The sequence below is a fragment of the Zingiber officinale genome, chromosome 1A (genome assembly GCF_018446385.1).
Source record: "Zingiber officinale cultivar Zhangliang chromosome 1A, Zo_v1.1, whole genome shotgun sequence".
Classification (NCBI taxonomy): domain Eukaryota; kingdom Viridiplantae; phylum Streptophyta; class Magnoliopsida; order Zingiberales; family Zingiberaceae; genus Zingiber; species Zingiber officinale.
Window position 1 is genome coordinate 115,106,408 of NC_055987.1, and position 144,179 is coordinate 115,250,586.

General features: G+C 38.3%; 3 protein-coding genes across 4 annotated transcripts; 2 read left to right on the top strand and 1 right to left on the bottom strand.

Moving 5' to 3' along the window:
• The first annotated feature begins 2,104 nt into the window (after positions 1–2,104).
• Positions 2,105–4,046, top strand: LOC122009370 (probable WRKY transcription factor 72). Of its 2 annotated transcripts, none has more exons than XM_042565507.1 (4): positions 2,105–2,245; positions 2,510–2,880; positions 2,994–3,107; positions 3,205–4,046. In XM_042565507.1, exons 2-4 carry the CDS (start codon positions 2,515–2,517, stop codon positions 3,895–3,897), a joined length of 1,173 nt encoding a protein of 390 aa, XP_042421441.1. In that variant the 5' UTR covers positions 2,105–2,245; positions 2,510–2,514; the 3' UTR covers positions 3,898–4,046. The 2 variants fall into 2 exon arrangements, with proteins under 2 accessions (XP_042421441.1, XP_042421433.1); XM_042565499.1 differs by having other exon boundaries at positions 2,146–2,240.
• Positions 4,047–35,423: 31,377 nt separating this feature from the next.
• On the bottom strand, positions 35,424–84,152 carry LOC122028922 (beta-galactosidase 8-like). Its single transcript, XM_042587898.1, has 19 exons — positions 83,959–84,152; positions 83,704–83,811; positions 83,096–83,291; positions 80,270–80,358; positions 79,841–79,921; positions 79,592–79,686; positions 58,510–58,580; positions 57,009–57,099; positions 56,821–56,938; positions 56,647–56,742; positions 56,523–56,571; positions 55,522–55,712; positions 55,338–55,409; positions 55,045–55,194; positions 48,243–48,293; positions 41,100–41,229; positions 37,806–37,951; positions 37,636–37,701; positions 35,424–35,669 (listed from the first exon to the last, which is right to left on the bottom strand). The coding sequence occupies exons 1-19, from the start codon at positions 84,097–84,099 to the stop codon at positions 35,565–35,567; spliced, it is 2,046 nt and encodes a 681-aa protein (XP_042443832.1). The 5' UTR covers positions 84,100–84,152; the 3' UTR covers positions 35,424–35,564.
• Positions 84,153–91,504: 7,352 nt separating this feature from the next.
• Positions 91,505–92,354, top strand: LOC122009386 (UPF0047 protein YjbQ-like). The gene is made up of 4 exons (XM_042565517.1): positions 91,505–91,665; positions 91,897–91,957; positions 92,057–92,151; positions 92,254–92,354. Exons 1-4 carry the CDS (start codon positions 91,591–91,593, stop codon positions 92,293–92,295), a joined length of 273 nt encoding a protein of 90 aa, XP_042421451.1. The 5' UTR covers positions 91,505–91,590; the 3' UTR covers positions 92,296–92,354.
• Positions 92,355–144,179: the final 51,825 nt, after the last annotated feature.

The following is a 144,179-nucleotide window of genomic DNA, read 5'->3' on the forward strand; positions in this document are numbered from 1 at the left end:
TAATATATATTTTTAAATGCTATTGAATTTAATTGGAATGAATGAATTTTTGGTATTATACAAGACATACTATCTGACCATTGAACCGGTTCAACCATTGAATAAGGAATTATTGACTTTTTTTTATAATGAAGAAATCAACTCCATAACATGCGTGCATTGACGACTTACGATGATAAACATAAGGAATATTTTTTCTTTTAAGAAATGGTGAAACTGATTTTTTTTTTCTATTAATTATTTTTCAACTTGCTCCGTATAAATTTATTTGATGACTAGAGATAAACACAAAATTGACTAAGATTAAGTCAAAAAAAAATTCTTTTAGACTTTCTAGGAGTTCAATTTGTTTTATAGAAGACTAAACAAAGCTTGTGTTTAAATGAATTATTTATTTACTTTTTGAGTGTATTATAGATTATTTAGAATCGATCCATTTACTATCCATTTGGATTAAAAATTGCCGAAATAATTAAATATTAAAAATACGTGAAAAACAAAGAGTTTAAATTGCATTGTATATATAAATGCTTTAAAGTTGTCTCTTTTTTTTTTATTTTTACTTTTGATCAAATGAAATTCTTAACTTGTTCATTAGTAATTATGTATAATATCTTCTTTAGATATGCGAAGATATTTTAGTTTCACGACAAAATTGGCTTGATTGAAACTTTATAATAATTTTTTTATATATTGATGTCGACAGTGATATCGTATTGTACTTTATATGATAAAAAAATATCATAAATTAATATTTCTATTCACAAAGCTATTCGAGATTTACTTGATTTAATTAGCTTATAATTATTCCATCATAATTCAATGTATTAGTCAAGAGTAGGTTAGATAATTATCATTGCTTTACTCATAAGTCCCCTTTAGGGTGAGATTTAATTGGCTAAAAATAAAATTTAAAAGCTAAATTGGCGATTATTAACTAACTTGAAGATATTTTTGAACTTTGATAGCTACGTTACACTTGCAAAGTTAGAAAAAAAGAGCACCAATTTTAATAGACGTTGAAAAGCCCTCACTACATTATATTGTATGCAAAAAGTCCTTAAACCCCGTCTTCGATTAAGTCTTGCAAGCTAAATCACCTTGAAATTTTCAGCCATATATACACAATTTGTTCTTTCTTGCAAGTTGGACAGCCATAGAATTTTTCAAACCATATCCAAGTTCATGCCATCTATTTTTCTTCTTATTTTCAATTTAATTTCAATTTCGTTGACAAAAATATATAAAAACTTAGAAATCACCTATATGTGTACATAATGACACGATTATATTCTTTGACAAGAAATTAAATATTTTAGTCAACAATTTATAGCACACCTAAGAAGTTTATTAAACATCCTTATCAAGAAAATGAAGTCTAAGCTTGTAGCATCCTCTTCCTTTTCACTAATTTGTTAAAAGATCTTTAAACAAAATTTTGAAATATCAATTTTTATGGATTTAAGCAATATAATGACTTATAAAATTAAAGAAAGCTGAATTATCCAATTACGGGGTTAATTAGTCGGATATTGAGCAAGTAAATGAGGTTTAGAGGAGTTGAAATTAGGATCTACCAAATCAAATGACTTTAGCAAACTCATTAAATTGAGTAGGCTAAGGAGCAAGCTAAGTCAAGTTGAGTAGGACAAGTCGAATTGGTCGAGCCAATCCCCCTACCGGCCGATACTTAATCGATTCAGTTGGTTCATAGCATTAGTATGGATTGTTAAGTCTCTTTTAATCTTGTCATACAAGTGATGCGTCTATATATCTCTAAAGTATGAACGCAGGCCTACGCGAAGACTGACTTAGTATTAGAGTTGACAATTAAGCGTGAGATCTCAAATTAAGGTCAAAGTGAGAATGGTACCCAAAAAGACTGCGCGTGGATTGCGTGTAGAGAGCCATATATATATATATATATATATATATATATATATATATGCATGCATGACGTAGCCCTACTCTAGCTACGACCTGGACGCACGTTGAACTTGAATGCCTTGTTTAATTTTGCTTCATCTGGGGCCGTTGACATTTAACTTCGATCAAAAGAGATGAGGGCCATTCAATGTTAGTTTATAGTTTATTGATTTTACAAGTCAAAAACAGTAGGCTTAACCTCTTCCTATATATCTGTGGGGTACGGCCGTTGCCTCTAATGAAAGGGGGAAAATTAAGAAGAAAGGAGCTAGTACTACTTCGTTTGATTAATTTCCCAGTTTCAGATATTCTTGGTAAGGTATGATTCAAGCTAGCTAGACATGTATATAGATATATAGATATATATCTATATATCGATCTGATATCCTTTGTGATTTATCCTTTTTTCTTTTAAGCCAAAAGTGTTTCTGATTAGGCCATAGATCTGCTTCAAACTTTTATATATTCAAAAATTCTATCATAATCTATCTTCTTAAGAAGCAAAATTCTCTGTTTAATTTAAATTATAAGTTAATAATCGGTAAATCTGATGAAAGATTTTTTTTTTTTTATTTCTGCATAGCCAAAATGAAAGATCACTTAGGATTGATAGCCAAGCAAGAAGAGGATGGTGAAGAATCTGATCTTGCTCTCTGCCTTGGAACCCTCAACCCTAAAACTCAGACTGCAGGAAAAGAAGACAAAGCTATGAACCCCAATATTCTGTGCAGTACTAAACTTGATCACGATCTCAATGAAGTCCCCGATCTCTCGCTTGGTTTGGAGTTGAAACGAGCTCCGGACCGCGAATTCGGCAAAGCTCTGAGCGCGGATAACGCAGGAAGCAGCAGCTTGAGAGAGTCAAAGGATGATGAAGATCAGCAGGAAGCCTCGCACCAAACCAACGCGAAGAGAGCTAGGGTTTCGGTGCGAGCAAGATGTGATGCCCCAACAGTAAGTAAATTAAAAATAGATTTGAGTATATACTAATTATTTGTGGATAATAAACACTGTTGTTAAACATGCAAGGCTAATTTATGTATTTGAATTATTATCTACTAATTCAGATGAACGATGGATGCCACTGGAGGAAATATGGGCAGAAGATATCCAAAGGAAATCCATGCCCGCGAGCATATTATCGTTGCAGTATTGCACCAGGATGCCTTGTACGGAAGCAGGTACGTACGATCCAGCCAACCTCTCTCTTGTTGCACTACTCTTTCATTGCTATCTCGATCCAAATGATGATCATAATTCATATATATAATTAAACAGGTGCAAAGGTGTGCAGAGGACTTGTCCATTTTGATCACCACCTACGAAGGAACTCATAACCACCCACTTCCCCTCTCTGCCACGGCCGTCGCCTCCACCACCTCTGCCGCCGCGAGCATGCTCACGTCCGGCTCATCGACCTCCTCTGTTTATAATTCGATGCAGATGCAGATGCAGATGCAGAGCCAATTCATCCCTCCAAGCTTCTCCATGCAATTCCCTTCTTCTTCTTCCCACCCTACCATCACGTTGGACCTCACTGCTCCATCTTCAACTTCACAGTTCAGATTCCCTCATTCCTTCTCCACCGCCCCTTGGAATAGCAACGTCGGACCTCTGCAGATCGATTACGGCAAGCGCAGCGAGATCGCACCATCACTGAGCCTTCCATACTTGGCTAAATTGAAGACTGAATCAGCTCAGATTCTGCCGAGCCAGCATGCAGTACTGACGGACATGATCGCGGGGGCGATCACATCGCACCCGAGCTTCCAATCTGCTCTGGCGGCCGCCGTAACCTCGTGCATTGGGCGAGAGCATGGGGCTGCTCGTGGTTTGGTCAGGGAAGGATTGAGCTACGATGATGTTCATGTGCAGCGAGAAGAGAAGATGATGAAGCTGCCTCAGATGCAATCGGTACCAATGTACTCGACGATATTGAACTCTTTAAACCTGAACCATAATTCGCAATAACAGAGATCGATCCATGATGGTTGTGGTGATGGAGATTGATTCATCGTACATGTGTATATATAAGTCGAATGCCATGCATTTGGATGGATAATGTAGTGGATATATAAACGAGTTGAATATTGCGTTTGGAAGTACTGAACTTCTATTTTCATGAGACTGCAGATTAAAACATTTACATTCTTCTTTAAGCTGCGATTTCAAGAAAAGGCACCTTAGCTTGCTTTTGTCACTTTGTTGGTTGTGCAATCTTAAAACTTGGTAACATCGATTATTTGTTATTAAATTAGCTTAAAATGGATTCAACATATCGTAACATGCAATAATATTGGAAATCTATTTTGGAGATTGTCCTATATCGATATGGTATATTATAAGCGGGCCTAGAGGTGATGTATCGATCAAAGTCAAGATGAGGTGATAGTTAAAGTCAAAATGAGATAACAATTAGGATCAAAATGGATATATCTGAACGGGTTATCCTTGCCAAGACTGAACTCCTCACTCAACACTGTGACTCTCAGAGTAAAGTTAGCTTATTCAATTGCTGGTCGGATTCAAGGAACTCAATTCCCCATTCTTTGAGTACAAGTCTCTCTATATACAGTCAAACAGCCACAAGGACCAGCCGGACTAGAAGGATTTATCATTCCACTTGATGCTAAGATATACCAAACGAATGTCGATGGGGGCAAATGGGGCTTAGTGCTCCATCCTCTAAAAGTATTCTTTCATCACACAACAAAGGCAATATCTCCTAACATACAGTCATCCACTATGAGATTTGATTAGACTTCCAGATCCCGACATAGCAATTCAGGAGCAGGTCTTATTACATATGGCTGCTCAATCTAAAGTGTCAAATGGACCTAGGGTTGAGCTCCCCACTTCCCTGCGAAAGCACTCTCAGTATACAATAATAGATCGGACTCAGTTTCATTTAGACTTGGAGGGCATTTCTCACTATTACAATCAGCTCAGTATATAGTCCGGCCGACCTAATAGTCGGTTGGACTGAAGGGATTTAATTCTCCATTCTTATTAGTGTCCTATTACATGTAGCTGGTTGGATATGAGTTCGATCGAATTACCTCTAAAGGACAATATTGTTGGGAAACCATAACAATCCATCATAGAATAACAGCTATTCATCAGGGAATATTCTGATATCTGACACATACATGCAACAAAACCTTCTTATGAGAATGACTACTCAATTTCTATTATTATTACGGAGGTTACAAAAAACTTCATACACGTGTAATGGAAGATTCCTCAAAGGAAGATTGTACGTCTTCCATCACCCAAAATCTTTTAGCACCGAATATTCCTTGTTGCCTCATTATTGCGGAGATTATGAGAGGTGATATAAAGGCAGTTCTCTTCATTTGCGAGGTACGCAAGACACTCTAAGCCAAATTTAAATCATATACTCACATTTTACTATTCATTTTCTGCACTTTTCACCCGATCATCTACTAACTTGAGCGTTAGAGGTCCTACTCTAGGGACTCCTTCCCTGCTTTTTACCCTAACCTCATGTATGCTCTTTCTAGTGTGTGCAGAAAGGAGCCAAAAAGAGTGCCCAGCATCACCATTCTTCCCTAGCAGAGTCATCTCCCGATCAACGTCAAAGTTGTAGGATCGAAAAGAATGCTAGAGGGAGGTGAATAGTGACATTAAAAATCGAAAGTGAATTAAAACGAAGTACGCAGTGGAAGGAAAATAAACCAATGCTAAGAAACCGAGCTTTACTTGTTTCGGAGCCTTCGACGACTCCTACTCCAAGACCCGCACTCGTTGAGTACTTTCATTTGACAATCCAATAACAGTTCACAAAAAGTTTACAAGAGTTAAGTACAAAAACTAGAAATAACAGTTACCAACAACAACAAAATGGGAAAGTCTTGGTCGCCGGTTGTCGGAGGAGTTTCACAACATCACACGAGCGTTTTCGGAGCACCGAGCAAGAGAGAAATTAGTCGTCGTTGTTGTTCCAAAGCTCCGGGTTGAAGACCTTTAAATAGGTCCATTCTGAGCGCATAGAATCCCTCCAGGCGTCTGGACCACGTGGCTCGACCAATCTACGCGCTCCACGTCAGCCTGTGGATGATTTTTCAATTTCGGGCTTCCGGATTGCTGGGCGCCTGTGGCCTGCCTGGGCCAACCTGCTCCGGACGTCCACAGTCCGGGTGCCTAGATCCCTTCTGGGCGCCTGGAGTCCTTTTCTTTAGCAGCCTTCTCCCTGCAAGAAAGGATTAGTCTGGACAATAAAAATTATATATACCCTGCAAAACAAAGTTAGCACAACATAGCAGATAGGGTAGTAATTCGATCTTATCTTCTCGAGATCAGAATCTAGTCAAGATCTCAACTTAGACTTCCCAAATAGACCTAAGTTGGATCGACGCTTATAGTTCCCTCAACAAGGAACGCGTCCTCACTGGATCTCTCCTCGAGTTGCTTACCTTCACTTACCACTTACAGTCACTTGACTTGCCTCTGACCCACCAAGTCTTTCCACTAGTTGTCAGGTCTACTGACCCAACTGGACTTCAGTCTGATGTCAAGTCTCTCAGATCAGTCAACTCCTGCACACTTGATAGAAAAAGTTAGACAAACATCACATCTAACTTTAATCTATTTGTCATATATCAAAACTAGATTATTAGTGCAACCTGCACCAACAATCCCTCCCTTTTTGATGTAATGACAAGTCAGGTTAAAGTTAGAAAAAAATACAATAAGGTAATATAGCATTAAATGTTTAAAGTGAGTAGATAATTTTTCTAACCTAACCCACTATCCTCCCCCTTTGGCATACATTAAAAAATACATACATAAAGTATAAATAACTAAGGAGCAATTTGAGAAAAAGAATTTTGCATTCTTAGTTTTTCAAGCAAGCCTCAAACACATATGTCAAGTAATTTTGAAAGAAAATAAGGTTTTAAAAAACCAACTACTTAAAAAATTGTAAAGTGATGGTTTTAAATAAAAACTTAGCTTTATTTGAAGGAGGAGTAAATATATTAAAAAAATTTTGCAAGTAAGCTTTCAAAAGTAATAACTTTTCAAAAATATTTTAAAGTTCTTTTTGAAATTAATTTCTAAAGATTTAAATTTTTTAAAGTATGACTTTTAAAAGAACTTGGACAGAAACGTTAAGAAAAATTCTGTAATTAAGTAAGATTTTCAAAAGAAGGTTTAAAGAAAAATTCTCAATATTATTTTTAAGGGAAGTTTAATGCAAACTTCTAAGGTGTTATTTTTAAAAGTATTTTTGAAGTAAAACTTTACAAAAACTTCTTTAATTTTTTTTTAAAAAATCAAAATAACTTTGGTAAAATAATGTTAAACAAAATTTTCTAAGTAATAATTTCAAAGTGATTTCAAAAACTTTTCTAAAAGTAATTTCAAAGTAATTGATGTTAGGGTCGATTTGTAGCTAAAGGGGGTGAATAGCTCGTCGTGCTTCGTTTGCTTGCTTCAATGATGATGATATATAACGGATAGAACTCGAAGCAACACTTACAACGCTAACACAAGTATTTACTTGGTATTTACCTCAAGAAGAGTTGACTAATCCAAGGATCCACACATGACACGCTCTCCACTATGAAAAACACTCCTTCTCGGTAACTACCAGAGGTGGAGAAACCTCATACAACACTCACACAACAAGATACAATGCATGCAAGAAGAAAATACAAGAATGCAAAGTAAAAACCTCTTCTTGCTTGATCTTGTTGATGTAGATCACCTCTTGAACCTTGGAAGTGTAACAGTACTTGTCCCCAAGAGCTTCCAAGAATCGGCGGAGAGTATCAGAGAAGATCGCGTGCTTGAAGAAGGCTCGAGCGAAAGAACACTACGGGGAAGAAAGTTCGCCATGGCTTTATACCCGACGCTTCTAGGGCTCCCAATCGATTGAGCTTACTCTCAATTGGTTGCCACGTCACATCCACGCAATCGCAGTCATCCATCACTCTCTACCTGCACAACGGTCATATCCAAATTGATTGGGGAGACTTGAGTCGATCGGTCGATTGATTTAGAATACCTCTGTGCTCTTGCTGGAAAAGCTTGAATCGATCGACCGATTGATTCAGCTGTCTCGCATCCGCACGAGAAATCCAGCCCTAATTGATCGCCCGATCGATTGGCGGTGCACAATCGATCAGCTGATCGATTGGGGAGGTTTCTATGCTCGCGATCTAGGCTCCCAATCGATCGATCGATTGATTGGGTTACTGTTTATCGCAGCACTCTCCCAATCGATCGGCTGATCGATTGAACTTCGATTCAATCGATCGGCTGATCAATTGACCACCCTTGACTTGCTTAACTCAAGCTCAAGGGTCCTCAAAATTGACATCCGGACAATTGTGACCTGTTAGAACTTCTCATGCTTAGCATCCGGTCAATTGTGACCTGTTAGAACTTCTCATGCTTAGCATCCAGTTAACCTTGACCTGCTAGGAGTTTTTCACCAAGTGTTCAGTCAATTCTTTGACCCACTTGGACTTACCGTCTCATGCCAAGTGTCTGGTCCTCCATGACCCACTTAGATTTCCTTTACCAGATGTCTGGTCACCCTTGACCTATCTGGATTTCCTTATGCCAAGTATATGATCACTCGTTTAACCTACTTAGACTTCCCAACACTAGGTGTCCGGTCAACCTTGATCCACCTGTATTTCCACGTGCCTGGCATCACTTACTAGGACTTTCCATTTGCCTGACTTCACTCACTAGGACTTTCACCTAGCTTCACTTACTAGGATTTTCAACTACTTGGCTTCACTCATCAGGACTTTCATCTGCCTAGCTTCGCTCATAAGGACTTGTCTTTGCATAATCCCCAATTAGGATTTTCCCAGTCAAGTATCTGGTCAACCTTGACCTACTTAACTCTTCTTCACATCAAACTGGTCGAATCTTGACCAAAGGGGAATTGCACCAATAATCTCCCTAAACGAACGATTGCACCTGCAATCTCCACATATTGTCAAACATCGAAATCTGCCTGAGCCAACTCAAGCTTAGTCAACCCGGTCAACCTGACCCAGGAGATATTGTACCAACACTTACAATGAAAATTTTCTAATATAGATTTTTAAAATAAAAGATAATAAAGAAATTCTTCAAATTAATTTTTCTAACATTTTAAGAGTGATTTTTACACAGAAAAACTTTTCAAAACATTCTAAAAATATTTTAAAGAGATTTTTTTAAAACATTTAAAGTTTTTCAAAGGAAGTTCGTCAAGAATTTTTAAAAATTATGTTTAAATTGTCTAAACAATTTCTCCCCCTTAATTTGATAACATAATAAGGATTATCAAACATTATGTAATAAGCATTAATGAGTCAAATAATTAAAGGAAAAATAACTAAAGGGAAACTGAATACTAGTAACTGAACTAAGTATAAAGTAGCATCAAGTCAATATGTACAAGCAAGAAAAAAAAAATAACAATCAAGGACTATACTACTACAAAGACGAGGAAGATGAACCAGAACCCCAAGAGCGCAAGAAGTCCATCAACTCAGCATGACGTTTCTAGTTCTCCTCTCGAGAACTGAACATGTCTCGTCGAAGATCAGAGACCTCCTGTCAAAGACTCGTCATGTCCACCTCAAGTCCGATAACTCGGTCGTCTAAAGTACGAGGGACTGGAGGCGTAGGTGGTCCAAAACGATTAGCTATATATGCATCTATCCCTGTCTCCTCTCCTGGAGCTGGTCAGGCTGACCCTGAGCTGCGGGATCAGGCTGGGGATGGGTTGTTGGATCAAGCTGGTGCGGGTCCTCTCTCCTCCATGATAGGACACCCTCACCATCTATATGGACACCACCTAAGGAGAATTTCCTAGCACTGACCATGTCAAACTCAGTTAGGAATCTGACATCACCTGTGGTGACATCAATGCCCAATGAGACTATATAGACAGTCAAAATGTGATAATAGGGCATGTGGACCTGTCGACTGGTGGTGATACTAGCTGAATAGAGAATGGTATGAAATATGTGCAAACTAATATCTATATCTAACCTATGACATAATGCATAAAGGAGAAATGAATGAAAGGGACGCATCATCGCTACGTTGAAAGTGGTAAAGGCAAAATATATGTGACTAAGACCCTATATAGAACATAGTCCTGGACTCTAAGGGTGACTAAATGAAACAGAGTCACGATCAGTGCACGCTGACCTCCAAAAAAATATGAATAAATCATATTGAGTGTAATATGCGAATAGGGATCACCAAATGATAGATCCCTAGGAGGGTAGCACTAAAAAGGACACGTGGATGGTCATAGTCCTAAAAAGGTACAGATGATAGTGGGAGATAGTGTAATATCCGTACCGTGACCCTAGTGGTATAGGTAAGATCATCGACTCTAACTAAGTTGTTATATAGTTAAGCACACAGACCTATGTTAACTGAACTAGTGCAATAAACTAAGCTATGCAAACTGTAATAATCAATAACATCTACAGATGGAATGCATGATCGCATGAAAAATTGTCTATCTGAATATCTAGACAAATATCTAGACAACACAGACATATAGATAGTAGATGTAAACCTAATCCTAAGTTTCTCAGTAAGAAATCTAGGGTATGTACTAGCGGTCGAAGGGCTAGCACCAGCACGTAATTGTTTCCTAATTAACTCATAACATCCTAAAGATAAGATACTAAAGAAACTAAAACAAATAAAATAAAGTTTAAAAATAATTACTGAGGCATCGTGAATAATTATAACAAACCTGATGACCTCGGTTGATCTGTAAAGCGATATTATAACCGAAGAAGGAAAGTTTAGGAAGTTTAGAAAATGTATTTTTCCTTATCCGCTTTTGCTCGTAAAACCTGGTAAAGGGTTTTTTGCAAAAGCACATAAGGTGAGGGGCAAAGGGTGAGGGCGCCCCTACCACCCCTTATATAGGGAATTCCAGGCGCCTGGACCTTGATACCAGGGGAGTCTGCCCTTGGTTTTGGGCTCTGATTTTGGGCTAATTTTATTTTATTTTATTTTATAAGGTGATTAGAAATTTATTAATCTTAAAAAAATTAATTTAAAGTTAAGTTATGAATTTGATTAAGTTAACAAATTGATTCAAGTTAAATTATTTAATTAATTTTATTAGGTGAAATTGAAAATTTTAAGTAAAGACGATGATTAAGCTAAGTAATTAACTTAAGTTAGATAGCTTAATTAAGTTAGATATTAAGTCAAATTGGAGATTAAAACTAATTAAGTTTAAAATGGTTAATTTAGTTGTTTTAAAAATTCAATTAAGGTTAAGGATTTTAGTTAATGGTTTTAATAGATTTGTTACATAATTTAGGAGATAATTAGGTCAATTCTTTAATTTAAGTTAAGAATTAAGTAAGAACAAATTAGTGTAAGTTATAAATTAATTTCAAGTTGCGAAATTAAGTTAAAACTTAAGTTAATTAACATAGTTTAGAATTAATTTTAAAGATTAATTATCTTAAGAAATTAATTAAGGATTGATTTAAGAAAAAGTATGAATTTAAATAATTATTAACTAAATTGATTAACTTGAGGATTAATTAATTCAAGTTAAAGGTTATTTTGGGTTAATTTCATTAATTAATTAATTGAAGATTGATTTGAGTTAGTAATTGATTAAGTCAAAGATTAAGTTAACTTAGGTTAGAAAACCAATTAAGATGAGAATTTAAGAAGAGTAGTAGTAATAAAAGCTTAGTTAAATATACTCATCTATTATTGGTCCTTAACTGTCTAACCTTTGGTAACTAACTAACTATCAGAAGATAGCAGTGTTTACCTAGTTAGTCAAATCAAGCATTTATGTCCAATTAGATATTTGCTGAAGAAGGACTACTTGATTTGATCAATATATTGTTGTATTTTTCGCACAGACTTATGTTGATGCACTAATATAAGCATCTGAAGTCCAGGTAAAATGGCTACGCATCTCACACCATTCTATGTTTATGAATACACAATCAAGGTAACCTAGTGTGTTTGTGAGATGTTCAATTTCTAGATCTATAGGATCATGCTTTCTAAGGGTTTGATCTAAGCTAAGGCTAAAATGAATTTTGGAAGACTAACAAAATAGGAAATTTTTAGAAAACATAAATAATTTTCCTAGATTTTAAAAATTATTCGAATAAATATCCTCCCCCTTAATCTAAGATTTTTCAGATAGAAGCAACTTATTTGTAAACAATTTTAATGAATTAATTATTTGATTTTAGATTTAATTTAATTTACCTTTAAATTATCCTTATTCATCTCACCAATCTAAATTTTTAAACAAAAAGGGATCCTATTGTTTTGTAAGATGAGTTAAGTTGAATTTCAGGATTTTGTTTAAACTTGTGTTAGATTCAAGTTTAACTTTATGTTCAACAAATAGGTATTTTTCGAATAAACTTCTAGGCTATGGTGAGTCACCTAGACATCATTAGAGTAAACATGCCTTCGAGGTTTTCCAAATAGTCCTATCCACTGAACTTAATAACAAAACTTTGGTCTAACTAGCTAGGATTGGTAAGAGATAGCTTCAATTAGTTCCACTAAGTCAAATGCACTAGATCGAAGTCATATATTCCTAGACATATATAGACGAAACTTCCCTAACCTACTATCATTTAAAACTTCTCCAGTATTATTTTTCAAGTTAAAATTTTATCTCTTTTTAATCTAATGTTAATTTCCCTGTCGGTAAACTATTGTTTTAAATGTGTCAATTAGTTTGGAGCCTCCCCTGAATTATTGACCTTTTTGGTTTTGGTTTAGGTTTTATTTTTATGTTAATTTTTGTAATTATAATAAACATGATGATAATTTAAGTTAGCTTTGTGTTATTTGTTTTGAATTTGTTTTTTCTATTTGGGTTTGAATTGTTTGGCTTTATTTTACATGTTGGGTTTAGGTTTGATTTGTTTGATTTTGATCCATTCTTCAATTTGGATTTTAGTTTTGAAGGTTTATTTTGGTTTAGTTTTAAATTAAAAGGTTTAGTTGGATTTGGTTTTAAATAATGAATTTCAGTTTTAGGTACATAAAACTGATTGAGTTTTACTTGCGTGGTTAGACACTCTTTCGGAACACAAGCTTTAGTTTATTTCTTATTTTGGCTTATAAGTGATATAAATGTTTTATTTGTTGAGTTGAATTTGTATCCCAAACCAAATTTATTGTATACCGCTTTTTAGATTTTGAGAATTAAATCTAAGTTTTTTGATCTAGTGGTGAAAGTTTCTATCAATCCTTTAAGTTTATTAATTTCATTTTTTAAGTTTGTGTTTTCCTCCTCAAGTGTTACATCTTGATTTGGATCTTTATTTTTAGTTGCTTCTTTGAGGCATTGATTTTCCTCAAGAAGTGATTCATTTTATTTTAAATACTTAATTAATTTTTTGTTTAAACATGTAATTATTCTAAAAAATTTGAAGGTTAAGATGGAGGATACCTCGTTCGAACCTTCAGAAATGAGTACAGACTTGTGGCTTGATTCATCCTCGGACTCGTTTTCTGATTCATTCTTGTAGTGTCCTTTCTTGTTGCACCCGTAGCATGTGATTTTTGCCTTCAAGTCACTTTCTAGTTGGTTTGGAATTCCGGCGTTATCAAGAGGCACCTTGTATCCTTTGGTGATATTGAACCATTGGTTGAAGTTGGTCTTTAGGTACACCTCCATCCATTTCTTCTAGTATGGAAAGTCATCATCGTTAAAGAGGGGAGGACGTACGGTGGAGTATCCCTCGTTTTAGGCCATGAACCTTACACACAAAAGAGGAAAAGGTAAAAAGAATTCCAAGACTATGTCTTGGATTAATAGTGTGGGAGAAGAAAAAAAAATATTAAGACTCGATTGGTGGTTGCACCAATTCAGAGTCGTTTGCAACAAAAAAGATTTATCCAAAAAGGTAATTGTATTAGTTTGAACTATACCGAAAAAGATCAAAATCTGAAAGAGAGAAAAAAAATTACCCCTTACCTAATTGGTGGTTGCACCAATTCAGAACGGTACCCGCTCTAATACCACTTGTAAGATCGGAAAGAACGCTAGAGGGGGTTGAATAACGATCGTCGAAAATCGAAAGTGAATTAAAATGAAGTACACAACAAAAGAAAAATAAACCAATGCTAACAAACTGAGTTTTACTTGGTTCGGAGCCTTTGATGACTCCTACTCCAATGTCAGCACTCGTCAAGTGCTTTTGTTGGGCAATCCACTAACAGTTCGTAAAAAATTTACAGGAGTTAAGTACAAGAACTAGAAATAACAGTTACCAACAACAACAAAATGGGAAAGTCTTGGTCGCTGGTTGTTGGAGGAACTTTACAACGTTGCATGAGCATTTTCAGAGCACTGAGCAAGAGAGAAACTGGTCATCGTTGTTGTTCCAAAGCTCCGAGTCAAAGGCCTTTAAATAGGTCTATTCCGGGCACCTGGACCACATGGTTCGGCCAATCAATACACTCCACGTTAGCTTGTGGATGATTTTTCGGTTCCGAGCGCCTAGACTGAGTCCGAGCACCCAGATTTCCTGGGTGCCTGCGACCCACCTGGGCCAGCCTACTTCGGGCGCCCGGATCCCTTCGAGCGCCCTGGAGGCCTTTTCTTTAGCAGTCTTCTCTCTGCAAGAAAATGTTAATCCGGGCAATAAAAGTTATATCTACCTTGCAAAACAAAGTTAGCACAACATAGCAGATAGGGTAGTAATTTGATCCTATCTCCTTGAGACCAGAATCTAGTCAAGATCTCAACTTAGACTTCCCAAATGTACCTAAGTTGGATCGACACCTATAGTTTCCTCAACGGGGAATGCGTCTTCACTGGATCTCTCCTCCAGTTACTTCACGTCACTTACCACTTGCAATCACTTGACTTGCCTCTGACCCATCAGGTGTTTTCGCTAGTTGTCAGGTATGCTGACCCAACTGGACTTTGGCCTGTTGTCAGGTCCCACGGATCCTTCCGGACTTCCTGTCAGATATTAGACCCCACGAACTTATCTAGACTTCCCACCAGCTATCAGGCCCATAGACCTAGCTGGATTTCAGTCTGGTATCAGGTCCCTCAGACCAGTCAACTCCTGCACACTTGGTAGAAAAGGTTAGACAAACATCACATCTAAGTTTAACCTATTTATCATACATCAAAATTAAATTATTAGCATAATCTGCACCAATAAAAATCATCTGCCCAGCGCGTCATCTCCAATACTTTCAGATTAGATTAACTTATATATAAAATGTGCTTCAAGTTTAGTCGGTAAATGAATCATGAGCAAGACGGTTTATCTTCAAAATTAAACAGATAGAGTCAAATATATTAAAAAAACTAAATCAAATTAGAGGGTTAAACTCAAAATTAAATTACTTTGGTTATTAAATCAAATTTGATTGAATTATATAGTAGCTAATTAAATTACCACATTTAATTGAAATTGTTGGTTCAATCAACCTCTGATCAAGGTTGGTCAACTTGATCAAACTCGAGTTGACTTGAGTTGAATTTTGATGTTTGATCAATATATTACTCGAGTTGACTTGAGTTGAATTTTGATGTTTGATCAATATATTAATTGGTCGAGTGAGACATCAAGTACGTCAAAAGTTGACCAAATACTTAACAACCGATCAATATATATGTTAGTTGGTTGAGAGAAAAAATCAAGTAAATCAAGGTTGATTGGATGTTTGACAATGGAGAAGTCCAAGTGGGTCACAGTTGATTAGACACTTAGCAGTTAGAAGTCCAATAGTAAATTGGTAAGAGGAAAGTACAAGTGAGTCACAGTTGATCGAACAATTAGCAGTCAAAAATCTAACAAGAAGTTGGTAAGAGGAAAGTCTAAGTAGATTACAGTGGAATGGACACTTGACGATTAAAAATTCAATAGGGAGTTGACATGAGATGAGAATTCCAAGTGGATTACGATTGACTAGACACTTGGAGGTTGATAAAATTCAGTGGGTCGAGAAAAATAAGATGTTAAGTGAATGTGGAAATCCAAATAGTTCAAGAAAGACCATATGTTTGGCATAAAAAGAAGTGTTAACAGGTCGAGAGTGATCGAATGCTAGGCATGTGAAATCCCGACAGATCAAAAATTGATCAATGTTGGGGAAAGGAAATTCTGCTAGTTTCTTGTTGTTTTGTTGTAAAACAGAATTGTAAGAGGTTTCTCCACTTACAGAAGGTATCCAATAAAGAGAAGATATAGTAAAATATAGTTAGGACTAGATCATGGAGTGGGAATGAGGGTTCTAAACCAAGTAAAATCTTGATTTGTTGTGTGCATGTGTTTACTTTATTTTATGCTTTTATTTTCTGTTGTGCATTAACATTTTTGTAGACGAGCACAATTATTGAACTAAGGAGTTATTCACCCCTCCTCCCAATTATTGAACAAACTAAGGAGTATTATCCAGACCTATACAGACCGGACTAATCCTGCAGGTGAGCAGTCTTCCCTTAGTTCGTCCACCGAGTACATCTGAAAACACTCATGGTAATTCGCCCAATAACCGACCTCCACAATCAAAAATCTATTATAATGTCCCTATCCCAATTGGATTTCGAACTGTGGTACTATGCAAATTCACTAAACATCTTACCGCTGCACCATGTCTATCTATATATAGAGAGAGAGAGAGATAGAGTTGTATATGTTGCGTGACTCCGTGTCTGTGCATGTGCGTGATTTTCACTGTAGAAGTGCCCCGTCACTTGTTTTTATTTTTTCTACTATAGCACCATCCCGCCAGAAATCAAAAAAATCTTTCGTCTCCCATTTCCCTCTCAAAAAATCAAATATTTCAAACCATTCATCTCTCCTTTCCCTCTTGAAAATACAAACATTTCGAACCCTCCTCTTTCGAGCTCCCTCATACCGTCCTTCATCGTCTTCATCGATCAACTCCCTCAATATCACCTCGCTTGCCTACAGTTGTTCATCTGCATGTACGTGCCTATATTCTACCTCGTTTAAAGTTTAGGATTTAGTACGTTGTACCAACTATAATTTAATAGCTGCTATAATATTCTTATTCTGGAATATTGTAATAGCTACGATCTAATAGGGAGACAAAGGGTTTGAAATGCTTACATTTTTAAAAGAGAAAGAGGTGAAAGGATTTCAGATTTTTCTAATTTCCGACGGAACGATGTTACAGCAGGGAAAAAAAATAACGAGACACTGGTAGCTTACAAGCACAGACGCATATATATATATATATATATACGAGACACTGGTAGCTTACAAGCACAGACGCATATATATATATATATATATATATATATATATATATATATATATATATATATATATATATATATATACGAGACACTGGTAGCTTACAAGCACAGGCGCATCTATATATATATATATATATACCATCCCTTCAAATAATTCATTTCAAACTGAATACTCCCATAAAGTAAGAAAGAAATCCACCTTCTCTTCCTCCTAAAGATAGTAGTAGTTGACGGAGATGAGGAAAACTTATTGGTCTTAGCTCCTTCACTTCCTCCTCCTCCCCTCCTCGTCCCAAATGGTGGGGAGGCATGCCTCCGACAATGGCAACGGCCAATCTCACCCTCGTGGCGTTCCCGTCGCCGGCGACTGTCACCACCTTGGATTTCTCCACGAGATCGAAGGCTGCTCCCTCGACCCGGCCAGACAGCGACGTCTCAGCCTCCCTACAATAATTGCCTCCTCCGACGAACGTCGCTCTATCTCCGACGGGCGTTCCCAACCCAAACCCTCCTCACCTGCTTCCTCTTCGTCGTCCTCGAAGCGCAAGGAGAAGAAGAAAGCAGCGATAAAGAAGGCGCTTTTCCCATATCACGGGCCTCCCGCTGCCCTTTCCGGCATTCCGCTCATCGTGCACTGGCGTCGCGCCGCGGATCCTACCTCGAATTCGATTTCCACCAGCCCCGCCCGCGTCGTCTCCGGAGTTGTCCAGTTCGAGGAGACGCTGAGCTACCGATGCGCCGTGCAGGGCAACTGCACCGGCCCGGGAGGGACGGCTAAGTATGAGGCTCGGCATTTCTTGATCTATTCCTCCCTCGCAGGTGGCGCCCCTGGGTTGGACCTCGGTCGCCACCTGGTAGATGCCACCCGTGTGCTTCCGGCAACTCTGGAGGAGCTGGACGACTGATATGGGTTAGGTTTTATGGGTTTCCAGATAAGGAAAGAAAAGGAAGAAAGAATCAAAGGAGGTGGGCCAATATCGGTCGATACATGCCGGTCGTACGAAGGTAAGCCAATATTGGTCGGGACATACCTTCAGAGTAAAGATAGACCAATATCGGTCGATACATGCCTGCCGTATGAAGGTAAGCCAATATTGGTCGGGACATACCTTCAGAGCAAAGATAGACCAATATCGGTCGATACATGCCTGCCATATGAAGGTAAGCCAATATCGGTCGGGACATACCTTCGGAGCAAAGATAGACCAATATCGGTCGATACATGTCTGCCGTATGAAGGTAAGCCAATATCGGTCGGGACATTCCTTCAGAGCAAAGATAGACCAATATCGGTCGATACATGTCTGCCGTATGAAGGTAAGCCAATATCGGTCGGGACATACCTTCGGAGCAAAGACAGACCAATATCGGTCGATACATGCCTGCCGTATGAAGGTAAGCCAATATCGGTCGAGACATACCTTCAGAGCAAAGATAGACCAATATCGGTCGATACATGCCTGCCGTATGAAGGTAAGCCAATATCGGTCGGGATATACCTTCAGAGCAAAGATAGGCCAATATCGGTCAAGAGGGTTCTTTCGAGCAAAGAACCCACACAGTTCCTTCAATAAATACTTTAGAAACATGTTGAATAAAATATTATTTTTTGGACAAGACAAAAGTCGCAGGAAGAAGAATCATGCATGAATATATCGAATAGAATAATTCATGATAGAGAATATATATTTTGGCAGGAAATATACTTTCAGATTGTCTTGCAGGCACTAAACGACAAAGAAGGTACATCTGAGGTACAAAAAAGATTCCTTAAAAATCATTTTCCCCAAGTACGCAGCTGATGTCATAACGAACTCTAACAAACCGGGGTCCACTTCATGACTGCGGAGGTTATATGAAGTGGTATAAAAGGGGGAATCCTCTCCGTTGGCTAGAGAGTTCACATCATCGTGTACTTTCACAACCCTAATTTTCTGACTACTGTTCATCTTCTTTCTTCTTCTTTCTTCACATCAAGAGAGATCACTAACTTGAGCGTCGGAGGGCCTAGCCAGGGATTCCCACCCCGGTCTTAGGTCACTGACAATAGTGTTGGTTGGTCTCTTGTGTGCAGGGGCTTCGAAGCTTGGGAGTTTGGTTTCTCTCCCCTTTTGGATTACAATCTCTTCCGGCTTATCAGATTACTTCCGGTGATCCTGGTTTTCTTTCGATCCGCTTTGGGTTTCTCGGATCGAGGTTCTATCGGAATTGTTCTTCATCAGTACGGTGGGTTTCCTTCTTCCGGATCTCCTTCGCGGTCAGCTTCTCAGACAGGATCAAATTTGGCGCCGTCTGTGGGAACTTCACCTGAATCTGAGACTACGTGATGGAAGAAGCTAGGAAGTCGAACCTGCTTACTATCAGCCGTGAGGATTTGGATCTCCTCATTAATTCTCATGTTCAGAAAGCCCTACAACAATAGCAACAACAATTGCAAGCTCATACAGGGGCTACTCTGCCAACGGCTCACCATCCAGCGATATCAACCACTGAGCACCGGAAAGGGAAGGAGCTAGAAGAAGAAGAACATTTATATTTTCCTCCAGCTACTGTTTCTCCAACCAGAAGACCACGAGCCTTCCTTCGCACCCCTTTGGATCCAGGGGGTAAGAGGCCGGTATTCCAAGAGTCCTCTGGCGAAGCACCGGACAGAGAAAAGCGTAAGATCAAGATGATAACTAGTGATAGTTCACCGGAGAAGGTCATCTCCCCATTCTCACAAAGTGTATTAGATGACCCACTCCCTAAACGATATCAAAATCTTCAAATTGGAGAATATACCGAGACGACAGATCCAGAAGATCACTTGTTGAAATTTGAGAATGTAGCCTTGTTGCAACAATTCTCCGACGGAGTAAAGTGTCAGATGTTTCTCACTACTCTGGGGGGGCAGCACAACGCTGGTTCAAAAGGTTGCCGGAGAAGTCTATCAGAAAATTCAAGGATTTCAAGAAAGTCTTTCTACATCATTTCTCCAGCAACAAAAGGTATCATAAGACCCCATGGAGTCTATTTTCAATTAAGCAAACGTCTAAAGAATCCATCCGGGCATATATTAAAATGTTCAATCAGGTAGCTATAGATGTACCTAATGCTACTACTGAAATATTAGTAAGTGCTTTCTCTCAGGGTTAAAATGATAATGATTTCTTTAAAGATTTTGTAAGAAATCCTCCTGTTAATTTTGATTCCTTAATTGAATGGGCTACTGAGTTCATCAATGTAGAAGAAGCCCAAGCTGCTCGTAGGAAAGAAGGTGTTCCCTCTTCCCCTACACATACTAAGGAGAAGGCTCCGACCCCCGTGCCCCCACCAAGAGGGCCTAGAATAACTCATCCACCTCATCGACAACCGGATTATCGTCCGCAAGCTGTACAACATGTAGAGGTGCAGCCAGAGGCACTAAGAAGATGGTGCACTTATCATAAAGCTAGCAGTCATCATACTGACGACTGTTTTGTTTTGAGGAATAGACGAGTTAATAAAGAGCGATATCAGAGGCAGAACTATTACCGGCAACAGTACCCCAGGCAGCAGAGTCCGCCCAAACCGGAGTACCACCCAGGAGGAAACCGTCAAGAAGCAATACCAGTCCCGGCGGGTACCAGCCAAGTATCAGAGAAAGCACCCTCGGAAACTACAATGACCCGTCAGGAAGAAAATAGAAACAATGCGGCTCGGGGCAATATTAACATGATCACGGGCAGACCCACTTATGGGGATTCTAACAGAGCCAGAAAAGCACATGCCCGAAGGTTGGAGATTCATGCAGTAGGGTGCAGCATGGAAAGAGCGGTCGGTCCTGAAATAAGCTTCGGGCCCAAAGATCTGGAGGGGGTAGAGATACCTCATGATGACGCATTGATCATCAAAGCTGTGATAGCTAACTACGCCATCGCTCGTACCTTCATAGACACGGGCAACTCTGTCAACATTATATTCAAGAAGGCTTTTGATCAGTTGCAAATTGATCCAAGCGAGCTTCAACCGATTGCTACTCCTCTGTATGGATTCACAAGCAATGAGGTACAACCTTTAGGTCAAATGAAGTTGGCTATTTCTCTAGGGGAGGAACCTTTGATGAGAACTAGGAGATCTTATTTCATGGTGGTAGACGCTCCATCCTCTTATAATGTAATACTAGGTCGGCCTGCCTTGAATGAGTTTACGGCGGTCGTTTCTACTTTTTGTCAGAAGATTAAGTTTCCTGTGGAGGACCAAGTCGGAGAGGTGCGAGGCGATCAGAAGACAGCCCGTAAATGTTACGTAGAAATTATTCGAACTGAGGCTAACACCGCTCGGAAAATTCAAAAAATGGAAGTTAATGCCATTCGGGAAAAGCAGCCCGTCCTGGTTTATGAAGAAAAGGAAGAAGTTCATATCCAAACCGGACGGCCAGAAGCTACCACCTATGTTGCGGCCGATCTTGATCCTGATCTTAAAGCTACACTGGTGCAATGCCTGAAGAAGAACAATGATGTATTTACCTGGACTCCCAAAGAAGTTTCGGGCATTCCTCCTATTGTCATGGAGCATTCCTTGCATGTCTTCCCAGATGCCCGCCCGGTCATGCAAAGAAAAAGGAGTTTTAGTGTAGAACAAAATCAAATCATCAAAGAAGAAATTACCAAACTTATGGAGGCAGGATACATTAGAGAAGTACAGTTTCCAAGTTGGTTAGCTAATGTGGTGTTAGTTTCTAAACCAGGAAATAAATGGCGAGTCTGCATTGACTTCCGGGATCTCAACAAAGCTTGCCCGAAGGATTATTATCCGTTACCTAGAATTGATCAGCTTGTTGACTCCACCGCCAGATGCGAATATATCTCTATGTTGGACGCTTATCAAGGTTATCATCAAGTCCCTTTGGCCAAAGATGATCAAGAGAAGGTCAGTTTTATAACATCTGAAGGTACTTATTGCTATAATGTTATTCCCTTTGGACTAAAAAATGCAGGAGCAACTTATCAAAGGCTTATGAATAAGGTTTTCCAGAAACAGATTGGTAGAAATATGGAAGTATATGTTGATGACATCTTAATTAAATCTCTTCAAGCTATTGATCTATGCAAGGATATAGAGGAAACTTGCAAGACTCTAAGACAATATGGGCTCAAGTTGAATCCCAGCAAATGTTTATTCGGCGCGAAGGGAGGGAAGTTCCTGGGATACATGGTGTCCGAACGGGGGATAGAGGCCAACCCGAGCAAAGTCAAGGCACTACAGAACATGGAGCCACCTCGCAACATGAGGGAAGCTCAAAGATTGGCAGGCTGAATCACAGCCTTGTCTAGATTTATTTCTAGATCAGCCGATCGTAGTTTCCATTTCTTTAAAATACTCCGAAAGGCTAATAAGTTTCAGTGGAATGAAGAATGTGATAAGGCTTTCCAAGAATTGAAAGATTATTTGGCTACCCTCCCTGTATTGGCTAAACCTATAGTGGGAGAGACTCTGTGGGTATATTTGTCGGCTAATGAAAATGTCGTGGGCTCTGTATTAATCAAGCAAGAAGGAACAGAGCAACAACCTATATACTTTTCTAGTCATTTATTAAAAGGAGCTGAGTATAGATACACTACACTAGAAAAATTAGCTTATGCTCTAGTATTGACTACTCGGAGGTTACGCCCGTATTTCTTAGCACATGAAATTATTGTCTTAACCAATAGCACTCTGGGACGGGTGTTACTCAACCCAGAGGCATCGGGACGGTTGATCAAATGGACAACCGAGCTTGGGGAATATGACATTCAGTATCAACCCCGCTCGGCCATCAAGGCGCAAGCTCTGGCAGATTTCATCATAGAGGTTCAAGGCCCAGAAGAAGAAGATATCTAGAAGATTTATGTAGATGGCTCTTCAACTAGACAAGGCAGCGGAATTGGTATCCTCCTTATATCCCCAAAAGAAGACAGACTTCAACTTTCCATCAGGTTGAACTATAGAGCTACCAACAATGAGGCAGAATATGAAGCTTTAATAACTGGCTTACAAGCTGCTCAGCATGTAGGGGCAGCTCGAGTCCTTATATATTCTGATTCTCAGCTAGCAGCTCAACAATTATCAGGTAATTTTGAAATCAATAATGACAGGCTTAAGTTATATGCTGAAGCATTCGATAAGTTGAAGTCTCAATTCCAAGACGTAAACATACAAAAAATTCCTCGATCTGAGAATCAGGTGGCAGATGAATTAGCTAAATTAGCCTCTGCTGTAGTGCCATGGAGTTTTGACCGACCAGTGGAGCAGACTCTGTTAATTTCCTGTATTGAGAGACAAACCGATATAGAAATTCAGGGTGATTGGCGAACTCAAATCATATTATATTTACAGCAAGGTCTTCTTCCGAAAGATACAGAACAAGTGAGGGTATTCAAGAAACGAGCTGCTCAATATACTATGGTGGGGGAGCAATTATATAAAGGACTTTTTCCAGACCCTTGCTCAAGTGTGTGGGCACAGAAGATACACAATTTATTTTACAGGAGGTGCATCAAGGTTCTTGTGGTAGTCATATAGGAGGAAGATCTTTGGCTCGTAAAATCCTCTTAGCGGGATATTTCTGGCCTACTCTACATGAAGATGCCGCTAAACTGGTAAGAACTTGTATTTCTTGTCAAAAGCATCAGAATATATTACATCACCCTACCCAGTTATTGAGAACCTCTATAGTCTCGTGTCCCTTTGATCAGTGGGGTATGGACATAGTGGGTCCATTTCCTATGGCTGCTGCACAGAGGAAGTTCTTGTTGGTGGCTGTGGATTATTTCTCCAAATGGGTGGAGGCAGAACCACTTGCTAGGATTACAGAAGACGCGGTCATTAAATTCTTATGGAAAAATATAATCTGTAGGTTCGACATTCCTCATAAGTTGGTCTCTGATAATGGAAGGCAGTTTCAAGGCGATAGAATCCTAGACTGGTGTCAAAGTTATGGGATTACCCAGGCCTTCACCTCTGTAGCTTACCCGCAGAGCAATGGTCAAGCAGAAGTAACTAATAGGGAGATTATTAGAGGACTGAAAACTAAGCTAGATCATGTCGGAGGTAGCTGGGTAGACGAGTTACCCAGTGTTCTCTGGGCATATCGTACTACACCTCGTGAAGCTACAGGAATCACTCCTTTCCAGTTAGTTTATGGAGGAGAAGCAGTAATCCCCATTGAGGTAGGAGTAGAGTCTGACAGAAGACAATTATATGATGAGGATAATAGAGATCGACGACTTATGGAGCTGGACCTGATCGAGGAAATAAGAGATAAAGCTGCTACTCGTCTTATATCTTATCGACAGCGGATGAGACAGAATTATAACAAAAGAGTCATCCCCAGATTCTTCCAAGTAGGGGATTTGGTTTGGAAACGAGTTAAGCCTGTGGGAGATGTCAGTAAGTTGGCACCACAATGGGGAGGGCCTTATAAAGTGATAGAAAAGCTCGCGTCAGGCTCATACTATCTCCAAGATACCAAAGGAAAAATGTTGGAACGCCCTTGGAGCGCTAATCATTTGCAACCCTATCGAGCCTGATTTGATCCTACTACTTTGAATATGTTCACAGTGGCGAATTGAGATACTTGCAGTTTATGTACTTTGTTTCTTTGATGAAAGTCAAGCAAGATAAATATTGACACAGGAAATAAATGTGGTTCATACAAATTGATAAGCATCAGAAGAAGCCTCCTTTCTATTTTTCAAGCAGTAAAATAAGGAAAAATCTTAAAGGCCTATTCAGCTCCCCTCAAGGAATTACAAGCCAACATGAGGTTAGCCCAAATATTATACTTTCGTATAAACCAAAGTCGATCGGGAAATTCTATGAAGTAATTCGGTCGGGTCTTCATAGGAGGAACCAGAGACTCTAAACTATTTCAGAGCAAAGTCGATCGGGAACACTCTATGAAGTAACTCGGGCGGAACTTCATAGGAGAAACCGGAGACTATAAACCAGTATAAACCAAAGTCGATCGGGAAATTCTATGAAGTAACCCGGACGGGCCTTCATAGGAAGAACCGGAGACTTTAAACTATTCTAGAGAAAAAGTCGATCGGGAAATTCTATGAAGTAATTCGGTCGGGTCTTCATAGGAGGAACCGGAGACTCTAAACTATTTCAGAGCAAAGTCGATCGGGAAATTCTATGAAGTAATTCGGTCGGGTCTTCATAGGAGGAACCGGAGACTCTAAACTATTTCAGATCAAAGTCGATTGGGAAATTCTATGAAGTAACCCGGACGGGCCTTCATAGGAAGAACCGGAGACTCTAAACTATTCCAGAGAAAAAGTCGATCGGGAAATTCTATGAAGTAATTCGGTCGGGTCTTCATAGGAGGAATCGGAGACTCTAAACTATTTCAGAGCAAAGTCGATCGGAAAATTCTATGAAGTAACCCGGACGAGCCTTCATAAGAAGAACCGGAGACTCTAAACTATTCCAGAGAAAAAGTCGATCGGGAAATTCTATGAAGTAATTCGGTCGGGTCTTCATAGGAGGAACCGGAGACTCTAAACTATTTCAGAGCAAAGTCGATCGGGAACACTCTATGAAGTAACCCGGACGGGACTTCATAGGAGAAACCGGAGACTATAAACCAGTATAAACCAAAGTCGATCGGGAACACTCTATGAAGTAACCCGGACGGAACTTCATAGGAGAAACCGGAGACTATAAACCAGTATAAACCAAAGTCGATCGGGAAATTCTATGAAGTAATTCGGTCGGGTCTTCATAGGAGAAACCGGAGACTATAAACCAGTATAAACCAAAGTCGATCGGGAAATTCTATGAAGTAATTCGGTCGGGTCTTCATAGGAGGAACCAGAGACTCTAAACTATTTCAGAGCAAAGTTGATCGGGAACACTCTATGAAGTAACCCGGACGGAACTTCATAGGAGAAATTGGAGACTATAAACCAGTATAAACCAAAGTCGATCGGGAAATTCTATGAAGTAACCCGGACGGGCCTTCATAGGAAGAACCGAAGACTCTAAACTATTCCAGAGGAAAAGTCGATCGGGAAATTCTATGAAGTAATTCAGTCGGGTCTTCATAGGAGGAACCGGAGACTCTAAACTATTTCAGAGCAAAGTCGATCGGGAAATTCTATGAAGTAATTTGGTCGGGTCTTCATGGGAGGAACCGGAGACTATAAACCAAAGTCGATCGGGACATTCTATGAAGTAATTCGGTTGGGTCTTCATAGGAGGAATCGGAGACTATAAACCAGAGTCGATCGGGAAATTCTATGAAATACATCAGGCAGGTTTTCACAGAAGAAATCAGAGATTTCAAACTAGCGCAAGGCATAATTAATCAGGGAATCTCCTGGCTTCGAAGCCTAATTAAGCAGGAATTGAGAAGGGATTCTATACGGGAGCCCAAATATATAAAAGTCTTTATTCAAAATCCGGCTGGGATATTATACTCAGCCTGAAGATCAATAATTTTATACAATTCCGTATCCAGTCTCAACTAAGATCATTCATCCTCGGGGAGATACAAAGCATACCGGATGTTACCTAAGGAAATGGGGGTATCAGGTTTGACGGGGCTTAAGCCAAATAGATACAAAAGTTCAACTTTCAACCATTTTGAAATAGAGAGCCGATGACCTAGTAGCTTCTCACAATAAACGGGAAAAGAGGGAAGCAGATGAAGCTCTCTAACATCGGGCAGAGGAGGTAAGAAGGATTTCCAAGCATGATACCAAGGGATGGGTCCGGGAAACTTTAAGAAGAAAAAACGGGATTTCCAGGCCTTGAGAGACGATGACATATCACCAAAAAGAACCATTTTAGTTCGCGACTGGAACAAGAAAACACCAGGCTCAGAGAGTTTGGGGTAGGAAAACATGAAGAAATTCTGAGGAGTAGGAGGAATGTCTCGTAAACGGAAAAGCATGTAAGTGCCACATAGATAACGAAAAGCATTAGGTGCAAATTGTTGCAGGGGAATGTCGAAATATTGACTTATTTCAATCAAGAAAGAGGGGATAGGGAACCTTAAACCCCCTATCAACTGATCCCTGAAAAAAGTCACGCAGTTATCAGGAGGATGATGAGGTCGATCATTCAGTGTTGGGATTATGATTCTATATTCCTTAGGAATTTCATATTGACGACGGATGAATAATCTAGCATTCTTATCAAAGATAGAAGACATATGGACATACCAAGGAGCAATTGCTTCCTCAGCCATGGACAAACGTATAAGCTAGGGAAACAATAGATTACTTACTGGGGGCAATAAAGAGGAACGTCAAGAAGTAGCAGATACGAAGTTTTTTCGGTTGCAGACGACAACAAGAGAATGGTGCCAGAGGAGAAATGAGGTTGAGAAGAAGACGAAGGGTTTAGGGTTTGAGAAATATACCACTATAGACAAAATAAAATGCTTTCTAGTCCAACGGATGCTAAGGATCAGGGGAAAAAAGTGAGTGGTTCGCGCGACGTGGCGGCCGGAAAAGGTAAGTGTCAGGTCATTTACATCGGATGTGACAGACCATATCGCAAGGGGGTTGGTAGTGCCTCGAACATTCTCTCACCCGATGGAAAGCCAATCACTAATTAGAAAGTTTCGAAAGAATACGTGAACGACTGGGCATAATAAACTGGAAAAGACAGAACTTTTTGACCATACCCGAGCTAAAGACAAAAATATTTTAAGAGTAAAAGTTTAGAGGAGTGACAAATTTTACTCTGTCCTTATAGAATATGACTTAGTATTTATTGAAAATATTTTTTATATTAACGAGGGCAATTGTGGTTATATTAGATAAGTATGATATTGACGTCAGTCAATAAGATAACACCAGTTGATATAACATTGGTTATAATATCAAACTATAAGATAACCTCAGATAGAATAAATGATACATAGGATATATGAAGAAATGATGAACACAACATCACATTGTAAATAATATAGGGATTCAGTAAAAGCCTTTGATTAGATACAAAAATTTATCTTTACACTTAGAATCTGATCAAATACGTAGCGTCACATTTCCTCAGGAACAACAAACCTCAAATAGAAAACAAATATTACAAGCATAAACTCTTATAGCACTCAGAAAATTTCAATCACCACTGGATTCAGACTTACCATGGAGCGGAGATGGAAATAGCCCACTTCATCCGAGCTTGCCAAGGCACATAAGAAGCAATATTTTGCCCTGGACGAAGAAAGCAACAAAAAACAAAAAAGCTCAAGGGCAACGAGACAGAGGAACATTGATTCATTCCATGATGGAAAATTAAATGTAAAAACCACTTCCCCTCTCAAGCCGTGTGAGCTCAGCGAGTGGAGCAATCAAGTTTAGCCCAAGGGTAACATGTGCTGTGCCCTTCACACAACACCCATGGGTCATTTGGCTGCCCCCCTATAAGTAGTAAAAATTTCTCTGAAGATTCTCGGGTCCTTCAGAGCACCTGCATCTTTGGATAAAAGATCTGGACTGTGAAGCTTCATCTCTTAAGACGATCCCTTGAACCCCCAGAGTAGCCGGAGCAAAAATCCTAATAAACTCATATATAGATCTCACCTGGTCCAACAAAAGTTGCCTCCAAAAAGGAGGATCCACGACCATGGCCTTAGCAACAAAAAGTGGCAAGGAAGAAAAAGAACTGAGAGGGGTTGTGGGTGAAGAGAAGGTTGCAGCCCTATTTAAAGGAGAAAAAGGCTCACAGGGTTGCTATACTTAATTTATTAAGACAGTGGTACACAAAATCTGTGAGGTCATTTCAAAATCTGGAGCAGAGTCACGGGTAGGAAAAGACAAGACCACACTTATGTCTAGTCAGTCGTCTACACCTCCTTCGACTAGACTTAAGGGGAAGGCTAGTGATATGGGTTAGGTTTTATGGGTTTCCAGATAAGGAAAGAAAAGGAAGAAAGAATCAAAGGAGGTGGGCCAATATCGGTCGATACATGCCGGCCGTACGAAGGTAAGCTAATATTGGTCGGGACATACCTTCAGAGCAAAGATAGGCCAATATCGGTCGATACATGCCTGCCGTATGAAGGTAAGCCAATATTGGTCGGGACATACCTTCAGAGCAAAGATAGACCAATATCGGTCGATACATGCCTGTCGTATGAAAGTAAGCCAATATCGGTCGGGACATACCTTCGGAGCAAAGACAGACCAATATCGGTCGATACATGCCTGCCGTATGAAGGTAAGCCAATATCGGTCGGGACATAACTTCAGAGCAAAGATAGACCAATATCGGTCGATACATGCCTGCCGTATGAAGGTAAGCCAATATCGGTCGGGACATACCTTCAGAGCAAAGATAGACCAATATCGGTCAAGAGGGTTCTTTCGAGCAAAGAACCCACACAGTTCCTTCAATAAATACCTTAGAAACATGTTGAATAAAATATTATTTTTTGGACAAGACAAAAGTCACAGGAAGAAGAATCATGCATGAATATATCGAATAGAATAATTCATGATAGAGAATATATATTTTGGCGGGAAATATGCTTTCAGATTGTCTTGCAGGCGCTAAACGACAAAGAAGGTACATCTGGGGTACAAAAAAGATTCCTTAAAAATCATTTTCCCCAAGTACGCAGCTGATGTCATAACGAACTCTAACAAATTGGGGTCCACTTCATGACTGCGGAGGTTATATGAAGTGGTATAAAAGGGGGAATCCTCTCCGTTGGCTAGAGAGTTCACATCATCGTGTACTTTCACAACCCTAATTTTCTGACTACTGTTCATCTTCTTTCTTCTTCTTTCTTCACATCAAGAGAGATCACTAACTTGAGCGTCGGAGGGCCTAGCCAGGGATTCCCACCCCGGTCTTAGGTCACTGACAATAGTGTTGGTTGGTCTCTTGTGTGCAGGGGCTTCGAAGCTTGGGAGTTTAGTTTCTCTCCCCTTTTGGATTACGATCTCTTCCGGCTTATCAGATTACTTCCGGTGATCCTGGTTTTCTTTCGATCCGCTTTGGGTTTCTCGGATCGAGGTTCTATCGGAATTGTTCTTCATCAGTACGGTGGGTTTCCTTCTTCCGGATCTCCTTCGCGGTCAGCTTCTCAGACAGGATCAACGACGATGAAGCATTCGGAAGCTGGAGCACGAGCTATTGCCTATCTGGGAATATAGAGTCTATATAAATACATATCATCCCTATCCGGCGTCAAAGAAGTAACGAACGGGAATGCAATGATCGAACATGTTAAAACTATGCTTTAGAAGTAGTTCATAACTGTTATTGCAGTTAGTGGAAGTTATAGCAGTTTATAGCAGTTAGTGGAAGTTATTTCCTTAGGAAGTTATTTCCTTAGTTCTTTTTATTTGTACCTAAAGCAGAAGAAGATGTACTGTTCTGCTCAGTTTTTATTTTTTTTTACAACAAATGGTATCAGAGCAATCTTCTTAAGGGACCTGTGTAACTTTAACACACCATGGAAGCAGAAGCAAGTTTCTCTACTATTTCTCCACCAGTGTTCGATGGAGATAATTACCAGATATGGGCAGTACGCATGGAGACATACTTGGATGCTTTGGATCTTTGGGAAGCACTCGACGTTGATTACGAAATTCCTGTACTTCCATTACGAAATTCCTTTACTTCCTACAAATCCTACCATGGCTCAGATCAAAGTACATAAGGAGAAGAAGATGAAGAAGTCAAAGGCTAAAGCTTGTTTGTTTGCTGCAGTTTCAGCCACTATATTTTCTCGAATCATGTCTCTTCAGACGGCAAAGGAGATCTGGGATTATCTCAAGTCAGAATATGAAGGAGATGAAAGAATTCATGGAATGCAGGTGTTGAATCTATTTCGTGATTTTGAGATGCAGAAAATGAAGAAAACAGAGACCATCAAGGAGTATGCTGACAGACTTCTTGGGATAGCAAATCGAGTTCGATTACTAGGTTCTTCATTGATAGACTCAAGAATTGTTGAGAAAATTCTTGTAACTCTGCCCGAAAGGTTTGAGGCTACCATCACTACTTTCGAAAATACGAAGGATCTGACCAGAATTACACTGGCAGAACTCTTGAATGCCTTACAAGCACAAGAACCGAGGCGTGCAATGAGGCGAGAGGGAGAAATTGAAGGAGCCTTACCAGCTAGGCATAATGATGTTGGCAATTTCAGAAAACAGAAAAACAAGAATCCTCAAGCAATAGGAGAAGGTTCATTAATGGGCAATAAGAACAAGGCAGGAGACAAGAAAGCTGGTGCAAAAGTGAATTATCCTCCATGTCATCATTGTGGCAAAAAAGGTCATCCACCTTTCAAATGTTGGAGAAGACCCGATGCAAAATGTAGAAATGTAATCAAATGGGACATGAAGCTGTCATTTGCAAAAATAAGAATCCACAGCAAGAAGAAGAGGCTAAAGTTGCTGATCAAGACGAGGATCAACTTTTTGTAGCAACTTGTTTTGCAAGCAATGTAGAAACTGAGAGTTGGCTAATTGACAGTGGTTGCACCAATCATATGACCAATGACAAGGAACTGTTCAAAGACTTGCACCCAACTAAAATCACCAAAGTAAGAATAGGAATCAGTCAAAGGAAAGGGAACGGTTGCCATAACCAGTTGTTCATGTACAAAACTCATCTCTGAGGTTCTTTTTGTTCCTAAAATTCATCAAAATTTGTTGAGTGTTGGTTAGTTGATTGAAAAGGGATTTAAAGTTGTTTTCGAAGACAAATTTTGCCTCATTAAAGATGCAGCCAATCAATATATCTTTAAGATAAAGATGAAAGGCAAAAGATTTGCTCTAAAACCATTAGAGGAGGAGCAAACTTCTTTCTCAATTCGTGAAAATGTCACTGAGATTTGGCACAAGAGACTCGGGCATTATCATCACCAAGGAATGCTGCAAATGAAATCCAAGATGATTCTAGAAGAGCTTCCAGAATTTGCTGATCAGATTTCATATTGTAGGGCATGTCAATTCGGCAAGCTCAATAGAAAACCATTCTCCAAGTCAACTGGCAGAACTTCAAGGAAGTTGCAATTGATTCACACGGATGTTTCAGGGCCTCAAAGAACACCTTCTTTAAAGGGTAGTCTCTATTACATTGCCTTTATTGATGACTTCACTAGAATGTGCCGGATTTTCTTCTTGAAATTCAAATCAGAAGTAACTCAAGTTTTTTTGAAATTCAAGGCAAGAGTTGAAAATGAATGTGGCTGCAAAATTCAGACTATAAGATCTGATAATGGGAAAGAATATACTTCTACAGAATTTAACAAGTTTTGTGAAGATGTAGGCATAGAACATCAACTTACAGCTCCCTACACTCCTCAGCAAAATGGAGTTAGTGAAAGGAGAAATAGATATATCATGGAAATGTCAAGGTGTATGCTGCATGAGAAGAATTTGCCAAAAAGTTTTTGGGCAGAAGCAGCAAACACGGTTGTGTTTCTTCAAAATAGACTACCCACAAAAGTAGTGAAAGATAAAACACCATTTGAAGCTTGGTATGGTTATAAACCAACTTTGAAATTTCTTAGAATCTTTGGTTGTTTATGCTTTACTTATATTCCACAAAACAAGCGTGATAAGCTGGATAGAAAAGCTGCACCTGGTATTTTTATAGGATATAGTAATGTCAGCAAAGCCTATAAAGTTTTCCAGCCACAGACTGGAAATATTATAGTAAGCAGGGATGTTTACTTCATGGAGAATGAAGCATGGAACTGGGAGGATACAAAGAAGAAAAATCAGACTGTGACAGACTTGAAATTCAAGTTTTCTAGTTTAAACACTGAAGATGAAGAAGGTTTGCAAGATGAAGCAGTAGATGATGTTCCTGTAAGAGGAACTAGGCTGCTCTCTGACATCTATGAAAGATGTAACATTGCCGTGTGTGAACCTGCAAACTATGAGGAAGCTAAAAATGATCAAAAGTGGATAGTTGCAATGAAGGAGGAGCTGTTCATGATTGAGAAGAACAAGACATGGATCCTAGTGGAAAGGCCTCAAGATAGAAAAGTAATTGAAGTCAAGTGGGTGTACAGAACCAAGCTCAATGATGATGGTTCTGTCAACAGACACAAAGCAAGACTTGTGGTGAAAGGCTATGCTCAAACATTTGGTGTGGATTACTCTGATACATTCGCACCAGTTGCTCGATTGGACACCATTAGATTGTTGCTTGTTGTTGCTGCTCACAAGAATTGGAGAGTATATCAGCTTGATGTAAAATCAGCCTTTTAAAATGGTGTTCTGCAAGAAGAAATCTATGTTGAGCAGCCTGAAGGTTTTAAAAGGAAAGGGAAGGAAGACAATGTGTTTCTTCTCAAGAAAGCTCTTTATGGTTTGAAGCAAACTCCAAGAGTTTGGTATAGCAGGATTGATGATCATCTACTAAGTTTAGGCTTTGAGAAAAGCTTATCTGAGGCCACTCTTTATGTCAAACATGAAAGTAGTAATCTTCTCATAGTTTCTCTCTATGTTGATGATCTTCTACTGACAGGAAATGATGCAAAGCTGGTTGAGGAGTTCAAACTTGAAATGATGAAAGTTTTTGAGATGACAGATCTTGGATTGATGACTTCCTTTCTTGGATTGGAAATTAAACAAGCTGAGCATGAAGTTTTTATCTGTCAGAAGAAGTATGCAAAGGAGATATTAAAGAAGTTTAAGCTTGAAGAATGCAAGGAAGTAAGCACTCCTATGAATCAAAAGGAGAAGCTGTGTAAAGAAGATGGTGCTGAAAAGGTTGATGAAGGGTATTTCAGAAGCTTAATTGGTTGCTTAATGTATCTCACAGCAACAAGGCCTGATATTTTAAATGTTGTAAGCATTTTGTCTCGGTTCATGCATTGTGCAAGTGAATTGCATCTCAAGGCTGCCAAAAGAGTAATTCGTTATGTCAAAGGGACAAGTGACTTTGGAGTCAAATTCAGAAGAAGCAAAGAATTCAAGCTTATTGGCTTTTCAGACAGTGATTGGGGAGGTTCCATTGATGATATGAGAAGCACTTCAGGCTACTGTTTTACTCTCGGATCTGGTGGTTTCTCTTGGAGTTCGAAGAAGCAAAAAACAGTGGCTCAATCTACTGCAGAAGCAGAGTTTGTTGCTGCAACAACTTCTGTTAATCAAGCTTTGTGGCTAAGGAAGATTTTAATGGATCTCAAGTTTGATCAAAAAGGAAGTACTCAAATATTTGTTGATAATCAAGCTGCTATTGCCATTTCCCATAATCCTGTGTTTCATGAGAAAACTAAGCATTTCAATGTAAAGCTGTTTTTTTTTAAGAGAAGTGCAGAAAAAAGAATCGGTGATGTTAATTTATTGCAAATCTGAAGATCAGTTGGCGGATCTTTCACAAAGCCTCTTTTTGTCAGCAAGTTTGAGTTTCTAAGACAAGAAATTGATATTTGCAGCTCCTAAAGCAAGGAGGAGTGTTAAAACTATGCTTTAGAAGTAGTTCATAACTGTTTATTGCAGTTAGTGGAAGTTATAGCAATTTATAGCAGTTAGTGGAAGTTATTTCCTTAGAAAGTTATTTCCTTAGTTTTTTTTATTTGTATCTAAAGCAGAAGAAGATGTTCTATTCTGCTCCGTTTTTATTTTCTTTTACAACAGAGCACGGTGTAAAGATTGCATCAGACCATCAAACATGCAAGAACAATATGGAAGGACCAGGTGTGAAGCTCGATAAACCAGACGGTGAGGCTGCACTTCAGGACGACCTTAATCTGCTGGTGACTTCGCAGGAAGAAGTGGTTGACACCGAGTCACATGAATCAGCTGCGGAGGGGGTCTTGCCATAGCAATCGTCACATTTAAGAGTCTCCAATGTTGGATGTGGATACCGCACTTGAGGGTGACAATTTTCTAAATGGTGCTTTGGTAACCGTGGATGGAGCAGCAGAAGACCTAAACTCTATCTTTCAAAGCAAAAGTTGATAATGCAGGCTTCTAGCCCTGTGGTGCTTCCTGCTGAAATGGGTTCTGGGATCATGGGCATACTGCAGAGATTAGCCTCAGGGGGAATTGAAAAACTGTCAGGCAGGCAAGCAAACTAATGCCTTTGGAAGATATAACAGGGAAGAGGACGAAACGGAGGCAAGCAAACTAGCACTTCATATTATGATTATGCATGATCTAAATTCCGGTCATGCATCTTTTGTATCACAGCACAAATAATTGAAATTAATTTTGGTGGATGATATTGAGAACTCAATCTAAGAACTTTTTGGATGTTAATAAATTTATCATGAATGTGGGCCATTAAAGAGACTAACAAAATCACAGGTTGAACAGCATGGATCACTAGATAGATACAAAAACAAAAGAGTACAAACTGTTGGGGGCTGTTATGGGAATCAACGCATATGGAAATGTTCAATAGAATGAAATTATAATGTATGTACATTCAGTAGCAAATCTTATTCTCAATAATTATCATTCCTTCTACTCTTGGTTCCACAAGTGAAGTCTGGTTTCTTCACCAAGTTGATTGTGAAATCAGGATTTGGTGCATGTAACTCTAAGATGACCTGCAGTTGGTGTCAAAATCCATGTTTATTCCTTGCAAATACATAAATAATTAGAAAGAGCATTGTTGGGTTGAGAACGCTTTCTTTGGCCAAAAAGCCCATGCCTCATAAAGCAGTATGGATGTGTATTAGCACTAGGGCAAACGTAGCATTAGCTATATATGAATGGGATAAAATTGTAAGGTTCATTCACCCTACAATTTCATTCTAATGTTTGGATGGACAATTTGAAGTGATATGATCCTTTCCAAAAAATATTTAATTCCACTCAATCCGTTCCACCCTTTAGTAGGAGAAAGTTTCATTCCACCTCTATTAGCAAATTAACAATTTAAACTAAAATTGAAATAGAGTTAACTAGGATGGACAGGCCTATTAGGCCAAGCGAACAACTCAAATCAACCAAATTGAACGCGCCAAGGGGGCAAGTGATCTGGTCGGGCCAAAAGGAACAGTTAGTTGACGCAAGTCATTCGGGTTGGTCAAGCTTAGCTCTAGTGGATCAAAAACTAGCCATGTGATCCATTTGACCCGGCAGGCAAACCAAGCAGACAATCAGGCTAGTCATGCTTAGTGGACCAGTTGTGTTGGTTAAACATGACAAGCTAGGTGGATAGGCTAGTCAAATCAATCGAACTAATAAAGGTAAAATAGAGTAAGTGAATCCAATGTGCTACAAGTGTTGACTAAACCAACCAAATTGAATTGTGTAGATCGACCAAATTAAGTGTCTTGAACTAATGAGATAGATTTGTCACTCCAAAATCAATAAGATGAGTCAGTAAAATTGATTGAAAATTAAATGAATAAAAATGTCAAAAATAAATTCCATTAGTTATATCATTATATTATAGCTAAATAAAGAAAGGAATAGGTCATTCTAATTTAAGTTCTATTCCATTTCATTTAGAATCTCTCATTCTGATTTCATTTTATTCCATTCTTGCATACCAAATACAATCTAGCAGTTAACAGTTAAATTAGTAAGAAGCTTTAGGCCATTAAAATGATTGAAATCAACTCTGCTTTCATTACTTAGTATAACCAACAATATGTATGGCCCTTGGTCAGGACTACCTTCTACTGCAACATAAGAATGCCCTCTTAAATAAGGTAATAGTAAACTAGGACTAAAGGAAGCATAATTCGCTATCCTCTAGCTTGGTATGATTCACCCTATGAAAAGTAAAAGTGAAGCTTCTATGCTATTCAAGAAACAGTTGTATCATTTGAGAAAGAATTAATTGTATAAGATTCATTTTAACACAATTTTTTTTCAATTGTTATCATTATTTATCCATCTTGTAATTATCCAAAATTTACTACTTGCTAGGAAAAGAAAGATGGAACACTATGAATTGTTATATATTTCATCAATTTACGATATGAATAATTTTATATAAGCTTCATTATATTAGTATGGGGGAAAATATTTACTATAATACTCAATGCTAAAAGTTAACAAATCTAAAAAAAATTATGAATGAAAAAAGTAGTTCTAAAATATTAAAATTAAATTTTAGGGTTATCCAATGATTCAATCTTATGATCCAAATATATAAACTTCTTTAGGTTCCTAGGGAGGATCTTGATCCTAACAACTTTACGTCCATGTGAAGGAGAGATGAATTTAAAGTAGTAATTGGTCTCCCTACCTCCTCATCCCATCTTTCTCTGCACTCATTCTTAAATAGAGGAGGCAAGTGGGTTGTGTTTACTCCGATCCATACCCAACCCAACATGAACTCATACTTGGCATGGCTTGTTGGCAAGCACAGGTTATGTGCCCATGCAGTCTAATCCCATACTGCACATTCCAGCTATGGTTATAAGTTTACAAATACTTTTACTTGAACGTTTATGTATTTTAGAAGCTTGAGGCAATTGCAGAATTGTTCATTTTGGTACAAAAATTGGTGCAAGCACATATAATAAATCCAATTGTGAATAGAAGTGGAGCACGTACCACAATATTTTCTCCTTCTCGAAGTAATGGTGCAGGAACATAAAGGGTGCATTGCGGTCCAAGTGACTGCATTTATATTGTCAAATTGAATGTTGTATGAGAAAGAAATTATAATATATTATTTCAGAAAAAGAACCAAGGAGTGAGCAGTCTCAGGCTCAGCATCATACAGGCCAGAATCTTCCAATATTAAAGTCATTCACAAAAGCAATTCCCTTGTTCCAACCACGGAAAGAAATAAATGTATCTTTGATTTGTTTTGCTGAATTGATGGTGACATGGCCTTCATAAATTCCTGGTCCAGTGGAAATGTTCTCTGTGCAGCAAAATAAACATCTCACTATCAGCTAGCCTATGCAGTTAAAATAACAATAATCCCAAATGAGAAAAGCAAAATGTTTCAAGAGAAACAAATAGTAGCCAGGAACAAACACACTTAATGTTGCAATAGTATAACAGCTACGTTAGGTACATGATAGAAAAAGTGTTTATATTCTCGGAATTGTCATGACTCTGGATTTCCTTGATGAATAATTAAGGAACATAAAGTTCACTTAGAATAATAGATTATGAGAAGCAAATGATACTAAATGAATTCTATTTTATTTTTTAAAATCAGGAACAAGCTTGCAGACAAAGGAAATATCAAATCTCATCACCCCTTACCATTTCTTACAGATTTTTTTCCTTTTCTAGGTTTCAGATACCTTCTAGAAAATTTTCATTATTTGAAATTTCTTGCTTTCTGAAGTTGTCAAGAAGTTTATAATAGTGTACATATTAAGCATATAATATCAATTGATAAAATTTTCATTGTTGTAAAACTTTTGTTAGAAAAAATGGATTTACCTTAGCTCACATTTTTATTTGCTAATATCATCCAACTCCAGATACCAATTACCAACACAGTTTGACAATGACAAGGCTGTTATTTGCAAATTGTTGCCGTATATGGAGAAGCACAACTAAATGTGAGTTTTAATCTAATTATAATCAATATTCTTATTCACTACCATACTTTCACCACTGGTACTACTGCGGTTGATTTTGTTGTCTTATACCACAGAAAAAGGGGGTTATTTGTCAGTATTCATCCTTCTCTAATACCATCGTCTCCATTACTAAAGATTCATATCCCTAGTAAAGGACAAGCTTCTTTACATATTTCTTTATTATTCTTGGACAAGGTTCATTATGTTCTACAATTTCTTATAAACTTATTATCTAATAGCACTTTTATAAAAACTACTAATTTCTATGAAAACTTTTATTCAACTCAAAAAATATTTCAAGATCTGCAAACAAATGCCATGATTGATGTCGTTTATTCCATAGAAGAGCTTTGATTTCAAGGACTCTACCAAGGTTTAAAATTTTTAGTTTGATTTATGATCGGAATCATATCGAAGAGGAGGGTAAATAAGGGGAACAAAAAGAAAGGAAAGAAAAAAATGATAGAAAAAAAAAAAAGAAAAAAATCGGCGCTACCAATCAACCTCATGGCCAACATCGAGGCAGCCTCGTGACCTCATAGAGGCCTCCACGAGGCCATTGCGCTGCCACTCGACATCTGATTCCATAGACTCTACTCAACTTATTTGCACGAAAATCTAATAGAGATGAGGTTCTAATCCCTCTCCATGGAGTGGCTTTTCCTAAAGATGGCATCCACCCTAAACAAGGTGGACCACATAATCCCTTCCTCGACATTCTAAAAACTATACTTTTAATCTATAACAAATGACGAATGACAAACATGTAACTTAGAGGCGAGGCAAGTTATAATGTCTAAGTCGAGAGTGCAAGTGCAACAACGACAACGGTAGACATGATAGGGAGCTCATTGGGCACAATAGCAAATGCAGCAAGCGCAACTAGCAGCGGACATCACAATTGATGAGCCATGAGGATTGATGAGCAAAACGAAAGAACGCAACCCTGGGCATGAGAGAAAGAAGGCAAAGCGGAGCGGACATGATAGCAAGTCCAGTGGCAAAGGTCAACAAATGCTACGACATGGACAGCACTAAGATGCAACAGATGCAAAAATAAATATAACAATAAGTAATGTTGGGCTCGAAGAAGATTAGAATGGCATACTATAGGTAAACATAACAAGTTCTCCACCTAGCTACTACTCTCTCTCCACCCTCTCCTCTCCTCCCCCACCAGCGAGTAAACTTGAGTCTCAAACCATCCTCTCTCTATCGACACATTGATCTAAAGTTGAAGGAATTAGCACCAACAAATAATTATTGAGTATTCATTTGTTTTTCATCATAGTTAACTCCTCAGTTATGATTTTTTTTTAAATTTTAAGTAGATTTAACAAGTTGAATATAAATGATTACTTGAGGTGAAGTGTTAAAGTTACTAAAAGCAAATAGATACTTGCATGAATTAAGTACTAACCAATGTCGGTGGGCACAGGTAAAATTCACCGTCCCGCCCGCCAACTGACATCAACACCGCCTCCACAAGCGTGGTGGCTACTACAACCTCATGGTTTTTTTATTGTTGTTTCCTTTTTAAAATTTTTTATTTTTAAAGGGTAATTCCTTTCCCTTGTTATTTGTTTTCCCTTCTTAATTTTTTTTCCCTCGTTCATTCAGTAATTTTTTTTTCCTCCTTGTTAATTTTTCCCTCCTTTATTCTTTAATTTTTTTCCCTTCCATCGGTCCACAAAAGTAAATAGAGAGAAAAAAAAATACCACTTTAACCTTTAAGAATGGTTAATTATGTTCTCTCCTTCATCTCTTCACAAGTAGAAAAAAAATCATTAATATAAGGATATAGGAGACAGATTATTATGATAATATATATATATATATATATATATATATATATATATATATATATAACTTTATAAAAATACAACTCCTAATGAAATAAGTTATTCTTTATATAAATTTGATTTAATTTTAAATTCATCAAAATAAATTCAAATTAAGCCTAGTTTAAACCTACTTGACCATGGGATGTCTACTTGATGGATTTCAATTAACCCTAAATCGACTTTACTCAATAAGTATCAAACATTTAACGAGACAACATCAAAACCTAAACTCAACATTCAACATCTCAAATATAACACATTAGTAAACACCTATAACAATCAAATATTGATAAAAATATTTTTTAATTAATATATTTTATATTTAAAAAGTTGTTGAAATTGTATCGGCATGACACGATATAGGACTAAAACCGTATTATTCCAATTGCAAAACCAAAACTACAACATAGCTCAAAATTTTAAACAATGGTTACTTGTGTCAGGGGATTAGTGCCATATGATATTAGTAAATATTGATATCTCAATATCAACAAATGGTATTTCTATAATTAAAAGCAAGTAATAGAAATGTTCAAATAAGAATTTGTGTGGGTTAGATATAGCTAAATAACCTTTGACTGACAATTTGTATTACGATAGTTTAATCTTCTCAAGAGAAACATATTACCTGTCATCAAATCAGAAACTTGCTTGATCGGGTTGAGAGTCGTAAAATTGCTAAATCTATCTAGTGGAATTGGAAACATCTGCCATCCATGAAGGGCAGTGCCATCTATGAAAACATTAGACAGTATTCCCTGATTCAAAAGGATGTCAATTAAAATCTCCGTTCAAGAATTTGGACCCAATGAATCAACAAAACTTAACTTTGAAAAAAACAATACTCCATACACTGCAGAAGTTCACAATCTCAAAGATTAGCATTTCAATTACCAACTACAAAAGAACAAAAAGGTATTTGAAGAAGGAAATTTTTTTGTGAAAACATTTCCTTAGTCATTGCAACAATATATTGATATCCAAATTAAGAAAATATGGGACCATTGGGAAAAGTGATAATCTATTTGACCAAAGGATGCCAAAAATAAATGAATGCATTCTCAGTACCTCAATGGAAACAAAACAGAAGAGAATTCTAACCGTGTCATGGAACAACATTGATAAGTGATGCTAGTTTATTTAGATTACAGTAGAAGAATATTGCAGATGAATCAAGAGATTCCAAATAATCTAACTCAAACAATTAAAAGATTACCCAAAGAATTCAGGTTTTAGCAAATTACAAAGTAACAATTCTACATGACAAGGTGATTAAATCTGTAATAAGATTCAGCAGGATCCCATTACTGAAATTTCTTCTTCTAGCTAGTATGGATAAGGGAAACCAAATAGTAATTACAGATGTTGCCATGGCCCATGAATCACATTTTTACCTTCAAACTGATGGATAAATTCTTTGAAGGATTTGTGAATTGATACTCAAATATTCAAGTTGTATAAATTTTGAAGAACAATTGGACATGACAAAATAAGAAATGAGGATGTTAAGGTGGATGTGTGGGCATACGAAGATGGACAAAATAAGAAATGAGAGTATTAGAGAGAGTCGGAGTTGCATCTATTGAGGAAAAACTCCGAGAGACACGTTTAAGATGGTACGGACATGTACTTAGACGACCAATAAATGCTCCAGTTAGGCGATGTGAAACTATGATAAATATGCATATCAAACGAGGAAAAGGAAGATCAAAAAAGACTTGGTTAGCAACAATAAAACAAGATAAAATTTATTTAAATATAGATGATGATATAATAGGAGATAGAGCTCAATGGTGTAAAAGGATTCATACAGCCGACCCCACCTAGTGGGAAAAGGCTTGGTTGTTGTTGTTGTTGTTGTTATTGTTGTTGTAATTGGACATGACCAGGTGATTAAATATTAAGATTGAGCACCACCCAATAACTAAAATATCTTTTGGTAGTCAGGTTAAGATAAATGAAACTAAATAATAATCACGCATGTTATCTTGATTCAAATCCTTACCTTCTGTTGAAATAAAGAGTTTTTAATATTCATAAAATTTCAGGAGAATTACATATGCTTATATAGCCACACAACCCTAAGCATCAACTTATTAACAAAAGATAAAAAGACTTATCTACCCTTGCTTCTCACAACACTCCCCCTCAAGTTGAACATATATATCAAACATGTTTAACTTGCTAAGAGAAGAGTCAAACACAACTTGGGGTATAACTTTTGTAAACATATCAGCAAGTTGATCCTCAGACTTAACATAAGGCAGACATAGCTCTCCAGAATCAAGTCTCTCCCGAATAAAGTGACGGTCAATCTCAATGTGTTTAGTTCGGTCATGTTGTACTGAATTATTTGCAATATTGATTGCTGCCTTGTTGTCGCAATACAACCTGAGAGGTAATTCAACCTTTAATCCTATGTCTGTCAACAGAAAACTCAGCCACAACATCTCTGCAAGACCATGTGTCATTGCTCGATATTCAGCTTCAGCACTGGACCGTGCACAAACATTTTGTTTCTTACTCCTCCAAGTTACCAAATTTCCTCCCAAAAAAGTGCAATAGCCAGAAGTGGACCTTCTATCATCTCGAGAACCAGCCCAGTCTGCATCAGAATAGCATTCCACCTTCAGATCACCACCTCCTTTAAACAGCAAGCCTTTTCCAGGACATGATTTCAAGTACCTTAGAATCCTGTCAACAACCTTCATGTGGATAGTTTTAGGAGCATGCATGTACTGGCTTACTACACTAATAGCATAGGTGATGTCAGGCCTAGTTATAGATAAATAGAGTAATTTTCCAACCAGCCTTTGATACGTTCCCTTTTCCAGACTTGTAAGATCTTCCCCACTAGAACTAGTAAGATCATGATTTACTTCTATAGGAGTAGACGCTGGCTGAGAATCCAGCTTCCCTGTCTCCTTGAGTAAGTCCAACACATATTTTCTCTGACATACATAGATTCCTTCCTTTGATCGAGCGACTTCAATACCCAGGAAGTAGTTCAATGATCCAAGGTCTTTAATTTCAAATTTTGATGTTAACTTGGACTTAAGAGCCTGGATTTCTACCTCATCATCCCCTGTAACTATCATATCATCAACATAAACCAAAAGAATGATAATGCTGTCCTTTTTCCTTTTTATAAAGAGTGTATGATCAACATTCCATTGTTTAAAACCAAACAATATCATGATTTTGCAAAACCTATCAAACCATGCTATGGGAGATTGTTTAAGCCCATACAAAGCTTTTCTTAGCTTGCAAACCTTTCCTTTTGTTTCAATTCCAGGCGGTGACAACATGTATACTTCTTCATAAAGGTCACCATTCAAGAAGGTATTTTTAACATCTAACTGAAATAGAGGCCAATCATATTGAGCAACAAGAGAAAGAATTACCCTGACCGAGTTCAACTTTGCAACTGGTGCGAAAGTTTCCAAGTAATCTACCCCATATGTTTGGGTGAATCCCTTGGCAACAAGTCTGGCTTTATATCTAATCACTTCACCCTCTGAGTTATACTTGATAGCATAGACCCATTTAGAACCAACCAAGTTCTTCCCCTTTGGGGGATCAACTAATTCCCAAGTACCATTTCTGTTAAGAGCCTCCATTTCTTCGTTCATTGCTTCCTGCCACCTTGAATCCCTTACAGCTTCATAATAGGAAGAAGGTATAGCATGGTTTGATAATTGTGAAACAAATGCATGATATGAAGGAGACAAACGAGAGTATGAAACATGGTTGGAGATAGGATGTTGAGTACATGACCTGACACCTTTTCTAACAGCAACCGGAAGGTCCAGCTCGTTCATATTTAGAGGTGCGGTTGGCTCAACTGATGAGGATAACAGCTTCACAGGATCAGGAGCCAAAGCATCCGATTCAACCAGCCGATCAATAGGAGGTTCTTGCTTGTGTCTTCGTCGTTTATAAGTAATAATATTTGGTGAAGACTGTGCTCCCAGTGATGGAGCATCTTTTCCAGTGATGGGGCATCTCTTCTATTTTCTATGACATCCAGTGGAATAGGAGAAGAAACCACTTGAGGAACGACCACTTAAGGCACAAAGGAAGAGGTAATATTCTCCCCCTGAGGATGAGGCTGAGGAGAATAATAAGACTCAGACTCAAAGAAAGTAACATCCTTCAAGATATATCTCGTCCTAGTAATAGGATCAAAGCACTTATAGCCTTTCTAGCAAGTGGAATACCCTATAAAAACTCCTCGTATAGAACGAGGATCAAGTTTAGAGGATTTGGGACCAAGAACATGTATAAAACAAAGTGAACCAAAAACCCGAGGTGTAAGGGAGAACAACTCTACGCTAGGATGAAGAATAGTGAGAGGACACCGGTTCCCGAGACCTTTAGATGGCAATCGATTGATGAGATAAGCAACGGCAAGAGCAGCATCAGCCTAGAAATATTTGGGTAAGTGACGTTGAAATAAAAGTGCACGGGCTGTTTCAAGAATATGATGATTTTTTCTCTCGGCCACTCCATTTTGTTGTGGTGTGTAGGGACAAGATGACTCATGAAGAATTCCTGAGTCTTCAAGAAAAGTATTTAGAGACTGTGCAAAGTACTCACGGGCATTGTCAGAACAAAGAATCTTCACCTTTGAGTTAAATTGGGTTTCAACCATTCTATAAAAATTTTGAATGAGACGAGGAACTTCTTCCCTGGTTTTCATCAAATACAGCCATGTACAGTGGGTGTAGTCATCAATAAAAGATAAAAAATATCGATAGTCATCCAAAGAAGTCACAGGAGAGGGCCCCCACACATCCGAATGAACAAGATCAAATGGAGACAAACTCTTCTTTAAAGACTCAGAAAAATGTGTTCTACAATGTTTGGATAACTGACAGATTTCACATTGAAATGACTGAAGAGAAACAGAAAGGAACAGACTAGGGAATAAAATTTTCAAAGACTGAAAAGACAAATGTCCCAACCGAGAATGCCATAAAAGAATTTCTTGATGCTTAGTTCCCAAACACTTGGCTGTAGATTTCAGAGCAGATATTGTTTCAAGCTGGTAATAATAAAGACCCCCCACTTCACGGCCAGTCCCAATCGTCTGCTTGGTCTCGAGATCCTGGAAGACACAATGATCAGGGAAAAAGGTTACGGAGCAGTGTAGTTGTTTAGTAATGCTACTAACAGAAAGTAAATTAATAGAGACGGAAGGAACGTGAAGTGCAGAGGATAGGAAAAAATGATCTGTAAGTTTTATGGAACCTTTGCCAGCAACAGTGGCTTTGGTTCCATCTGCAATGATCACTTTCTCCTGCCCAGAGGATAAAGAATAAGAAATAAAGGAGTTAGCAGCATTTGACATGTGATCCGTAGCTCCTGAATTAATGACCCAGGGGCTGTAAGAACTGGGACCAATAACACTTAATCCCAGGCCACGGATACCTGTGTGCGCTTGAAATGGAGTAGAATCTGCAGGAGTAGAGGCCGAAGATGAAGCCTGAAGCCGAGAGAGAAGATGTTGGAGGTTAACAATATCAGTAGAAGACAATCCCGTGATAGAGGACACAGAGGAACCAATAGTCTCTTCACTTTCTAACTTTTGGATAGCAATATTACTACTATTAGGAGCCTTCTTAGCATTGTGCTTAAATTTTTCAGGTTTCTTTTCCGGATATTTTTCCCAACAGAAATCTGAATCATGATTAGTTCTCTTGCAGTGCCGACAAAATCTGTCCTCTTGTCTTTTAGTTCCCCCAGGCCGAAACTTATTTGCAGAACCAATAAAGACAGAGGTCTCCCCAATCGGAGGACCTCCAGTGGAAATCCCCTTGTTGTTCATGGTCCTTTTTTTACCTTTTTCACTTAGAATTTTGTAGTAAACCTGTTCTAGAGAAGGAGTAGGATCAAGACCAAGAATTTGCCCTTTTAAACTCTCAAATTTTGCAGTAAGTCCATCTAAAAATTTAATAATTCTGTCTTTTTCCAGAAGCTTTAAATATCTCTGATGATCATCAGTGGAACTCTAATTTTCCATCCGGTAGTAGTCAAACTCATCCCACGGTCCCTTCAGAGTAGCAAAATAGTTGGTGACTGACATAGAACCTTGTTCAAGTTTGACAATTTGACTGCTGATCTGATAAGTACGCAGCATATCATGTCGACGTCCATACATCTGCTCCAGTGTCTTCCACATGTCGTACGCTGTTTTGTTATGAAGAATGACTTGTTTGATACCAGAATTAACAGAGTTAAGCATCCAAGTCATTAATTGAATATTGTCACGTCGCCAAGTGCGAAAACTAGGATCCTTTTCATCTGGTTTCACTTTAGTGCCATGAAGAATATCAAGTTTATCATGGCCTTCGACATAAAGTTCAATAGCAACTGCCCAAGATGCATAATTTGTCTCAGACAATTTTTCTGATACTATCTGAAGACCGGACCCTCCAGTGCCTGCCATTGTGAAAACCGGTTGTACCTGTCCTGAAGAAGACATAGGGTTCGCAGAAATCCCCGAAGTTTCGCTAGCGTTGTCCGCCATTAAAAATTTTCTGGAAGGGGCGGCGACAGTAGGCTGGGCTGAAGAAAAAGAATTCGAGAGAAGGCGAAGTGCAGGAATTCACAGCAGTTTGAAGAAGCTGCTGCTCTCCGGTGACCAGCAGATCACTGCAACCTTGTCGGTGAAGTTGGGGTGGTGGCAACCTTGTGGGCACCTTCGGGAAGAAGATCTGCACGTGGCAGAGAGAAGGGAAGAAAGCTTGGTCAGCGCCAGGAGATCGCGATGAAGAAAGGAAGAGGAAAGCTTGGTCGGCGCTAGGGCAAAGAGGAAGAAGATGCGCCGACGGCTAGGGTTAGGGTTAGAGATCGGAACTTTGCTCTGATACCATGTTGAAATAAAGAGTTTTTAATATTCATAATATTTCAGGAGAATTACATATGCTTATATAGCCACACAACCCTAAGCATCAACTTATTAACAAAAGATAAAAAGACTTATCTACCCTTGCTTCTCACAACACCTTCCAACTGGTATGAATTCTCGATTAATTTTTATCAGTATAGTGATAACATTTATAACAATGTTAAAGATAATAGTTCATTATCATCAAGTTATGTCAGTCCACACTAATTGGAGCCAGCTACATATATTGCTCATAGAATGATAAATTAATCTAAAACCCATTTCCCAAATCCCTTGAAAGGAGGGCAAGAACCATGTTTGTTTCATTTCCTTCCTGTATCTATTTTTTGTGATGAGGTAGAAGACAGTAAGTAACCATAACAGGAAGCATGAAAAAGTGTATTGCTTCGTCCAGGTAATAGGCCCACTAGTCACCATATTCTCCTTCCCTTTGATGGTTGCTCCTTGTGACTTGATTAGATGCCAATCCTCTTCTACTCTAATATTTAGTCTATTGGCTAGTGGAGTCAAGTTCTCTATAGTTTGACGGACTGTGCATGATTATTGACAAAAGCCAATAAAATCAAATAATGTAATCGAGAACATCAATTGGCATATCTAGTGTCTAATATGATCTGTGAGGCTCAAAGAACTAGGAGCATATACAGTCTAATAATATGCAAACAAAAACAAGATTTGCTTTTATAACAACGGCTCAATTCAGGGCAGCCTAAGAGAATAGCATCTAACACATAGGTTGATATGTGAAGCAATGATTCTTAGGCCTATCTTCAGCACTTAGATGCACATATTACACAACTAGAAAATTTGCAAGTTCAATATTTAACAAAATTGTCTGTATTTTATTTATTGAATTACCTTCTTATCAGAGATGTATTGACCATAATTTACACGACCCAAGTTTTCCACCTGCATTTAAGATCAAATTAAAAGTTAAAATAATTAATAACACAATTTTAAACAAACTCTTGCAAGATGTTAAACAAAGACAACTAATGTAAGTGGCAATTCCTTTTTGTTTGGGGTGACCACTTCATGAATATCGAGTGCTCTGTGAATCTAGACTCTAGTTACCATACAAGTATGAATTCCAAAGATTAAGCCAAAATATATCTGAAATGATAAGAGTATTGTACAGCACTTCCAGCATGCACAGAAAAGCAATGATTCAGCAAATGTCACTAACATAGTTTGAAATCTCATACCATATCTGAAACGGTCGAAACATATCGTTCCGGTAAATCACCGGAACTCAATACACTCGGCACTAAGGTTCAAAATCCTGAGTCATACTTGTATTTTCTGTCTTTGAATAGAAAGATATTGTTCTAGTATCGTGTCGACGATCCATGCATGGTGGGTGACAAATTGGAAGATTGAAAAAGGAGATGAACAAAGAAAGAAGGCATTGTCTATGCTAAGTGGTATCAAATTTTGATAATTTACTATGTTTCGACTGTTTCGCCTGGCATGGTACAAGATTTAAAACCATGCTCGCCCTGGCATGGTACATAGTAAAGGGCTTAGGAAACTTAGAATCTAACCTAATTATGCTTATGTTGTTCCTTGAAATAATTGCTATGAAATTTGTTTAGGGTTCTCATGCTTTTATGACACTTGAACCCTAAATTCAAGCCTTACAAGTTTCGGCCACAATCATGTTTAAGGGCTTAGGAAACTTAGAATCTAACCTAATTATGCTTATGTTGTTCCTTGAAATAATTGCTATGAAATTTGTTTAGGGTTCTCATGCTTTTATGACACTTGAACCCTAGATTCAAGCCTTACAAGTTTCGGCCACAATCATGTTTAAGGGCTTAGGAAACTTAGAACCTAACATAATTATGCTCATGATGTTCCTTGAAATAATTGCTATGAAATTTGTTTAGGGTTCTCATGCTTTTATGACACTTGAACCCTAGATTTAAGCCCTACAAGTTTCGGCCACAATCATGTTTAAGGGTCTAGGAAACTTAGAACCTAACCTAATTATGCTCATGTTGTTCCTTGAAATAATTGCTATGAAATTTGTTTAGGGTTCTCATGCTTTTATGACACTTGAACCCTAGATTCAAGCCTTATAAGTCTCGGCCACAACATGTTTAAGGGCTTAGAAAACTTAGAACCTAACCTAATTATGCTCATGATGTTCCTTGTAATATTTGCTACGGATTTGGTTGAGGGTTCACGTGCTTGAATGATAATTTTTAACCCAATGTAATGCTTGTTAAGTTTCGGCCAGGATGAGTATATAAACTTAGGAAACCTAGAACCCTACCTAAACATGCTCATGATGTCTCCTTATGGTATATGATATGATATTGGTTTAGGGTTCACATGCTTGTATGTGGTTTTCTTACCTAAATCTCAACTATATGTTTCGGCCACTATATGACATTAGGGTTAGAAATCTAAATACGTTTCCCATGTATCTCACATGCAATGTTTTATGATATGGTAAGAGCTTGCTATGCTTTTATGTTTAAATTATGTACACTTACGATCTATGTATGATGGTAACCCTTATGCTGTGTGATCCGGCAGTAAGAATGGGGGACCCACAGATAGGGTCCCGTCCGAGCGGAACCCGAGATTACCCAGCCAAAGGTTTGGGTTTCCGACGCCAGAGGACCGGAGTCGAGTGGCCGAGCGGAGGTGTCCGCTCGGCCGAGGGCAGAATCGCCGAGCGGAGGTGTCCGCTCGGCCGGAATTGTGGCGAGGGAACAGTGATTAGCCGAGCGGCCTATTCGCTCGGCTCGGGATATGATATGTCAGCAAAGGCATGATGATTAGACTGTACGCAAGATGGCACTATTAAAGGCCCCATCATCACGTCACGGAAAGGTTGATACAGTAGTGATATGGCCTTATGGATGCCCTTCTGACAGGCCCACACCTAGGCATGGTCGAGAGCAGGTGATTGTATCAACAGTATGGTCTTATGGATGCCCTTCTGACAGGCCCACACCTGGGCATGGTCGAAAGCAGGTGATTGCTTCGATTGGTGTGCCCAGGCTCCTTTGAAAGGTCTATATAAGGCCTCCACTTCTTCAACCGAAGGTACGCTAGTCTTCATCCTGCAGCCACTTTCTTCATCTATTCCCTCGCCTGACTTGATCGTCGGAGGGCCGTCGCCGGGACACCCCCCCGGCTCGGTTTTGTTGCAGGTTCGCCGGAGCACTCGAGGATCCAGCAGGCAGCGCCACATCCCCAGCGTTCGTTGACCCCTGGTTCGGACAGGATCACTGTGCTATGTGCCCAAGTTATGCATGCTATTTATGATGAGCTGTGTGCCCAATTTATGCATGATATTTATGATGAGCTGTGTGCCCAAATTATGCATACTATTTATGATGAGTTGTGTGCCCAAACTATGCATGTATGTGCGGTGTGCCCAAATTTTACATACCATTATGATGAGCTGTGTGCCCAAATTCTATATGATATGATATGATAAGAATTATGATGTGCATGAAAAAACAAGAACCATGATATGTATGACATGATACTTTACTTTATATGGCTTGTACCAAGGGTGGGCTCCATAAGTGCCCCGGGGTCGATGGACTAAGAAACGGGCCTCGTTAAGGATGGGCTCCTAAGTGCCCCTAGGTCGATGGACTAAGAAACGGGCCTAGTATGTATGCCTTGTAGGGTTCAAGACTTGCTACCTTGGACCTACATAGGACGCGCGCATTTATGTATGTGGTACAAGCCGGGGCCCCAATCATGTTATGATTATGTTTAAGTATGTAAGTAATAAGTTTTCAAAGGACATGTTGCATATACTATTGCATGAATCATATTTTTGAAAGTCATCTCGCATAACACTTTATGATTATGTTACGATATACCATGATGCTTATGACATATCATGATAAAATCATAAGGTGCATTCTAACATAACATGACCATGATCATAACCTATCATAACATAATCATAAAGTTCATCCTAACATAACATGTCATAATCATAAGCATCATGGTATATCGTAACATAATCATAAAGTGTTATGCGAGATGACTTTCAAAAACATGATTCATGCAATAGTATATGCAACATGTCCTTTGAAAACTTATTACTTACATACTTAAACATAATCATAACATGATTGGGGCCCCGGCTTGTACCACATACATAAATGCGCGCGTCCTATGTAGGTCCAAGGTAGTAAGTCTTGAACCCTACAAGACATACATACTAGGCCCGTTTCTTAGTCCATCGACCTAGGGACACTTAGGAGTCCATCCCTGACGAGGCCCGTTTCTTAGTCCATCGACCCCGGGGCGCTTATGGAGCTCACCCTTGGTACAAGCCATATAAAGTAAAGTATCATGTCATACATATCATGGTTCTTGTTCTTTCATGCACATCATAATTTTTATCATATCATATCATATAGAATTTGGGCACACAGCTCATCATAATGGTATGTAAAATTTGGGCACACAGCACATACATGCATAGTTTGGGCACACAGCTCATCATAAATAGTATGCATAATTTGGGCACACAGCTCATCATAAATATCATGTATAAATTGGGCACACGGCTCATCATAAATAGCATGCATAACTTGGGCACATAGCACAGCATAAGGGTTACCATCATACATAGATCGTAAGTGTACATAATTTAAACATAAAAGCATAGCAAGCTCTTACCACATCATAAAACATTGCATGTGAGATACATGGGAAACATATTTAGATTTCTAACCCTAATGTCATATAGTGGCCGAAACATATAGTTGAGATTTAGGTAAGAAAACCACATACAAGCATGTGAACCCTAAACCAATATCATATCATATACCATAAGGAAACATCATGAGCATGTTTAGGTAGGGTTCTAGGTTTCCTAAGCTTATATACTCATCCTGGCCGAAACTTAACAAGCATTACATTGGGTTAAAAATTATCATTCGAGCATGTGAACCCTAAACCAAATCCGTAGCAAATATTACAAGGAACATCATGAGCATAATTAGGTTAGGTTCTAAGTTTCCTAAGCCCTTAAACATGTTGTGGCCGAGACTTATAAGGCTTGAATCTAGGGTTCAAGTGTCATAAAAGCATGAGAACCCTAAACAAATTTCATAGCAATTATTTCAAGGAACAACATGAGCATAATTAGGTTAGGTTCTAAGTTTCCTAAACCCTTAAACATGATTGTGGCCGAAACTTGTAGGGCTTAAATCTAGGGTTCAAGTGTCATAAAAGCATGAGAACCTTAAACAAATTTCATAGCAATTATTTCAAAGAACATCATGAGCATAATTAGGTTAGGTTCTAAGTTTCCTAAGCTCTTAAACATGATTGTGGCCGAAACTTGTAAGGCTTGAATCTAGGGTTCAAGTGTCATAAAAGCATGAGAACCCTAAACAAATTTCATAGCAATTATTTCAAGGAACAACATAAGCATAATTAGGTTAGATTCTAAGTTTCCTAAGCCCTTAAACATGATTGTGGCCGAAACTTGTAAGGCTTGAATTTAGGGTTCAAGTGTCATAAAAGCATGAGAACCCTAAACAAATTTCATAGCAATTATTTTAAGGAACAACATAAGCATAATTAGGTTAGATTCTAAGTTTCCTAAGCCCTTTACTATGTACCATAATTACATACAAGATGTAAAAAATCTTCGTCATTTGGAACTTTACTATGACCTTCAAATTCATCATAGATTGGTTCTTTAGAGCTTCCACTATCAACAAGTTCATATTGTTGTTGTTGTTTATACTTTAATACTTTTTTGCCATCAAGTTCCTCTTTCATTGCACGATAAACTTCTTGAGAAACTTTTGGACAATTAGAAACATTCAGATATCCACCAGCAAGATATTGTTTTAAGCATGTGACTCTACCGTCGTGTCGAATCATATCGCAATGCAAACATTGCCAATGGAATCGATTTTCTAATCGACGTGTCTCCAAGTTGGATCATGAGATTGTTGTTTTAGTGTCATTACTTATGCATTATAAAAAATTAAGAATAATAACAACATCAAGAATATCTTTGTCATTGAAAACTTACAAACTAAGTATATAAAAAGCAATTTACTGAAAGCAATCTTCCATAACACATTTTTATAAAGTAAACTTAAAACAATCTCCTTGGAATATTAATTCAATTTTCTCAATTTAGAATAATCATAAGTGCACAAGATTATAAATATTTTATTAGGAATCTTAAACTTGACAGCATATTTTTATCAAAATTTCTAAAATAAAGTACAGATAAATTTCCTAGGCAGATCAAGTAGAGACATTCTAAGACAAAAATAGATCTTTCATATGTTTTGGAAGCAAGAATTCTAAAAGTGAAAAAAAATAAATAAATAGCTTAATATTCATGGATCCAAATTTTAAATTTATTCTAGGACAAGAAAAATATTATATATAATAAGTATATAAATTAATAAAAAATGATACTTTATATATAATAATTATATAAATTAATTAATTATTTATATATTAAATTATTAATTTAAATAATCTATATTTAAAATGGTAAAAAAAATCAGAATATCAATTAAATAGTAAAACAATAATAAAAAATTAAAAAATTATCATAATATAAATCTGATTTATTAAAAAAAATATAGAATTTTTAAATAAAATTTAAAATAGTAAAAATTATTTTCAGAATATTAATTAATAAAAGTTTTTAATTTTAAATATATTTTTGGGATAATTTAATTAGGATTTATGAAAGCCTCTATGAAATATCACACCTAAGTTGTGAAATATTTGAATTAATTAAATCATTGGTTTAATTTTCGATGAATAGAAATGTCTCGCGGACGCGATGTCGGAGGCGTCCCACGACGATTCTGGCAATACTTGCAATGCCACGCCTCCGACCCACCGTAACTTTCGCACCTTGGCTTTTGCGAAGAGGGATCGAAGGCGCCTCTAGGACACTTGGTCCCACGATGCCTCCAACAGCGCCGGAGGAGTTCTGCGACATATCCGACGCCTCCGATAAGGCTCTGTCTCCTCCGGTACGCCGCCTCTACTCGTTTAGGTCAAATTGAAATCATACCCATCTCGAGAGTGGTCGTCGCCTCGTTGTTGCCTCACTGTCACTTCGCTGCTACCTCCCCACTACTGATGATCGCTCGTTGTCGTTGCCACCTACATTTATAGCGTTTTTTTATTAATCGATCGATAGAAAGAATTGAATTGATTCCTTCTGTCACGATTCTTTCCGTCCCGCGACACGCAATTCCTTCTGTCACGCGATACAACTCCATCTGTCGCGTGACACACACGATGTTGCACGAAATTATCCGGCATCCTGTGCTGGTTTCGCTCTAGCAGCAGAACGGTAAAAACCATCTGTGTCGGGCAACACAGAACGGTATTTTAATTGTTGGTTGTAGGTAATGCATGTCAAAACAAAATTTTAAGAGTTGATGTTGATTTTATAGTGGATGCTATGACACCAATAAAGTTCTGGGAAAAAAAAATAAACTATACATGGATTGTGTGTGAGTTTTTATTAGAACTTTGTGAAATCATTTTCTTAATTAATAAAATTGTCAAAAGAAGTGTTCTTTATGTCATTAAAAACAGATATAGGTTACAAGTTCTTTTGGCATGGTGTGCCAAGTGTAAAAATGTGCATCCTAAAAGCAACAACTGATATGCATACCAGAATAAGTAAGCTGCTATTTGAGGAACAAGAGATTTTGGGAATCAGAAGTTCCCTATTCGACCATCTTTCAATTACACCAATGTATATAGGATGGCCTCCAGCTTTGTCCAAACCACATGAAACAAAAACTTGGGCTCTATCGTGCACCTGCCAGCAAATTTACAGTGTATAAATGTCTTCATTTTGCAGTGATAAGTTTGGAATTTTATAATGGAAAAAAATTTATAGATTAGAATGAAAAATGCAGTATAAAGAAGCTAAATGGGACCTAGAAATTTTGAGTTTTCAACCTTCAGAATTTTTAGGATGCTACTTCTTTTCCTTGGAGGTAATTTAGACGCATACAACATAAATCCAAACATCTGAAGACAAGAATAAAATATTAGAATTAAGAAGGTATATGACTCAAAGTAGTTGAAAACTAGAGCAAATGGACGAACCAAAATATGCAACGACATTTTAGGTGGACCATACCTGGCCAACTGTCTCCATCGTCATAGGATGTTCACTTTTGACTACCATGGTTGAATCATATATGTCATTGAGAACCTCATTAAAAGAGGCAATCTTATGGAGATCAACTAAGCCATATCCTAATTTTTTATTATCAGGAGGGGCACGAGGCAGAACTACTCCACTGTACTTCTGAATAACTCTCCTTATTGCTGCAATGACACAACATTGAACCTAAAACTTCATATATCCATGGAATGTGATTCTAATACTTGGAAAAGGGAACACTCATAAATAAGAAAATCTCATAATAGTGGAACAAGTACTTATTCATCAGAAACAATATACCAAAGTCAAGTGAAATTGTAGACCTTGGAAAAAGGGCTGCCTTCTTTTTACACAAGCACACTACAGTACATTGTCAGGCAGATATAGAAAATATGTACAGTTATACCTGCTACCAACTAACTTATTCCTTCATTTCTTTTCAAAATATTGTTAGAGGTGACAACTAGCATACTTAGTAAGGGTCTTAGAATTTTGTTGATGGCCTTGGGTTCAAATCTTGCCTTCATCTCTCGACTTTGACCCTTTCTCTAGGAACAAAAGCATAAGCAAGTTTATTTTCCAGTTCTTATAAAATGGACTAGGATTGAACAAAAATTAGAAGAGAGAGCCGACCTTGGACAATATAGGTAAAAGAATATAGAATATGGACAGTCTAGATTAGAAGATGCAGGTTATGGAGAACTACCCTTACAATAAAGGCCCTATTTCTATAACTAAAACCCTAAGTCTGACAGGTCAAAATGGAGCCATTTCATAGAGTACTTAATACTGAGTCCCATCTTCTTCAACGCTTAAGTTACACACATCGAGGAGCACAATGTTCACCAGATAGACCGCAAAAGTTAACTGGAAGATAAACTAAAAGTCCTAATACATGATAAATGTGATTCCAATTGTTAATCGAGGCAACATCAAAGAAACAATAACCAATTGATTATATAAACAGGACATGCCTTCATATTTTGGATTGCCCACGTCACCGGACTCCTTGATTGGAGCATCCTAAATTACCAAAAAAAAAAAACATAAAAAAGTCAAACTGAATATAAGTACACTTGCAATTTCCAGTTGGCATACATAATCGTAGGACGTAAGATCTGCCTTATAATCAGATTCATTCTGACCAGTGTTTGCACCACTGTAAAATCCAAAATTAGTTCCACCATGAGCCATCTGAAAAATTGAGATAGTCAATCTTATTAGAGTGCGAGAGAGCTAGTTTAGCTGATCCAGAAATTTCGGCAAACATACATAGAGTACAACAGAACCATTCCTAGATAAAATCTTTTCTAAAGCAGCAGCAGTATAATTGGCATCGGTTTCTGCAATCTTCTCTCCCCAGTGGGTGAGCCATCCTGTATAGAATTCCCTGCAAAAAAAGCTCCCAACAACAGAATAATATTGAGGTAAAACAGGTAAGCAACTGAACATATACTAACGCTGAGAGAGGAGGTGATTTTCCAGGGGCATTATATTCCTTTTGCAACTGAAATATAGGCCATGGATTCTCACCAGTTGAAAAGTCGACCGCTGCACATAACCAAGAAAATCATATTAACATGCACAAAATGTATTAAGTATTTGTTATAGTATGTAAACTTATTGTATCTTTCATTAATGCACACACACACACACGTAGACATTGCCACTGGAGACAGCAAGGCAAAATTATAAAAAATATATAAAGCAAACTAATTATCAAGCTCATGCTTAGACCAACACTATTGAAGGCTAAAAGAAGAAAGGAATGTTATCACTAACAAAAGCTGCTACAAACTGATGATGCATAATAGGTTTAAAGAAAAAGATATAAATATGCATTATCCTCTCATCCAAAGAACCCCATATAATCAATCATCTTAATTGAAATCACTTTTGCTGGCAGGTTTTTTTTCAGCTTGCTTAGTCACATTTCTATGCAGATGAACATCCTTAAGACAAACTTACTCCATTATTCAAGTTCTATGGTTGGCATGTTGAAAATATAATATTCTGGACTGTGGACTTTATGGGCTTCCAAGAAAAAACGACATAATTTGGTCGAAACTAAGCCAAGAACCTTTTGCAGCTCAAAAGTGACAAGTTATAAGGTACACAACCTACACTTAAAGCACAGAAAAAATTATAATTAGTGTGCTTGGTTGGGATGACCCAGTTTGTTCTAAGGTAATCCATTTCCGTCCATAAGAACAACCATGTAGTCAGTTCTAGAAAATTTTCCTTTTCATTAGCCTATCAACTTTAATAAAATAGGAAAATTTCAGGAATTTTTCTACCATTTCTTTAGTCAATGAGGAAAGAAAAGAGCAAGATTATAATTACATGGCTTGCTCCAACTCCCAGAATCACACATGGACCTGGCTATGCGCCAACGATTTCTCAAAGACAACCACTGTATAGGTTGACAAATTTCAAAGGAAGAGAAGACTTTATCTTGAAATTTATCACATTCAAATATCTCAGTCACAAGAAATTTAACCCCAATCAGCTCACATATCCTTGAATAGGATTTCCAACAAGCTCTTTCTTATTTTGTTTTATCTTATTTTATTCTTATTTAGTCTTCTCTAAAGAATCCTAGAAACAGCCTCTTGCAAAAAACAGGTAAGGCTGCGTACAATGAATCCTTCCCCGGGACCCCGAATGGCAAGAGCTCTCTGTACACCGGCTGCCCTTTTTTAGTCTTCTCTAAAGAATAATCAAGATAGATAACATATTCCATCACAAGAATAAAAGATGGTTCCACATAAAATAATAAAATAAAATTCCCATAGAAACAGCAATGTCACTATCAGACCAACCTATTAGTATGATCTTATTGCAGACTGAGTCTCCAAAAGAGATCAAAGTTAGACAATGTGATTGTGAATAAAAGTTTCCATTAAGAGAAAAGAGTTTGGTGGAGAGAGAAGGCATGTGTCCTTTTATTCTGAACTTCACCTGAAAAAACACCTTTCTCAGGGATTGTTCCATTATCTAGAGTGTCTCTAGAACCGCCATCTGTAGTATACCTACAAGAAAATTCAGATGTAAAATTGTTATAGTTGTCTGAAGTATCACCATAAATAGCCTTTAGCTGGTATTATAGTGGCATAAAAACCAAAATAGATGAAATATTTGGATATTTGGTATAACTAAGGGGTACAGCTGATAAAAAAAATTTGAAATTTAATCTAAACAACCAGTCGACAAGGTGACCTGTCATGTGCTGTGTTGTCCTTCAAGTTGTTCATTTGGCATGTTTCTAGCATCTGTGGGTTGTGATTCTTGAGAAATATGATTTAGCAAGTTACTACAATGCCCTATTGGCCTTTAGCAGGAGAAAATAAATTGATTTTTTTGGGTAATGCCTTGTAAATTTCGGTGGGAGATCACAAATTAGATCTTATGTTGGAGCATTCCTTTAGGTTGTTTTGAGTACATACTTGTCTATTATATATAAAACGAGTTACATAACTAAATATTCGTACTTTGAGAGATGGACCAGCTTCTTTGCTTCAGCGGAAATAAGGAGGGAAGCTCCAATTCGGCCAAAATGGCATCAATTTGACCACGGGGAATTGGAAATGAGGGATTACTTTCCTAGACATTCCTCATAAACTTATTTTCCCCCTCATACTTCTAATATAGAAAACATGGCCATAAAGTTGCATCGTGTCATATGTGTTAGATGACGCTGAGTATTTTAGAACACTGAATCCTAGTAGAGAATGGATAAACTTGAGACATCACTGTGTTTGACACATTACATTTGTAGTTTGACATAAAATTCTCTTATTTCCATTGATAGGATATCCTCCTTATATATAAAGATAAATCCCTTAAAATTAAGAATGTGATAAATATGAGCTAATTATAATCCATCTAGGAAATAGATTACAAAATAGGGATAAAATAACAAGTTTCCTAGTTTGAATTTCAACACTCCCCCTCAAGCTAGGCAATAAATGCTCTCCAAAACCATATTCAAGCTCAGTTCGATGATGTTGGAACAGTGTCTTTGTCAAAATGTCAACTGCATGGAGCCCGAGAGCTCACCAAACCCTAGGTGATTGAGTGTGACCGATGACCTTAGCCCGGGAGCTCATCAACCCTACGTGATTATGTTTATGACTGTATATGTTCATGCTCATGATTATGTTTACTTCCATGCTTAACTTATTTGCATGTTGATGTTTATGCTCGTATGCTTATGTACATGCTCATGATTAAGTCTATTCTTATGTGTATATTTATGTCATGCAAGTATGTTTATTTCTGTGCTTACGTATATGCTCATAATTAAATCTATCCTTGTGTTTGTGTTTATGCCATGCAAACATGCTTACGCCTATGCTTATGTACCTGCTCATGATCAAGTCTACTCTTATGCTTAGCTTATCTACATGCTTATGTTTATTCTCTCATGCTTATGTCGATGTCTATACTTATGTTCATGGTATGCTAATAGGAAAGTCCTAAGTAACCTAGCATGCATTTCCCTTGGTACACTAGATTATAGGCACTAACTACTGCATAACACAGTTTTGAATATGCTGAGTCTCTCGCTTCACAGATTTAAACTTTTTTTCAAATAATGGGACGAATGAGACAGGGGGTGTTGACCTGTAAGCCAGCTCGGGACAATGGTTGTACAACCCCAAGACCATCCAGTTTAGTTCCCGTATTAATTAGGTGTTTTCTTTGAAGAATAAATTCCGATCTGTATGACTAGTACCAAAGGTCATTAATAATTTATGTTTTAAGAGCTATCTATGTATCTTAGTTGAATTGAGAACCATTATGAAAGTATGTATGTGTGTGTATATATATATATATATATATATATATATATATATATATATATATATATATATATTAATGAAAAAAAATTAGGGACGTCACAAGTGACCTTATCCTTACGGCTATTGGGTCATCGGTAGGTGTTATGCAAAGGTTGGCAGATTGGTTTAAGCATAATGAAGGTGTGGCCAGGGTTTATGACTTCTTTAGGCATCCCAGTCCTAAGAAGTCCAAGGTGCGGACAATGTGGAAGACCTACATCCAGCCCAACCATGCAATTACGCTTTAGATGTTGGCTCAGAGGTGACTGCTCGCCAGAGATAGACTTAACTATTTAGAGGATCGTTGTTGTGCCTTTTGTAGGCGAGAGATGGAGACGCAAGAGTACTGGTTCTTTGGGTGTCCTCTTGTTGCAGTCTTATGATAGAGGATCCGAGAGTGGCTACAAATGGAGCAAGAGAAGTCTACCTATCAACGGATGCTGTGAGTCTTCAGATATTTCTTTTGAGGAGGTCGTCTCTTGACTTAAGCTAGACACCTTGCGATGTCTACTTTGATACATTTTGTATGGAGAGAGAAGAATAGTTGTATCTTTGATGAGGGACAGTTGGAGAGTGAGAGGATCTTTAGAAATTTACAAATCCATGTTTACAGATCATTAGGAGTGTTGTCTGATATGATATTACATCAAACATAAAGTGCAGCTGTAGTGTTCAAAATTCGAACTTATTTAATTAAGAATATTTATTGGATTAAATTGTAATTCAGATTTCTTTAATTAAGAGGATTTATTGGATTAATTATAATTTAATTAGATTTTGAATTTATTTTATTAAGGATATCTATTGGTTTAATTGTAATTAATTAGAATTCATATTAAGAATTTATTAATTTAAATAAATGGATTTAGTTAAGACTTAATTATGAATTTATTTATCAATTATATTAAGGAGATAGTAGAATACGGATATGTATAAAATTTATAAAGACTTGAATTTTATTATAGGTTATTCATCTAACTAATATGGAAATAAAATAAGATATATAAAGTGTAATTACAAAGAATAAATAAAATTAAATAGGTAGAACTATATATGGAATTAGATAAACCATGGAACTTAGTTTCTATTAAAACTTGATATTTAGTTTTATAAAAAAAACAAAGTGAATGATAAGTCACGAATTTTTTTTATATGTAGATAGATATGGAAATTTTATAATCATGGAAATATGTTTTTATTTAAACTTGATGTTAAGTTTTATGAAAATAAAATAAATAACTTAGCAAATTTTTATATGTTGCGAATTTTTAAAGATAGATATGGAAATAGAAATTTTAGACCAAGTCCTAAGTCCCCTCTCTATTTAAACCTTACCTTCAAAAGCCCTCTCTTGGTGTTGATTGTCACCAGCCCTAGGGAGATCTCCTCACCCTTTTATTTCTCCATCGGTGCTAGGATTTTCAAGGAAGACAAGAAGTGGGTGGCTAAGTACTTAAGGCATGTTCTCAACCATGTTATTGTTTTAGTTTAGCTTCTATAACCTTGTATGGGTTCGGATTTTAAAGCTTGTAAGTTCGGTTTGTTTTCATGCTAATGATATTATGTTTTGACCTTTATAAATTGTGCATGTTCTCAACCATGTTATTGTTTTAGTTTAGCTAAAGCTTGTATGGGTTCGGATTTTAAAGCTTGTAAGTTCGGTTTGTTTTCATGCTAATGATATTATGTTTGACCTTTATAAATTGTGCATGTTCTCAATCATGTTATTGTTTTAGTTTAGCTTCTATAACCTTGTATGGGTTCGGATTTTAAAGCTTGTAAGTTCGGTTTGTTTTCATGCTAATGATATTATGTTTTGACCTTTATAAATTGTGCATGTTCTCAACCATGTTATTGATTTAGTTTAGCTTCTATAACCTTGTATGGGTTCGGATTTTAAAGCTTGTAAGTTCGGTTTGTTTTCATGCTAATGATATTATGTTTTGACCTTTATAAATTATGCATGTTCTCAACCATGTTATTGTTTTAGTTTAGTTTCTATGTCTTGTGTAGTTTCGGATTTTATAGCTTGTAAGGTTAACTTGTTTTCCTTGCTATGATACAATGTTTCGGACCATATGAATTGTGCATGTTCCCTACCTTGTTAATGTTTTAGTTAGCTTCTATAATTTGTGTATTTCGCATAACATGGTTGATGTTATTGTTTGTTGTTTTAACATTCATAAAGTTTCTTCATTTTTTTTATGCATATAATGATCATAAAAATTAGAGAACTCATGGTTATTGGATGAAGAATATTTAGATGAATTAAATATGAAATTAAAGTCATTTAATTGATGGTAAAAATGTTAGGTTCCCTCATGCTTCATAAAATCGGAACATTGGTTGTTGTTTTAACATTCATGAAGTTTCTTTATACTTTTGAAGCTTATAATGACCTTAAAAAAATTAGAGAACTCATGGTTATTGTATGGAGAACATTTAGGTGAATTAAATCCGAATTTAATGTCATGTAATTGTTGGTGAACACGTTAGGTTCCTTCATGCTTCATAAAATCGGAACAAATTGCTTGTTGTTTTAACATTCATGAAGTTTCTTCATACTTTTGAAGCTTATAATGACCTTAAAAATTAGCTTATAATGACCTTAAAAATTAGAGAACTCATGGTTATTGTATGGAGAACATTTAGGTGAATTAAATCCGAATTTAATGTCATGTAATTGCTGGTGAACACGTTAGGTTCCTTCATACATCATGAAATCGGAACATTGGTTGTTGTTTTAACATTTCATATAGTTTCTTCATTCTTTTGATGCATATAATCACTCCTAAAATTGTAGAACTCATGGTTACTATATGGAGAACATTTACGTGAATTAAATCTGAATTTAATGTCATTTAATCACTGGTGAACATGTTAGGATTCTTCCCGCTTCATTAAATTGGATCCTTATTTGTAGTTTTAACTTTTTATGTAGTTTCTTCATTTTATTGATGCATACAATGACCCTTAGAATTATGGAACTCATGGTTACTATATAGAGAACATTTTAGGATATTTTATCAAAATTTAGGGTCCCTTAAATACTGTGAAAATATGTGGGGATCTTCATATTCCATGTATTAAGGTCATAGAATGATCTTGTTGACATGCTAATTGTTTAATATCACATGTTATAGCTTAAATTTCATGATAAATGTTAGGAAATCAGTAACCTTAACAACTCATCCTAGTGATAATGATAATGATAAAAATCGAATACGGATACCGTGAGGGAAAAGATCCCAGAGGGATCCCGTTTACGGGACAAGGCCCAGAGGGAGCCCAATATCGGATAAGTTGACTGTGACAAAATGATTATAATAATGATTTATGGGAATACTGTGAGGGAGATGGCCCCAAAGGGACCCCGTTTACGGGCCAAAGCCCCAGAGGGAGTCCAACATCAGATTTCCATAGGCCACGGCCCAATGACAAAAGGGTTGCTAGAGACCCCGCAAACAATAGGCCAAGACATAGTAACGAAAAAGTGGTTGTTGATGTCCCGTCGCCTGGTACCATGATTTTACAGCTGAAATTGATCAATCGACCATATGATAATAGCTAGTCAATGTCAACGATCCAAACTTGCCTTAAAAAGATTTTATGATATGCTTATGTTCATGTTATGCTATGTATATGTTGAGGTTCATGATATGCTATGTTTATGTTCATGTATGCTATAAATATGTTAAGTTCGTGATATGTTATATTTATATTCACGCTATGCCATGTACATGATTGGGTTCATGTTCAGGTTCATGTTATGCCTACGTTCATGATTACGCTTATGTTTATGTTCATGTTTCTGTTTAGGATTATGTTTATGTTATGTTTATGCTTATGTCTATGGACATGCTTGTGATCAAGTCTTTCATTATGCTTAGTTCATCCACCATGCCTACCTTTATGTTGTCACGCTTATGTCACTGCCTATGTTTATGATCATAGTATGTAAGTAGGGAGATCCTAAGTTACCTTGGATGTGGTTTCCCTTAGTACACTAGATTATAGACGCTAACTAATGCATAACACTGTTTTGAACATGCTGAGTGTCTCGATTCACAGTTTATAACTTTTTTTTTCAAACAATGAGACGAACGAGACAAGAGGCATTGACCAGTGAGCCGGCTCAGAACAGAGGTAGTATAACCCGAAGACCATCCATTCTAAATTCCGCATTTAGTTATGTTTTCTTTCGAATCGTCTATGTAATTTTATTTGAAGTAAGGAACCATTATGGAAGTATGAGTAAGTGACGTCCGCAGATTATGTATTATATATATGTAAAAAAAACGAGGGGCATTTCAGCAGCTAGTTACCGAGTATTGTATTTTGGATTTGCATTGATATAGACATTTTACTTATAAAAAAAAGGTCAATCTAAGTTAGCAACAATAGATAGTAATACTCTGATGATATTTAGTTTTGCAACTGGTGCAAAAGTTTCTTAATAGTCAATCTCATAGGACTGGGTGTAACCTTTTCCCACCTATCAAGCCTTGTATCAATTTATGTAAACCTGACTACAGTTCGAAACCGACGGTTCGATGATTCGGAACCACCAGTTCGACAATTCCTGATAGGTTGATCTTTAATTTTAACCATCCAAGACGGTTACGATTCACGATTCAAAATAGTCAGTTCATGGTTCAGTTCACGGTTCGTCATAGTTCACAACAATTCAAGATTATTATATAAAAAATTTAAAATTTATTTAAAAAAGGATTTGCACTTATTTAAGCTACCTATGTATCCCCTTGAGGTATAGGGAAATCAAAGTCCATGTAGTTCTTTTACATTTTTACCCTTTTACATTAGGAAGTGGTGTTACTCACTTCAATTTCCCGTTCCCGTTGTATTCGTTCCTTCGGTATTAAAATCTACGACTTGACCATCAGAAAGTTACATCCTTGGATTCTTTTCTCGGCTGTGATCCAATCGTTGAGTAATGCTTGAGCTTCCAATGAGTCAATTGTCGTTTATCTAATATGTTGTCACAGGCACTGAACGTCTGCTCCACAACAATTGACACTGGACAACGAAGAAAAAGATTCATTATTAATATGTTCATTTAAAACTAATACTATACTAAAAAAAAATTCTAAAATTAAATAAACAATGGGATAATAAACACCAAAAAGTTATTCAATTACATCGTTAAATACTTTTAAAATTTAACAAATATTACTGCAAATATTCTATTGTTGTAAAAATAAATATATATTAGTATTAATATTTTGTGCAAAAAATAAACATAATAATTCTTTATATTGAAATAAATATTGTAATAACTAATATGTTGAATTCTAACGTGTTGGTACATCACATGGAAACTTTTTAGGTTTCATCCCATTAGTTTTACAAAACTGACCACATTATTTCATTATAGATGGATGTGACCATAAATAAGAAATTGCAGTTCTAATTGGTTTAATATAATTTTATAAAATTTTTAATTCATCTTGAACACATAAATTTAAAACATGGCATACACAATGAATATGAAAAATAAACCACCAATAACAGGTTGAGAAACAAATTTTAGCTCTTTTATACAAGCGGTATTGGAACTAGCACTATCTAATAATATTAAAAATATTTTATGAGTTAATTATTATTCTTCAAAAATTAAACATAATAATTGTGTGACAGTATGCGATTTATTAAAAACTCTATAAGCTAACAATCTTTTTCGGAGGTTCCAAGAATTACCGATCCAATGGCAAGTCACACTCATTTACGAATATTCGTATTTGCCAATGATTACTCCAAATATCGGAACATAAAGAAACTTTATTATTTAATTTACTAAATTTATCAATTAAATTCTTTTTTTCTTATTTTACTAATTTTTTAATTGTACGAGTAAGTGTAGTCCTAGGAACACATTTAGCATATGGATTAAGAGATTTTTTACAAAAAAAATTTCAAATGCATATTTAAATCCAAAACTAAAAGAAAGATGTTCTATGAAAACAAATTTAGCTAATGATTCTCCTAATTTATTATCAGAATATAAAAATAAATCGGAATCAATACTACCGCTAGTTAAAGAAAATCTAGATACTGTCGCTGGCTTGGAATTTGTAGGAAGCATTGAAGTTTTACATTTTGCACGTAATTCTCCCGACGGAAGAGTGACCTTCTCAAAATACTTAGTGAAAATAGAAGATTTTAGAGGAGAAATTTTCAAACCTTAGAAGTAATTGCATCAGTACTTGTGTTTTGAGTGTCGAAATCGGAAGGTGATATGTCTATCATCAATGGATTGAATGTTGGGGTCCTCATGCGGATTCGTTATTTCCTTCCCCCTCCGAGATAGAGATGATGAATCTCCACGGCCTCCTTCCTAGTTGAAAATTGGAAACGAAAATGTGTAGAAATAGAAATTTAAAGTCAAAAATGTGTAAAGAATGCGAAATTAAAAATGAGAGAAAAGATTATGTGTGTGAAAATGATGAAATGAACTCAGTTTGGATAGTAACGAACATTAAATCATAGTCATTGATTAAAAAACGGTCAAATGATCTTAACCATTGAAATAAATACCCAAAAAATCATCCCCACCCCCTCAACAGCTAGGAACCGCTGGTTCCAACTGCCACAACAAAAAAAAAAATCTGACTGGCTGAACCAGCGGTCCGCCAATTTTGGGGGCTTGGAACCAGAATTGGCCCGGGGTTGGTTCCAGTTCGGCCAGGCAACCCGAGTCAACGGGCAACAAGCCCGTTGACCCGAGCTGGTTCCGACTTGGGGTCAAGTCTATATTTATGCTTCTATTTGGGTTCTGCTTGACTAAAAAAAATTCACTTACATCCCATAATTATTTTTCCTTGAGGTAGCTTAGATAGTGTCCAAGTCCCATTCTTTTCCAGAGTTGTGTATTCCACTAGGATTGTCTTGCGCCATTAAGAAACTTTTAGAGCTTCATATATAAAACTGGAAATACTAATCTTGTCAAGTGATGTTACAAATATTTGGTACCCTGGAGATAAACGTGACTAGGATATATAGTTGTGCATTGGATGACGAGCACAAGATCTACTACCTTTTCTATGTGCAATAGACTAATCCAATGTTGGATCTGTTTGTGGAATTGGTTCCATTAGATCCTGCTGCTTTTCCAGTTTAACTTAGCCTCGAGTTGACTCATGAAACGAATGAATTTCATGCAAAGACACAAGATGTTTTCTCCTCACATAGACTTTCATTGTGTGGAAGGTGATGTGTTCTTTTGCAACTCCGAGATAAATGGCACATGTGATTGTAATGATGATGGAGAGAAAGGAGTTAATTAAGGGTTGAGTGATGATGATGGAAAGATTAAGGAAGGATTCGGTTCTAGAAGGGATTCACAATCCTAATGCTGCAATTCAATTTTGTTCTCTGATGAATTGTGGTATTCGAGTAGAATGGAATGTGTTCAAAGAAGGTGGCATCCATAGAGTGATAAAATTTATGGGTGATAGAAGAGAAGCACTTATAATCCTTTTTGTTGGCTAAATTTCCCAAGAAAATGCACTTGAGTGTGCATGAATCAAACTTTCCTTGATATTGAGAGTGGATGTGGACAAATGCAATACATCTAAAGAGTTTAAGAGGAATGTTGGAGACAAGTCTGAGTGTAAAATACAAGTTTTTTAAAACTTGAAATGGAGTGCTAAAGTTAAGAACCATGGAAGGGAGATGATTAATAAGATAGGTAGCTATTAGGACTGCTTCCCCAAAAAATTTGGTTGGAGTGTGAGCTTGGAAGAGTAAGGAGCGAGCTACCTCAAGTATATGATGATTTTTTAGTTCAGCTATACTATTTTGTTGAGGTGTATCAACACATGAATTTTATTGGACCATGCGATTGGATTGGAGATAGGAGCTAAGGCTAGAATGAAAGAAGTCTTTGGCATTATCTGTTTTGAGAATTTGTATGTCAGCCTGAAATGGGTCTTGATCATGACATAAAAATTCTGAAAGATTTGTGTGGTTCAGATTTTTCTTTCATAAGAAAGTCCAACACAACCTTGTGTGATTATCAACAAAAAGTAAGAATCGTCTAGAGCCAGTAGGACTTGGACTTTTAAATGATCCTCAAATGTCCCCATGAATAAGAAAGAAAGGTTATGCTAGTTGATATTGACGAGGTGCATAAGTGTGTTGAGTATGTTTAGCATACTGACATACATCACACTGAAAGAAATCAAGACATTTATTAATAAATAATAAAGGGAAAAGATGTTTCAAGTATATGAAATTTAGATGTCCTAATCGATAGTGTCACATCATAATTTCACTTTCATTATTGGATAGATTACTAGACCTAAAACTATGGATTGGCTGATAGTTGAGCTCAGCAAACTAGCTAGATGTAGGAGAGGCTTCAAGAAGGTAAAGTCATGCACGACGTTTAGCACTGTCAATCATCTTCCCAGTGCTCAAGTCCTTAAAAACACAACAATAATCAAAGAACTTAGTTTCACAATTAAGGTCTCAGTTGAGCCTACCAACCGACACAAGATTACAAGCAAGTCTAGGCACATAATTAAGATTAATATCGCTAGAAATTTTAACTGCTCCCACACCGACCACTTTGGTGCCAATGTCATTTGTTATACGCATCATTAGATGTTTGTCGCATAATATCAATGTTGAGAATAACATTTTGTCACTTGTTATATGTTCAGATGCTCATGAATCGATGATCCAAGAGGAGGACTTGCTTGTGTGCATTGCCATAGGATTGCTCGTCAATGAGTTAGAATTTGAACTCTTAAACGTATTGTTAACTTTTGGAGCATATCCAGCTACTCTATGGAGAAAGGAGAACTCGCAGATTTTGAATTTCACATGATGTGCCTTTGCCTCTCAGCTAGGAAGCTTCCAATCGACTGGCTTTCCAAGGAGTTGCCCACATTTTTCTTTGAGATGGTCCGGCTTTCGACAGTGATCACACCAAGGCCTGTTCTTTCGTGGCATGCATTTCGAGGCTCATCAGTGTTGTGGTTTGTGGACCGACTTTGAACTACTAATGCATTGAAATTAGCATAGGAGTCCTTGCCTAGATTTGGGACCTTTGAGATGTAGAACTGTCCCATCATTATTCGATTGCGACTCTCCTCTCGACGCACTTCTACAAATGCTTCCCTAAGGCTAGGTAGCGGATTGGTGTTGAGAATTTTGCCCCGCACTTCGTCGAGCGACTTGTCGAGCCCACTTAGAACTTGAAGACATGTTTTTTCTCCACAATCTTACGATAGCAATTCTTGTCCTCTATGCACTTCCATTCAGGAGCCTCGAACATGTCTAGTTGTTGTCAATATTGATTAAGTTTGCTGTAGTAAGTTGTCACGGTGGACTCCCTTGTTGGAGACTTTGCAGAGTGCTCTCCACGTGAAATAACTCTATAATGTTGTCACAGCTTCAGTAGGTTTCCAGTACAGCCTCCCAAATATCGTTGGCAGAGGTACATACAACAACAACAACAACAACAACGACCAAGTCTTTTCCCACTAGGTGGGGTCGGCTGTATGAATCCTTTTACGTCATTGAGCTCTATCTCCTATTATATCATCATCTATATTTAAATAAATTTTATCTTGTTTTATTGTTGCTAACCAAGTCTTTTTTGGTCTTCCTCTTCCTCGTTTGATATGCATGTTTATCATAGTTTCACATCGCCTAACTGGAGAATTTATTGGTCGTCTAAGTACATGTCCGTACCATCTTAAACGTGTCTCTCGAAGTTTGTCCTTAATAGATGCATCTCCGACTTTCTCTCTAATGCTCTCATTCCTTATTTTGTCCATCTTCGTATGTCCACACATCCACCTTAACATCCTCATCTCTGCAACTCTTATCTTATGCTCATGTGCTCGAGTCATAGCCCAACATTCAGCTCCATATAACATAGCAGGTCTAACCGTGGTTTTATAGAACTTACCTTTAAGTTTAAGAGGTACTTTACGATCACATAAAACACCCGACGCTCCCCTTCATTTCACCCATCCTGCTTGTATTCTATGTAAGACGTCTCTCTCAATCCCTCCATCATTTTGTAAAAATGATCCTAAATATTTAAATCTCTCGGTTCCGGGCAACTCGTCCTCTCCTATCTTAACAATTGTTTCATTACTTCTAATATTGCTAAATTTAAATTCCATATATTCTGTCTTTAATCTACTAAACTTAAAACCTTTCCCTTCTAGTGTTTCCCTCCAAGATTCTAGCTTAGCATTTACTCCTTCACGTGTCTCATCTACCAAAATAATATCATCTGCAAACAACATGCACCACGGTACTGTGTCTTGAATGTGCGCAGTGAGTTCGTCCATAATTAGTGTAAAAAGATAGGGACTTAGGGCTGATCCTTGATGTAACCCTATCTTTATTGGAAATGCTTCAGTTACTCCGCCTGAAGTCTTTACTCTGGTCGTTACATCCTCGTACATATCCTTAATTAGTTCAATATGTGTTACGCTAACACCTCTCTTTTCTAAAATTCTTCATATAATTTCTCTTGGGACTCTATCATAAGCTTTTTCTAAGTTAATGAATATCATGTGTAGATCTTGTTTTTGCTCCCGATATTTTTCAATTAATTGTCTAAGGAGATGTATAGCTTCTATTGTCGACCTTCCAAATTGATTTTCTGTCACTGTGGTCTCCTTCCTTAATCTTTTTTCTATTACTTTTTCCCAAAGTTTCATAGTATGACTCATTAGTTTAATACCCCTATAGTTTGCACAATTTTGTATGTCTCCCTTGTTCTTATATAAGGGAACTAGAGTACTTATCCTCCATTGATCAGGTATTCTTTTCGTTTTCAATATCATGTTAAATAATTTTGTAAGTCATTCAATACCTTGTTTCCCTAAGCACTTCCATACTTCTATCGGAATATCATCTGGTCCAACGGTTTTTCCATTGTGCATCTCATTTAAAGTTTGTTTTACTTCTGAGGTTTGAATTCTATGACAAAAATTAAAATTTCTATGCTCATTTGACCTAATTAAATTACCTAAGTTAAATTGTTCACCTAAACCTTCATTAAAAAGTTGATGAAAATACCTCTTCCAGCGCTCTTTTATTTCTCCATCATTTACTAATACCCTATTACATTCATCTTTAATACATTTTATTTGGCTAAGATCTCTTGTTTTCCTTTCTCTCACTTTAGTTATTCTATAAATATCTCTTTCCCCTTCTTTTGTATCCAATTTTTGATATAACCGTTCAAAAGTTTCATTTTTTTGCTTTACTCACTCACTACTTTCGTTGGCAGAGGTATATGGCAAAAAAAATTCACCAATCTCCTCCATCATAGAGTTGATCAGCCACAACATCACCAAGTTATTCTCAGCCCTCCAAATGCGATGCTCCAGAGCTTTAGGATTTGGTTCTGGAATAAAGTCAGTTAGATAGTCATATTTACCCCTTCCACTCACGAACATCATCATGGATTGGAACTATTGAAGATAATTGTGGCCATTGAATTTGTGAGTGGTAATGAAAAGGAGACTGCCTTATGGAGAAGGCATGACGTGGGACATGCCGAGGAAGTTCCTGCCATGTCTTGTACTGAAAAATCAAAGTCAACCATGATCTTGTCGCACCTGGAAATCAGCTGCTCTCTGTTTGTTGTCAATGACGTCGGAATGGAGGTTAGTAATCGTGCGGCTTTGTCTTGTGGCCAGAGGAAGAACCAACTGCTAGGGTTCCTACTCTGATACCATGTAATTTGATAGAAAATTCTCTTATTTCCATTGACAGGATATCCTCCTCATATACAAAGATAAAATCCCTTAAAAATTAGGGATGTGATAAGTATGAGCTAATTACAATCCATCAAGGAAATAGATTACAAAATAAATCCCTACAAAATAGGGATAAAATAACAAGTTGGCTAGCTTGAATTTCGACAACATTCAAACATACTTGATATTTGCCTTTTCTTATACTTCGTTTTCATATTTAAGGCTCTTCTAGAAGTATTTTTATGCCTTTGTACTTTCCTTCAAGTCATCTTGAGGTGAGTGGAGTTCAAGATTTGAATACATTTTTGGATTTTTGTTAGTTTGTTGAGCATTTATTATTTGCATTTTGGTTTTAGTGGGTGTTAGAATAAGTAAAGGGGTATTTTTGTCTTTTGGTGTATATCTTCTTTTCTATATAAAGGCCTAACTCGTGGTTCTCAAGACACGAGATTTTAGATTTTGCTTTGAACATGGTATCAGAGCCAAAACCCTAATTTCTTTCCCTAGCTTTTCCCTTTTCTCCCCGTGCGACGTCCGTCTCCACAGGACCGCCGCGACGCCATCCCTCTCATCGCGATCTCCTGCTGCAATCTCCTGGCGTCGGTGTGTGCCGGCTCTGCTTTCTTCTCACTGGTTCGGAAATCTCTCCTCTCCTCGCCATCTCCTGTCGCGAGCACTAGCAGAAGGCGCCGCGAGCTATAGCAGAGGTCGCCTCCCTCTCGCGCACCACCCACTGCTCGTAGCCGCCGAGCCATAGCAGAGGGTGCGCTCCCTCTCTCGCCTGTGAAGCACGTCGCGCCACCCTCTTCGACAACAGAAGCTAGCCGCCGAGCCATAGCAGAGGTCGCGCTCCCTCTCTCGCCTGTGAAGCACGTCGCGCCACCCTCTTCGACAACAGAAGCTTGCCACCTCTCCCATGAGCTAAGGCTTCTCCTCTCGCGCCGCCTTTCCCTGCCCTAGATGCAGCCGGCGTCATCGCATCCTTCTTTCTCTTACACAGGAGAGTAGGGTTGTTATTCCGCATATCAGCAGTTGCCTCTCTTCCCTCTTGCGACGCCGAGCTTCCTTTCTCCAAGCAGCCGCTATTTTTCTTCTGCCCTGTCACCAGCAGCCCACAAGCTCTATTCATGGCTACGTCCAGCGCACCAAAACCAGATACCTCAATCTTTACCAACCATATTACTGCACCTCTTTCCTCCGAGCAGTTGGACGGTAAAAATTATATTTCCTGGGCATCTCACATTGAACTTTGGCTTGTTGGACAGGGTTATGAGACACATCTCACTCAAACTGAAGAAGATATTCAAGTCGCCGATCTTCCTCTGTGAAAGAAAGTTGATGCTCAGTTGTGTTGTATTATCCGAGCCACCATCCATCCATCTCTTAGAAATGTCTTCCGTACTCACAAAACCTGCAAAGCTGTTTGGACACAGGCTCAACAACTCTTTACAAACACCTCTCGGCGCCTCTATCAAGTTTGTGAAGATCTCATGACCATCCTCAGCACCCATCAGATTAAGGATTCAATGTCAACTTATCTGGGTTCAGTCTCTAGCCTTCTTTGTGACTTTAATGAACTGCTCCCACCTGCGGCCAATCCTGTTGAAGAGCTTGAAAATCGGAAGAAACTTTTTTATGTCTTTGGCTTTATATGGTCTGCCCACAGAATATTCTCATGTCCGTGATCAGATCCTGGGCAGCCCCACAGAAGCTACCATGGACAATACCTGGGCGACTCTTCTTCGTGTCCCGGCCAAAGTTTTGACGATGCCTTCTTCTGTTCCTGTCGACTCGTCAGCTTTGGTCTCTCGACACAAAGGACCTCCACCTCGCAAGGGTGGCAAAGGACGTCCTTGGTGTGATCATTGTCACCGACCGGGACACTCGATTGATAAGTGCTGGAGTCTACATGGTCGTCCTCCTCGTGCTGCTCAGATTGTTCAGAGTTTTGTTACTCCTTCAGCTTCCACTTCACAGTTAACACCTGATTCGACTTCAACACCTTCCTAAACTGACTTTCTGAAATGGTTTGAGGATCGACAGGCTTCGGGTTCCACTGCTACCATTGCAGACGCTGGTACTTCCTTTGCTGGCATATCTCGTTCTTCGGGTCCTTGGGTTCTTGATTCTGGGGCCACCGATCATATCACTGGTAATAAATCCCTTTTTTCCTCTCTCACTACTTCTGGTAATTTGCCAATGGTCACCATGGCCAATGGTCACCATGGCCAATGGTTCCCAAACTCAATCCCAGGGTATTGGTATTGTTCATCCTTCTTCATCTCTTTCAATTCATAATGTTCTTTATGTTCCCGGATCTCCCTTTAATTTGTTGTCAATAAGTCAACTTACTCGATCTCTTGATTGTGTCATTTCTTTTACTAACACGTCTGTTTCCTTACAGGACCGGAGTACGGGGAGGATGATTGGCTTCGGATGTGAATCTCATGGCCTATATCGGCTTCAACAAGCCTCTTTTGTTGGTTCGGCGGCGGCATCTCCACTTCTTATTCATGCTCAGTTAGGACATCCAGGTCTTAATAAGTTGAAACAGTTACATCCTAGTCTTTCTCACTTAGAGTCCTTATCTTGTGAGTCGTGTCAATTAGGTAAGCATGTTCGTTGTTCTTTTTCTCCTCGTATTGAGAATCGGGCTATGTCTCCTTTTGCTTTGGTTCATTCTGATGTTTGGGGTCCGAGTCGTGTTTCTTCTACAATGGGGTCAAGATATTTTGTTACTTTTATAGACGATTTTTCCCGTTGTACATGGTTATATCTAATGAAGGATCGTTCAGAATTGTTTTCTATTTTTGAATCTTTTTTCCTTGAAATAAAAACTCAATTTGGTACTTCCCTTCGAACTTTACAAAGTGATAATGCACGCGAGTATTTGTCTACTCAGTTTCGTACCTTCTTAACATCTCATGGTGTGTTGCATCGCACGTCTTACCCTCATACCCCTCAACAGAATGGGGTTGCAGAACGCAAGAATCGTCATCTCCTTGAAACCGCTCGGACTCTTCTTCTCCATTCTCATGTCCCTCATCAGTTTTGGGGTGATGCCGTACTTACTGCGTGTTATCTCATTAATCGCATGCCTTCTTCCACTCTCCAGGGTAAAATACCTCATCAAGTACTTTATCCACATCAGTCCCTTCATCCTCTACCACCTCGGGTCTTTGGTTCTATATGTTTTGCTCATGCTCTTGATCCCGGTATTAATAAACTCTCTCCCCGGTCTTATAAGTGTGTCTTCCTTGGGTACCCACGGTCTCAGAAAGGGTACAAGTGTTATTCCACTACTCTTCGTCGGTACTTCATCTCTACTGATGTCACATTCTTTGAGTCGGTTTCTTTTTTTGGTCCTTCCGCTCCACAGGCCAAGGTTTCTCCCTCTCCACCTGCACCAGTGACTATCTTTTATCCTCCGGAGGTGCCTCTATCATCTCCAGCCTCGTCTCCTCCTTTGCAGGTTTATCAGCGTCGTCCTCGTTCTGCTTTGCCGCCGACCAACACTGACACTGTTGTGGGCACATCTTTGGAGCCGAGTCCTTCGCCGTTTCCTCCGGTCCCATCTCCTGACTCTGATGTCCCTATTGCACTTCGAAAGGGTATGCGTTCCACTCGTAATTCTTCTCCTCACTATGTTTCTTTAAGCTATCATCGTCTTTCCCCATCCTATTATTATTGTCTGTCTTCCTTGTCGTCTGTTTCTCTTCCAAAGACTGCAAGTGATGCCTTTGCCCATCCAGGATGGAAACAGGCTATGCTTGATGAAATGAGTGCCTTACAGAGCAGTAGGACTTGGGACCTCGTTCCTCTACCTCCTGGAAAGTCAGTGGTTGGTTGTCGATGGGTGTTTACGGTGAAAGTTGGTGTAGACGGCACGATTGATCGGCTTAAGGCTCGTCTTGTCGCTAAAGGCTATACTCAGATATTTGGATTGGATTATGGAGACACATTTTCTCCTATTGCCAAGATGTCTTCTGTGCGTCTTTTTCTGTCTATTGCTGCAATTCGTCATTGGCCCCTTCATCAGTTGGACATCAAAAATGCATTCTTAGACCTGCTCGAGGAAGTCTACATGGAGCAACCTCCGTGTTTTGTTGCTTGTATGTCGCTTGCGGAAATCTTTATATGGTCTCAAGCAATCACCCAGCATGGTTCAGTAGATTTAGTACCGTAATTCAACAGTTTGGCATGACTCGAAGCGAGGCTGATCATTCTGTTTTTTATCGTCACTCATCTACTGGTTGCATCTATGTAGTGGTTTATGTTGATGATATTGTCATCACAGGTAATGATCATCTTGGGATTTCACAAGTAAAACAACATCTCTTCAAACATTTCCAGACAAAAGATCTCGGCAAACTCAAATATTTTTTAGGGATAGAAGTGGCACAGTCTAAAGATGGAATCATTATATCCTAAAGGAAGTATGCAATGGATATTTTGGAAGAAACAGGAATGTTAAACTCGAAGACAGTCGACAATCCCATGGATCCTAATGTCAAGCTCCTACCAAATCAGGGGGAGCTCTTTCAGATCCTGAACGGTACAGGCGATTGGTAGGGAAACTAAGCTACCTTACTGTCACTCGTCCGGATATCTCATTTGCAGTAAGTATAGTAAGTCAGTTTCTTAGCTCTCCATACAAAGAACATTGGGATGCAGTGACTCGTATTGTTCGATATATCAGGGGTGCACCAGGAAAGGGTCTTTTATATGAAGACAAAGGGCATACTCAAGTCGTAAGATATTCTAATGCAGATTGGGCAGGATCTCCCTCTGATAGAAGATCCACTTCTGGATTTTGTATATTTGTCGGAGGTAACCTTATTTCTTGGAAAAGTAAAAAACAGAATGTTGTGGCAAGATCCAGTGCAGAGGCAGAATATCGAGCTATGGCTATTGCTAGTCAAGAACTTATATGGTTAAAACAGTTGCTTCAGGAACTAAGGTTTGGAGGGGTTACACAAATGTCACTCATATGTGACAACCAGGCCGCTATGCATATTGCCTCAAATCCAGTCTTCCATGAGAGAACAAAGCATATTGAAGTTGACTGTCACTTTGTCAGAGAGAAAGTCATATCTGGAGAAATATCTACTAGTTTTGTCAACTCAAATGATCAGCTAGCAGATATATTCACTAAATCACTTAGAGGTCCCCGGATTGACTACATATGTAACAAGCTTGGTGTGTATGATCTATATTCTCAAGCTTGAGGGGGAGTGTTAGAATAAGTAAAGGGGTATTTTTATCTTTTGGTGTATATCTTCTTTTCTATATAAAGGCCTAACTCGTGGTTCTCAAGACACGAGATTTTAGGTTTTGCTTTGAACAGTGGGATATACATTTTGTAGAATTTTTCTTATTTTATTCTTACTTTGAACCTTTATATATAACCCTTGTTATGCATGGTTTGAGATCCTGTACCATGCCAAGCGAAATGGTCAAACATATCGTTCTGGTAAATCTCTTTCTCTCAAATGCTCAATATAACAAGTAAGCCACTCCAAATCTACATCTGTCCTTTAGATCACCAACACAATGAACTCAAACACACATCAAATCGTCCCCACTTCATCTTTATCTATCGATAAAGATTCCCAAGTGGGAATAAGAGAAATCGATAGATTAGAGAACGCTCTAATTCGGTTGATTTTTCAGTAACCTTAAATGATTGCCAATTAATAATGATGAATTTAGTAATAATTTGACCATAATTAATAACGATTTAGTCTCCAACGGGTGTCTGATTTCTTAGATGAAATCAAATTTGCATCAGATGATCCAACTCTAACTAAGTCGATTTAGAGTGGGATTGCTTGATTTTGCATCTATGATATCAACATAGGCCTAGGTTTTTGGGTAGTAGTTTGACATAATAAGCTAATAAGGTCAATTATCATGTAGGCAACTTGTGAGACTAAGAGTTTTACTTTCATAAATTTTCCAATAAAAAGTTCATTACCAATGTATACATGATGTGGATATAATTAGTCACTTATTTTAACCGTTGTAAAGATGATAATGTGCCAAAAAAGTAATTACCAATGGTTTAAAGTTAAATTCACAGGAGTGATCGACAATGAATGGGAAAACAACATGTGTTGACTCAAGCTGGTGAATGGTTAAAGTCAATGGAACCCGTAGGTTAGCACCATGTGGAGGGCCATGTCTTACTCCTAGAATATGGGCACTAATTCAAAGGCCTATAAAAAAAACAAGTACAACATTGTTGGGGATTTTCACTCTTGAATTGCTATAACATTACAAGGGTGGTTCTCTGGAAGATTGTCAGACAACAACTATCACTAGCAATGGATCAATTTACCACATCTTTGCTCTCCGCTCTTTAACCCTTTCCATCCATCCAATTCACTCTGCTTTGTTCAAGTCATCTAATCCAAGAGTTCACCCTCCAAGTCAAAGTCAAGGAGGTTCCTGGGTTTATCTCGGCCAAGCTCAATTTTGAATTCTATAAACAAACACAGATTGAAGTTTGAGTTCACTTGGGTGGCAAACATACTTTCTTTTGTGAATTTAGCAAAGTGGTGTTGTTTGTGGAAAGACCATGAGCATAGAGGGGCGAGAAAAGGAAAAGAGGCAGCCAATGTAGACTTCGCTAGAATCACTCTTAAATGAGTTAGCATAGGTTACTACTAAGCTAGGAAATGGAGTAAAGGCAAAGTACCCTAGTTGCATATAAACCAGTTGCTATGAGTTATGAAGTGGCTTCAGCGGCAATGGTGGTAGATAAGGAGACGTAGAACAATATGAAGCTTTAGTTGCAGATGATGTCTGCCATGATGGTGAAAATGATTGAACCTGACAAGGTTAATAGAGTAGTTCTTTTATTTGAGGATCGTGACACAATCTGATCCAGTATAGTCACTAATCTGAATTTGAGTATGGTTTATATACCTGCATTATTTCAAGATAAGTTGGCAAGCAATCTCAGAAAAAGAAATTACAAAATATGCCAGATAAGATCGACAAAAAAATGTAGTTATTTTCACCAAAGATGTCTTTTATCAATGAAGCCCTTTAATTTGTATTCACATACTAGCCCTACCATACAAGTATATGCTTAAGAAATCAAGTTCTAGGTCTTGTTGTCTTATCTAAAATCCTAGAAAGTTTAAATTCTGTATGCATTAGGAAAAAGGTTAGCAATATACTGTATCCAATGCAATAACAATGTAGGCATTGACTAGTAAGTTTATGAATCAAGAGAAAACTTAACGCCAATAATCTAATGCATTTTACAAGAGAGTTGAACTAAATTATGATACTTAAACCAACCCAATAAAAACAGTAAAATCCATTTTCAGTTCTAGTACAGAAAATTGGGTGTAACACTGCTGAATAAGATTTAAAAAAAAAAAGTGATCAAGGAGATGAACATGAGAATTAAAACCAAAAAAAAATCCTACATACAGTATAGTCTGATTCCCAAGGTACTTTCTAGCCAAAGCAACTAAATAATGAAGATATTTCTTGTCGTAACCGTATGATCCAAACTCATTTTCAATCTGTAAATTTTGTAGGCATTAAACCAGCAGTGTGTCAGAGGATTTGATTTCATATCCTTAACAAGATGAACTTTACATAGATATTCTTACATAAACTCCCTCACCAGATATTTGTCAAATGTCATCTATTAAACATAGAGGAGAAAATGGATACCTGAACCATAATGATGGGACCTCCATTCTCATATAATAGGGGAGCTATTTTAGGAAAAAGAACATCCCACCATCTCTGTACCTGAGAAATTAATATGAAAGATGCTGAAAAAAGAAAGAAGAGAAGAGATAACAGAATAATGCCAGCTAATTGGAATTAACGGAATGTTGATAACTTATACTAAACCCAATTTAAATAACAGAATGATTTCTAGAAGCATCAGAAGGAAATTAATCTGAAGACCAACACACTCTACATGTTCCATATCACTATAAATTCTCTGGAAACTTGATTGAAATAGATGTTTCTTCATAGTTTAGCATATCCATCTCAAATAAACAATTTTCACTCCGGCAAATGGGAAAAGAACAAGAATGAAAAATAAAATACTTCCAGTAGAATAACAGATAATTAAAACAAAAGGCATACATAGGCAAGGAATGTCTTATCTGATGATCTGAGTTTAAGAGGTGGTTCTATTGCAAGTAACCAAGCAGGGAAACCTCCAAAGTCCCACTCTGCATTCAACAAGCGGGTGTACAATTCAAATAATGCAAGCAAGGAAAACAGGAACAAATTTGGGGGTAGAATTTATGATTTCATATGAGAAAAAATGCATTTGTTAGATTGGTATCTTGGTGATATTTAGTATTTAAATATCCATATGGTTCTGGCCAGGTGGAATATAGCATTTATTTTATCAGTAATTTTCATGGTAACAACCGTATTTAAGGTGCTTTTGTAACCCAATATTTGAGGAAGGATAACTTAACTAAAAGTCGTCATAGAATACTTTCAGTTGCTTGTTGGCAAAACAAGAAACAAATAACTATAGTTGAAGTGGCTAAAGTTCAAATAAGGGTCCCAATGTTTGCATAAATTCTTGTTTGGGTAAAAATTTTCCGAAGAAAATTTTTATAGAGAAAAAAATTATGAGAAAGGTATTATTTGTGTTTGATGTGCAAAGCGGGAATGTACTTCCCCTTCCCGACACAACCTCTTCTCAGTGAGGGGAAGCTCACACTTGATAATGAAAGGAGGCATGTGATTAATGGCGAAGGGCAAAGGGCAGAAGGTGATTCCCATTCGACGAGTGAAAGGTGGAGGGTGACGGGAAATGGGCGATGGAAAACTTGTTGTCAATGAGTGAAAGGCGAAGGGGGCTTGCGCACCCAATGACGTAAGGTTGCTCACAATCAATGGGAAAAGGATGAAGAGAACTGCAATTGACCAAAGGGCCAAGGGATTTCACAGTCAATGGAAAAGGAGGAAGAGGGTATCATGGATGGTGGTAGAGGGTGGAGGGGCTCAAAGTCAACAAAAGAGGGTAAAAGTGGCCTCATTATCAATAGTGAAGAGTGGAGGCTCACGATTGATGTAAAGGGCAAAGGGCGAATCGCGGTCAACGGTGGAGGATGGGGGGGCAAAGGAGGCTAATGATCAACAAGGGAGAATAAAGGTATCACAGTTGACAATGAAGGAAAAAGAGGGCATTGCTATTGACAGAGGGAGGAGAGCCTACAACCAAGCTAGCTTGGGGACAAGGCAAAAGGTGGAAGGCTTGTTAATAGGTGGGGATACAACTTTCGCTCAATTGAGTGAAAGTCATTTTCCCTCAAAATGCTCACAAACTTTATTCACTCTGTTGACTATGATTTTCCAACATTCCAACTTCCAAACCTTGAAATACTCGAAATACATTTTCCAAAAATGTATTTGCTGTGAAATAAATAAACCCTAAGTAGCTAGTGTTTTTAGCTATTTCATCTATGTCCATAACACTTTAGTGAAAGACTTTCTTAATTGGCATAAAATTTTCATGCAACATACAACCAAACTATGAGTTTCTTTGTTTTGTAACTTAATGGCATTTTTTTAATTCCTTTGAATTGCATTAATCTTTAGGATAAGTAGAAAGGGCAAATACAAATATTAGCAATTCCATAAATATAAAAGTAATCATGAATCATTTATCAACGTTTTAAGCAATTTTAGGGGCAATTGACACACTACACAACATAGCACATATGCAATGCAGAGGCATGCAAGAGGTATTATGAGGTCAACTAATAAAATGATTAATATAGATATCCAACAAGGTGTACTAATCAATGCATCCAATTCACAATTCTAAATAAAAAGAAAGTATGTTAATCAAATAATCAAAAACACATAAAATAATTAATATCTAAAGTGCATAAATGACTTGCAAAAGAAGTGTGTATGTAAAAAACTTATAAGTTACATGCTACCAAATAAAATAAAATAAACTGCAGTTCAGTTCTTCATATTCATAATAAGTATTCTTTAGTGGAGAAAAATCATCACCAAACTCCCTCATTAAATTATTGATCATCAGGAGAACTAAACCATTTTTTGCATAAAGATGGCCCACCTAGGCGTTTGAACTACCTAAAGAGGACACATATCGCATATACAATACAGTGCTTTGTCTAAAAAAACAGACAAATCCGCTACGTTAACTCAATGCACCAAGATAATGCATGCAATTAATTGGACAATGGCAGAAAAAACTCAATGCATGTTACCCCTCTCAAATAGCAAATATTTTTCTCCATGAAAATTTAAAGGGTCATCTTGTAGACTTCACGTTTAGCACGTTATTTGCAGCAAATGAATTACACTTTATTCCTTCAAAACTTATGAAAAACAACTGTTTAAATGAAATGAACTCCAAGTCCATCCCAAGTTCTGCAAAATAAGGTTTGTACCAGAAAGCAACATATTTGTAAAGATTTTATTTCTGAATAGGCATATAGTGGCACCATAGTTCATGCTATGGTCAAGCAAAACTTCAATAACTATCCACCTGAACAGGAGAATAATTATATTTTTGTTCCCCGCCGTTCCATGTTCCAACAATAAAGACATATCATTCCTTGATGCTAACAAAGCAAATTCTGAACTATCAATGTATTCACCTATTCCAGCATGTACAATAAACAGTGCAGGTTAAATAAAACCTATCATTTTGACAGTAAATATCATCTTCTTCTTAAAATGTAGGTCGCTGCAGTTTGATATTTAATATAGGTTTGACCTCAACTAGCCTACAGTACTTCAAGAACATGCCTCTTAGAAATTATCAATGGACATGTCAGTAATTGTCAGCAGGAGTTACTTTATACAGATGTTGAAAAAAGTACGCATATAAAAGATAGAACAGACGCATATAGCTTAAATGATTTCCCCTCAGCATGGATTGAGCAACTTTAATGAATTAACTACACTTACCTGCACATATATATGGCCCAGGTCGAAGCATAACAAGAAAACCTAGCTCCTGAGCAAGCTTCAAGTAGGATTCAATGTCTGCTATGCCTTCAAATACCCATCTTTTGGGCTCTGGCTCATGCAAATTCCACGGAACATATGTCTGGATTGTGTTAAGGCCAAGGGCTTTAGCACGCAACAATCTATCTCTCCAATACTGCATAAACACATTGCACAAGGCCTTAAATACAATTGTTGCATATCAAAGCTGCACAGCCATGTATGATTGAGAAAATGCACGTTTAAACAACTAGTATGAATCTTCCAATTTGGCTATTAACAATAAATTTTGAGAATCATAGATATCTTTCTGTTTTTCATTTAACAAAGGCGACTAAAATATATGAAACGTATCAAATAAATCAATGATTTGCAATCTAGTTTTGGAAGCTTGAAAAAGGAGGGAGTGTGAACTAAACCAACAGATTATAACAGGAACAGTTAGATCTCAGAAATTAATATGAACAACTTCCACTTCATTTCGCGGGCAAAATTAAGCACTATCTTGAATGACGAACCGCGGTAGGGTGTTTTAACCAGTAAAACAAAGCACAATAACAACGGAATACCTGCGGCAGGATACGGAAGTAGTGCACATCACCGCCTATGATCCTAAAAGGATTGCCATCCTTCCAAAACATGTCATCTGAAATCCAAAACCTCCGATTGCAGGCTGCCTGTACCAACAATTGAAGAACACACTTTACACCATCCCCAAAAGCTAAGATGAACTAAGTAGAACTAGGGCTTCAGCTCTGGGTCAAGATCTGGTCCTACGCAGAGGTTTTGATACTAACAAGATGAGAGTTGAGAGTAGGCGTTACCGAAGAGCCATAGCGACGGTGGAAAGCGCAACCGGAGGAGGAGAGGCCAGACAAGGAGGACGAGGAGGAGACGATTCCGGTGGTGACAATGACGACGAAGATAAAGAGCGGTAACTCGAGGTTACTCTTCAGCACCACCATCGCGCTACAGTCTCCGCCGAGCGTTGATCCCTTCGACAACTCATTGTGGTACGATAATATAACGACAATTAATGTCAATAAAAAGGTAAAATTATATTTGCCCAAATTGCGTTAAAAAATAATTAAAAAAATATATTATTTAAACTCGAAACAAAAGTTTATCAAATATATAGATTTGCTATATTAACAATTCTCATACTATCAACTTCAGGGATATGGAAGAAAATATATATGGCACATAGACATCAGACATATGGTGAGGTAAATTTCAAATCATCAGTTCTTGAAAATCGACTTCTGATTATTATATCAGAGATACAGTGCCGGATCCAGGAATTCAAGTATGGAGGGATGATCATGATAAACAAGGGGCGGTATCCTCCATCTCCATCAGTGAAATCCCATAATATTAGGGGTTCCATCGCTGGCAATAGGGGGCGACCGCCGATGCCACCCCCTACTGGATCCACCCCTATAGAAATGTCATGTGTTCATCATCTGTATTACATCCTAAAAGTCGAAACAAAACTTTATAACGTCTTCTTAAAGTTAAACAGAATTTTAAGGAAAATTTCACAGGTGGTAAAACTTTTGAAGCATGCTGCTTAATTTATCATTAATCTCCTCTTTTTTTTATAGAAAGGAATTGGACGAGTCCACATTTTACAGTCAATCGAAGCTCTGCGTTTGAAATTAATTGGAAATTCAGCATTTTGATTGACAATCAAATTTAGTAACAAGATTATTTATCTTACTGTAAATTTAATTTTAATGCTCGCAAAAATATAAAATTAACATCTATTATGTTCAAAAATGTATGATAAATAAATATTCACATTTTATATGTCCATGTATAATAAAGTTATTAATATTAATTATTAAAGAGTAAAGTAGAGAAAAATTCACAATCACAACTTAAATTTTACATGCAATCATCATTCATAAAAAATTTTATTTCCACTCCCTCTATGCAAAGTTTTATTTGCTTCAACTCTCTCATGCAAATATTATTACCTAATTATCCCTCAAATTTTTTAGGTACAAAAGGTCCAAAAATGAGTATAATCCTTTTAAAGTCAATACTTTATACTAGAATCGAGCATATTTTCTATTAAATTGAGCATTATTTTTTTCCTGTTTTAATATAATTCTCATAAATTCAATACTATGTAAAAAAAATCTAGTATATTTTCTATCCAATTAAGTATCATTTAAAGAAAATCTAATATATTTTCTATCCAATTGAGTATCATTTAAAGAAAATCTAGTATATTCGAGTATATTTTCTATTAAAATTATCCTTCATATTTTTTAGGTATAAATAATCTAAACATGAGTATAATTCCTATTAAATTCAGCACTTTAAACTAGAATGAGTATATTTTCTATTAAATCGAGTATATTTTTTATTAAATTGAGTATTTTTCTATTAAATCGAGTATATTTTCTATTAAATTGAGTATGACTTTTTTCCTACTTAATATAATTTCTCCTAAATTTAGCACCATTTAAAGAAAATTTAGTATATTTTCTATCCAATTGAGTATCATTTAAAGAAAATCTAGTATATTTTTCATCCAATTGAGGTGGAAAAAAAATCGTGCTCAATTTGATAAAAAATATACTAGATTCTAGTTTAATGTACTGAATTTAAGAAGAATTATATTTATTTTTAGACTTTTTATACTTAAAATATCATGAGTAATTAGATAATTATATTTGACTAGGAAATGAAAATAAAAATTTATTCTAATAAGAACTACGTACAAAATTATGTTTGTCAACTACATGCAAATTTTTAATTAATTAAACTTAATATTCCTTATCTCTCCTGAGATTTGTTAGGATAATAATACTTAAAAAAAAATGACAAAACTCATAATTGACTCTATCTAATCAATAAAGATTTTCTACATAATTCATATTCAATATTATAACTGTGTTTTACATAATTTTTATTATTATCTAAATTATTATAATTAAATATAAAAATTACTCTTTTATATTTCCTCCCCTTTATCCATATATTTAGTGGATTAAGTCGTGAGCTAACATTTGAATTAACACCATACAGCACAATTGTTATTAAGATTAACCTCCTTAAGTGATAGAATGTTTCAATACAAAACATCCCCGATTAGTGACAAAAATATTCGTTGCTAACCGGTCACTAATCTTAATTAGCAACTATTTAGCTATCGAATATTTCCATCCTCATGATTTGGGTCACTAACTGTTGGAGTTATTTGTTTAACGTAAATGCGTGCTTTAGATGTTTTCACAAAACGTGCGCAGCGAAAAAATAAAAATATAATAAATTCCTAATTTATTACAACACACATCCACGCATACAAGATACAACGCGTGAAGACATAAGCGCAAAATAAAATTTTATGAAATAAAAGAATAACAATTACTCTAAGCGTATCTTACGGATGATGTGAAGGGAAAGGGCATCAACTTTAGCGATATTCACGAACCTCGTCTCCATTCGTATCTACGCCGAGATCTTCAAGACAACTCCAGTAAGTAACAAGGTTCACCTCCGATTGGTACTAGCCAAGCATGGAGGCGATGTTATCCAAGAGGAGAAGAAGCGGAGAAGCTTTGAAAGAAAAATCTCCCTTGGCTTCTTAGTGCCCGGTGGCAAGGAGAGGGAGAGGAGAGAAAGGGTGGCTAGGGTTTTCCAAAAACCTAAACTAATGAACCTAGGTTAATATATTTCTCCTCATAGAGGAGTATTTATAAACCTATACATGACTTGAGAAGCAAGTTATCTCCTCAACCTAATAAGCAAAACCAAAACGATCCATTACCATTAAAAATAAATTTGGTTCATAATTAAACCAAATATATTTGGTTTATTATTAAACCAAGTTGTTTCATAACTAAACCAAACCTCTTTTGGTTTATTATCCAACCATCATAAAATCATATATTTTACAATACTCATATCTCATTTGCACTTCTGTTTCGATAAATATCTTTCCATATTTATCTTTTGTTTGGTCCAACCAAACATCTTATCTCTTAATTTGAAAATTGAATTCTCAAACTTATTTTACATCTTTCAGATACTCATAGTACGTGTGACCCAATAGTTTCTTAGCTATCCATAATTAACTATTTAATTATGGATCGATCATGAGTGATACCTAATAGTAAATTATGATCCTCAATTTATTGGGTGCTACTTGGAATTCCGTTCTATTTCCCTTGTTCAAAAATTTGTACAAGAACATAACTTTTCCTAGCAGCCCATGTGCTCTACAGAAGTTAAACTTGGATTGCAAACGAAACTTAACATTTTTAATCCAAGTTGTTCTTCAGAAGTTAAACTTGTATTGGAAACGGAACTTAACATTTTTACTCCAAGTTCAACCCATGTGTTCTTCAGAAGTTAAACCATATTACAAAAGTTGATTAAATATCTATTTCAAAGATTGGCTTCCAGGTTAAACATGGTGAGGCACTCGGCCTTCTTGGGTATGAGATCATCCACCACTTCCTAGACAAAGTCTTTCAAAGAAACACTACAAGAATTTTTGCATTCAACAACACCCAATAGACAACGCTTTTTAATAAAAACGTTGTCGTTCTTTGTTTTACAACGCTTTTAGTGAAAAGCGTTGTCTATGGTATTTACTTTTTACTAAAGACAACGGTTTTTAATGAAGTGTTGTCTTTAGTGTTGTTGTTTATGGTCAAAGACAACATTTTTTTAAAAAACGTTTTTTAAAGTGTTGTGTATGTTTCCCCTAAACTCACTTAAAATAAATTCGCAGCCCTCGCTTTGCTAAACTCTAAACCCTCAACGCGCGCGCGCCTTCTCCTCACCACTCCTCTCCACGAGTTCTCCTCTCCACGAGTGCCTTCTCCTCTCCTTCTCCTCTCCACGAGCGCCTTCTCCTCTCCTTGCCGCGTGATCTCCTCTGAACCCTAATCTCGACCCAAACTCCTCACGCAAAACTCCTCACGCCGGCCCAACTCCTCCAAGTCGAGAGAGATGGGATCAGTTATGGTGTAGTAAAGGGATCGCACGGGGGGACGAGCGTGGTCTACCTTTTTGTGCTGGCCCCATTTTCGATTTTGTAACCTATCTATCATAAATAATTTTGTACCGTGCAGGCCTTCCTGCTAGGGTTTTGCACAGGGCAGAGACTTCCATCCCAATTCGTAAACTAAGCCAAGGTAAACCTCTCAACCATTTCCTTCTCTTCAACACCCTTCTTGCTGATCTGGTTGGTCAATTTTTGACAGAAAGTAATGTTAGAAAGCAGTAGTTACTTACCTCTGTTCGTTGTTATATTAGGTCGGCAAAGGGTCCTGCTTTCATTGTAGAGAGAATAGAGCTGCTGGATCTTGGAGTTGACCAGAGTTTTAATGTTCCAACGATCTCATCTGGTTGGCTAGCTGGTTCTGGTTGGGGGTAACATCTAACAAGTGTTGTTCTCATCGTTGCCTTTCATTTCATTTTTCCTTTGTTGGAATTAACAACAAAAGAACGAACTTTCTTTCTTTCTTTCTTTTTTCCAATAATGAAGTTTTATCTTGTTGTTAAAATCTTATCAATTTAGTTTGCAGATTACAATTTTTGCATGCGATTTTCTACATGGGCAAATATAATGCTTTAGTGTATAATTACATATCGGATTTAATTAGACTTCCAAAATTATGTCCTGCTTAAAAATGATCTGTTTTTCAGCATAATCTTTGTGATTTCTTGCGCATTTGAACCTAACTTAGGATTATATTTAATGCTTCATATATACCTTTATTCTTGGTTGGTACTAGGAATTTTTACTATTCAATTTTACATTTTGTTATTCTTTTAAGCAATAAAATTTACTCTTTTAGCTAGTGGCACAAACATTTAAAGCATGCACATGCTCAATAAGCATCAATCTAGCCACACAACCTGTCATACTCCATGCCTATCCTTTCTCTATATTGTAATATTCCCCTCATTCAGGGTCAGGGGCATAGGTATACTCATTAATCAAGCTCGGTTAATAAGCTTGCTTCTAACATGATAAAATAAGGAGCTAATTTAAACCAGAGTGTGATCCCCTTAAGCTAATTTGTAGTGCCTTCTTTCCTCCTGTAAGTATTTTTAAAATATATTTCCTCTAAGAACCCTCTAATTGATTCACATTAAATTATTTCACATTTGTTATTTGATTTTTCTTTGTTGTAGGGGACTGAATTATGTGATGATAATGACATCAATAGAGCTATTATGTGGAAGAAAGGACGCGCCAACAAAGGAGGAGAGTTTGAAGGTGAAGATTTGGTGAACACAGTACACAAGATTGTAAGTAAATTTTCATGTTCTTCTGATAATGACTTCAATATATCTTCTAGTTTTCGAGAGTAAAGTTGCATGCATGCATACCCTTTGCGTGAGGAAGCCAAGGCAAGCAGTGCAATGAGGAGTTTAACAACCATTCCTTGCATAGCTTGAATTCTCAGTACTAGAGCATGTATTGAGGAAGTAAATGGTGAATGAATGCATTGAGAGCTTAGAGGTGACGAGTTTATATAGAACAGATGTGGATTTACTAGGTATCTAGGTTTGAAATGTTCTTACTTGGAGAAGAGATCAAGTCGAAAAGTCTATTACATGCAGTGGTTTCCTTTTGCTGCAATCAATTAATGGTGAATGCATTGAGAACTTAGAGGTGATAGCTAGAGTTTCTATAGAACAGATGCAGATAAATCAACCAGGTTTGAAACGTTCTTGGCAGTAAGCAATTTGTAAGCTTCAGTAACCCAAGGGCCAGTAAAGTTGTTCCCCAGACCACTGCTCTGAAGCTTCTATTATGTTTTCCCACTTGATTGGTGACAAATAAAGCTCCTTGTCTCCTTGAGCATTCTCTTTGTGCTGTTTTAGTTTGAATTAAAGCATAAGATTCATGAATCGGAACTTGAGAGGTTGGGAACAACTTTACTTTTGATTATTCTTTCCTGCAACTCCAGACAATTAGCTTCAATTATGTGGTGGTCCAGACAATTCAGTGATCTTAATATTTGGTAATATTTGGTCTTTGATGCTCACGACAGAGTTCCAACGTTGCATGATTACCTTGTTCAAGCAGATTGCTCGCTGCCTCAGTAGCTCGCATTTTCAGGTTTGTTTCATCATTGATATTCCTTCTTTTTAGTGTTCTATATTAAAAGGAAATACTAACTGTCGATGAGATTGTTATCCTCTTGCTTGAACATGAACCAAAGTATATAAATTTGACCTTTTGATCTGAAAGTATAAAAAGTTAATTGGATACTAGTTTTTATTTTTTTTTGCATTGCATTTGTTGTATTTTCATATGTTTCTCAGTGAACTTCTAAACAATTCTTTTTTCATTAATTTATTAAGGCTTATTATAAGTTTCAGTTTGATGGTGCAAATTGTTTTCTTTTGTAATCCATCTGTTTCTTCTTTGGTTTAGGAAAGTTGAAGTGAATCCCTTGATTTGGAGGAGCTGTCAGGATTAGTACCATGGATTGGCTTGGGCAATCTCAATATTTGCGTCAAACTGTCTTTTGGCCTTCCCTATCATCTGCAGTATCTGAGGTATACTATGCACATTTACCGTGAATTTTCCTTATTGAGCTTGGGCTAGTGACGGTTACGAATGTATTTTATTTCAAGAACCGTATAAGCAAGTGTTCGTGCATCTAGTTTTATAACAATGCACTTCGTATCTTTGATCTAAAAAGCTTCTGAAACAAGTCATCTTCTCCAAGCATGCCCTGGTCAACATGCTAGTCACCTACTGGAGTCATTTCCTCGATGGCATGGATGAATACCTGAAATCCATCCTCTACTCCACCATTCTTTGCCACTCCTCAAGCCGAAACAACTGCAAAGGTAGAGTCAACATCAAGTATTACATTGTACCTGGCTACAAGAAGACCGGGGCCGCAAAATCCAATAAAGACAGGTCAAACATCAAGTAGCATTTTGTAACTTATTCCTCTTAGGTTATATGCTTGGTTAATATATATGCTTAGAACTTGTAAAGACAGGTCAAACATTAATATGCTTGGTTAATATATCCATCTACAGCACTCCCGCTTTTTCCTCTAAATATGATTTTCATTTAGCACAGAACTAATGCCAATTTTTTTATTTTGATGCAGTGTTTAAAGAGCTTGAGTAGAAGTTGGCCCTAAAGAAAACTTGTCAGTTACGATATAAACACACTTACGGTATGAATTACATGTATATATAACATTGACATATTATTTAGTACGAGATTTACATGTATGAAAGTTTTCATACAAAATTTCTTGATTGCCTACAACCCCAGGTGTGTTGATGACAAGTTGAAGAAGATGGCTCTAAGAGTGATAGCTGAAAGCCTTTCGAAGAAGAGATTGTTGGACTTACAGAAGCAATTCCATGCGATCCCCCGTTTGAGATCCCAGAAGGGCCCTCGTACACTTGTCGTGGCCGCCGCCGGCATTTCTAGTGCTGTCTCTGAGGCCATGGCCGCCAAGTGGGCACAGAAGACCGTCGTCGTCCCTGCTCAGAGGCGCGGATGCCATCTCATCACCCCCAAGGTTCAATCGCCCCCAAATCTGTCTCTTTTTCTTCCGATCATTTCTTGATTTTATCTCCCTTATTAATCAGTAAAAAGCAATTTTTTTCCTGTTGTGTTTGGAAAATGATCCACTGGTCAATCGATAGATGCGTTTGGTTGTACTTGATCTCTTATATTTCTTACTGATGGACGCTCGATGTATAGGAAAATGTGATGAAACATAACTCGTATGCTTCTGGTGTTGTGCCAGATTGTTGAAGAGATACAACAAGATTTGTCGGGCTTCAAATGCGGCCTTGCTCATCTTTTCCGTGAGTTTTCGTTGACTGCGATTACAATTTTATTAAAAACAAATTGTCCGTTGCATTTTGCTGCTGTTCTTCTGATCAGAAGGTTAAATACTTGTTCAGTGCAGCATACAAGTGCTTCTCTCACCATAAATGAGAATTATGACTCTGATGTTCAGAGCGACACTGAAACATTTCTGAATCGGATTGTGCCAGAGGTGATATTCATAGATCCCTTTAGTGATTACTGCAAAATATAGAATTGGATTTTTTTTTTTTTGACGATTTACTTATGATTCATCCTTTGCTTATTGTGTTAGGGTCGATCTGCACCGTGGAAGCACACATTGGAAGGTGAGTAAACGTGAAAATTGCAGCCTCCCAATTTCATTAACACCCAATACTGAAATAGCCTTCTTTCATCTCTAGCAATTGCCAGAAAAATCAGTATCAGCTGATAAAGCAGTTACGATTTATTGAACTGCTGTGCTGATCTTGGCATTAAATATTGTAGAAGAGCTTATGATTGCCATTCCCTATGTATAATTCTTCTAATCAAGCGACCATCCTTCTCGAATAATAGCAGCAAGACTATTAATCATGCTTTATCTTTCTGTTTCAATAAGACAGGAATGGTTCTTCTCTTCTTTAAGGAAAGCACACAATTGATTTCTCTCCATTTTGAGGAAGCATAGAAACTTGTTCTATTATGTAGCACTTCACACTATTACCTTGTAACTTTTGATCATTTTGTTTCAATGTGATGTATAGGTTGCTCTCTACTGGATATGGATCCTTTAAGATTAAGTCCAGCAATCTTAAAGAAGAGTCAATGATGAGGTTTTGTAAAACTTGTGTGTTTGAAAAATTATTGTCATGAAGTTAAGGATAACTTGTATGATACAAAATTAATTAGTGGATCAATATGTATACATTTTGTTTGTATAATATAAAGTTTTATTTATTTGTTAAATAGTCTTATTATAAAAATGATTGTGGTTGTGGATATTCAATTATATGTAAATTTTGAGTATTTTTTATAATTTTTGCTATTTAATTAAGAAAAACACTATTTTTTATAAATTTAAAAAGACAACGTTTTTAAGTAATAAAAGACAACGCTTAAAAAACAATGTCTTTGAGACCAACCACAACGCTTTTAAAGCGTTGTCTTTGATATGTGCATTTTTACAATAACATCTATAACAACGCTTTTTAAGAACGAAAAGACAACGCTTAAAAAGCGTTGTCTTTGTGACCAACCACAACGCTTTTAAAGCGTTGTCTTTGATATGACTTTCTACAACACCATCTACAACATCACTTTTTAAGTACATACGACAACGCCAAAAAAGCGTTGTTGTTTAGCTTTTTTCTTGTAGTGAAATTGAATATTTAAACTTCTTACAGTAACCTTAGGTTTAACTATAGAGACCGCAATAGAAACACAAAATCGATAGTCTCTTGTGTTGGTATTTCAGGATCCATACAACGAACACAAACTAATTATGCAGAGGAAACAAATAATTAGTTATACCTTTCTTTGCAACTAAAGACCTCTTGATATTTTGTTGTATTCCTCTCCTCCTCTTGGATGTCGTGTGGGCGGCGATCTACCAAGATGAAAACACCCGATCTTCTCCTTCTTTTCCAAACTTTCGGCTACCAAAGAATGCAAAGTGAAGAGGCCTCCTTCTTCTTCTTCTTCTTCTCCACCAAGCAACCGGCCACCAAGTGCTTCTTCTCTTCTTCTTCTTCTCCTTCAAGTCGTGACCACCAAGATGAGATGGGCACTGGCCTTAGAAGGAAGAAAGGGAGGAAGTGGGGTGTCGGCCTAAAGAGAGAAAGAGAGAAGAAGAGGGTCGACCACCAAGAGAATAAAAGAGAGAGAGCTTAGGTTGTGCTAGTTTTTGGGCACCTCCCTCCACCTCTTTTATAATCTTTGCTAGCGGCTAATAAGGAAAGTTTTTAATAAAATTTCCTTTTATTTGCTATTGTAGATGGTTACAAAAAAGGAAAGATTTTAACAAAATTAAAATCTCTCTTTTAAATCATTGTAAATAGTTATAAAAGGAAAGATTATAACAAAATTTTGTTTTAAACAAAATCTTCCTTTTATTCCTATAATGGTTAGTTACAAAAAAAGGAAAGATTTTAGCAAAATTAAAATCTCTATTTTAATCCATTGTAGAAAGTTATAAAAGGAAAGATTTTAACAAAATTTTGTTTTCAACAAAACTTCCTTTTCTCTTCTTGTATGGCCGGCCCCATGCTTGGACACCAAGAATGGCTTGGTCGGCCCACATCTTGGGCACCAAGAGGGCTTGGTCGGCCCCTTGCTTGGGCACCAAGCAAGGATGTGGTCGGCCCCTTATTTGGGTAAGAAGGAAAATCAAAACGAGTGAATGCGAGGTTTTATAGAGGCTACAGCAAGGACCGAGAGGAGGAATTGGTTTTGGCCTCCCGATGAGCTTGAGCTTCCTGTGTTCGACCTGAACACCCAACTCAAGTTTATCAATAATAACTCATACCACTAAAGAGTTATTATTAAACTACCGCACTAATCTCATATTACATTATGGGCTCCTTCTTATCATGAGTGTATTAATCTCCCTGTATTTAAGATATCGAATGTCCATTAATTAAATGAGTTACTGACAACTCACTTAATTAATATCTAGCTCCAAGAGTAGTACCACTCAACTTCATTGTCATGTCGGACTAAGTCCACCTGCAGGGTTTACATGACAATCCTTATGAGCTCCTCAAGGGGACATCATCAACCTAGATAACTAGGACACGGTTTCCTTCTATAATCAACAACACACCATATAAATAATATTATTTCCCAACTTATCGGGTCTATTGATTTAATGAATAAATCTCACCCATTGATAAATTAAAGAAATAAATACTAAGTATCTGTGTTTGTTATTATATCGGGATTAAGAGTACGTACATTCATAATAATAGAGGTTATGTTCTTTTATGCAGTCAGTATAAAAGGAACAACCTCAAATGTTCCTGCTCAATACACACATAGTGTACTAGTGTAATTTTATAGTCAAGATAAACTAGTACCAAATTACACTACAACCATTTTAATGGTTTGTCCCAATCCATCTTGGTTGTGAGCTACTATTTATAATTTATAAAGAACTGATAACATGATCTTCTGTGTAACACAACACACCATGTTATCTACAATATAAATTAAATGGACAACTACATTTTACTAAATGCAGACATTTGACCAATGTGATTCTTATTTCAAAATAAATGTTCATACAAAAAGCTAGGCTTTTAGTATATATCCTAATACAATTAACCAGAAAATCGTAGTTGATTCCAGAACAAGTTTTGAATCTTTGAGCAGCTACAATGAGTCGTGCCTTGTTCCTTTCATTCCTCTTATACTCATTTGATTCAGGATATGATCTATGTGTCTGTCCTCACTAGGTTAATTATGTTACATTTAGCCCAAATAATATTTATTCTTCCTGTGGATTCCAATCATGTGTCTAAGAGTCTCAAACTTTTAACATATAATATTTTATAAAGGCTTTGAGTAACAACCCTGACAAGTGGTCATAGGATATACATCTCCCCGCAAGGAGTGGTGAATCTTCTGTGGGTTATTCAAACACCTTTGAGCACTTCGACTTATACCCAATCATCTCGGGTCCACATCTCTAAGGAGATAGTTTACTTAAGATGTCAAAGTATGTCTCTATGACCAAGGTAACTTGAATATCTCAAGTCGAAGGAAACTTGTACTTGAGCTGCAATAAAAACTTCAAGACATATCCGTATATATGTAGAGAATCATATGAAGTCTTATAGCAGATCACTCCAATGAACTAGTTACCATAACTAGCATCCACATTTTACTCTTGATATTTCAATGTCTCCAGCTAGTAACAGCTGCTTGGTCAGACCAAGGAGTATAACACGTGCTAGTCTCATAGAATTGATGATGTCCAAATACATCGATTCATTGACTAGAGAATGTTTCAATACTTTCATAATTACACATGTAGAGATTGTAGGAGATCAGTGGCCAACTAGAAGGGGGGTTAAATAGACGACACCCCCAATAAGTCGCTTCCTACGTATTTGTTAGTTGCACAGCGGAAATTTAATACTAAATACAAATACGAAAACTAAACTAAAGACAAGAAGAGAAATGCAAACCAATACACGTCGATGTAATGTGGTTCAGAGATTAGGGCTCCTACTCCATGGTTGTCCGTAAGGTGGATGATCCATTAATCCGTCGGTGGATTAGTCCTCGGCAAACTCTGGCTAGCTTAAGCCTCCTTGTGGGTGGAGAAACCTCACCACAACTCAAACCAAGTCCTTTTGGATTACACAAGCATTTGAGAATTAGTAGACTACTAATTAGACTTTAACCAAGTCCAATTTTGTCGACCTTAACCAAGCTCCCAAGGCTTGGTTATATAGGTCATGGGTTGGAAAAACCTGTCTATCAGTCGACTGGTGAAAGTGTCAGTCGACTTCCCTCTGTGGAGATTCGATCGTTACAACCCAACAGTTCGATACCAGTCGACTACTCCACACTAACCGAGCGAACAGAAGCATTCTGTTAGCTCCCAGTCGATTGCTATTTCCATCAATCGACTGCCCCCGAGTACAATCTCTCAACACTCGGACCCTTACCCTTACGACTCACTTGACTCTTCTTCGTTGCAGCTTTGACCTCTTGCCTTCAAGCCTATTTCCTTTGGCTCTCGTCCCTCGGATGCATCCAAGCCCACGGCTCGTCCCTAATGTCATCCTTCATGTATGCCTCGAAGTCGCTTCCCTTGGCCCTTGTCCTTGTTGTCTTGTCCATGATCCCTCGGATGCTCCATCCTTCACCAGACCCGAAGCTATCAAGCTGAGTCATATGTGTATCCTGCAAACCTGTACACTCACATACACATATCAAATACAAGGGTGAACCTAACTTAAACTCTTTGCCCAAATACCAAAACACATGGTCGTACGGACCATTGGGATTGCTCCAACAGATACTCTCATTAATTGTGATTCAATCACAAGTTCTCTCATACTATGAATCGTATTGCAGATATTTAGTAAATGAGTTTAAGATCATTCAAATACATAAGTAAAGTGCACTCAAATAGTGAATTTATATTTATCGAAATAGACAGTACAAAGCATAAGGTCATAGAACACCTCTCAAACATAACACTAACATACATTAGCGATGAAATATTAATTTCGTCACTAAAATAGTGACTAATTATAAACTCTGCTGCTAAATATAGCTATAAAATTTATATTATCGTTGCCCTATTTAGCGACGGAATTTATATTCCGTTGTTAATTTACTGTATAATTATCTTAAATTTAGAGATGGATAATTTAGATTCCCTAGCTAATTAATGATGGAAATATAAATTTCATTGCTAACCTCAAATAATTTTCCTGTTGAACTAGTTTGAGATTAGCGATGAAAAAGTAAGGTTTCTGTCACTAATTTTCGTAATATAGCGACGAAAATTTCTATTTCCATCATTATTAGCAATGAAATTATAAATTTTCGTTGCTAAAAGTGAGGGTTATTATTTTCATCGCTAATCGCGATGGAATTTTAAGTTTTTGTCGCTATTGGCGATGGAAATATAATTTTCCATTGCTATTTTATCATATCTAATAGCACGAAAGCTTAAAATTTCATCATTTTTTTTTACAATAAATAGCAACAGGATTATAATTTTCTGTCGCTAAATTTGACAAAATTTGTCAAAATCGTCCTGTTTTAGTGTTTTTCCTGTTTATATAAAACATAACAATCAATAAACCATCACAAAAGATGGTTATTACAACATGTTTTCATTATAGAACTAAACAACATGATATTTACATTATATAACTAAACACCACAACATCCAATCCAAATATAATAAACAAGTCTAACGACACAATCAATAATACAATTCAAACACAACATCCAAAACATGACAAATGATAATAAAATACAATCATATTCAATCCAAACATAAGAAATAATATAAATCAAACATCTGAATACAATCAAGAGAAGTCCAATACAATAATGTATATCATCCAATACAAGACATTGACCATAAATTCTAATACAAAATCATCTTCAATCCTACAGAAAATAAGGTATGATAGGTTATGAATACAACAATAGTTTTTGAAGTTAAAGTGGATAAGGAATAACTACTTATCATAAAAAACATAAACAGATAAACACAAATTTTACATTCTTTAAAAAAAACATACCTAATGGCTTTTTTTTCCACTTGCTCAGATTTCTCCTCTCCAGAAAGCTTGGATTGTCCTTTTGACTCATGAGATCTATAGTCCTAAGATATAACACTGCTTAGAGCTTGGACTTGCTTGCCAGCACGGCTCCTCCGACTCTCAAGTGTTGGGGTTGCAAGGTTACAAACATAGTCCCACATTAAAAATACATGGGAAAGATTATAGGTTTATAAGAAAAAGATATCTCCATTAACATGAAGCTCTTTGAGTAGAGCCCAATAGCAAAACCATGAAGGCTTAGGCCTAAAGTGGATAATATATATCATTGTGGAGATATCTAAATTCCTTTCGATCCTAACAATTGGTATCAGAACAAGGTCGCTCTTCACCAGACTAACCGCCGAAAGAAGCACGAGCCAGAACCATGATCCAAGATTAAACCATGTGGGTGAAACCTTGAATGAAGTAGAGGAGGCCCTGAGCAGGTCAAGAGTGACCCGATACTTGAGGGGGATTCTGTGGTCCTTTGTTTGAGGAGGAGATTATTAGGGTTGCAAGGTTGCAAACATAGTCCCACATTAAAAATACATGGGAAAGATCATGAGTTTATAAGAAAAAAATAACTCTATTGGCATGAGACCTTTTGGATATAGCCCAAGAGCAAAACCATGAGGACTTAGGCCTAAAGTGGATAATATCATATCATTATAGAGATATCTAATTTCCTTTCGATCCTAACATCAAGTCAATCACTGAGAAGGAGAAAGAAAATGAAGTTAAGAAAACAAAGTATAAAAGAAGAGGATAGGAGCTTGATGGAGAAAAGATGCCTCCGCTTACGAGAAGAAGAAGACCAATGTATAGGACTGATGCATGTGAGAGGAGAGGTGAATCACATGATTTTAAAAATATTCTTTTTTTGTAAAATCAAGTGTGCAGCAAAAACATAAGAAAAGAAAGCGAGACAAAGAGAAGTAAGTGTTAACACAAGTTCATTTTATTTGGTTTGAAGCCTTCGACGACTCCTACTCCAAGACTCACACTTGTTGATCGCTTTCGTTAAACAATCACTATAAGCTCGAAAAGATTACAAAGATTTAAGTATAATATAGGAAAAATAAAAGTACATCGACAACAAAAGGTATAGAAGCTTGATCACTTGTTGTCGAAGCAGCCTTTCAGCGTCGTAGGAGACTTCTCGAAGCAGTGTGTAAGTACGAAAGTCAGAGCGAATGATGTCCTGAAGCTTCTGATTGAAGTCCTTTTTATAGGTCTTTTCTAGGCACTCGGACCACCCAGCGGGTGCCTCCAATGAGGCCTATCTGATCCTGGGACTTCGCTGACTTATCCATGTCCGAGTGTCTGGACCTAGTCCGGGTGTCCGTGTTGGGACCGATTATGTATCTAGAGGTGTCACGCCCTCAAAGGAGTCCTTGTCAGACAAAAATCCGACAGCATCTCCCTTGTACCGGTGACAATATGAAGCATCACTACAAACAAATATACATCAGCCACATACGGCTGGAATATTTACACAACCACGCAGTATATATCATCAGCCTACTCGACTGGAATAAAAGAGGCAACAACCACGCAGTTATATAAATATTTAACAGCCCACTCGGCCATACAAAAAAACCAACACAGCGGAAAAATAATACAGGAAAGCCCACACAAACCAAATAAATACAATGCATGCCGGCACGGCTTAAACACAAATACAACACCAAAACCTGAAGATAGCCACATGGCTAAACACAAATACAATGCCAGAAATAATAAAAAGATATACAAAAGAAAACAAGTACGGTCTTCGGATGTGACATAGGACCCGGCAGACAGGATACTCCGAGCGACACTCCAACCATCTACCTGAAAACATAAGGATATACATGCGGTGGTGAGTATAGGTAACTCAGCGGGTAATAGACAAGATAGTGCATGGTCCATAAACAAACATGGAGATCACAAGTATACAGCCTCAGTAGGGAATAAAGAACATGATCATACTATCATAATCAATGCACCTAAACATATCTGACATAATAACCTGACATATAAACTGTACAAACCACAATTAACATAATGACAGATACATACCCAATCTGGAATCGACACATGGTACAATGATCAGTAAACTCACCGGATCTGCAACAGATATACCCGTGACACCTGTGCAATATAAATACAACTGCATATATATGTAAAATAAATGACATGTATGCAGTATGACAACCATATGCAACAATTATATCTCAAACAAATGTAACAAATCACAATCACATGCAACTAGTATCTACTAGGCATGTATGCAGATATATCTCCCCAGATGCACCGCGCATCATATGCAAAAGTGCATGCATGCTCCATGGTCACCCCCGCCACCTCTTCAGACACCACGACCCCTGTATGGCCGAGAGGCTTGGGTCTGTGATGACTGTACTACCCTCCAGCCCACTATATAGTGGTCGAGGCGGACAGTCCACTAGTAACTATCTAGCTACATAGTATCAGGGTCCCTGACTACTCACAACACCGGATCTCACAAAAACCTCGTGACCGGGTGGCACGACAGGACTAGCAGCAACTGCTCCAGCTACCACTACCCATGAGTGGCAGTGTGCGGTGCTATTCCCAAACCAACTGATGACTCTCTCAACCACAAGGGAGATAATGATCATCAGATGCAATGAATGATGAACATGATATATATATATATATATAATCATCATCCATGCAACAACCCCAAACCTCATAAATACCTCCAACAAGAGTATAATCGTTATGATACCTCCACGTATCCCACCAAACATATGTATACACTACACATGTATAATCAACCAAAAATCTCCAATAATCCTACCAGACACATGTACACAAAATATAAGTACAATCAACATGTATCCTCTAGTAAAAAACACAACAAACATGTGTATATACCTCAAACATACAATCAACACAACTCCTCCAAAAGTACATGACAAATACGTATGTACACACCACATGTAAATGCACGATCAACAAGATGACTCCTATAACACATACCCACCTATGTACAGTCCACATCATATACTCAATCAACATGAGAATACCAACAACTCGACAATCCCTACAAGACATACTCTACACGTGTAATCACAACAGAGTAGATATCAAGAGTGGAGACTGTATATGAATTAAATAGATCATCACAAGGGTCAAGCATAAGTATCATGCAGGAAAAACAACAACCGATCATGATATAAGATAAAGCAACCTAATTCATCCAATAATAACCATGCACTAAGTACAATAAAATCTACATAGAGGCTAAGGAAGAAATACCCGCCTTGATACTTGGATCGTGTCCTGAATAAATCCCACGTCGAGACGCTCGTCCCGAATCCAAAGTCTTGCGATCACATAATATATTTAGCTAATTACATAGGTAACAAATAGCTAAATAAACTCCCCAATCTAGTTAGGGAAACCCTTCTAAATTCCTCCCTTAATTACCAATCCACTACATAATGACACATTTTAAAACCTATATCAATATATCTATGGATTGGATCTGTACTTACCATGAAAACCAACTTTAACAACCCCCTTCTTTCAATCCTCAGCTAAAGAAAGATCACACAGCAAATCAAGAGCCCTAAATCCGAGTTGGATGATTTCTCCATCACTCTCAACTGAAGAGGTTCACCGTCGAAGTCATTTGGTCACTGCCATCCAAACAATCACCCTAAATCAGATATAAATTTATATCAACCTCAACAACATTTAATTACTTAGATTTGAACGAAAAGATCCAATTAGATAATGTTACCTAATCGGAATGGATCACCTACTCAGCAACACACAACAACCCCAACAGCTTCACCAAACTGCCTTCTGATCACTAGGAAAGGACCAACACTGAATCTTGAGCAGCATGATGATCAAAATAGATGTCCAGTGGTTGCAACAAGCCACAAGTAGCCAAAACCTATCCGTTGTCAACGTCTTGATGAGGGGAGCACAACTGAAGTTGTATCCTGCTGGAAACTCATAGCCGAAACCTTAGTAAACCTGCTGCACCTTTCAATTCAAACACCCTAAATCAATATCCATACCACCTCAACCAAGAATTCAACTCTAATTCTTGATTCATAACATTAACTAACAACTTACCCCCCAATCGATCCTTCACTGTTGATTGGATTGGTACAAAGCAATTTGTGAGATTCTGACCAGAATCTGATAGAACACTTGGTCTCCACAGCTTGATCTACAACCAAACCTGGTGGTCGGATGATATCAGCCAGTGCTAGTCAAACAACAAACTTGGGTAGAGCTAAAGAACTCACCGAAATTGAATCCCTATACAAGGAAAAGATCGGGAAATGTAGGCACTGTCCACCACAAAGATCGACTAGAAATCAGGAACCAGATCAAGGAGGAGAACCAAAAAGGGCCACGATCCGTGGGGGACAACGCGAATCCCTTCTCCTCGCCATGCCCTAGCTCCGCCGAGTCACTGCTGCACGTGCACAAGCACAGCCTAAGAGAGGATCGCATCATCGGAGATGGTCGGAGCCGTCAAGATTCGGCAACTCCTCCTCAGGCGACTCGACGAGGACAGAACCACGACAGAGGGAGCTCTCCGTCGGTGTCAGGCGCCTGCGCATGAGAGGGGAGGAGAAAGGATCGCAAGAGGAGCCAATGGAGTCTTTGCCCTAGCCTCGCCTGAAGGAAGATGGCCGACGATCGTGAGCTCGGCGTCGGTGAGGCGAGAAATCGTCGGAGAGGGAAGGGGTTTCGGGCGCGATTTGAGGACGAGATCGGGGAGATCGAGAGAGGGAAGAAGGAAGGGGGAAACGACGATTTGGGAAAACAAATAAAAGAAAATGAATTTATAATTGAAAACATTTTCTCACTTAAACGGGTATCCCAAACAGGCTTTATCCGCGCCCGCCGATCGATCCCCTCAAAACCCTCCGTACGAGCTCCAAAAAATTCCCAAAAAATTTCTAAAACTTCCGAAAAAATTCTATAAGGCTATTTCCCAAATAACCCTATCTATTTTAATTTTTCCGATATCTTACAAGAGGGGGGGGTGAATAGCTCTTCGCGATCGTGTGCTCGACGTTGCTTGTTTCTTCACGGATATGTAGCGGAAATACAAAGAAACACACACAACAATGCTAACTCGAGGAATTACTTGGTATCCACCTCACAAGAGGTGACTAATCCAAGGATCCACACATTCACACACCCTCCACTATGAAAAACACTCCTTTATGGTAACTACCAAAGGCGGAGAAGCCCTACAAGTTCACACTACACGAAGAAAGGGAAAGGGAACAAAATATAAGCTAAAAGCTTACAAGTTAGCACAAGAACACCCTAACCCTAGATTTATTCTTCTACTGTAGATCCGCCTCTTGACTTGGACAAACCTCCAAGAATCCTCAAGATTTGGCGGTGAGAACTTTGTGGAGAAACTTTGAAAGCCCTGTGAAGATCTGAGATGAAACAGTGTAAGTGATACCGAGAGAACAGCTCGCCAGCAGCTAAATACGACGCCAACGGTCGGATCCCGATCGATTGGATTGTTCCCAATCGATCGGGGAGGCTTTGGATCGATCGTCTGATCGATCCAGAGCGCCTCTGTGCTCTCGGGAAATTGCCTGGATCGATCAGCTGATCGATCCAGGGCTTATCGTGCGAAATCACACCTCCCAATCGATCACCCGATCGATTGGGGGCTCTGGATCGATTGGTCGATCGATCCAGAGCTCTTCTGTTTGCGCGACACTTCTCCCCAATCGATCCACTGATCGATTGGGAGAAAGCTTGTCGCGGGGACTCACCCAATCGATCGGCCGATCGATTGGGCATGTGCCAATCGATCGGTTGATCGATCCAACTCCTTGTTTTTGTCCAAAAATAAGTTCAAAGCCCCCTAAACCAACATCCTGTCAACCATGACCTGTTGGTCCATCATACCTAGCATTCGGTCACCCTTGACCTACTAGGACTCACTTACCAAGCGTCAGTCAATCCCTTTGACCCACTTGAACTTCCACCAGATGTCTGGTCATCCTTGACCCATCTGGATTTCCTTGTGCCAAGTATCCGGTCAATCCCTTTGACCTACTTGAACTTCCCAACACCAGATGTCCGATCATCCTTGATCCATTTGGATTTTCCTTGTACCAAGTATCCGGTCAATCCCTTTGACCTACTTGGACTTCCCAACACCAGATGTCCGATCATCCTTGATCCATCTAGATTTTCCTTGCCTGGCTTCACTCACCAGGACTTCCCTTCTGCCTAGCTTCACTCACTAGGTCTTTCACCTGTTCACTCACCAGGATTTCCCTTCTGCCTAACTTCACTCACTAGGTCTTTCACCTGGCTTTACTCACCAGGATTTCTCTTCTGCCTAGCTTCACTCACTAGGTCTTTCACCTGGCTTCACTCACCAGGATTTCTCTTCTGCCTAGCTTCACTCACTAGGACTTTCCCGTCAAGTATCCGGTCAACTTTGATCTACTTGACTATCCTTCACCCATGAACTATTACATCTGCAATCTCCATGTCTTGACTACATGTATTGTCAAACATCAAAACCATAACATCAAGACTCGAGCTTGACTCAATTCAAGCTCAGTCAACACGGTCAACCTTGACCTGGGGAATATTGCACCAACAATCTCCCCCTTTTGATGTTTGACAATACCTTCTTTAAGTTAGGCTAATCTCATAGCCTCAACCTCCTTCATGCCACTAGGTAATGAAGACGTAAGTTAAACCCTATATTCTCCCCCTAAGAGGGCGAACTCCCTCTTAGATAATGAAGGCCTAACTTAAACCCTTCATTCTCCCCCTATTGGCACACATCAAATTCATTTCCAATCTTTGGGCACTCATAAAAAAATAAACTCTCCTCCTGAAGAGTTACCTTTCGTTGTTTACAACTTCACTCGTTGCTCACAACACAATAATGAAGGTCTCATACCCTTCATTATTCTCAACGCTCATCCTTGAGCATATACCACTTGGTATATTTACTTGTTGTGTTCACACACGATTCCACTTGTTGTGTGAATACCACTTGTTGTGTGAATACAACTTGTTGTGTCAGAGCCACTTATTGTGTTCACACATGATTCAAATGAAAGTCGCATACCCTTCATTATCATCACATGCTCATCCATGAGCATGCACCACTTGAACAATGAAGATATCCACTTTCCATTGTAGTCAAATGCCCAATCTTGAGCATTTTCACGATAGAAGGTTAACCACCTTTCAAGGTGTATGAAATTAGATTTTCATGTCCTTAAAAAGTAACTCCCCCTAAAGACATGCACGTAACTTCTGTCATTGCACCAACAATGACTTGGAATCCCTAAACCTTTAGGAAACCCAAAATAGAAGTTTTGAGGTTCATAAATTCAATAATGAAACCAAACCTCAACCTAAACCTCTACTTAGTCTTCTTTAACCAATCCATCCTTGTTTTCATCATGAAAACTCCTCCTAAATGTATACAAATGTATTTTGAGGGGTTAGGAGTGGTTATCTAGACTAAGGACGGTCCAAAATGCTGAAATCAGATTTTACCAACCAAAATCAGCATTCCCAATCGATTGGAGTTGGGTCCCAATCGATTGAACCTTCTTGAATCGATCCACTGATTGATTCAGGAGGGCTGGATCGATCGGTGGATCGATCCAGGAAGCTCCTGTTCGCGAGAAGCTTGCTCTCAATCGATCGCCCGATCGATTGAGACCCTTCAATCGATCGGGTGATCGATTGAAGCTCTAAAAAAGCTGAAATTCCATTTCAGTCAATTTCATAAACCCCTAGCAAAATCTACAAAATTCCAAAAAACATAAAAATCGTTGTAGACACTATTTAGGACATATATTATCATGGAAAAATAGTTTTCTAAGAAAATACTGCATATTTTCCAAGATTGACACAAACTAGAAAACTTGTAAAAACTTTAGTGTTTTCTTCAAGATTGTGCTCAACTATTCAATGATGATTACTATCAAAAGATAACCTTCATCAAGGTTTTCCAAAAGTATTTTAAAATGATTTTCAAAATCAATATCCAACTATGTTCCTTGGGCTCAATGCACATGACTTGTACATTAGTTTTCCCAATGATTGGAAAATACATAACTATGTGTTTGATGAATTTAAAACTCATAAGAATGCACTAAATCAACATCTTGAGGTTTTGTTCATCATCCTAACATCTCACTTGTATCTAATGTGCACTAAAACACATACAAGTCACCTTATAGTTCTTAGTGAGATGTAAACTTTTGGTTTTGCCCTAATCTAGGGATCATGCATATCTATCTAGGCATTTTGAGGTTATGAACATCCACCAAGGATGTTATTTGTTAATAAATGTCATTTGTCCTTATATTGCAAGGAATTAAAATAATGCATGATATGTTATAGCATACATCAAAAAGGAATAATTTTCAAAAGAAAATATCCTATAACTACATGATGTATGTATGACATGACATGATATTTTTGTGGTTTTCATACTAAAATATGAATGCAAAAATAAACATGATGTCATGGCATATGATGGGCAAACAATCATGGCAAGTTTTAGCATAAATGAAATACCTAGATTACCTATCTAAGCATCCTAAAACCTTAGCTAAATCCTAGATTGCCCAATTTCATCACGGAAATGCCAAAATCTAATTTTGACATTTTCTTTGCCTTTTCCTTCATTGTGTCAATTTAAATTAAGCATATTCCTCAAAATTTGGCACAAATTACTCTCTCAAAGAGTAACCAATTAAAATAAGGCTTAGACTTGCCTTTAACTTCCCAATAAAATGCCAACATCCAAACTTGGCATTTCTTTAGACTTGATTTCTTGTGCCAATAAAAATTATATCAAATTTCTCAACCTATGACACATTTTACCCTTTCCAAGAGTAAACCATTAATCCTTATCATTTTCAAAGGTTAACAATAACCTTGAAAATGCTCTTGGAGTGCCAACTTCATCATGATTAAGTTAACTACCCTTTCAATTAAAGTTGACACTCTCTAACCCATCTAAGGGGTAGAGAAAATGCTCCTAGGAACCCAAAACATATTGCCGCTCCTTGGATGCTCTAGGTATTCACTAGGGATAACTTCCCTAGATACTTTCCTAGTGACCTTGTTAGGCTTCTTAGAAGCCTTGATCACCTTTTCTAGGTCAACCCTAGGGATTTCTTCCCTTGTGACCTTTTTAGTGACTTTGTTAGACTTCTTAGAAGTCTTAGTCACTTTAGTTGCAAAAATACTCCTAGGGATAACTTCCCTTATACTTTTGACTTGACCCTTAGACCTAGACTCGGTTCCATAGCTATATGGAACCCTATGGTAAGAAATTACATCCTTCTTGGCCTTGAGTTTGTATCCCAAACCTCTATGGCCATTGTATGACCCTAGACCTAGGTTTTGCTCATTTTGCCCTTTTAGGATATTTTTCATCCTTTTTAGGGTCTTTTCCATTTTATCAAGTCTTGACCTCAAGACTTGATTTTCCATCATTAAATCCTTAGCTTTAGGTTTTTCAATGAATTCATGAGCATCTTTATTTTTAGGCTTGTAACTAAAACTCTTAGTTTTCTTGCCTAGATTTTCATCTACCTTCCTAAACCTAGGTGTGGTAGTTTTAGCATGTAGAGCCACATGTTTTTCTGTAAAGCTCTCATGCTTTTTATTCTTATGGTAAATAGCATTAAAATGATAAAAATTAGAACTAGCATGTTTTTTACCATTATTCAAGAGAGTAGGCTCAATAAATGATACCTTCCTTTTTACCTTGGAGGCTCCCCCTTGAGTTATGCTTCCTCCATGAGCCTTGACCGCTTTCTTCCCCTTGGGACATTGACTTTTATAATGTCCCTTTTGGTTACACAAAAAGCACACAATGTGCTCCTTGCTCTTCTTTGTTGAGGGAGCGGTCTCTTTGGGCTTCTCCTTATCCTTTGGTGCCACTTGGGCCTTCTTCTTGGCCAACTTGGGGCACTTGCTCTTGTAATGCCCATGTTCCCTACACTCAAAACATATAATATGGTTTTTATTTTTAATTGAACTAGTTATACCTTTATGTGTAGGGATGGCTTCCTCACTCTTTGATTTCGATGTAGAGACTTCCTCTTGATCCGAAAATGATGCTCCTCCAATAGATTTGTCTCGACTTGTGGAGGTGGAAGCTTCTTTATCCTCTTCTTCTCTTGACTCGGATGTGGAGACTTCTCCTTCTTCTTGATCCGGTGTCACCGAAGGTCGCTCCCCCTCAATCCTAGAGGTGGAGGCTTCTTCATCTTCATCTTGTACATGGAACAAGGAGTATGCCCTCTCCTTGCCCTCTTCATTGCATTCCTTTGAAGATGAGGCTTCTTGGACTTCTTCTTCTTCGAAAGTTGAGCATCTCTCAACTTCGGAGTCATCCTTCTCTTGGTCCTGCTCCAATGAGTCGCCCTCTTTGGATTTATCTTGTTTGGTACAGTGGAGGGGATCTCATGAATCTTAGCCAATTTGCTCCATATCTCTTTGGCATCCTTGAATTCCCTAACTTGAGCCAAAATATTGCTTGGCAATAAATTGACCAAAAGCTTGGTCACTTTATTATTTGCCTTGCTCCTTTGAACTTGCTCTTGACTCCATTTGCTTTTCTTGAGAGGCTTGCCCTTGGAGTTTGTTGGAGCTTCAAATCCTTCCATGAGAGCAAACCATTGCTCTATCTCCATCATCAAGAAATTTTCGATCTTTGATTTCCAAAGATCGAAGCTTGTTGAAATAAATGATGGAGGCACCCTTGTATCGAATCCAAGACTGGCTTGGAATTATATTTGAAGTTGAGCTTTTTGTGATGAAGTCTTCGACTTGTAGAATTGCTTCAACTTCTTCACCCTCTAGCTTGTTGAACCTTCCGGCGATGATTCCGGTGAAGAGCGGCCTCGCTCTGATACCACTTGTTGGGACCGATTATGTAGCTAGAGGGGGGGTGAATAGCTCTTCGCGATCGTGTGCTCGGCGTTGCTTGTTTCTTCACGGATATGCAGCGGAAATACAAAGAAACACACACAACAATGCTAACTCGAGGAATTACTTGGTATCCACCTCACAAGAGGTGACTAATCCAAAGATCCACACACTCACACACCCTCCACTATAAAAAACACTCCTTTATGATAACTATCAAAGGCGGAGAAGCCCTACAAGTTCACACTACACGAAGAAAGGGAAATGGAACAAAATACAAGCTAAAAGTTTACAAGTTAGCACAAGAACACCCTAACCCTAGATTTCTTCTTCTACTGTAAATCCGCCTCTTGACTTGGACAAACCTCTAAGAATCCTCAAGATCTAGCGGTGAGAACTTTGTGGAGAAGCTTTGGAAGCCCTGTGAAGATATGAGATGAAACAGTGTAAGTGCTACTGAGAGAACAGCTCGCCAGCAGCTAAATACGACGCCAATGGTCGGATCCCGATCGATTGGATTGCTCCCAATCGATCGGGGAGGCTTTGGATCGATCGGCTGATCGATCTAGAGTGCCTCTGTGCTCTAGGGAAATTGCCTGGATCGATCAGCTGATCGATCCAGGGTTTATTGTGCGAAATCGCACCTCCCAATCAATCGCCCGATCGATTAGGGGCTCTGGATCGATCGACCGATCGATCCAGAGCTCTTCTGTTCGCGCGACACTTCTCCCCAATCGATTCACTGATCGATTGGGAGAAAGCTTGTCGCGGGGACTCACCCAATCGATCGACCGATCGATTGGACATGTGCCAATCGATCGGCTGATCGATCCAGCTCATTGTTTTTACCCAAAAACAAGTCCAAACCCCCCTAAACCAACATCCTATCAACCATGACCTGTTGGTCCATCATACCTAGCATCCGGTCACCCTTGACCTGCTAGGACTCGCTTACCAAGCGTCCGGTCAATCCCTTTGACCCACTTGAACTTCCACCAGATGTCTGGTCATCCTTGACTCATCTGGATTTCCTCGTGCCAAGTATCCGGTCAATCCCTTTGACCTACTTAGACTTCCCAACACCAGATGTCCGATCATCCTTGATCCATCTGGATTTTCTTTGTGCCAAGTATCCGGTCAATTCCTTTGACTTACTTGGACTTCCCAACACCAGATGCCCGATCATCCTTGATCAATCTGGATTTTCCTTGCCTGACTTCACTCACCAGGACTTCCTTTCTGCCTAGCTTCACTCACTAGGACTTCATGTCTGCCTGGCTTCACTCACCAGGACTTCCCTTCTGCCTAGCTTCACTCACTAGGTATTTCATCACCTGACTTCACTCACCAGGATTTCCCTTCTGCCTAACTTCACTCACTAGGTCTTTCTCCTGGCTTCACTCACCAGGATTTCTCTTCTGCCTAGCTTCACTCACTAGGTCTTTCACCTGGCTTCACTCACCAGGATTTCTCTTCTGCCTAGCTTCACTCACTAGGACTTTCCCGTTAAGTATCCAGTCAACCTTGACATACTTGACTATCATTCACATATGAACAATTGCACCTACAATCTCCATGTCTTGACCACATGTATTGTCAAACATCGAAACCACAACATCAAGACTCGAGCTTGACTCAATTCAAGCTCAGTCAACACGGTCAACCTTGACCTGGGGAATATTTCACCAACAGTCCGGACCGCTAACGTGTCATCCCCTCGTCGAAGCTCTATCTATGAAAGTTCATCAATCTCTAGGAGTCTGGATCAGTCTGGGTGCCTGGACTCTAACATGTGATGGCCAATCAGCATGTGTCAATTCCTCTACTCGGGTGTCTAGGTTCAGGCCAGTTCAAGCACTTGGACTCGGTCCGGGCACTGGGAGATTTGGGCGCCTACATCCTTCCCAGGCACCTAGAGACTCTTTTTCCAGCCAACTTGCAGTTTTGATTTCTTGCAAAACATGTTAGCCCAAGTAATAAAAAATATCCTAAAAAATAGAGTTAGCACATTAGAAAAATATGATCAATTTATGAATTAGATCCTATCTTCTCAAGACCAGGATCTAGTCATGGTCTTAGCTTAGACATCCGAAATGACTTTAAGCTGGACCACACCTATAGTTCAACTGGGACTCATCCTCACTAAATCTCTCTCTTCTAGTGACTTACCTTCATTTACCATTTGCAGTCACTTGCCTTATCTTTTGACTCACCAGGTCTTCCTGGCAGTTGTTAGGTCCGTAGACCCAACTGGACTTTAACCAGCTCTCAGGTCCCGAAGACCCAGTGGACTTACTTCCAGATATCGGGTCACACCTTGACCTATCTGAACTTCGTGCTAGTTATCAAGTTCTCAGGCCTAACTAGGCTTCAGCCTGGGGTGAAGTCCTCTATGCCCATTAATTTCTATAGACTTGGTAAAAAGGTTGTTGGTGTGGGAATCATCAAATGATCGAACCTAGGTTTTGATTATGTCAAAAGGTCCAAAGTTAAGTTATCTTGTGATCTAACAAGATTGATTAAACTTGCAGGAAAGTCCTAAGTTGTCGTAGGCAAAAGTCCTAGTGGATTCTAGGCAGGTGGAAAATCCTAAGGGGAGGTAACCCTAGGTCTTAGGGGTAGTAACCGTAGGTGATGGAAAGTCCTAGCTGCGATTAGGCAGGTGGAAAACCTTAGGGGGTGGTAACCCTATGTCCTAGGGGGAGGTAACCCTAAGTCCTAAGGGGTGGTAGCCCTAGGCGGAAAGTTCAGTCGGTCTAGAGGACCGGTCTGGCAATAGGTAACCTATCTTGAGAGGAGTAGGTGAGGACGCATTCCCCGTTGAGGGAACAGTATGCGTCAATTCAACCTAGGGTTTTCGGAGGAAATCTGAAGTCAGAACCAGACAGTCCGAAGGCTGTCAAAAGTTGTTTTACTTAATTAATTGTTAGTTGTCTAACTCTATTTTGCAGGAGACTAACACTTTATTGTAGGGTTAGATTTGACCTTTATCGGTCGATCGAACATCTAGATCGGTCGACCGAACCCAGTATAGCAGGATCAGATTTTCAGAGATCAGACTGAGTTCGACCGAGGGATCGGTCGACCGAACCTTGGGATCGATCGATCGAACCAAGGATAAACGATGACGTGATCGAGCCGAGTTAATCGGACCAGATGAGCTGGTTGGACCAGCTGAGATGGGGTCGGTCGACCGAACAGCGGGATCAGTTGATCGAATGAAGAAACTCTATCCGAGCATCAGAACCGGGATTGGAAGGCTAACCGATTCAGGTGGGATCGGTCGACTAATCTGGGTCGAGTCAAGACTTGATCTCGAGATCAATGGATCTAGATCAAGTTTGAGGAGGGTATAAAAAGGGGTCTCGGCTAACACTTCAAGGCACCCAAAAATCAGACTACTTGCGCTCATGTGTGCTGCGACAAAACACTTCAACAACGCTCAACTGCTACGCTGACAATTGACGTTCCTTTCCAACATCTTTGTATTGTCGATAACTTAGTTTTAATATTACAATTGTAATTGATCCTGTAAAGATTTCTTGAGCTTATAGTAATTTCTTATCGAAAGCACTCTCACATGCGGGCCTTGAAGTAGGAGTCGCCACAGGCTCCGAACCAAGTAACTCTTGGTGTTTACGATTGTGCTCTTTGTCTCCTTACTTTCCGCTGCATTTCTTACTCTGTGTTTTCCGAAACGAGCGTGAAAGCTACACGTACTATTCACCCCCCCCTCTAGTACGTCTACGATCCTACAATTGGTATCAGAGCTAAGTCACTCTGATTTGGTGAAACCACCAATTGAGCAGGGGGTTCTTTTTTGATTTTGAAAACAAAATTATATACCGTTTTTGCTTAAAAAAAGATTCTTACGCCTTTCGTTTTTTCCTCCAAAATTATTTTTGAAAAAATCATTTTCATCTTTTCACCATTAGTCAGTATTAGCAAAATATCGCATTTACCAAAATTCGTAATAATATTTTTTTTATTTTTTTATTTTTTTCTCCCGCACTATTAATCCAAGATCAAGTCTTGGAACATTCATTTTTTTCTTATTGTGTGCAAGATTTCTCCTTTTGAATGGCCCACCAAGAAGGCTACAACACAACCGACCCGCCTCTTTTCTCCGACGAATATTTTGGCTATTGGAAGGGCCGAATGGAGTACTATCTCAAGACGCAGGTGGAAATGTGGATAATAATCCAGATCGGATTTACATTTCCCATCGAAGATGGAGTCCTCGTCCCCTGTGACAAATGGGATGCACCAACCTGCAAAAATTTAGAAGCTGATACAAAAGCAACACAAACTCTCCAATGCGCCCTAACCAAAGAAGAGCTGAACCGGGTTGGTCCCTTCAACAGTGTAAAGAAATTGTGGAAAAAATTGATCGAGTTGCATGAGAGTACTTCCGACACGAAGGTAAGCAAACGAGATTTAATATTAAATAAATTATATAATATAAAAAATGTAGGAAGGTGAGTCGATAAGCCAGCTACATGCTCACATACAAGATCTTCTGAACGGACTCCACGCGATCGGACAGAAAATGGAGAATCGTGATGTTGCTTTTCTGAGGAATACCTTGTGGGCATCAATGGTAGATGCTTACAAGGTATTTAAGGACCTTTCCTCAATCAGACTAGATGAACTCTTTTCAGAATTCGAACTTCATGAACTGACTAATGCGTACCCAGTCGAGAAAGGTATTACTTTGATTGCAAGTACAAGTAGAAGGAGGGAACCAAAAAAAAAGCGTCGAACTGAACCTAAATCTGAAGATGAATCAGATCTCAAAGACGAAATCACCATCGAACTAGTCAAACTAGTTTGAAAAGCTCCCAAGAAGAAGAAGATGACTTAATCGTGTTGGTGCAGCGGAGGCCGGCAAGAGGGGGGTGAATTGCTGAAAACACAAAATAAAAATACCCTCCTCGAATTTCAACTCAGAAAAGCAATAGTAAAATAATAACAATTAAATTAACAGAAGTAAAAAGAAACTCAGCAATTAACCTGGTTATAACCAAGGAGGTTATTAATCCAGGGCGATGAAAAAGCGCACTAGAAGAATCTCCTTTGCTGAAGGCGGAGAAGCCTTTTACACACTAACGGCTCAGAACTATTGCTAGAAATTAAGTATAGAGTTGATTGTCAAAGTTGTTTTTGAATTCCTAGCTCCAGGGGTCTTTTTATAGCTCCTGGAAAGTCTATCCCGAGGGTCCAAGGCGCCTCCAACAAGGTTTAAGGCGCCTCCAGCTCGGTCAGCGGATAAAACTTTATCCGCAACGCAAACGGTCAAATCTGACCTGTTGAAGGCGCCTTCAACAGGGTTGAAGGCGCCTTCATGATGGAGGCGCCTCCAAGCCTGCTGGAGGCGCCTCCAAGCTGGCAGCTCCATTTTTCAGCTTGGTTTCTTCAGCTTCCGATGCTCCGTTCTTTTGGGTGATTGCGGCCAACCGGAATAAGGCTCACCCGAACTCAATTCCGTCCCGGCTTCACGTCCCTCAAACGCCGCGCACGCTCTTCACGCCCACCGGAGTACTCTTCCGCAGCTCTCTCGTCTTTCGGACGCACCGAGCCCGTCGGCTCCCTTCCCGTGTCGTCCTTCTCGCTAGCTGCGTCTTCCGCTCGACTTCCTGTGCTCCTAAGCTTCTGCACACTCAGACACAGGGATCAAACACAGCAGGACCTAACCAACTTGGTTGATCGCATCAAAACTACCACGGGGTCCAACAAATCGAACTCGAAGACCAAGTCCAGAGTTATCTGCTACCGTTGCAACCAGAAGGGATACTACAAGCCTGACTATCCAAACCAAAAGCAAGGAAAAAGGAAAGCCTTGAAAGCAACATGGTCCGAGTCGTCGAAAGAGTTAGATGAAGAAGAACATAAACAAACAAGCTTCCTTGCTCTACTGGTACAAGCGTACGTTGCTGAAACCGATTCCGAGTCTAAAACCGACTCCGAGTCTGAAATCGACTCCGAGTCTGAAATCGAGAGCAAATCAGAAATCGAGTCCGAGAGAAGCCACAGATCCGTATCCATTTTTGAAGGACCAAACAACATTGTAAGTTCCCTAATTGCTGATCCTTAGATAGATGTGTTGGATCATGAAAACGCTAGAGGGGGGTGAATAGCGATCGAAAATTCATAGCAGAGTCAAGTCGAGTACGCAACGGAAAAATAAAAGGCACGATGCTAACAACACCAATTTTACTTGGTTTGGAGCCTTCGACGACTCCTACTCCAAGGCTCAGGTACCGCAGACCTATCGATAGACAATCTACTAAAAATCTCTTCCGGTACCCCCGGAAGAGAGAGTCGAGTACACAAGAATTAGGTTAAGTGCAACAAACTGCACTTACCCTTTTATATAAATTAAGTACAGAACAATAACTGTTACCAACACTCTTTATAGGAATGAAAATGATGCACTTCGTGTTGATGTCTGTTTACTGGGTGCAATCGGAACTTCTCGGATCAGTCATCGGGCTCAGCAGCTTCTCGGTAGTGTCGTAGCAGCAATAGGAAGCAGTCGGAGGCTCAGAGGTGCGCACAATAGCTCGTATGTCGTTGATATTTCAAAGCCTCCTCGAAACAACCTTATAAAGGGCTTGGAAGGCGCCTTCCAAAGGCCTTGAAGTCGCCTCCAATGGGATAAAAATTTATCCTGACTTTGTTGCACCTTATCTGTGAATCGGTCAAAATTTATCCTGTGGAAGGCGTCTTCCATAGTCATGAAAGGCGCCTTCTATGAACAGTACCGAGGCGTCTTCCATAGCCATGAAAGACGCCTTCGGGCACTGTTCACCCAAAGGCCATTTCTTCCTTTTGTCTTGCAAAACAATATTAGTCCACTAACCCTGCAAGACATGTGTTAGGACAAATAAACAAATAATAAAGAGAGTAATTAGTTTTTGTCCTCCAGGACCAAGAACTAGTCAAGGTCTCAGTCTAGGGATCCCAAATGGTCCTAGACTGGACCGACGCCTACTGTCCCTCAACTGAGATGCGTCCTCACAGTCACTCTCCTCCAGTGACTTACCTTCACTTACCGTTTGTCAGACATATGGTCAGTCCGTCGATTAGTCTGGACTTCGTGCCAGCTATCAGGTCAGTCCGTCGACCTAGTTGGGCTTCGTGCCAGATATTAGGTCAACTCGTCGACCTATATGGACTTCTTTCCAGTTATCCGGTTGATCCGTCGACTTAGCTGGGCTTCTCACCAGCTATCTAGTCGGCCCGAAGACCTAGCTGGATTTCTCCTACACACTCAGTCAAAGTGTTAGATCATAACACAACTAACTTAACATACTTTGTCATTCATCAAAACCTAAGTTAGACCGTTAGTGCTAACCATATCAATAATCTCCTCTTTTTTATGTAATGACAACCTGGATTAAGTTAGTGAAAAAATACACAAAAAAACGGTACCCAATGAAATAATGCAAAAAAATAATTGTACCCAATGAAATAATTTTGATTTAGTTAGGTTGGTATTTTGTCTAGTATTTATTGCTAACTTAAACCACCTAACCCTCCCCCTTTGGCATTCATCAAAGATAATAAATATAAACAAATGAACTTATAAAGATAATAAAAATTTGGCTAAGTAAATTTTGAAAACTAAAAATTTTTCAAGTTTACTGGGGGACGTTAAACTTATAAACCTGAGTAAAAAAAACTTTAATGAAAAGGGAAATGATTTTCAAATATGTCTTAAATATACATGTATAATTTCTAAAAATAAAGTTTAGATAATTTTCAGAGGCTATTAATTTTACCTACTTTTCAAATTTTACTAGATTATCAAAAGATATAAAATTTTGAAAATACTAAAAGAAATTTAGAAAATTAAGGAAACATCATTTTCAAAATGGAAAGAGTTTTGGAAAAATATTTTGAAAACATTTTAATATAACTAACTAAACATTTTGAAGGATGTTTTCAAATTTTAAAATATTTTTTTCAAAAACATTTCAAGGTTTCCAATAGTAGTGCGATTAATATTTTAAGTAAAATAATTTTTAAAAGCTATATTAAGTCATTTTCAAAAATTTAGTCAAGCTTATTGTTTTTAAAAACTTATCTTTAAAACTTTTAAAGATTAAGGAAGTAAAAAAAATTTAAAAATAATTTCTTAAAATATAAAAAAATGTAAATAGTTTGTAAAAAAAATATCAATACTCCCCTGAACTTGACAGTATTTTTTTTAAATAAAAAATTAGAAAGCGTCCTTAACTGTCTAATCATTTGTTACTCACTAATTATCAGAAGATAACAGTTTTCACTTGGTTAGTCAGGTTAAGTTAATTTATCCAGTTAGTATTTGACTAATTTGAAAAACTTAACTTAATTACTGTTAGTGTGATTTTTAACGCTCAGACTTATATTGATGCATTGATATAAGCATCATAAGTCCAGACAATCTGCCTATGCATCCCACCCCTTTCTAAGTTCAGTAATATACAACCAAGGTAGCATTGATGTGTTGGTGAGATGCTCAATCCTTAAATCTATAGGAGCATGCATTCTAAGGATTTAATCTAGACTAAGGCTAAAAACTGATTTTGAAAATACTAAAAATAGGGAATTTAAAAAAAAATTACCCTAGAATTTTAAAGAAAAATTTGAAAATAATTTTGAAAATTGAAGTCTTAATCTATTAAGCACATTCTTATTTTTAACAATCAGACTTAAAAATAGAAAGCTAACTGGAGATGGTGAATTAAGTCATATACAATCCATAAGAATATAGGTAATACAATCAGGTCTAATCATTATCAACAGGTGGTGGTAGTGGTCACTCAGGTGAGCGCAGAGCCTGGAGAATCTGTTCAAATCTAGTGGTCATGTCATCTCGTAGAGCAGTGAATCCGGAGGTCATCTCCCCCCGGAGTGCGCTGAAACCATCCGAGACTGACTGTCGAATCTGTGCGGAGGACTCCTTAAGTCATGCAAGCTGATCCTCGACCGATAGTGAAGTTAAGAGTTGGGTCGAAGTCGAGGGTTGTGCTGGAGAAGGAGGATGCTCAAAGATCTCCTCAACCGTGAACTCTAACCACTCCTCTCCCTCGGTTGGAACAAAAAACTCTTCCTCGACTGGAGCAATTGGCTGCGGCCCACCTCTCCAGATAGAACCCCCTGAGCAGTGATGTCTATATGTACTAGAGCTAGCTGATGCTAACCAAACTCGTCATATACACTAAGGGAGCTAGACGTACCCTGGGTCATATCTACTCCTATGGTAGAAAATATGTATGTCAGGACATGACAATAGGGCATATGAACCTGACACCTAGTGACTAGACTGGATGCATGTATGACATTATGAAACATATGTAATGCAATGTCAATGCCTAGATGCTGACAAAGAGCGTACAAAAAGAAAGAGTGGGAGGGTCGCATCATCGCAATGTCACGAGATGTGATTGGCAAAATGTAGGTAGTCAGGACTTGATATAGAATATAGTCCTGGACCCTAAGAGAGAGTGGCCTAAAGTCTGTCACTGTAGATAGTCTCTCCTCCCCAAATAAATACATATAGATATCATCTAATGTAATATGAGAATAGGGCTCGCCAAATGGTAAATCTCTATTAGGGTAACACAAAAATAGTATGCTTGTTAAGATGTATACTAAAAGTCTAGCTTTTTGTATGAACATTTATTTTGAAATGAGAATTACATTGGTCAAATGTCTGCATTTAGTAAAATGCGGTTGTCCATTTAATTTATATGATAGATAACATGACAACCAAGATGGATTGGGACAAATCATTAAAATGATTGTAGTGTAATTTGGTACTAGTTTATCTTGACTATAAAATTACACTAGTACACTATGTGTGTATTGAACAGGATCATTTGATGTTGTTCCTTTTATACTGATTACATAAAAGAACATAACCTCTGTTATTATGGATGTGTGTACTCTTAATCCTGATATAATAACAAGCACATATACTTAATATTTATTTCTTTAATTTATCAATGGGTGAGATTTATTCATTAAATCAATATGCCCGATAAGTTGGGAAATAATATTATTTATATGGTGTGTTGTTGATTATAGAAGGAAATTGTGTCCTAGCTATCTAGGTTAATAATGTCCCCTTGAGGAGCTCATAAGGATTGTCATGTAAACCCTGCAGGTGGACTTAGTCCGACATGATAATGAAGTTGAGTGGTACTACTCTTCGAGCTAGATATTAATTAAATGAGTTGTCAGTAACTCATTTAATTAATAGACATTCGATATCTTAAACACAGGGAGATTAATGCACTCATGATAAGAAGGAGCCCATAATGTAATATGGGATTGGTGTGGTAGTTCAATAATAACTCTTTAGTGGTATGAGTTATTATTGATGAACTTGAGTTGGGTGTTCGGGTCGAACACAGGAAACTCAAGCTCATCGGGAGGCCAAAACCAATTCCTTTGCTCGGTCTATGCTGTAGCCTCTACAAAGCCTCGCGTTCACCCATTTTGATTTTCCTTCTTACCCAAATGAGGGGTCGGCCACATCCTTGCTTGGCGCCCAAGCAAGGGGTCGGCCAAGCCCTCTTGGTGCCCAAGATGTGGGTCGGCCAAGCCATGCTTGGTGCCCAAGCATGGGGTCGACCATACAAGAAGAGAAAAGGAAGTTTTGTTTAAAACCAAATTTTGTTAAAATATTTCCTTTTATAGCTTTCTACAATGAATTAAAAGAGAGATTTTAATTTTGTTAAAATCTTTTCTTTTTGTAGTTATCTACAATGATTAAAAGAGATATTTTAATTTTGTAAAAATCTTTCATTTTTTGTAGTTATCTACAATGGTTAAAAGAGATATTTAAATTTTGTTAAAATCTTTCTTTTTTGTAACCAACTATTATAGGAATAAAAGGAAGATTTTGTTTAAAACAAAATTTCGTTAAAATATTTTCTTTTATAACTTTCTACAATTGATTAAAAGAGAGATTTTAATTTTGTTAAAATCTTTTTTTTTGTAGTTATCTATAATGGTTAAAAGAGATATTTTAATTTTGTTAAAATCTTTCCTTTTTTGTAACCAACCATTATAGGAATAAAAGGAAGATTTTGTTTAAAACAAAATTTTGTTATAATCTTTCCTTTTATAACTATTTACAATGGTTTAAAAGAGAGATTTAATTTTGTTAATTTTTTTTTCTTTTTTTGTAACCATCTACAATATCAAATAAAAGGAAATTTTATTAAAAACTTTCCTTATTAGCCACTAGCAAAGATTACAAAAGAGGAGAAGGGAGGTGCCAAAAAACTAGCACAACCTAAACCTTCCACCGCTTTGGCGGGATTTTTCTCGCCGCTCCCGAAGGCACCTTCTGTAGATGTTGGAGGCGAGGCGCCTTCCGAATTTTTTTGGGTTAAAATAAATTTTAAGTTAGAATAAAAATGTTTTTTAAGTTAAAATAATTTTTAAAATGATTTAAGTTAAAATAAATAATATTTAACTTAAATTAATTTTTAAAATAATTTTTACGTTAAGTTAATTTTGAAAATGATTTTTAAGTTAAAATAGTTTTTAAAATGATTTTTAAGTTAAATTAATTTTAGAATAATTTTTTTAAATAATTTGAGATTGAATTTTGAATTTAATTTAATTTAATTTGAGAATAATTTTTCTCTCTCCTTAATCTCTCTCATCACACTTTCTTTCCTCTTTTTTTCTCATCATACTTTCTCTCTCCTCAATCTCACACATCACATTCTCTTTTCTTTTTTTTCACATCAGACTTTCTCTCTCCTCATACTTCCTTTCTCATCATGTTTTCTCTCTCCTCAATCTCTCACATCACTCTCTTTTCTCTTTTTTTTCATCATACTTCCTCTCTCATCGTACTTTCTCTCTCCTCAATCTCTCACATCACACTCTCTTTTCTTTTTTTTTTTCTCATCACACTTTCTCTCTCATCATGCTTTCTATCTCATCGCACTTTCTCTCTCCTTAATCTCTCCCATCACACTCTCTCCTTTTTTCTCAACACACTTTCTCTATCATCATGCTTTCGCTCTCATCATACTTTCTCTCTCCTTAATCTCTTCCATCACATTCGTTTTCCTTTTTTTATCATCAGACTTTCTATTTCATCACGCTTTCTCTCTCATCATACTTTCTCTCTCCTCAATCTCTCCCACCACACACTCTCTCCTCATTTTTTCTCATTACACTTTCTCTCTCTTCATCCTCTCTCATCATATTCTCTCACTCATCATATTTTCTCTCTCATCTTCTATCATCATGCTCTCTTCCATCACACTCTCTTTCCTCATTTTCTCTCATCGCACTCTCTCTTCATTCTTTCCCATCACACTTTCTCTCTCATCATACTCTCCCTCTCATCATATATTTTCTCTCACATCTAATTTTTTTTCTCTTATTTTCTTTTAAGGGTAAAAAAGAAAATTTTGATTTATTCCAATAGAAAGACTGTTATAGTTTGTTTAAAGACAGTGAAAATATACTAAGCCTAAAGGCTGTTATAGTTTGTTCGATTACAGAAAGTCTTATACCTGACACATTTGCCATTATATTGGTTCAGAGGCACTAATTTATCTGGTACCTAGGCTGTTATAATTTGTCCGAAGGCTATTAACATATATCTATCTCATTTAATAATGAAAACTTGCAACACACATCTTGAACAAACATTAGATAGATTCTTAAAAAAGTAAGATAGTCGATAACAACATTTAAATGATAATCCCATAAAAGTTTTGTTCCGTTTTCAGAGTGTCATAATACCAATAGAGCACCAGAATATCATAAATAATAGAAGTCCAATCTTATCCCGATCATGAATAGGAACTCGATCCCTCCGAGTTTGAAATAATAAAAGAGAGTAGTTGCACATCAGGGTTACCTATGCAAGAGAGGACTTTCTGCAAGATGATAAAAAAAATTGGACTTAATTTGGTAATCTTGATAGCATCTTGACGTCCCACAGAAATATTAATACATAACCTATAACATTATGAAAACATCCAAGAATGTTAAAAAGAAATATAAAATTAGCAAATTCATAGTAAGGGCAAGTGAAATAATCTTTAAAAAACTATCTGGTTTTAAAGTCTTACTTTACTGATGAAACTTCAGAACTTGTCACTCGAAGCGATCATAAGGCAATAATTGTTGCACTTACCTATCTATATATACCATTCGAATTGAATTATTTGATTGAGCTAATATTTATTTTCCCAAGTAAATGCATAATTATCCCTTCACTAGAAATTTATTTGTAGGAATTTCAATGAACAAACAATCATAAAGGACAAATCATCTAAGAAAAAGGTAATAGAACAGGTAAAAACCATATGTGCAATCCAAGTTTAATGAAATAGATAAATCACCAAGTAATATAGGAATTCATTAAATTAGTATAGAAAATAAAACTATAAAAGGTGAATGCAACCATGAGATGTAGGGACTTATCTTGTCAGTGAAAACTCCCTGAGATTGCCAATAAAAATTCCAAATTATTCAACAGACACCAATTCCCTGTCATAATGCATTTGTATACACCATTTCGTCGAACACCTTTTGTGAGAAGCGTACATCACTAATAGCGTAATAGGTAATAGGATCTTCAGAAAATATTCCTCCGAAATAGTACAAGCAGCCCATGATCCAAGTAGCGAGCGTAGTTGGAGAATAACAGAAAGTAAACAGGGGATATAAAACCAAAGATTTTGCAATGCAATAAAATACAGTCGTGTTCTATCTTAGCAAAATCCGTATGGTCCGAGTGTTACTACGACGTTTTTCCATGTTATTGCAACGAATTGGATATAGACCGAAAAAATATTTTGTCCGCTAAATGTCTTAAATATCAGTTGATATTGTCATTGCTGAAAAATGATATAAAAAGATAAGTAGGGTAATGAGAAATAAATAACTTATCTTGCCAATGAAGATTCTTTAGAACCATAATGACCAGTGACTTTTTCAGAAAATTTTATGGAACTTGCTGAGTGTAGCAGAACTAATTTTCTTAAGACCGACCAATCTTTAATTTTGCAGTGCAAAGATTTTTTATCTAATCAGGTGAACATAAACGCGTGGATTGAATGTCAGCCTTATAAAGAGCAAAACTCTGCTCCCCACATCCCCTAATCTTGATTTTGAACTTCAAGAAAACCAACAGTAATATCGAAATTCCTAACCTCCTCAAAGAATATTTCCAAGTGAATTTCTTATCCTTTCCACATGGATCTAAGTAAGAGCACAAGGATATTGCCGAGCGGAGTTTGCCGGTCAACTTTTGAAATGGACAGGGTGGCAATAAAATTTGGTTACATAAAATCTTCCTCATTACTAAGCCCATGATAACGAATCAGTCCTTTAGACCATCTCCAATTTACATCATCAAATTTGATATAATTTTCATACTAAAATGATACAATTTCAACACCAAACATTATTTCAACTCCAATCCATCTACACCATATCACACTGAAAAAGAATATTCTTTAGAATATTCTATTATTCTTATTAATTTTTTACATTTATACATATCAACAATTTTAATATTTTATTGTATTATGTTTATGAAATTAGTGATAATTTATAAATATAATTATAATTAAAATATATTAAATAAAATTAAAATAATAATTTTAATAAATTAAATATTTATAAATATACATAATAAAATTTAAATATGCTATTAAATACACTTAATTTAAATTTATAATAAATAATAATTACATTTAATTATACTATAAATAAAGATAAAGAAAATAATAATTATTAATTAATTACATTTGATTTTATAATAATAAAATAAAATAAAATAAAACATCTCTCCATCATCAAATATGGTGATGTGAATAGTGCACCACCATATTTGGTGTTGCACTATTCACAACACCATATTTAGTGTGAGATTTGATGTATGAGTTATGTTAAATTTATATCAAATTTGATGATTTGATGATGGGTTAGAGATACCCTTAGACAAAATTTAAGCCATTTCTTTCATGATATTGAAAATCTGACTAAGACCCTTTAAAGAATAATTCCTCTTAAAAAGCCCATCTAATTTTTAATGGTTTCACCGTCAAAAATTGCATCAGAAGTATCCTTCTTCTAACACCAAATAATTTTGTGTCGTTACTAGTGATGTAGAGTGGCCCGAAGATCCTTAAACTGCACCTCGAATTTTATGATAACGCTGATATCAATCATAACTTAAGAGTAATTAATCAGCTTGTGTATAACATGAGATCACACAATTATTAGCTCGATAATATTGAGAAATGCCTTCGGCAAGAGCTGATGAATTATCTGCTTTTGAAGCAGTGCCTGTTACTTCTCCACGAAACACTTCTTCTCAAGAAGTCTATGCCGATGCTAGGCGAAGCAGACCCAAGAGAAATCAAAACGCGTATATCGTCCTCCACAAGGAGATTCCCTAGGAGGAAGAGACGCTAGTTCCAGGAGAATGGTGACTCACGGAGGCGCTACGGTGGTATTTCACTTCTGTCATTTCCCAACACCAGCCTCCGAAATGGATTTTAACTGCCACAGCAAACCCTTTTTGATCCGAAAGATGGCGACGCGTTCGGTTGAAGGGGAAGAGCACTTGCAGGCAAGCTGGAGCTTCGAGATGAGGACAAAGGAGTGTCACGACGAATCAAATAGAAAAATTAATATTTTCAAATCTATTATATCAATTTTGAAAGTACCTTTAGGTATTGTTCATCCGAAGATTTTTTACTCTTTTGTCTGATAAAAAAATATTAGTTTAAAATTAAAATATCTATTCTATAAAACAAAGTTAACATAGTTATAATAATGAATAGTAATTTGTTCTTGTCCTCACAGGATCCGGAACTAGTTAAGATCTTATATTAGAGATCCAAAATAGACCTAACTTGGACTGACGCTTAGTGTCCTCTCAACAGGGACGCATTCTCACTTAGCCACTCTCTTCCAGTGACTTACCTTTACTTACCAGTTTGTCAGTTGTCTGGTCTGCAGATTCAACTGGACTTCCTTGCATATATCCGGTCGGTCTGTCGACCTATCTAGATTTTTTGTCAGATATCCAGTCGATCCGTCGACCTATCTGGACTCATTGCTAGATATTCGGTCGACTCGTTGTCCTACCTGAACTTTTTTCCAAATATCCGATCGATCCATCATCCTATCTGATTAATTCATGCACACTTAGTAAAATGGTTAGATTATAATAATATCTAACTTAATTTACTTTATCATTCATCAAATTTATCATTTATCAAAACGTTAATTAGACTATTAGTACAAATATACCAACAGTATTATCTGTTCTATCGGACAAGTAGATCTATGGAGCGTGACATTTATTTTTACAATAGGAGTGCAACACTGCAGCATATGAGAAGTTAGATTGTTCGGTACAGTAGATTGTGGAGTAACTATGGTAGACACTACAACATATGAGAACTTGATTATTCGGAAGACTATGTTTGTGGAGTATTGCAACTACTGTAGATGTACTGTTGCAACGGGCAATGGAGTCACTGTAGCATAGCCGTAACTTCCATGAGGCCAGAGAGACAACTGTCTCAGGGCCCAGCCCAATGAAGGACTCATTTTTTTTAATTATACCTAAAACAAAATGAGAGACATGGACCCTAAATGACCGCTAAACCTATTTTCATGGCTTCAAGGCACGCACCGATGCACGATTCTTCTTTGAATGCAATTTCTTCTCTGATGTTGCTCATCTTTGCATGTGATTTCTTCTCCAGCGTTCTTTTCTACCAATGCATGAATTCACTGAATAAGAGGTAATCCTAATATTCTTCTTTGACCATCTTCTTTGTCTTACAACACGCGACACCAATTGTATCCTAATCGTGCAACAACGGTCATTTATGCGACCTAATCACATCGATTCTTGAAGTGGCTATCTCACGCAACATGGGCTGGTGGTTGGACTTTGCTCGTGTGACCTAATTGCATGACGCGGTGGCTGTCGCACGCTACCCTGGTTGCTTGTGCGAACAACAACCTAATTGCATGGTGGTTATTGCTTGTCGCCTTGCTACTACTTGCAGCCACCGCATTGGTCTCAGTGTTACAGGATACACTAAATGAACTATCAATATTATAGATTGAGAAAGAAATAGTCTGACAATTGGATTATTCAGATTTTATAAATATTTTTACCTCTAAAATAGCTAGACAAATAGTGTTTATAATAATATATTATTTTTGATTTATTTATGTATTTAGTATATATATTATTTGTAAATTGAACTTTATTATTATTTATTCTAGTAAAAGAATCACTTTTTAGTATGCTCTTCAGGCCCCGTCGAATACAGGTACGACTCTGCACTGTAGCAATTGTTGTAGCATATACGAGAAGTTGGATTGTTCGGGAGAGTAGACTGTGAAGCATTGCAGCTAGTATTAGATGCATTGTAGCAAATGAGAATGGAGCTACTGAAGTATCGCTGTAACAGTTACTATAGTAATTATTGTAACATACGAGAACTTATTGCTCTAAAGATTAGAATGGTTGTTCGTGGAGGTTACTATAGTGGTTACTAGCATACGAAAACTTTGATTGCTTGGGTGATTATATTATGGGTTTCCAAACACGGTAACTGTATGGTACTATAGCAATAATGCCACTATAGTGTACTGAATGTGATTGCTCAGGAGAAGACTTTAGTGACTCGAGATGCTCGAGAATAAATTAGGATATCATTAATACCTTGGTTCAAAAATTTTGGATATCTCTACGGATGGTGACAGAAATATCGTCGATTGAAATAGATCACGAAAAAAATATAATACAAATAGAGATACATATAATTTAAAAAATAATATATAGTAATATTTTTCATTGAAACACAAAGATAAATAAAAAACTAAGTTATATGATAACACATCTCAAAATAAGTTACTCATTAAGGGTATATTGGAATCCTTGATATACTGGGACTCAAAATGATATGGCTGCGGCTGTGTCCTTAGTCATGGGACACATATGGTGATTGTCACGCCCCCAGAAGAGTCCCTGTCCGAGAAAATTTCGGCAGCATCTCCTCTGTACGGCGGACAATCAAAATTTTCTACAAGCACTAAATACTCAGCCACAGGCGGCTGGAATCATAACAATAATAAAAAATCAATCACCACGCAGTTTATATATATATTCAGCCTCTGGCTGACACAACCACGCAGTAATAATACTCTGACTCAAAAACCACCCTACTCAACTACACTCGTAAAGCCCAAATCCGATTTTTCTTACCTCTTCTGCCGTCCAAGCAGGCATGTAGTAGAGTAAATCCAAATCATACTAAAAGTCCATCCAACGGAAAGATTCCATACAATATCCATATGTAAGTCCAAAACAAACTAAAACAAAGTCTGATAGCGAAAAGCTAAAATGAAACAACAACTCAAAAACCAGCAGCGGAGTAGTACTACGTGCAGTGGGGACTAGCGACTGGAACTCTCTCCTGACAGCATCAACCTGAAAATAACAACAATGGAGGCGGGGTGAGTCCAACACTCAGCAGGTACAGTTGATATGCAAAGTAAAGAAACAACACCTAGCACTAATCATGCGTACAGTCTCCTGATAAGAAAAATAAGAATGCATCTGAAATAAACAGGAGAATACTGTACTAACCAGGTCCTGAGTATAAGGTCAAACAGTCCGAGGGATATAGGAATCCTGTATGCATGTCAAACATAGGTATCCAAACAATATGCAGCATATAAATGCAGCAAACACAAACACAAGCAATAAATGCATCATGCATATGATGCCAATGATGCGTCCTGGTCACCCCTGACGCCAGTCGATCATCTCACACACAATAGTGAGGCCGAGTGGGTAGGGCTGTGACAACCGTGCACTCTGTCGTCACTACTCCTGATGAGTGACCGAGTGGACGGGATGCTGTCGGAGTACACCTATCCTCCTACCCCAAATCATAAATGGGGGAGCGCAATGCTCTCAACTTCCGGTACACGATGACGGGAAGGAATCTCTGCCAGCTAACACGTTGTGTCACACTACCCATGAGCGGACCAACGGAGCCAAACAAAGTCCCTGCTGCAACACACTCTGCCTGAATCGACCACTAACCCATGAGTGGTGGTGTGTGCAGATCCATGTAACTGGCGATGTGCTCAACAATAATGGAGCGGACTATCGCACAGCATGCAATCATGCAAATGGTGCATGGCACTAACCACAAGAATATCCTGACCTAATCCACATATATATAAAAATGCATCAAAGGTCAACGAATCCAAAACAATCCAAAGGTATACAGAAGGTATAAAACCTAGGTCCTGAACATGGTCAAGCATGGCATATCACTACCCCTATAAGCATGTATAAACAGGTAAAATATACCTGAGATGCAAAACCAATCAATCAATCAAGCATGTAAGATTTGGGTAGTGATTAACCGAAAACAGATAAGAAACACAATTAATGCAACATGTTAATTTAATTACTAAGCATATCAAATGACATAAGTCAAAAGTACCCGCCTCCGAAAATAGAATGGTCCAATCCGGTCCGAACACGACGTCGAGATACCCGTCTCGCGTCAAAGTCCTGTATCACCAATACATATACATTTTTATTCAGCTAATTCCTATAAATAGCTAAATAAAAATCTCATACACAAATTTAGAGACAAAACCCTAATTAACACAATAGCATAAACCTTACCTTTCACTGATAACTAGGTTAACAATTATTGCTAATACAGTTTAGAAATCGAATTACCAAAATATATCAACTCCTACACCTCACCTTATGCAGTAATTAACTTAACACAAACCTTACCCAAATTTTCCGATGGCTCAACACTACTCAAATCCTGGAGAACTTACTGCCGAGATCCGGAGAAGCTGCTGCGAGAAATCAGTGACAAATACCACTGTAATCAGCCAACAAGTCCAACATAGGATCCCAAATCAACAATCTAAATACCTAACATGCCTTACCTACTCAATACCCCCCCTTGTTTCCTCTCTGCCGGCGACTGGTGCGAAGAAGGAAGACCCGCCAGTGGAGTCTGAAACACGGCAGATGGTTGCTGGACCCTGGCGTCGGCAGTGAACGTTGGGGCAGAAGGTAGAGGAAGAAAGGAAGGCTCAACTGCTAGGGCTGAGGAGAAACTGGTCGGCCGACACTGCTCAGAGATCAGTGCTAGGGTTCGGCTCCGGCGCTCGAAAGAGGAAGAAGAAGATAGCCGGCGCAAGGTTTCCCGTGGCCGGCGCTGCCTCGGAAAGGAGAGGGAAGGCCGACGCGAGGGCTGAAGAGCAACACCCGGCGATGTTAAGTCACAGGCGACGGCGGTCGGCGCTCGGAAGAGAGAAACCGCCGACCGGCGGTTAGGGCAGAGAGGAGGAGAATCGGCGGCGTCGGGGAGAAGGGCTCGGGCTCGCGGAAGAGGAAAAAGAAATGGAAATAAAAAGAAATTAAGAAAAGGAAATGTAAATATAAACATTTCCTCGCTTAAACGGGTCGCCTAAACAGGCTTTTCCGGATCCCGTTTTTATCCCCGTCAACTCGTCCGTACGAGCTCTGAAAAATTCCCGAAAAATTTTCAAAAATTCCGGAAAATTCCTTTATTCATATCCGCCTATTTCCGGTATTTTACATTCTCCCCCACTAATAAAAATTTAGTCCCCCAAATTTCGTTATCTACCATCAGCAAGTACTACAACAGATATAGAAAGTATAAATGCTGAACGGTAAATAAATCACACACCTCAAGTGAAAAGATGGGGATATCGAGCTCGGATCGTATCCTCGAGCTCCCAAATAGCCTCCTCGTCCGAATGATGCTGCCATCCGAATTTAACCAGCCGGATGGTCTTGTTCCGCAACTGACGCTCCTTCCGGTCGAGAATCCGTACCGGAACCTCCTCATATGTAATGTCAGGCTGAACTGGAACTGGAATATCTGCCAGCACATGCGTCGGATCAGGTACGTATCTCCTCAGCATCGATACGTGGAATACATCATGAACGCCTGACAGGGACGGTGGTAGTGCCAGTCGGTAAGCTACTACTCCGATCCTCTCCAATATCTCGAAAGGACCAATATACCGCGGAGCTAACTTACCCCTGAGGCCAAATCTCTTCACCCCTTTCGTGGGTGAAACTCGTAGAAATACATGGTCGCCAACAGAGAACTCTAGTGGTCTACGTCTCCGATCTGCATAACTCTTCTGGCGGTCCTGTGCCTCTGACATCCTCCGTCTGATAGTACGGACTAACTCTGCGTCCTGCTGAGCTCTCTGAGGTCCCAACAGCTGGGCCTCTCCAACCTTATCCCAAAGGACGGGTGTCCGACAAGGTCTACCATACAACGCCTCAAACGGTGCCATCTGGATAGCCGAATGAAAGCTGTTGTTGTAGGCAAACTCTACCAATGGCAGATGGTCCTCCCAACTGCCTCCGAAATCCATAACACATGATCTCAGCAGGTCCTCTAAAGTCTGAATAGTCCGCTCTGACTGTCCATCTGTCTGTGGATGGAAGGCTGTACTGAAACGGAGCTGTGTACCCAAGGCCTGCTGCAGACTCTGCCAGAAACGAGACGTGAACCGTGGATCTCTATCCAAAATGATACTCAACGGAACACCATGTAATCTGATAATCTCTCGACAATACAAATCTGCTAATCGATCCAGGGGATCAGTCCTCCGAATCGCTAAGAAATGCGCTGATTTGGTTAATCGATCAACGATTACCCAAATCGCGTCATGGCCTCGTCGTGTCCTCGGCAACCCTACCACAAAGTCCATGGTAATGTGATCCCACTTCCACTCAGGAATAGGAATCCGCTGAAGTAATCCTGCAGGTCTCTGGTGTTCAGCCTTCACCTGCTGACAAACAAGACATCTAACTACGAAATCCGCGATGTCCTTCTTCATGCCGTTCCACCAATAGGAACGCCTCAAGTCTCGATACATACGGGTTCTGCCTGGATGGATCGTAAACCGAGAACGGTGTGCCTCCTGTAATAGCTCCTGTAAGACCGGATGAGACTGAGGTACGCATAATCTGCCTCGAAAGTATATAACACCCTCCTCGTCTCGTGTGAACTCGGTCTGCTGCCCAGAAGCTATCTGACTGCTGATGAACTGCAAATGCTGATCACCAGCCTGTGCCTCTCGGATCCTCGTCCTGATCGACGACTGAGAAACCATGGTAACAATAATACCCTGCTCTGTCGGTCCCTGCTCCTCAAGATCTAACTCCGAGAAACTCTGAATCAAGTCCGTGACTGAAATCCGGTGGCAAGCTAAAGTCCCTCTGGACTTCCTGCTGAGTGCATCTGCAACCACATTAGCTTTCCCCGGGTGATAGCTAATGGTACAATCGTAGTCCTTCAGGAACTCCATCCATCTCCTCTGTCGGAGATTAAGCTCCTTCTGAGTAAAAATATATTTGAGACTCTTATGATCAGTGAGAATCTCAAATGTGACACCGTATAAATGATGACGCTAAAGCTTCAGAGCAAAGATGATGGCAGCTAACTCCAAGTCATGAACTGGGTAGTTCTTCTCATGCTCCTTCAGCTGACGAGAAGCATAAGACGTGCTGCATCAGAACAGCGCCCAAACCCTGAAGAGATGCGTCGGTGTAAAGTACAAATCCATCCTCTCCAGAAGGTAAAACCAAAACTGGAGCCGACACTAATCTCCGCTTCAGCTCCTGAAAGCTGGTCTCGCAATCCTCGGACCATATGAATTTCACGCCTTTCCGTGTAAGACGTGTTAGTGACATAGCAATACGCGAGAAGCCCTCGACAAAACGTCGGTAATATCCGGCCAATCCCAGAAAACTGCGGATCTCCTGAACTGACTTCGGCTGCTCCCAACCGGTGACAGCCTCGATCTTCTGAGGATCAACTGAAATACCTCTGCTAGAAACCACGTGTCCCAGAAAACCGACTGAGGATAACCAGAATGCACACTTGCTGAACTTCGCGTACAGCTGATGTCGTCGAAGAATCTCCAAGACTGTGCGAAGATGCTGTGCATGCTCCTCCTCGGAACGAGAGTAGACCAATATGTCATCAATGAAAACGATAACAAACTGATCCAGATACTCCAGAAAGATGCGGTTCATCAAGTCCATAAACACCGCTGGAGCATTGGTAAGCCCAAATGGCATTACCAAAAACTCATAATGACCGTATCTGGTACGGAAAGCTGTCTTCTGGATATCAGAATCTCTGACTCTCAACTGATGATATCCGGATCGCAGATCAATCTTAGAATACACTGAAGTACCTCTGAGCTGATCAAAGATATTTATTTCTGACGGTCACTGCATTCAGCTGCCTGTAGTCAATACATAACCTCATGGTGCCGTCTTTCTTCTTGACAAACAGAACTGGAGAACCCCATGGTGAAACACTAGGGCGAATAAATCCCCTGTCTAAAAGCTCCTGGAGTTGAACCTTCAGCTCGTTCAACTCTTTTGGTGCCATACGATACGGAGCTTTCGATGTCGGCGCGGTTCCCGGAATCAGCTCAATAGCGAACTCCACTGGCCTTCTGGGAGGCAAACCTGGCAGCTCCTCCGGAAATACATCTGGGTATTCCCGGACAACAGGAACGTCGGAGAGCTGCGAACTACTATTGTCCTCAGTACTGATCAACGACAACAGAAAACCATGACAGTCGTGAGACAGCAGCTTCTGCGCCTGAATCGCCGAAATAATCGAGATGCCGTCGTCTCTAATGCTAGTGAAACTCCACGAGGGTTGGTTCGGAGGCCGGAAGGTGACCACCCTCGTCTGGCAATCAACGGTAGCATGATAAACTGATAGCCAATCCATGCCAAGAATAATATCGAACTCGACCATCTCCAATACTAGAAGATCTACCGTAAGTATCATGTTGCCAAAATCTAACGGGCAACCTCTGATCTCCTGGGTGACGTCTAAAGTATCACCGGACGGTAGGGAGACAGTCAATCGTCGCAACCTAACAGTAGGTAATCTACCAATCTCCCGCATAAAGGTACGGGATATAAAAGAATGCGAACTACCAGTATCAATCAAAATATCAGCAGTAAATGCATAAATAGAAATCGTACCGCGGAAAACGGATCCGTCGGCCCGCTGAGCATCCTCTCTGGTAATCGCATGAACACGACCAGTCTCTGGCGGAGGAGGAGGTGGTAATGCTGCCAGCGGCTGCTGCGGCTGGGCAGAAGCCTGCCAGATAAGACTGAGAGGATGGTGACTGATACTGTGCAGCTGGCTGGGACTGAGTCTGATACTGCCCCTGAGTCGGATAATAAGGTCCTGGAGCAAAACTCTGGGGTGCTACAGAAGCACTGGAGTACTCCTGTCCAAGCATGCCAAATGCTGCTGCGGAGGGAGCTGCTCCTTGTATTGTGAAGATTGGGCCGCCTCCTCGATATGCCCTGCTCGACTAGACTGCCCCTCTGCCCGACCCTCCGGGCGTGTCGAGCCTTGGTGACAATCTCGGCTCAGGTGCCCGGCGGTTGCAATAAAAGCAAACCGATCCCAGAGCAAGGGGTGAGGTGATCTGGATCCACATCGAAACAATGAGTATCACGGAAGGTGGTTGCGGTTCTCACGAGAAACCGGAACGTCAAGAAGACCGATCGATTTGAGGCCTACGAGACACCCAAGTACCGACCGATGTCGTTTATGACTACTCGAGGCTGTCTGTGTCTGCTGGACCTGCCCTGAAGTCTGACCCGTATGCTTTCTTTTCCTGTCCGGATATGCTGTCTGCCGAGCTAACTCTATCATCAAAGCTCGATTCAATGCATCAGAGTAAGATGAAATCCCTAATCCGGCAAGCTGTACATGCAGATAACCGTCCAATCCCTGTATAAACTGCATCATGCGAGTTCTGTCCTCCGCAACTAACTCTGGACAAAACTGAGCCAACCGGAGGAATTCAGTATTATACTCGGTCACAGAGCGATTATTCTGCCTCAGACTCATAAAATCCTGTCGGCGAGACATCTGATAGGACAGTGGAAAGAAACGGCTCTCAAAAGCCTCTCTGAACCTGGTCCATGTGACGTTGCGCTCACCAATAATAGAACGCTGAGTAACCCACCAGGCATTAGCTTCATCCCGTAAATGGTAAGCAGCCAGCTCTGCTTTCTCCCACTCGGAGCAAGCCATATAGAAGAAAGTCTGCTCCATAGTCTCTATCCATGACAGAGCCATACTCGGATCGAGATCTCCGCGGAAAAGAGTGAAACGAGTCTTCATCGACTCAGCCAGTGCTGGAACCCTAGCTCGTGCAGCGACAATATCAGTGAGCTGTGTCGGGACGGCTGTAGGAACTGGCAGAAACACTGGAGCTGATACTACAGGTGGTACCGCGGAATAAACCGGAGGAGGAACTCCCGGTACTGCTGTATATACCGGAGCATAGGCCGTCTGTGGTACTGCCTGGGGAACAAAAGTGGTGGCAACTGGAGGTACGGTAGGAAAAGGTACCGGATGTGGAGCAGCTGGGGGTACAGGTGCCACTGGTATAGGATACACTGTAGATCCAAGTGGTGGTGGCACTGAATACGCCGTAGGCTGCGCTGGAGCAGATGTCGGGTACACCAATGGTACCCTTGATGGTACTGTAAACAGGGTAGGCGTGGATACCGTCGGTGTGGCCAAAGTAGGTATCTCTACAGGAGCTATCGGGATTTGAGAGCCCGATGCTCCCGCTGCATCCTGAGTCTGTCCCTGACTGACAGGCTCACTAACAGTGGGCATCTCTGGCATATCCAGAGATCCCGTGGTCCTCGCACGTGGTCGTCCAGCACCACGTCTCGCAGCAATACGAGTAGATCGTCTCATATCTGTTAAATTAAATTACAGATATCAATACCAATATAACCAACATAAAATAACAACATACCTATTTGCCGTATGGAGATGTTCCGTCGCTGTCCAGTCCCCAAATTTGACCTCAAAATTCCGAACGTACATATCGCCGGAAATCCAAATAAATCCGAAACGGAAATCCGAAACATAACCATATCGAAAATCCGATAATGCCCAGTTTGACTCGCAAACCTGGCTAACCCAAATATCCAGAATACCAACAACAGGTATCCGATAAATCTCCAGAACACCAAAAGCAGGTATCATAACCTGCTCTGATACCAAATAAATTGGTATCAGATAAATCCCGAAAATCCATAATACAAAAATCCAACAAGTATCGCCAAATTTGGCACTCTGATACCAAGTAAATAAATTGGTATAAGGTTATCCCAAACATCCAAAATACGAAAACAAAAGATCGTAAAACTGTGCTCTGATACCACTAAATTGTCACGCCCCCAGAAGAGTCCCTGTCCGAGAAAATTTCGGCAGCATCTCCCCTGTACGGCGGACAATCAAAATTTTCTACAAGACTAAATACTCAGCCACAGGCGGCTGGAATCATAACAATAATAAAAAATCAATCACCACGCATTTTATATATATATTCAGCCTCTGGCTGACACAACCACGCAGTAATAATACTCTGACTCAAAAACCACCCTACTCAACTACACTCGTAAAGCCCAAATCCGATTTTTCTTACCTCTTCTGCCGTCCAAGCAGGCATGTAGTAGAGTAAATCCAAATCATACTAAAAGTCCATCCAACGGAAAGATTCCGTACAATATCCATATGTAAGTCCAAAACAAACTAAAACAAAGTCTGATAGCGAAAAGCTAAAATGAAACAACAACTCAAAAACCAGCAGCGGAGTAGTACTACGTGCAGTGGGGACTAGCGACTGGAACTCCCTCCTGACAGCATCAACCTGAAAATAACAACAATGGAGGCGGGGTGAGTCCAACACTCAGCAGGTACAGTTGATATGCAAAGTAAAGAAACAACACCTAGCACTAATCATGCGTACAGTCTCCTGATAAGAAAGATAAGAATGCATCTGAAATAAACAGGAGAATACTGTACTAACCAGGTCCTGAGTATAAGGTCAAACAGTCCGAGGGATATAGGAATCCTGTATGCATGTCAAACATAGGTATCCAAACAATATGCAGTATATAAATGCAGCAAACACAAGCAATAAATGCATCATGCATATGATGCCAATGATGCGTCCTGGTCACCCCTGACGCCAGTCGATCATCTCACACACAATAGTGAGGCCGAGTGGGTAGGGCTGTGACAACCGTGCACTCTGTCGTCACTACTCCTGATGAGTGACCGAGTGGACGGGATGCTGTCGGAGTACACCTATCCTCCTACCCCAAATCATAGATGGGGGAGCGCAATGCTCTCAACTCCCGGTACTCAAAGACGGGGAGGAATCCCTGCCGGATAACACGTTGTGTCACACTACCCATGAGCGGACCAACGGTGCCTAACAGAGTCCCTGCTGCAACACACTCAGCCTGAATCGACCACTAACCCATGAGTGGTGGTGTGTGCAGATCCATGTAACTGGCGATGTGCTCAACAATAATGGAGCGGACTATCGCACAGCATGCAATCATGCAAATGGTGCATGGCACTAACCACAAGAATATCCTGACCTAATCCACATATATATAAAAATGCATCAAAGGTCAACGAATCCAAAACAATCCAAAGGTATACAGAAGGTATAAAACCTAGGTCCTGAACATGGTCAAGCATGGCATATCACTACCCCTATAAGCATGTATAAACAGGTAAAATATACCTGAGATGCAAAACCAATCAATCAATCAAGCATGTAAGATTTGGGTAGTGATTAACCGAAACAGATAAGAAACACAATTAATGCAACATGTTAATTTAATTACTAAGCATATCAAATGACATAAGTCAAAAGTACCCGCCTCCGAAAATAGAATGGTCCAATCCGGTCCGAACACGACGTCGAGATACCCGTCTCGCGTCAAAGTCCTGTATCACCAATACATATACATTTTTATTCAGCTAATTCCTATAAATAGCTAAATAAAAATCTCATACACAAATTTAGAGACAAAACCCTAATTAACACAATAGCATAAACCTTACCTTTCACTGATAACTAGGTTAACAATTATTGCTAATACAGTTTAGAAATCGAATTACCAAAATATATCAACTCCTACACCTCACCTTATGCAGTAATTAACTTAACACAAACCTTACCCAAATTTTCCGATGGCTCAACACTACTCAAATCCTGGAGAACTTACTGCCGAGATCCGGAGAAGCTGCTGCGAGAAATCAGTGACAAATACCACTGTAATCAGCCAACAAGTCCAACATAGGATCCCAAATCAACAATCTAAATACCTAACATGCCTTACCTACTCAATACCCCCCCTTGTTTCCTCTCTGCCGGCGACTGGTGCGAAGAAGGAAGACCCGCCAGTGGAGTCTGAAACACGGCAGATGGTTGCTGGACCCTGGCGTCGGCAGTGAACGTTGGGGCAGAAGGTAGAGGAAGAAAGGAAGGCTCAACTGCTAGGGCTGAGGAGAAACTGGTCGGCCGACACTGCTCAGAGATCAGTGCTAGGGTTCGGCTCCGGCGCTCGAAAGAGGAAGAAGAAGATAGCCGGCACTAGGTTTCCCGTGGGCGGCGCTGCCTCGGAAAGGAGAGGGAAGGCCAACGCGAGGGCTGAAGAGCAACACCCGGCGATGTTAAGTCACAGGCGACGGCGGTCGGCGCTCGGAAGAGAGAAACCGCCGACCGGCGGTTAGGGCAGAGAGGAGGAGAATCGGCGGCGTCGGGGAGAAGGGCTCGGGCTCGCGGAAGAGGAAAAAGAAATGGAAATAAAAAGAAATTAAGAAAAGGAAATGTAAATATAAACATTTCCTCGCTTAAACGGGTCGCCTAAACAGGCTTTTCCGGATCCCGTTTTTATCCCCGTCAACTCGTCCGTACGAGCTCTGAAAAATTCCCGAAAAATTTTCAAAAATTCTGGAAAATTCCTTTATTCATATCCGCCTATTTCCGGTATTTTACAGTGATACACCTCCTCATCCCTAGTGTCCTGAGTAATCATCGACTGCCCTAATGTCACGACTTGATCTCTCAATTTATGATTTTCTTGTCACAATTCTTGTACCTCACTAGATGACAAGGGCCTAGGATGAACCTTGATTCTAGGAGAAGTCCTCATATGATCAAAGACAAGTTTGTCTTGGGAGCCAAGGATGTAAAGGGAGTTCTTTTTACTTTCACTGATGGCATCATAATAATTATCATTAATCGCATCGGTGGATAGAGTTTGTGACTCCTCTTCCTCTGTACCAGGCTGAGACACCTGTGCAATTATATTTGTCATTTCATCACAGGAAAAAATAAATAATTAATTAATATTTACATACAACCTATAAATATATTAAATAATAATTGTATAATTGGATAAAGTTAGTATTCATATGTTGATTACTTAGGATCACAAATCGATAAATCTCCCATCTTTCTTCTTATGGGTTTTGTTAAATACCTTCCAACAAGTGGGAGGTCTCTATAATTTAGCAGCTTGCATACAAAAAAAATATAAGTACATTAAAACAAAGTCAATAATAGAAATAAAATTTTCCCTAAACATTAAATTAATAAATTTACCAAGTCTATAACATACTCAACAATAGAACGAGATCCAAAAGTATGCTTTGTGGATTCGATGCTTGGCCCAGCAAGCTCATCTTTACGATTACTTCGAGCAATAGCTGAATTTGACTATCATCTCTTGGCAGGCCAAATGGCTTTCCAAGACTCCCAAATATCATTAGGCACATTGGCTAGCCCAGTTCCCCTCTTCCTCAAGTCGTATAATAAGTCCATGTAAAGTTTTGCACAGTAGATATTCCATGTATCTTGAAATTCGGCATCATGACTTTCCTCCCAAATATATCTTTTTTGCAAGAATATTGAGAGAATTAGTATCAAAAGAATTATATACTACACATATGTTCTATTTATATTCAAAATAATTATTAAAAATTCACCATAATAAAAAATTTTCAATTCCTGATTTACATGTTTTCATGTAGTACCAGTAGCGCACATTAGTTTTTTGAATTTTTTAGATATGTACGTTGGGACCTTATGTCCATCTAGAACGAAGATGCATGAAAAAATATGGAATTACTAAGAAATATATGATAAATAAAAAGAGTAGTAAGTACTGGAATTACTAAACATAACTACTTACTAATCACCAGAAATCCTCAAGACAATCTGACCATCCTATGCTACTGGAATGTCTGACATGATTATATATATACAAAATCATAGTATAAGACAACAATTGAAATGATAAAATCTTCTATGCTATAGCTAGAGAGATGTACATGTTAAGATGGGTAAATAAATACAATGTTCTATGAGAAGTTTTAAATATCATGCATGTCGATATGAAGTAATAATATTAACATTTTAGAGGTTCTCATTGTTAAACTCTATTGGTACATCAGGCTCTTCACTATTGGATATTTCTTCATCATTTATTTTCTCATAAATGACATAATATATCTATAAGTAATTATGATATGTATTAAATTTTCCTATATCAGATTACTCTTAAAAAAATTGAATCAAAGATCAATTATTATTTTTGCTGTTATTGGAGAGCAATTAAAGCAACTCCAAATTCTGAGGAGGCATATCAGTTATTTCATGAAAATTAAAATAAAAGAATTGAAAATTATCACTTTACCATCTTAAAAAGTCATATAATACATAGAATCTCTAATTGAATCATTAATGCATATCACTTTCTACAAAGTATCAACAAAATTTATATAAATATGTCCAGTTATTCAAAACACACACACAAAAACTATGCATTAAAGATTAACTAAAGAATAAACATATTTTTGTACCCTTAGGAAGATGATTTTGGTGACTTGAAGATACAATCATACAACTACGACAAACAAGCACAAGCTTCAACAAGCATTGAAATTATATTTGGTGAAGAAAAGAACATAGTAACTTCTAATAATCATCAATCAGAGGAAATCCTGTAATCCTATTCTCCATTAACATCTGCAATGCTTTTAACATCAGATGGATAAACTATGCAATTGGTGTAGGACTAAAGCAGAAGAACAAGAAAAATAAATATACAAATGAATAAACAAAAAAATAGTGATACTATTAGTACCTTTATCCAACGATGTGTTAGGCTTCACAATATGAAGATCATCCTTTTTGGTCATAAAATCACCTACTGTATACAAACTATTACTTTGCTGAAAATAGTTGGTGCATGAATATATCAAGTTGCAGCCATATAAGCAGAACCCAGTTAGGTGGTGGAATCTCCAAAAGGAAAGAAAGGAAACAAACAAATTAGAATCAGCATATTTTCACAAGTTACCTATAGGAACTTAACTAGCCTCTGTAAAATGGTCAAAAAATTCCTTCTGCTACTTGATTCAGGATGAATTATTTTACATTAGTTCTTAATACCAAACAACAAAGCTGAAGAGACCTTAATACATGGAAGAAAGGAAAGTAGTGGATTACCTATTTGAAATCAGAAAAAACTAAATTAAATATTGCCTAACTAATATATTCAACTTCAATTTCTCATATCACGAGTACGGTAAATTAAAGCAACTCGAGTTCCACAATTGAGGGGTTGGGCATAAGGGCAAGCCAACCTTCAGTAACTAAAACTAAAATACATGCATGGTCAAGCATTAAAGAGCAAGGGTGCGTGAGAGGCGATGATTTCATCGGTAGAGAATTGGCCATTAAGGCCCCAATTCGCCCCAAGGAGGAGGCTGACCTAGTTATACTTGTGCTTGCCAGATCGAGGAACCAACGTCGATGGCAAGCTAGGAGAGGTGCATTAAGGCAATGGTGGAGGCAAATGAAGGGCCTCAAGGCAAGGGCAGAGAAGGAAGGAGGAAGAGAAAATATATTAGGCTTACCTGATATAAGATACATCAAATAAATAATACGTATTATTGGAGAAATAATTTTATAATTTTTTTTTGGAATTTGTTAAATATTTTTTAGGATTTAAACGGAATTCGTATAATATGTTTAAGGGGATAAATCGGTTGGGCTTAAAGAAAACTTATTTAGATTATCTATTAAGTGGAAGTTGATTGGGATATAAACTTAGGGTTTTGATTTATTAACCCTAGGTTTCATTAATTAAGCCATATAAAATCTAATATATTCTCCCGATTCTTCTTTTCGCATCCCCTTCACCACACACACACCGCCGATTCCCACCCCCTCTCCCATCTCCTTCCATCGCCTCTCTTCATTGTCGTCGATCACTGAGCCCCGACACCAACAACCAACCACCGACCCTAAGACGTCGACACCCTGTGATGCAGTCATCGTCGATCTTCAGATTGCCCTCTCCACCCTTCTATTGGTTGAGCAGTGACCTAGCTTCGATCCATTGTAGCCTTCCTTTGCTTGAGCCTGGATTGGCGACGCTAAAACCACCTGCCAAGTAAAAGTTCCAATCACCCCTTCTTTTCCTCCATCGTGGGCATCTCCGACAAGGTGGTTGTGTCGCCGACCATCTGCATTGCTGCCCATGCGAGCATGGGAGGGGGACGACGATAGCAGTAGCCGCGGTGCCCTTCATGTCGTTCATCCTCTTGTCGGCCAAGAAGACCAACCGTGGTGATTCCCTAGCACCACTAGCAATTGCCCAACACCACTGCTTTGCCGGAGTTGTTCCGGCCACAAGCAAGAGGTCACCAGATTCCTATACATTGCCAGCTTTGCCCCGACCACTATAGCTCCACCAGTAACTAGTCTGGATGGGTGCCCCTGCTGGCCATAGTGAGTTGCCACCGTAGAGGAAGGAAGCTATATGTTTGATTTGGGGAACAAATCTCTTTTGTTAAATATAATCCAGTGATGATTAGTTTTTCAATTAATAGGGGATTAGTGGATGTGTTAATCATTAAGTAAAGGGTTAATCAATTCATGAAGTATTGTTGATCTAAGACATAGATTAAACGATTAATTAATTGAATGTAGGATTGAGTTATTATTGAAAGACTTTGATTTGAGACGAGCATCTTGATGTAGAAGTAGTTGGAACGATCTACGATAAATGTGGATACTTTTTCCTTGGCATCTATAGTTCAATGAACTTAGTGCATGAATTGTCAGATGGATTAAGTTACTTTATCTTGATTTCACTCATATTTTAATCTGTGTTTGATACTTATATGCTTGATTTTTGAGATGTTCTTTTTATTGTTTATATAATCTCACTGTTTGATATTCCTATTCTATAGGATACACACACGTGTATGGTGTGTATGATAGAAATGTACATTAAAATTGTTTATATGTAGTAGCATACCTATGTGTATGGTATGTATTTTAGGAGTTATCATGCTGATTATGCATATGCTAGTGTGTACATGTGTATAGGTGTTGCCACATATTGTATATGTTGTTAGTAGATGCTTATTGGATTTTTTCATACCAATATAAGTGATAGATGGATCATGTATTCTTGATATACCTATATTATATGTGCACATGTGTCTAATATGTATTATTGGGAGTATTATATTGATTATACCCTTGTTGTATGTGCACATGCATCTGTATATTTTATTGGTAGTATCTTGTTGATTATACTCAGGTTGTATGCACGTACATGTATGGTGAGTATTATTGGAGATATCTTGTTGATTAAACTTGTGTTGTGGTGTGTGTACACGTGTCTGGTGTGTACTATTAGAGATATCTTATTGATTATGCCTATGTTGAATGTTCATACATATCTAGGTGTACTGATGGAGGTACCTTGTTGATTATATCTGTATTGTGTGTACGCATGTCTGATGTGTACTATTAGAGGATCATGTCGATTATACCTATATTTTGTATGCTCACGTGCCTGTTATATGTGCATGTGTGTCTAATGTATTATTGGTAGTATCATATGATTATACCTATGTTGTGTATGCACACATGTCGGGTGTATACTATAGGTGTTGTTACCTACTGTATATGTTGTTTGATAGACACTTGTTGGATCTTATCATATATATAGATATATGTGATTGATATATCATGTTTCTGGGTATACCTAGGTCTATCATTCTAGATATGATAGTATATCATTTTATAGAGTTCATATACTCCTGTTGATGTAGTTGGTTTCTATATAAGTAATACTACATGATGTCATTCTCTATATATCCTGTCAATTAAGTCTCCTACAAGAGGATGACCGACTATGATGTTGAGAGAGTTGACAATGACTTGTCAACTAAGTTTCCTACTAGTAAGTGACCCACTATGATGATGAGAGAGTTGACAGTGATTGTAATATGTATACCCTGTCAATTAAGTCTTCTACGAGTGGGTGACTGACTTTGATGTTGAGAGAATTGACAGTGACCTGTGAACTAAATCTCCTACTAGTGAGTCACCCATTGCAATGTTGAGAGAGTTGACAGTGATGGTGATATGATTGCTAGGTTGTTATACCCTTGATTGCCCATAGTGATATGTGGTAGAGTGAAGTGATCTCGCGCAGCCTGTAACTAGATAGCTACTTCTTATCTACCCATAGTGATATGTGGTAGAATAATCTTGCGTAGATAGGGACCTTGACATTTTAGACTGCCCAAAGTGATATATGGTAAAGTAATTTCGTGTAGTCCCTAGCTAGATAGCTCGATGTCTTGGTCACTTGTATTTTTTGTGGTGGAGTGTTGCTCCCACATATGATGGTTTGCTTGTAGTTTTATCCTTGGGCTATTATATGCTAGGTTGCCCATAGTAATCTGTAATAAAGTGATCTCGCGCAGCCTGTAGCTAGATAACTACTTCATATTTGCCCACAATGATCTGTGATAGAGTGATCTTGCACAGACAACGATCCTGATAGTTTGGGTTGTCCACAGTGATCTGTGGTAGAATGATCTCACGCAACCCCTAGCTAGATAGGTAGATGTCTTGGTCATTTGTATTGCTTGTGGTGAAGCGTTGCTCCAATATATGATATATTGCTTATAGTGGAGTTTTT

Coding starts and splice junctions, on each gene's coding strand:
- LOC122009370 (XM_042565499.1), top strand. CDS start 2,165: ATGAAAGGGGGAAAATTAAGAAGAAAGGAGCTAGTACTACTTCGTTTG. Junction 2,241..2,509: donor CCCAGTTTCAGATATTCTTG/GTAAGGTATGAT, acceptor ATTTCTGCATAG/CCAAAATGAAAGATCACTTA. Junction 3,108..3,204: donor GATGCCTTGTACGGAAGCAG/GTACGTACGATC, acceptor ATAATTAAACAG/GTGCAAAGGTGTGCAGAGGA.
- LOC122028922 (XM_042587898.1), bottom strand. CDS start 84,099: ATGGTGGTGCTGAAGAGTAACCTCGAGTTACCGCTCTTTATCTTCGTC. Junction 80,359..83,095: donor TGGGCCATATATATGTGCAG/GTAAGTGTAGTT, acceptor TGTTGAATGCAG/AGTGGGACTTTGGAGGTTTC. Junction 56,743..56,820: donor ATGGTTCTGTTGTACTCTAT/GTATGTTTGCCG, acceptor TCAATTTTTCAG/ATGGCTCATGGTGGAACTAA.
- LOC122009386 (XM_042565517.1), top strand. CDS start 91,591: ATGGCCGCCAAGTGGGCACAGAAGACCGTCGTCGTCCCTGCTCAGAGG. Junction 91,666..91,896: donor GCCATCTCATCACCCCCAAG/GTTCAATCGCCC, acceptor GTGTTGTGCCAG/ATTGTTGAAGAGATACAACA. Junction 91,958..92,056: donor CGGCCTTGCTCATCTTTTCC/GTGAGTTTTCGT, acceptor ATACTTGTTCAG/TGCAGCATACAAGTGCTTCT.